The sequence below is a fragment of the Stegodyphus dumicola genome, chromosome 11 (genome assembly GCF_044657685.1).
Source record: "Stegodyphus dumicola isolate Sdum_Otavi_A_Nest chromosome 11, ASM4465768v1".
Taxonomy (NCBI): Eukaryota; Metazoa; Arthropoda; class Arachnida; order Araneae; family Eresidae; genus Stegodyphus; species Stegodyphus dumicola.
Window position 1 is genome coordinate 167,498,997 of NC_140778.1, and position 113,997 is coordinate 167,612,993.

A 113,997-nucleotide genomic window follows, 5' to 3' on the forward strand; every position below is an offset into this window, starting at 1 on the left:
GGCGACCTGCCTTTTTTTTAACTCGGGCCCCTCGTTCTTTTCCTCGGAATGGGAACATTCTGGAGCCTCGGGTTTAACCCTCGTTCTTTTCAGTGTCAAGTTCTGGTTTCTGTAAATACGAAGTTTTATTCGTATTTACAGAAATCCCATAAAATCCACATTTCTTTCCCCGTACTGTTAACAACTTACTCATTCTGTCTGACTGATTGAAGGAAGATCGGCCTCGAAATATCACTCAAATTTCATTTGCAGTAACATTTTTGTCTCATTTCATGTAAGTTTGAGAGAATTCCTATTCACATTTGCCAGATCTTTCCCACTACAGCGCGCGTATACACATTGCTTCTTTCAACACACGAGCCTTTTTATTGTAAATAACTCTCAAAAGGGTGTAAAATGTTTGTAGGCACACTGCAGCAACAAAGATTTTTCTGTCTGTTTCCTAATGTTTTGTTTGTCTCTGTATGATTTCTAAACGCCAGCTAATTGTAATGGTCTACAATTATTGTTAAGGATTGTTGTATTTATGTTTTTATTCATTCATTCATTTATTTTGTTGGCACATTAATATTAACAAACGGGAAAATGCCAATAGATGGCTGCACTATGCAGGAAGCAGTTTATTCTGAGTTTTGAGATGGCTTGCCCGCCACTAGTGTGGAAGTGTAGAATACAAAGTAATCATTAATTGTAAATTAAAAAGTACTGTTTTCTTGTACATATTACAAATGAATTTGTAAAGTGTTTTTTGTAATTTTTCTGTTTGTTTAATTGTTTTAAGTTCTTAATATTTCACTCTGTGTTTTCAAGTGCAACGTTTGAACTGAAGAGAGAGAGAGAGAGAGTATCTCTGAGTTGGAAACCATGTGCTGGACTGTGCATGTCGAGTTTGTGTCAATCAAACTCTGGCATTATGTAATGCAGTTTTGGCTGATAAATTTTACTGTCTCAATATTTGTTTAATCACAAAAAATAATTTCTTCCCAAGCATGGGCATTCGATAACTCCAGGAATATTTATTTATTTATTTTTGGTTTTGCTATTTTTATTGCCTTTGTAATTACATTTGTTTTATATTCACCTGCAGTGAAGAATGAGATTTTTCGGAGGAGGAAGCTACTCCAGAGAAATGAACACTTTCATGAATATTTCATTGTCCTCTTTTCCCATCTGAAAAAAAATTGAGAAAATACGAGAATATTATGTTGCATGGTGCATAAGCTTATAAAAGCTGGAGGAAAACACCGGAATTCAGTTGTTTACTTACTGCTGTTATTGACTGTAGCGATTTCGCGTTGAGATCGGATTAACTTTTTCTACTTTGAATTTTGTTCCGGCCAACGTTTCCGTAAAACGTCCAATATAACTACTGTAAGTTATTGCGATATTGTAGAAATATCTGTGAGGATATTTCAGCATTGTGGTTCATTTGCTGTAGTAAGAATAAAATTTGCAATTGAATCTTGAATGAAATGAACTTTTGACGTCCTTGGCTTTTTAAAACTAGCCCCGCCCAAGGAGGAGGGGACTGACGCCTCCAGAATGGGAACATTAGAAAGGACCGCAAAATGATCCACTTGACTAGACAGAAATTGGTCATCCTTGTACACCTCTTTTTTTGTAACACAGGAGGAGGATGAAATAACGACATATCATAAAAAACCCCCAAGCAGCACTCGCTAACCTGAGTCTTCTGCACCCCCTTCTCCCCCTGCACGAATGCTCAGGACTTTTGAAATATGAAAAATTGAAAGTGAATTCATCACGCCAGAGAATTCTGCATCGCTTCTCGGCCTTTTGGCTAAGATCAAAGTGTAGTATCTGTTCTTATCAGCTTAATATCTGATACGACGTCGACATGACGTCAAGATATTAAACTAATTTTTGCAGATAGGCTTGTGGTTAGGAATTTATTCCGCCCTCGCCACGGGTTGGCCTGCTATGGCACTACTTGCAGGATACGGCCCACAATATATCCAAAAGGCAGAAACTTCACTCACCCACTGCATCCTCAGGAAAACGTCCTTTTAAAATGGCCCCTTCAAATTTCAGAAAACCGAAGGTCTGACAACATCATACCTTTGTACGAGTGTGCGGCGACCTGCCTTTTTTTTAACTCGGGCCCCTCGTTCTTTTCCTCGGAATGGGAACATTCTGGAGCCTCGGGTTTAACCCTCGTTCTTTTCAGTGTCAAGTTCTGGTTTCTGTAAATACGAAGTTTTATTCGTATTTACAGAAATCCCATAAAATCCACATTTCTTTCCCCGTACTGTTAACAACTTACTCATTCTGTCTGACTGATTGAAGGAAGATCGGCCTCGAAATATCACTCAAATTTCATTTGCAGTAACATTTTTGTCTCATTTCATGTAAGTTTGAGAGAATTCCTATTCACATTTGCCAGATCTTTCCCACTACAGCGCGCGTATACACATTGCTTCTTTCAACACACGAGCCTTTTTATTGTAAATAACTCTCAAAAGGGTGTAAAATGTTTGTAGGCACACTGCAGCAACAAAGATTTTTCTGTCTGTTTCCTAATGTTTTGTTTGTCTCTGTATGATTTCTAAACGCCAGCTAATTGTAATGGTCTACAATTATTGTTAAGGATTGTTGTATTTATGTTTTTATTCATTCATTCATTTATTTTGTTGGCACATTAATATTAACAAACGGGAAAATGCCAATAGATGGCTGCACTATGCAGGAAGCAGTTTATTCTGAGTTTTGAGATGGCTTGCCCGCCACTAGTGTGGAAGTGTAGAATACAAAGTAATCATTAATTGTAAATTAAAAAGTACTGTTTTCTTGTACATATTACAAATGAATTTGTAAAGTATTTTTTGTAATTTTTCTGTTTGTTTAATTGTTTTAAGTTCTTAATATTTCACTCTGTGTTTTCAAGTGCAACGTTTGAACTGAAGAGAGAGAGAGAGAGAGTATCTCTGAGTTGGAAACCATGTGCTGGACTGTGCATGTCGAGTTTGTGTCAATCAAACTCTGGCATTATGTAATGCAGTTTTGGCTGATAAATTTTACTGTCTCAATATTTGTTTAATTACAAAAAATAATTTCTTCCCAAGCATGGGCATTCGATAACTCCAGGAATATTTATTTATTTATTTTTGGTTTTGCTATTTTTATTGCCTTTGTAATTACATTTGTTTTATATTCACCTGCAGTGAAGAATGAGATTTTTCGGAGGAGGAAGCTACTCCAGAGAAATGAACACTTTCATGAATATTTCATTGTCCTCTTTTCCCATCTGAAAAAAAATTGAGAAAATACGAGAATATTATGTTGCATGGTGCATAAGCTTATAAAAGCTGGAGGAAAACACCGGAATTCAGTTGTTTACTTACTGCTGTTATTGACTGTAGCGATTTCGCGTTGAGATCGGATTAACTTTTTCTACTTTGAATTTTGTTCCGGCCAACGTTTCCGTAAAACGTCCAATATAACTACTGTAAGTTATTGCGATATTGTAGAAATATCTGTGAGGATATTTCAGCATTGTGGTTCATTTGCTGTAGTAAGAATAAAATTTGCAATTGAATCTTGAATGAAATGAACTTTTGACGTCCTTGGCTTTTTAAAACTAGCCCCGCCCAAGGAGGAGGGGACTGACGCCTCCAGAATGGGAACATTAGAAAGGACCGCAAAATGATCCACTTGACTAGACAGAAATTGGTCATCCTTGTACACCTCTTTTTTTGTAACACAGGAGGAGGATGAAATAACGACATATCATAAAAAACCCCCAAGCAGCACTCGCTAACCTGAGTCTTCTGCACCCCCTTCTCCCCCTGCACGAATGCTCAGGACTTTTGAAATATGAAAAATTGAAAGTGAATTCATCACGCCAGAGAATTCTGCATCGCTTCTCGGCCTTTTGGCTAAGATCAAAGTGTAGTATACATAAGTGCTTGGTTCTGAAAATAGTTGTTGTACATATCTGCTTCGCTCTGTAAATAATTGTAAATAGAAAATTAATGTATAATAGAATTGTAAAATGATATTTCTGCCACGCAAATATCATTCTTCTGTAAAGTGGCCAAAAGTATTGTTCAATAAAAAACATCTGTTCTTATCAGCTTAATTTGCCGGTTTGATTTATTTTTATAGGTTCACCGGTGGATATGCTGATAGAGTAGTTGCCTCGTCCGGAGGGCGGAGCCAAGGTGGATCTTTGGTAAGTTTTGCTTTATTTTGTCTCTTTTTCTCCTACTGATGCTTGATGGGTTGGTGACCTTTACTTGCGTCAGTAGGAACCTTTCCTTTCCCTGTGAGCGTGCAGGTGTCTTTTCCCGCTATCACCGAACTAGCCGTTTTCGGTTAATCCATGTGATGGGTGGGGTCTAACTTTTTCTACCTCTTTCCTGTCTATTCTTGCTCTTCTTTAGTATTTTTTCGCTATTTAGTGTTAAAATGCTTTCGTTGAGCCCTTATTTTTTCCTTTGCACAAACTCACTATTATGGTGGGCGTGGTCTTTCCTTTATTTCATCCCTATCTCTTTGCTCCTTCCGCTATCGTTTGTTTCGTTTTGTTTATTTTTCCCATGTCCAGGTTAGTTTCCATCTAACTGGTTGGTTTTTATGCTTACTCGGATTAGTGTCCCGGAGTAGCCGTGAGCCCTTAGCCTGTGTTCTGCCACAGGTCAGGGATCGAGTAAGCTTCCGATTACCCATCCATGTGAAAAGGACACCCGGCTGGGTACGGCCTTTAGTGGGGCGTAATCTTCCAAGTCCTGGTCATCGTCTTTGCTCTCCTGTCAATGGTTTTTCCTTTCGAGTATTTAGTCTCGATAGGTGCCTCGACCCCCAGTTCGTCGTGGGTCCAGGGACTTACCTCCATTGGTGTCTTAGCAGACAGGCCACTCGGCTGAGTGAATCCTTAGCTCGACACCAATTTCCATCCAAATCGGCTAGTTGCACGCGCTAGTTTCTCCGCCTACCCTGGTTATGTTTTTTTTTTTTTTTTTTTTTTTCCCTACCAGATCCACCCAAAGCTTCGACAGTTGCTCTTGCCCTCTGACTGTTTTATGTTTGATCTTGCCAAAAGTGCTTTGTTCTTGCTTTTTGTGCTGCTGTGTTTCTCTCCATTTTTTTTCAGCTATGCCTGGACCACCGAATGATGCCGGCTCCTCGAGTGACTACATTCCAGTTCCGGTTCGTCCGCCCAGAATCCCGTCGCCAACAACTCCTGGCCTACCTCGGATGTTGCCTACGGCTTCTACGATACCTGCTGTGGATATGCGCTCCTCTCTTGCTGTGTCGTCACCTCAGCCCTGCTCTGTCACCTGTCTGCCTGTTGAAAACCATGCTTCTGCTATGCGTTCCAGCTCAAGACCTCCTGTCCGACATGTTGCTGCGGCTGCCACGCCTTCCGGTCCTCCACTGCTACGAGGTGGTAATCTCAGGCAACTCCTAGCAAAGATCTACGAAAGGTCGCCTGACTCAGTTTACCGTCGCTCTTGTGGCTCACCTCCTGGACCCCGCTCTTCACAGTCTCCCACCTTGGATCTTCATCCCACTGGATCTTCGTCTGACTCGCCTGCCTCTTCTCTCTTTGATGTTTCCTCTGACTCGCCAGTGTGCCACCACACTCGTTCGCGTGCTGCTGTCAAACATACCTGCTCTGGACCGCCTCCTCCTGGATCTCCTTCCACGATGTCTCCTGATTGCACAGTTGTCCCTGCACCTAGCGGCGACATCTTGCCTCCTGTCTGCCCTGTGACGTCTGCCCCAGGTTCCTCATCTTGCGCCAGTGATCCGACTGCCGTGTCCTCCTGTCTGCCGGATGCCAGCACCTCCGTTTCCCCTTCTCCTCCTCCGCCTGCCTTGATCATCTGTGGTGACTGTGGAATGTCCTGTATCAACAAGAAACAGCTGCGCTTCCACTGGTACCGACGTCACAGATCCTCTCCCAGCTCTGACTCTCCTCGTGATTTCCGGCTTCCTGCTTCTGATTCTCCGACTGCCGCCCCCAGAACTTCGCCTCCTCCCAGTTCTCCTGGCCTTGACACCACCTACATCGGCCCTCAGGGTCCTGATTCCACTTGTCGGGTCGACTCTACGCTGCATCTCGTCTTTCCTGTCAACGACGTCTTCTCCTGCACGGAAGTAAACTGCAGCCTTCTATTTAGGTCCAACTCCTGGTCAAGGATGAAGAAGTCTCTCACACGCCACCTTCTCCAGGAGCATCAGCTTCCCATCTCTTCCTGCATGAAATGGTGCAGTCACTGTTGCATGCTCTTGGTGAACAAGGTGTCTTCCCATTCCTGCTTCCGTTCTTCTCCTACTGTCCTCTCGTCTGGTGCTTCGTTCCGGTGGAAATGTTCAGTGTGTCCCTTCTCCTGTCCTTCCAGAAAAGGTCTCTTCAACCACTCTGCCTTCCATCAGCGAGCTGAACGTAATGCTACCTCTGATAATATTGCTCTCCCTCTTCCTGTCCCTCAAAGACCGAGAAGACCACGCCAACAACCTACCCAGGTTTCTCCTGCTGCTGCTTCCACGGTGCCTGCTCCTCCGCCTGCTGTACCCGCCGTTCCTATGAATGATGCTCTTGCCTCGACTGCCGCACCCTCGCCTCCTGTTCCTTCTGCTGCAGTCTCTCCAGAGCGTCCTCACTCATCTCCTACTTCTTCACCTGGTACTCCTGCTTCTCCTGCCAGAAGATCATCTCCTTCTGCTTCTCCAGTCTCTCCTGCACTTTCCTCGCCGGCTCTCTCGCTCTCTGCTCCAGCGGACGACTTTCTCAATTCAAGCTTCCTTGATGATGGATTCTCCGTTCCTTCCGGTAGCCTTCGTGACTCCGCGACTGTTCCCTCCATTGACACCCTGCTTCCCGATGATTCCCCACTGCTGCAGTTCAGCGAGACCCTCCAGCGCCTCTCCTCTGCTCCAGATGACAATAACACCTGGTCCGAATTCGAGACCTGCCTTGATGCCATCATCTCCTCTGCCTCTGATACTGTCAAGCTCCCTCCACCTGTGCCTCCTGAAGAGTCTGGGTTTCGCCGCACACCGGACGCCTCCAATCGCCGTGTCATACAGAGGATCTACCGGATGAATCGTCGGAGAGCCCTCCGACTCATCACCCAACGTGACTCCTCTTTCTGTGCGATTCCTGCGGAAGATCTTGCTGCCCACTTCTCTGAAAAGTACTCTCCACGGGATGCAGACACTTCCATCTTCTGCCAGCATGCTTCTGATCGTCCTCCTGTTGACATGTCGCCGTTCTCCCCTTCTGAAGTGCGTTCCAAGCTGATGGCTTGTGAAAATTCCGCGCCTGGCCCTGATCGGCTTTCTTACAGACACTGGAGAGATGTCGACCCCGAATGCAAGGCACTTTGTGCTATTTTTAACATCTGCTTGAAGCTGCGACGCATTCCGGCCTCTTGGAAGTCCTCTCGCACGTTTCTTATCTTCAAGGATGGGGACCCCTCCGTTATTGACAACTGGCGACCCATCGCCCTTAGCTCGTGCATATCAAGGCTCTTTGCTGGTTGCATGGCACGTCGTTTCTCCAGCTGGCTTTCTACACACGACGTTCTCAGCCCCTGCCAGAAAGGTTTCCTTGCTCATGATGGTGTCTTTGAACACAATTTCATCCTCCACAGTCAACTCCAATTAGCTCGTCGATCCAGGTCTGAATTGTGCTTAGCATCCTTAGACATTTCTAATGCCTTTGGATCCGTGCCACACTCAGCCATCTATGCTGCTCTCTCTGACTCCGGTGTTGGTGACGACTTCTCTTCCCTCATCAGGTCCTTCTACAGTGGCTCTACCACCTCCTTCTTGTCAAGTGATGGCACGTCCTGTCCTGTCGACATCCACGCTGGGGTTCGCCAAGGCTGCCCACTTAGCGGACTCCTATTCAACCTTGTCATCGACCCCGTCCTTCGCTGTGTTGAATCGATGTCTCCGGTTCCAAAGATTCTGGCCTATGCTGATGACCTCCTCCTGTTGGCGCCTTCTCCTGAAGCACTCCAGCATGACCTCCTCCGGGTCCAAGATGCATGTTCCAGGCTCAATCTCTTGCTGAACCCCAAGAAGTGCCGCTCCTTCCACTTCTCTGCTGTTCGCTCCTCCCGTGTTCTTCCGACTGCCTTCTACATCTCTGAAGTTCCAATTCCTGCACTTAAAGAGGGTGAATTCTTCAAGTTTCTTGGTAAGCCCATTGGCTTCAACCTCCCGCCTGCACGTGCCCAACTCCGCGACTTCTTGTCACTGGCCAAGTGTATTTCTGAATCTAAGCTGGCACCCTGGCAACGGATTGATGCTCTTAAGACCTTCTTCTTCCCGTCGCTCCTGTTTCACATGAGGACGTCTCAGTTCTCCAAAACTGACTGGAAAAAGATCGACGATCTCCTCAAGCCTGCCATTAAAAGGACCCTGAACCTCCCCCCAGAAGCCTCCAATAACTATCTCTACGGCCTCTCCGGGAAAGGTTCCTTCGGTGTCCCTCTTGCCGCCGAAGACTCCGACATTGCTGCTGTGGACGGTGCGTTTAAGCTCCTAACATCTAGGGACCCACTCGTTCGCAAGCTTGCTTGGGATGATCTTTGTGGATACATTCGCGCTCGGATCCAGCTGTCTCCATCTCCTTCTATCGTCAGCCAGTTCCTTTCTGCATCGGATGAGGGACCATTCGCCGCCACCAGCAACCCCACCTCTTCACTATGGTCTGCTGCCCGCGCTGCCTCTCGCCGCCTTAACATCTCCTGGAGCTTTGACAACGACGGCTGCCCTTCCATCTCCTGTGGGAATTCTACCATCTTTCCTAGCAACAGGAACTCTATTTTCAAATCCTTTCGTCACCTTAGAAGATCTTGCAGGCTCCAAGATTTGGTGAATCTCCCAAGTCAAGGAAAATCCATGGAATGCGTTTCGGCTGCACGTGCAAGCTCACACTTCTTCCATGAGGGATCGTTCATTCGCTTTGCCGACTGGCGCTTTATCCACCGCGCCCGCCTCAACCTCGTGCCACTGAACGCCTCCAAACCATGGGATCGCACTCGCCGTGCATGTCGTCGCTGCCCCTTTCCAGAGGAGACTCTGCCTCATGTAATCTGTCATTGCATGAAGTATTCGCGGCTCTACCAGAACAGGCACAATTCCATCGTCAAGAGGTTAAAGGATGCTGCTTCTGGTCGCTGGAACGTCCTTTCTGAGAATCTGGCTATTGAAGGATCTTCCCTGAGACCCGATCTTGTCCTTTCCAAAGACGACTCTTGCCTCATTATTGATGTGACCGTCGCCTTTGAGAATCGACTCGCCTCTTTTCAACATGCAAGAACTGAGAAGGAGACCAAATATCGTCCTGTTGCCGACCTTCTAAGAAGAAAATTTAGAAATGTTCGTACCGAGGCCATTGTTGTTGGTGCTCTAGGATCATGGGATCCGGCAAATGACAGAGTTGTGAGACGTCTCTGCACAAATAAGTATGCAAACTTAATGCGCAAACTTATTGTTAGCGAAACCATCCGGGCATCGAGAGACATTTATATCGAACATTTAACAGGCACACGCCAAAACAATCAAAACAACCAGTGATGTACATAATGCTAAATATTTTATTGTAAATAACGTTAAAGAAATTATATTGTTACGTCTTCATTGTTTTATCTTTTTGTCGAAATTCTTTATATTATTTATTAATAACGAAAATCGCACTGCGTGCGTCATTGTCTGACACGCCATGATCAGATCAATGCTGTGTAAAATGGCATGGAATATTTTAAATAAAGAATCTGTTCTTATCAGCTTAATATCTGATACGACGTCGACATGACGTCAAGATATTAAACTAATTTTTGCAGATAGGCTTGTGGTTAGGAATTTATTCCGCCCTCGCCACGGGTTGGCCTGCTATGGCACTACTTGCAGGATACGGCCCACAATATATCCAAAAAGCAGAAACTTCACTCACCCACTGCATCCTCAGGAAAACGTCCTTTTAAAATGGCCCCTTCAAATTTCAGAAAACCGAAGGTCTGACAACATCATACCTTTGTACGAGTGTGCGGCGACCTGCCTTTTTTTTAACTCGGGCCCCTCGTTCTTTTCCTCGGAATGGGAACATTCTGGAGCCTCGGGTTTAACCCTCGTTCTTTTCAGTGTCAAGTTCTGGTTTCTGTAAATACGAAGTTTTATTCGTATTTACAGAAATCCCATAAAATCCACATTTCTTTCCCCGTACTGTTAACAGCTTACTCATTCTGTCTGACTGATTGAAGGAAGATCGGCCTCGAAATATCACTCAAATTTCATTTGCAGTAACATTTTTGTCTCATTTCATGTAAGTTTGAGAGAATTCCTATTCACATTTGCCAGATCTTTCCCACTACAGCGCGCGTATACACATTGCTTCTTTCAACACACGAGCCTTTTTATTGTAAATAACTCTCAAAAGGGTGTAAAATGTTTGTAGGCACACTGCAGCAACAAAGATTTTTCTGTCTGTTTCCTAATGTTTTGTTTGTCTCTGTATGATTTCTAAACGCCAGCTAATTGTAATGGTCTACAATTATTGTTAAGGATTGTTGTATTTATGTTTTTATTCATTCATTCATTTATTTTGTTGGCACATTAATATTAACAAACGGGAAAATGCCAATAGATGGCTGCACTATGCAGGAAGCAGTTTATTCTGAGTTTTGAGATGGCTTGCCCGCCACTAGTGTGGAAGTGTAGAATACAAAGTAATCATTAATTGTAAATTAAAAAGTACTGTTTTCTTGTACATATTACAAATGAATTTGTAAAGTGTTTTTTGTAATTTTTCTGTTTGTTTAATTGTTTTAAGTTCTTAATATTTCACTCTGTGTTTTCAAGTGCAACGTTTGAACTGAAGAGAGAGAGAGAGAGAGTATCTCTGAGTTGGAAACCATGTGCTGGACTGTGCATGTCGAGTTTGTGTCAATCAAACTCTGGCATTATGTAATGCAGTTTTGGCTGATAAATTTTACTGTCTCAATATTTGTTTAATCACAAAAAATAATTTCTTCCCAAGCATGGGCATTCGATAACTCCAGGAATATTTATTTATTTATTTTTGGTTTTGCTATTTTTATTGCCTTTGTAATTACATTTGTTTTATATTCACCTGCAGTGAAGAATGAGATTTTTCGGAGGAGGAAGCTACTCCAGAGAAATGAACACTTTCATGAATATTTCATTGTCCTCTTTTCCCATCTGAAAAAAAATTGAGAAAATACGAGAATATTATGTTGCATGGTGCATAAGCTTATAAAAGCTGGAGGAAAACACCGGAATTCAGTTGTTTACTTACTGCTGTTATTGACTGTAGCGATTTCGCGTTGAGATCGGAATAACTTTTTCTACTTTGAATTTTGTTCCGGCCAACGTTTCCGTAAAACGTCCAATATAACTACTGTAAGTTATTGCGATATTGTAGAAATATCTGTGAGGATATTTCAGCATTGTGGTTCATTTGCTGTAGTAAGAATAAAATTTGCAATTGAATCTTGAATGAAATGAACTTTTGACGTCCTTGGCTTTTTAAAACTAGCCCCGCCCAAGGAGGAGGGGACTGACGCCTCCAGAATGGGAACATTAGAAAGGACCGCAAAATGATCCACTTGACTAGACAGAAATTGGTCATCCTTGTACACCTCTTTTTTTGTAACACAGGAGGAGGATGAAATAACGACATATCATAAAAAACCCCCAAGCAGCACTCGCTAACCTGAGTCTTCTGCACCCCCTTCTCCCCCTGCACGAATGCTCAGGACTTTTGAAATATGAAAAATTGAAAGTGAATTCATCACGCCAGAGAATTCTGCATCGCTTCTCGGCCTTTTGGCTAAGATCAAAGTGTAGTAAATCGGTCAAGTTGCCGATACTTTTTCATCTTTTTTGGTCACTTCTTACTGTTTTTACAGGTAGACTGGTGGCTAAAGATGTTTCCTGTTTCTAGGCCTCGCCCACCGCCGAGGCCCCGCCGACCGCCTGGAGTTCGGAGCCCTGGAAGACGCTCACCGCCTCCTGAAGCCAGTTTTGGAGTCCTGGATGCCGGAGCAGGTTCCCATACGGTGCATGGAGTCCCTGGAGACGTTCCTGTTGTAGCTGTTGACCGTGGAGTGCCTGCCGTTCCCGCTGGAGGTCCTGTTGCTGGATCCATTGGAACCTGTTCCCGTGCTGTTCATGGAGTCCCTGGAGCAGCTGTTGACCATGGAGTGCCCGCCGTTCCCGCTGGAGCTATCCCTGGATCCAATGGAGTCGTCCCTCTTGCTCCGGGATCAGCCGCTGATGCTTCCCAAGCCATCCCTGGATCTATTGGAGCCTCTCCTGGTGCGCCTGATGCAGAAGCTGAGGCCCCCGGATTGTCTGAGGCCATTCCTGCCTACCCTGGAGCTTCTGAAGACATCCCTGTGACGGCCGGAGCCTTCCCGGTTGCATCTGTCCCTGGATTGATCCAATCCGTTCCGGCTACTTCCCAAGTCGCCGCTGCAGACCATGGATCCTCCGATGGAAACTCTTGTGTCGTCGCTGGATCTGCCGGAGCTATTCCTGCCCTTGGAGCGAGTGCCTCTCCCGAAATTGCCACTGGAGGTTCCAGAGCTGTTCCTGCATCTTCTAGTGCCACTGCTCATCCTGGAGTCGCCGCTGTGGTCCCTAGTGCCACGCCTTGCCTGCCCGGAGCCGGCTCGTCTGCCAGGAGTGTGCCCACCTACTACTACGGGAGTATCGCCACTAGTGAAGCCACGCCCACCGGGTCGTCCTCCTTGCCCAGACACGTGCCAGCTTTCGTTACACCCTCTGGACCGCCCCTTTCCAAAGGTGGACACTTACGCCAACTGTTGGATAGAATTCAAGCCAAGACTTCTGGCTGCACACCGCTCCTACCTGTGGTCACTTGTCAACCTAGTGAACGAAGGACACCAGAGGGTTCATCACTCGCCAAGTCTGCTCACACGTCCTCCTCTGCCAAGGACACGCCCACCACACCCCAGTCTACATTCGCATGCTACGTCTGCGGATTGGAATGTACGAGCAGAAGGGGCCTCAGAAGGCATACAAGGACGCACGTGCAGGAGAAAGACAGTCAGCTCCACCCACCTCCTGACAGAAGGGTAGCTGCGAGCATTCCTGGGTCATTGATCTCGCCCGTATGTCATCATACACGGGCTCGGACGGCGGCTGGTCATGCCTGCTCATCGAACACACTCACGATCTCACCCCCACGCACTTACGCTGAAGCTCTTTCTTCGCCATCCATGAGAGAGAGTTCTGCTCATCCTGCTTCAACCGGTCCTCTCTGCGCAGTGATCACCTCCACCGCGGGGACGGAGTCTCTGACGTCCAACGTACCTGCTAAATCCAAGGTGTTTCCTGCGGAGAACACAAGGAACTTGCTGCCACCTTCGGAGACGTCAATCCCGTCGACACCATACTTCACCCTCCCGGCCAGGAATTCTACTCCCACCGTCATACCTGGACCAAAGACTAATGCTTCCACACCTCAACTGGCGTCTGCCGTCACCTGCCCGGATTGTGGTCGCTCCTGCCTGAATAAGAAACAGCTGCGGTCCCATCGTCACCTCCGTCACAGACAGGCTCCGCCTCCCACCTCTCCTGGAGACGATGACTTTACCTCCTCAACTCCTGAGACACTGACTGACACCGCTTCTTCACCGCCCGCTGCTCCTGCACCAGGCCCCGTCCACACGGACTGCACTGCCTCTGGCTCAACAGACGCTGCTCCTCAACCTGCTTTAACTGCCACTGTCCCGGTGACCACTTCGCCTAGTAAAGACCTACCTGGTGAATCCGATGTCGCACCTCAAGTACCCTGCCAGACACGCTTGGATACTACCTCCAGCGCTGGAGACACGACTGATGCGGACGTCCTCATCCTATGCCTCACTCCCTCAGAAAGGACTGATCTGCTCTCTACTGAATTGCCCGCACCAGACAGCAATGTAATACGCTCACATGCTGCTACGACTTCTACTGAGCAAATTGCACCTGGCCCACGTCCTAGCAGGCCATTGCAGAACCTGTCAGTGAGGGAGCCTTTGCCTATGCCCACTCATGTGGAGAATCATGAGTCCTGCCCAGAGACATCCTGCCGACGTGACTCTATTGTCCATCTACTCTTCCCGATGCAAGACACACTCCACTGCACCGAAAGGGACTGCCATAGGACATTCCATTCGAAACGCTGGACCCAACTCCGCCACTCGCTCTGCAGACACCTCTTGTACACACATGGCATAGATGTTGCTAGCACTCGGAACTGGTGTGCACACTGCCTATTGCCCATCGCCGTTAAGGTCTCGACCCATCAATGCTTTAGAGACCGGCCCGTAGTCGTCGAATCGGGCATTCAACATCGTTGGAGATGTACCCAGTGCGACTTCTCATGCCAAACACGGGGTGGATTCCTTAACCACCAAGCACGCCACCGACGTGAACGGCAGCGCTTACTCCAGCCACCTCTAGTGAAGCCTCTCCTTCCCTCCACCTCGGCAAGACGACAGGCACGGACTGCACGATTCCGTACATCTCGCCAAGATGATGCTAGAACTGATGGACCTTCCACTGCCTACCAATCGACAAGTGCAACAGACCCTAATACCTTGCCCTATCAAGAGGATGCCGCACCTCCAGGAACAGACATGAGGACTACCCCACAGGTTGATGCGCCTTTGACTGACAATCTGGGAACCAACCCTTCCTTTGAAGAACACTCCCCGGAGCCGTCCTTCCCGGATTCGCCTTCACCTACCGGTCCTACAGTTACACCCGACTCACCGGTTCCAGAAGCCGTATCGGATGATGCCGAGAGATCTCCACTGGGTGGTGTAGAAATACAAGTCACGTCCCCCCTTGAACACTTCGTAGAACGACTGGAAGAGTTTTCCGACCCGATGACCACTGAGGAGTGGGATGCCTTTTCCACGTTACTTGACGAGATCTTGATGGCCGCCGCGAGTGCAGTTCGTCTTCCTCCCGCTAGCGAGGATGTAACTGGAAACAACAACAATTCCGCCAAGATACGTGATGACCCAAAGTTGCTCCAGAAACTCTACCGTCGTAACCGACGCAGAGCGGTCCGACTGATTTGCGGGGATGATTCACAGAGATGCCCAATTGGAAGACAGGATATACAAGATCACTTTGCTGCTGCCCTATGCAACAACCGAGTTGACACCTCAGTGTACACCTCACCATCCCCTCTCCCCAGAGAACTTGACCTCTCTCCATTTTCTCCTGCAGAGATCGCAAGGAAACTCTATTCAGCTGAAAACTCGGCACCCGGACACGATCGACTCTCATACAACCATTGGAAGGCCGTTGATCCGGACTGTACAGTACTCGCAGCCATCTTCAACATCTGCTTGAAAGCTAGGAAAGTCCCTGCAGCTTGGAAAGACTCTCGTACTATCCTGTTACCCAAAGGGGGTGACCCGCATAACATCAAAAACTGGCGTCCTATCTCGCTGAGTGTTACGATTGCCAAGCTGTTCTGTGGTTGCCTGGCACGACGGTTCACTTCTTGGCTCATCGACAACTGCATCCTCTCCCCGTCACAGAAGGGATTTCTACCCTTCGACGGGGTGTTTGAAAATAACTTCGTTGTTCAGCAGAGAATCCAGCTAGCACGGACCAGCCAATCTGACACCTGCCTGGCGTCATTGGACCTATCCAATGCCTTCGGATCCGTGCCCCACGATGCAATTTTTGCTGCGCTTCGAGCCTCTGGAGTTGGGAATCATTTCACCGAGCTGATACAGGAGCTGTACACGGATGCGTCCACACGCGTCTTCACAGAGGAAGGCCCCACGGATCCAATTCCAATTGACATCGGAGTACGTCAGGGTTGCCCCCTAAGTGGGCTGTTGTTCAACTTGACCATCAACCCGATACTTGTCGCAGTCCAAGGGCAAAGTCCTCTACACCGCATACTGGCGTATGCCGACGACCTACTGCTACTCGCGCCCTCCCCTGCGGAGCTGCAAACTCAACTCAATCTGACGCACAACCTGGTTGGAAAGCTTGGCCTCTACATCAACCCCAGAAAATGCTTCTCCCTACATATCTCCGGAGCTCGCCCAACGGGTGTCCGCCACTCTCAGTTCTCGATCGACGGCACTGCCATCAGGTGTCTTCGTGAGGGTGAAGGTGAGGAATTTTTGGGGAAACCAATTGGATTCAACCAACCACCGGACATCGAGGCACTCAATACTTACCTACAGAAATGCGAGATGATCCTGAATTCGCCACTTGCTCCCTGGCAGCGCATTGACGCGCTCAAATCCTTTGTGTTTCCATCAATGGATTTTGATATGAGGACGGCCCGGTTGAAGAAAACCGACTGGGCAAAGATTGACTCACATGTGCGCCCGCTACTAAAGAGGACTCTCAACCTACCTCCCGAGGCGGCAAATGAATATCTTTACGGCGCGAAGGAATCTGCATGCTTTGGTATCCCGCTGGCTGCCGAAAGCTCAGATATAGCAAGGATTGACAGCGCTTTCAAGTTGCTCACTTCATTGGACCCTGGGATACAACAGCTCGCTTGGGAGGACCTTACGCGACTTGTAAGTGGACGACTGAAAAGGGTTCCTTCCTTCTCTGAGATTGCAGCTTTCCTTTCGGGATGTGACGAAGACTTTCCCAGGAGCACCTCCAACCCAATTTCATCAGTTTGGTCCGCGGCCAGAAGCGCAGCCCGTCGCCTAAAAGTCACGTGGACAATTTCTGACGACCACACTGTGGAGATCTCTCATGACGGTACCACCATAACAGCCGGCAAGCGACGCCTTGTATTCCGCACCCTGCGGAATGCCATCAAGAAATCCCGCGCAGAGAAACTCATCACTTATCCCAACCAGGGCAAGGCGATGGAATGCGCAGCGGCTGCCAAAGCAAGCTCTCACTTTTTCCGGAACGGGGCATTTACACGATTCGCCGACTGGCGATTTATACATCGTGCAAGGCTAAACCTCGTCCCCCTGAACGGTGTTCGTCGCAATGTGAATGGCTCCCGTGGCTGCAGAAGATGCAACTTTGAGCTCGAGACCCTCCCGCATGTCCTCTGCCACTGCATGAGATACAGCCGTCTCTACCAAGCGAGGCACAATGCAGTGGTAGAGAGGATTAAAAAGGCAGCCAGTGGAAGGTGGCAGCTCCTCTCCGAGAACCGGCCAGTCAGAGGACTCCCGCTACGCCCGGACATCATCCTAACAAGAGACAACGCATGCCTCATCCTAGACATAACAGTTGCTTTTGACAACCGTCGGTCTTCATTTGATGCTGCTCGCCGAGAGAAGATGAACAAGTACCGTCCGCTAATCGAAGCACTGAAATCTACATACAACGATGTGCGCGTAGAAGCAATTGTAATCGGAGCACTAGGATCATGGGATCCAAACAACGATAAAGTTCTCAGCAGGATCTGCAGCAGGAAGTACGCATCACTTATGCGAAAGCTCATCGTAAGTGAAACAATAAGTAAATCAAGGGATATCTATGTGGAGCATCTCACGGACGTCAGACAGGAGAACTGGTAAATTTAACATGGACTCACTGAACTATCCGATTAAGTGTTCACAAAGTACAAACCCCCGAAATATGTAAGTAGAAAGAAAAACCTAGTATGTTGTACATAAGTGCTTGGTTCTGAAAATAGTTGTTGTACATATCTGCTTCGCTCTGTAAATAATTGTAAATAGAAAATTAATGTATAATAGAATTGTAAAATGATATTTCTGCCACGCAAATATCATTCTTCTGTAAAGTGGCCAAAAATATTGTTCAATAAAAAACATCTGTTCTTATCAGCTTAATTTGCCGGTTTGATTTATTTTTATAGGTTCACCGGTGGATATGCTGATAGAGTAGTTGCCTCGTCCGGAGGGCGGAGCCAAGGTGGATCTTTGGTAAGTTTTGCTTTATTTTGTCTCTTTTTCTCCTACTGATGCTTGATGGGTTGGTGACCTTTACTTGCGTCAGTAGGAACCTTTCCTTTCCCTGTGAGCGTGCAGGTGTCTTTTCCCGCTATCACCGAACTAGCCGTTTTCGGTTAATCCATGTGATGGGTGGGGTCTAACTTTTTCTACCTCTTTCCTGTCTATTCTTGCTCTTCTTTAGTATTTTTTCGCTATTTAGTGTTAAAATGCTTTCGTTGAGCCCTTATTTTTTCCTTTGCACAAACTCACTATTATGGTGGGCGTGGTCTTTCCTTTATTTCATCCCTATCTCTTTGCTCCTTCCGCTATCGTTTGTTTCGTTTTATTTATTTTTCCCATGTCCAGGTTAGTTTCCATCTAACTGGTTGGTTTTTATGCTTACTCGGATTAGTGTCCCGGAGTAGCCGTGAGCCCTTAGCCTGTGTTCTGCCACAGGTCAGGGATCGAGTAAGCTTCCGATTACCCATCCATGTGAAAAGGACACCCGGCTGGGTACGGCCTTTAGTGGGGCGTAATCTTCCAAGTCCTGGTCATCGTCTTTGCTCTCCTGTCAATGGTTTTTCCTTTCGAGTATTTAGTCTCGATAGGTGCCTCGACCCCCAGTTCGTCGTGGGTCCAGGGACTTACCTCCATTGGTGTCTTAGCAGAGAGGCCACTCGGCTGAGTGAATCCTTAGCTCGACACCAATTTCCATCCAAATCGGCTAGTTGCACGCGCTAGTTTCTCCGCCTACCCTGGTTATGTTTTTTTTTTTTTTTTTTTTTTTTTTTTTTTTTTTTTTCCCTACCAGATCCAGCCAAAGCTTCGACAGTTGCTCTTGCCCTCTGACTGTTTTATGTTTGATCTTGCCAAAAGTGCTTTGTTCTTGCTTTTTGTGCTGCTGTGTTTCTCTCCATTTTTTTTCAGCTATGCCTGGACCACCGAATGATGCCGGCTCCTCGAGTGACTACATTCCAGTTCCGGTTCGTCCGCCCAGAATCCCGTCGCCAACAACTCCTGGCCTACCTCGGATGTTGCCTACGGCTTCTACGATACCTGCTGTGGATATGCGCTCCTCTCTTGCTGTGTCGTCACCTCAGCCCTGCTCTGTCACCTGTCTGCCTGTTGAAAACCATGCTTCTGCTATGCGTTCCAGCTCAAGACCTCCTGTCCGACATGTTGCTGCGGCTGCCACGCCTTCCGGTCCTCCACTGCTACGAGGTGGTAATCTCAGGCAACTCCTAGCAAAGATCTACGAAAGGTCGCCTGACTCAGTTTACCGTCGCTCTTGTGGCTCACCTCCTGGACCCCGCTCTTCACAGTCTCCCACCTTGGATCTTCATCCCACTGGATCTTCGTCTGACTCGCCTGCCTCTTCTCTCTTTGATGTTTCCTCTGACTCGCCAGTGTGCCACCACACTCGTTCGCGTGCTGCTGTCAAACATACCTGCTCTGGACCGCCTCCTCCTGGATCTCCTTCCACGATGTCTCCTGATTGCACAGTTGTCCCTGCACCTAGCGGCGACATCTTGCCTCCTGTCTGCCCTGTGACGTCTGCCCCAGGTTCCTCATCTTGCGCCAGTGATCCGACTGCCGTGTCCTCCTGTCTGCCGGATGCCAGCACCTCCGTTTCCCCTTCTCCTCCTCCGCCTGCCTTGATCATCTGTGGTGACTGTGGAATGTCCTGTATCAACAAGAAACAGCTGCGCTTCCACTGGTACCGACGTCACAGATCCTCTCCCAGCTCTGACTCTCCTCGTGATTTCCGGCTTCCTGCTTCTGATTCTCCGACTGCCGCCCCCAGAACTTCGCCTCCTCCCAGTTCTCCTGGCCTTGACACCACCTACATCGGCCCTCAGGGTCCTGATTCCACTTGTCGGGTCGACTCTACGCTGCATCTCGTCTTTCCTGTCAACGACGTCTTCTCCTGCACGGAAGTAAACTGCAGCCTTCTATTTAGGTCCAACTCCTGGTCAAGGATGAAGAAGTCTCTCACACGCCACCTTCTCCAGGAGCATCAGCTTCCCATCTCTTCCTGCATGAAATGGTGCAGTCACTGTTGCATGCTCTTGGTGAACAAGGTGTCTTCCCATTCCTGCTTCCGTTCTTCTCCTACTGTCCTCTCGTCTGGTGCTTCGTTCCGGTGGAAATGTTCAGTGTGTCCCTTCTCCTGTCCTTCCAGAAAAGGTCTCTTCAACCACTCTGCCTTCCATCAGCGAGCTGAACGTAATGCTACCTCTGATAATATTGCTCTCCCTCTTCCTGTCCCTCAAAGACCGAGAAGACCACGCCAACAACCTACCCAGGTTTCTCCTGCTGCTGCTTCCACGGTGCCTGCTCCTCCGCCTGCTGTACCCGCCGTTCCTATGAATGATGCTCTTGCCTCGACTGCCGCACCCTCGCCTCCTGTTCCTTCTGCTGCAGTCTCTCCAGAGCGTCCTCACTCATCTCCTACTTCTTCACCTGGTACTCCTGCTTCTCCTGCCAGAAGATCATCTCCTTCTGCTTCTCCAGTCTCTCCTGCACTTTCCTCGCCGGCTCTCTCACTCTCTGCTCCAGCGGACGACTTTCTCAATTCAAGCTTCCTTGATGATGGATTCTCCGTTCCTTCCGGTAGCCTTCGTGACTCCGCGACTGTTCCCTCCATTGACACCCTGCTTCCGGATGATTCCCCACTGCTGCAGTTCAGCGAGACCCTCCAGCGCCTCTCCTCTGCTCCAGATGACAATAACACCTGGTCCGAATTCGAGACCTGCCTTGATGCCATCATCTCCTCTGCCTCTGATACTGTCAAGCTCCCTCCACCTGTGCCTCCTGAAGAGTCTGGGTTTCGCCGCACACCGGACGCCTCCAATCGCCGTGTCATACAGAGGATCTACCGGATGAATCGTCGGAGAGCCCTCCGACTCATCACCCAACGTGACTCCTCTTTCTGTGCGATTCCTGCGGAAGATCTTGCTGCCCACTTCTCTGAAAAGTACTCTCCACGGGATGCAGACACTTCCATCTTCTGCCAGCATGCTTCTGATCGTCCTCCTGTTGACATGTCGCCGTTCTCCCCTTCTGAAGTGCGTTCCAAGCTGATGGCTTGTGAAAATTCCGCGCCTGGCCCTGATCGGCTTTCTTACAGACACTGGAGAGATGTCGACCCCGAATGCAAGGCACTTTGTGCTATTTTTAACATCTGCTTGAAGCTGCGACGCATTCCGGCCTCTTGGAAGTCCTCTCGCACGTTTCTTATCTTCAAGGATGGGGACCCCTCCGTTATTGACAACTGGCGACCCATCGCCCTTAGCTCGTGCATATCAAGGCTCTTTGCTGGTTGCATGGCACGTCGTTTCTCCAGCTGGCTTTCTACACACGACGTTCTCAGCCCCTGCCAGAAAGGTTTCCTTGCTCATGATGGTGTCTTTGAACACAATTTCATCCTCCACAGTCAACTCCAATTAGCTCGTCGATCCAGGTCTGAATTGTGCTTAGCATCCTTAGACATTTCTAATGCCTTTGGATCCGTGCCACACTCAGCCATCTATGCTGCTCTCTCTGACTCCGGTGTTGGTGACGACTTCTCTTCCCTCATCAGGTCCTTCTACAGTGGCTCTACCACCTCCTTCTTGTCAAGTGATGGCACGTCCTGTCCTGTCGACATCCACGCTGGGGTTCGCCAAGGCTGCCCACTTAGCGGACTCCTATTCAACCTTGTCATCGACCCCGTCCTTCGCTGTGTTGAATCGATGTCTCCGGTTCCAAAGATTCTGGCCTATGCTGATGACCTCCTCCTGTTGGCGCCTTCTCCTGAAGCACTCCAGCATGACCTCCTCCGGGTCCAAGATGCATGTTCCAGGCTCAATCTCTTGCTGAACTCCAAGAAGTGCCGCTCCTTCCACTTCTCTGCTGTTCGCTCCTCCCGTGTTCTTCCGACTGCCTTCTACATCTCTGAAGTTCCAATTCCTGCACTTAAAGAGGGTGAATTCTTCAAGTTTCTTGGTAAGCCCATTGGCTTCAACCTCCCGCCTGCACGTGCCCAACTCCGCGACTTCTTGTCACTGGCCAAGTGTATTTCTGAATCTAACCTGGCACCCTGGCAACGGATTGATGCTCTTAAGACCTTCTTCTTCCCGTCGCTCCTATTTCACATGAGGACGTCTCAGTTCTCCAAAACTGACTGGAAAAAGATCGACGATCTCCTCAAGCCTGCCATTAAAAGGACCCTGAACCTCCCCCCAGAAGCCTCCAATAACTATCTCTACGGCCTCTCCGGGAAAGGTTCCTTCGGTGTCCCTCTTGCCGCCGAAGACTCCGACATTGCTGCTGTGGACGGTGCGTTTAAGCTCCTAACATCTAGGGACCCACTCGTTCGCAAGCTTGCTTGGGATGATCTTTGTGGATACATTCGCGCTCGGATCCAGCTGTCTCCATCTCCTTCTATCGTCAGCCAGTTCCTTTCTGCATCGGATGAGGGACCATTCGCCGCCACCAGCAACCCCACCTCTTCACTATGGTCTGCTGCCCGCGCTGCCTCTCGCCGCCTTAACATCTCCTGGAGCTTTGACAACGACGGCTGCCCTTCCATCTCCTGTGGGAATTCTACCATCTTTCCTAGCAACAGGAACTCTATTTTCAAATCCTTTCGTCACCTTAGAAGATCTTGCAGGCTCCAAGATTTGGTGAATCTCCCAAGTCAAGGAAAATCCATGGAATGCGTTTCGGCTGCACGTGCAAGCTCACACTTCTTCCATGAGGGATCGTTCATTCGCTTTGCCGACTGGCGCTTTATCCACCGCGCCCGCCTCAACCTCGTGCCACTGAACGCCTCCAAACCATGGGATCGCACTCGCCGTGCATGTCGTCGCTGCCCCTTTCCAGAGGAGACTCTGCCTCATGTAATCTGTCATTGCATGAAGTATTCGCGGCTCTACCAGAACAGGCACAATTCCATCGTCAAGAGGTTAAAGGATGCTGCTTCTGGTCGCTGGAACGTCCTTTCTGAGAATCTGGCTATTGAAGGATCTTCCCTGAGACCCGATCTTGTCCTTTCCAAAGACGACTCTTGCCTCATTATTGATGTGACCGTCGCCTTTGAGAATCGACTCGCCTCTTTTCAACATGCAAGAACTGAGAAGGAGACCAAATATCGTCCTGTTGCCGACCTTCTAAGAAGAAAGTTTAGAAATGTTCGTACCGAGGCCATTGTTGTTGGTGCTCTAGGATCATGGGATCCGGCAAATGACAGAGTTGTGAGACGTCTCTGCACAAATAAGTATGCAAACTTAATGCGCAAACTTATTGTTAGCGAAACCATCCGGGCATCGAGAGACATTTATATCGAACATTTAACAGGCACACGCCAAAACAATCAAAACAACCAGTGATGTACATAATGCTAAATATTTTATTGTAAATAACGTTAAAGAAATTATATTGTTACGTCTTCATTGTTTTATCTTTTTGTCGAAATTCTTTATATTATTTATTAATAACGAAAATCGCACTGCGTGCGTCATTGTCTGACACGCCATGATCAGATCAATGCTGTGTAAAATGGCATGGAATATTTTAAATAAAGAATCTGTTCTTATCAGCTTAATATCTGATACGACGTCGACATGACGTCAAGATATTAAACTAATTTTTGCAGATAGGCTTGTGGTTAGGAATTTATTCCGCCCTCGCCACGGGTTGGCCTGCTATGGCACTACTTGCAGGATACGGCCCACAATATATCCAAAAAGCAGAAACTTCACTCACCCACTGCATCCTCAGGAAAACGTCCTTTTAAAATGGCCCCTTCAAATTTCAGAAAACCGAAGGTCTGACAACATCATACCTTTGTACGAGTGTGCGGCGACCTGCCTTTTTTTTAACTCGGGCCCCTCGTTCTTTTCCTCGGAATGGGAACATTCTGGAGCCTCGGGTTTAACCCTCGTTCTTTTCAGTGTCAAGTTCTGGTTTCTGTAAATACGAAGTTTTATTCGTATTTACAGAAATCCCATAAAATCCACATTTCTTTCCCCGTACTGTTAACAACTTACTCATTCTGTCTGACTGATTGAAGGAAGATCGGCCTCGAAATATCACTCAAATTTCATTTGCAGTAACATTTTTGTCTCATTTCATGTAAGTTTGAGAGAATTCCTATTCACATTTGCCAGATCTTTCCCACTACAGCGCGCGTATACACATTGCTTCTTTCAACACACGAGCCTTTTTATTGTAAATAACTCTCAAAAGGGTGTAAAATGTTTGTAGGCACACTGCAGCAACAAAGATTTTTCTGTCTGTTTCCTAATGTTTTGTTTGTCTCTGTATGATTTCTAATTGTAATGGTCTACAATTATTGTTAAGGATTGTTGTATTTATGTTTTTATTCATTCATTCATTTATTTTGTTGGCACATTAATATTAACAAACGGGAAAATGCCAATAGATGGCTGCACTATGCAGGAAGCAGTTTATTCTGAGTTTTGAGATGGCTTGCCCGCCACTAGTGTGGAAGTGTAGAATACAAAGTAATCATTAATTGTAAATTAAAAAGTACTGTTTTATTGTACATATTACAAATGAATTTGTAAAGTGTTTTTTGTAATTTTTCTGTTTGTTTAATTGATTTAAGTTCCTAATATTTCACTCTGTGTTTTCAAGTGCAACGTTTGAACTGAAGAGAGAGAGAGAGAGAGTATCTCTGAGTTGGAAACCATGTGCTGGACTGTGCATGTCGAGTTTGTGTCAATCAAACTCTGGCATTATGTAATGCAGTTTTGGCTGATAAATTTTACTGTCTCAATATTTGTTTAATCACAAAAAATAATTTCTTCCCAAGCATGGGCATTCGATAACTCCAGGAATATTTATTTATTTATTTTTGGTTTTGCTATTTTTATTGCCTTTGTAATTACATTTGTTTTATATTCACCTGCAGTGAAGAATGAGATTTTTCGGAGGAGGAAGCTACTCCAGAGAAATGAACACTTTCATGAATATTTCATTGTCCTCTTTTCCCATCTGAAAAAAAATTGAGAAAATACGAGAATATTATGTTGCATGGTGCATAAGCTTATAAAAGCTGGAGGAAAACACCGGAATTCAGTTGTTTACTTACTGCTGTTATTGACTGTAGCGATTTCGCGTTGAGATCGGATTAACTTTTTCTACTTTGAATTTTGTTCCGGCCAACGTTTCCGTAAAACGTCCAATATAACTACTGTAAGTTATTGCGATATTGTAGAAATATCTGTGAGGATATTTCAGCATTGTGGTTCATTTGCTGTAGTAAGAATAAAATTTGCAATTGAATCTTGAATGAAATGAACTTTTGACGTCCTTGGCTTTTTAAAACTAGCCCCGCCCAAGGAGGAGGGGACTGACGCCTCCAGAATGGGAACATTAGAAAGGACCGCAAAATGATCCACTTGACTAGACAGAAATTGGTCATCCTTGTACACCTCTTTTTTTGTAACACAGGAGGAGGATGAAATAACGACATATCATAAAAAACCCCCAAGCAGCACTCGCTAACCTGAGTCTTCTGCACACCCTTCTCCCCCTGCACGAATGCTCAGGACTTTTGAAATATGAAAAATTGAAAGTGAATTCATCACGCCAGAGAATTCTGCATCGCTTCTCGGCCTTTTGGCTAAGATCAAAGTGTAGTAAATCGGTCGAGTTGCCGATACTTTTTCATCTTTTTTGGTCACTTCTTACTGTTTTTACAGGTAGACTGGTGGCTAAAGATGTTTCCTGTTTCTAGGCCTCGCCCACCGCCGAGGCCCCGCCCACCGCCTGGAGTTCGGAGCCCTGGAAGACGCTCACCGCCTCCTGAAGCCAGTTTTGGAGTCCTGGATGCCGGAGCAGGTTCCCATACGGTGCATGGAGTCCCTGGAGACGTTCCTGTTGTAGCTGTTGACCGTGGAGTGCCTGCCGTTCCCGCTGGAGGTCCTGTTGCTAGATCCATTGGAACCTGTTCCCGTGCTGTTCATGGAGTCCCTGGAGCAGCTGTTGACCATGGAGTGCCCGCCGTTCCCGCTGGAGCTATCCCTGGATCCAATGGAGTCGTCCCTCTTGCTCCGGGATCAGCCGCTGATGCTTCCCAAGCCATCCCTGGATCTATTGGAGCCTCTCCTGGTGCGCCTGATGCAGAAGCTGAGGCCCCCGGATTGTCTGAGGCCATTCCTGCCTACCCTGGAGCTTCTGAAGACATCCCTGTGACGGCCGGAGCCTTCCCGGTTGCATCTGTCCCTGGATTGTTCCAATCCGTTCCGGCTACTTCCCAAGTCGCCGCTGCAGACCATGGATCCTCCGATGGAAACTCTTGTGTCGTCGCTGGATCTGCCGGAGCTATTCTTGCCCTTGGAGCGAGTGCCTCTCCCGAAATTGCCACTGGAGGTTCCAGAGCTGTTCCTGCATCTTCTAGTGCCACTGCTCATCCTGGAGTCGCCGCTGTGGTCTCTAGTGCCACGCCTTGCCTGCCCGGAGCCGGCTCGTCTGCCAGGAGTGTGCCCACCTACTACTACGGGAGTATCGCCACTAGTGAAGCCACGCCCACCGGGTCGTCCTCCTTGCCCAGACACGTGCCAGCTTTCGTTACACCCTCTGGACCGCCCCTTTCCAAAGGTGGACACTTACGCCAACTGTTGGATAGAATTCAAGCCAAGACTTCTGGCTGCACACCGCTCCTACCTGTGGTCACTTGTCAACCTAGTGAACGAAGGACACCAGAGGGTTCATCACTCGCCAAGTCTGCTCACACGTCCTCCTCTGCCAAGGACACGCCCACCACACCCCAGTCTACATTCGCATGCTACGTCTGCGGATTGGAGTGTACGAGCAGAAGGGGCCTCAGAAGGCATACAAGGACGCACGTGCAGGAGAAAGACAGTCAGCTCCACCCACCTCCTGACAGAAGGGTAGCTGCGAGCATTCCTGGGTCATTGATCTCGCCCGTATGTCATCATACACGGGCTCGGACGGCGGCTGGTCATGCCTGCTCATCGAACACACTCACGAGCTCACCCCCACGCACTTACGCTGAAGCTCTTTCTTCGCCATCCATGAGAGAGAGTTCTGCTCATCCTGCTTCAACCGGTCCTCTCTGCGCAGTGATCACCTCCACCGCGGGGACGGAGTCTCTGACGTCCAACGTACCTGCTAAATCCAAGGTGTTTCCTGCGGAGAACACAAGGAACTTGCTGCCACCTTCGGAGACGTCAATCCCGTCGACACCATACTTCACCCTCCCGGCCAGGAATTCTACTCCCACCGTCATACCTGGACCAAAGACTAATGCTTCCACACCTCAACTGGCGTCTGCCGTCACCTGCCCGGATTGTGGTCGCTCCTGCCTGAATAAGAAACAGCTGCGGTCCCATCGTCACCTCCGTCACAGACAGGCTCCGCCTCCCACCTCTCCTGGAGACGATGACTTTACCTCCTCAACTCCTGAGACACTGACTGACGCCGCTTCTTCACCGCCCGCTGCTCCTGCACCAGGCCCCGTCCACACGGACTGCACTGCCTCTGGCTCAACAGACGCTGCTCCTCAACCTGCTTTAACTGCCACTGTCCCGGTGACCCCTTCGCCTAGTAAAGACCTACCTGGTGAATCCGATGTCGCACCTCAAGTACCCTGCCAGACACGCTTGGATACTACCTCCAGCGCTGGAGACACGACTGATGCGGACGTCCTCATCCTATGCCTCACTCCCTCAGAAAGGACTGATCTGCTCTCTACTGAATTGCCCGCACCAGACAGCAATGTAATACGCTCACATGCTGCTACGACTTCTACTGAGCAAATTGCACCTGGCCCACGTCCTAGCAGGCCATTGCAGAACCTGTCAGTGAGGGAGCCTTTGCCTATGCCCACTCATGTGGAGAATCATGAGTCCTGCCCAGAGACATCCTGCCGACGTGACTCTATTGTCCATCTACTCTTCCCGATGCAAGACACACTCCACTGCACCGAAAGGGACTGCCATAGGACATTCCATTCGAAACGCTGGACCCAACTCCGCCACTCGCTCTGCAGACACCTCTTGTACACACATGGCATAGATGTTGCTAGCACTCGGAACTGGTGTGCACACTGCCTATTGCCCATCGCCGTTAAGGTCTCGACCCATCAATGCTTTAGAGACCGGCCCGTAGTCGTCGAATCGGGCATTCAACATCGTTGGAGATGTACCCAGTGCGACTTCTCATGCCAAACACGGGGTGGATTCCTTAACCACCAAGCACGCCACCGACGTGAACGGCAGCGCTTACTCCAGCCACCTCTAGTGACGCCTCTCCTTCCCTCCACCTCGGCAAGACGACAGGCACGGACTGCACGATTCCGTACATCTCGCCAAGATGATGCTAGAACTGATGGACCTTCCACTGCCTACCAATCGACAAGTGCAACAGACCCTAATACCTTGCCCTATCAAGAGGATGCCGCACCTCCAGGAACAGACACGAGGACTACCCCACAGGTTGATGCGCCTTTGACTGACAATCTGGGAACCAACCCTTCCTTTGAAGAACACTCCCCGGAGCCGTCCTTCCCGGATTCGCCTTCACCTACCGGTCCTACAGTTACACCCGACTCACCGGTTCCAGAAGCCGTATCGGATGATGCCGAGAGATCTCCACTGGGTGGTGTAGAAATACAAGTCACGTCCCCCCTTGAACACTTCGTAGAACGACTGGAAGAGTTTTCCGACCCGATGACCACTGAGCAGTGGGATGCCTTTTCCACGTTACTTGACGAGATCTTGATGGCCGCCGCGAGTGCAGTTCGTCTTCCTCCCGCTAGCGAGGATGTAACTGGAAACAACAACAATTCCGCCAAGATACGTGATGACCCAAAGTTGCTCCAGAAACTCTACCGTCGTAACCGACGCAGAGCGGTCCGACTGATTTGCGGGGATGATTCACAGAGATGCCCAATTGGAAGACAGGATATACAAGATCACTTTGCTGCTGCCCTATGCAACAACCGAGTTGACACCTCAGTGTACACCTCACCATCCCCTCTCCCCAGAGAACTTGACCTCTCTCCATTTTCTCCTGCAGAGATCGCAAGGAAACTCTATTCAGCTGAAAACTCGGCACCCGGACACGATCGACTCTCATACAACCATTGGAAGGCCGTTGATCCGGACTGTACAGTACTCGCAGCCATCTTCAACATCTGCTTGAAAGCTAGGAAAGTCCCTGCAGCTTGGAAAGACTCTCGTACTATCCTGTTACCCAAAGGGGGTGACCCGCATAACATCAAAAACTGGCGTCCTATCTCGCTGAGTGTTACGATTGCCAAGCTGTTCTGTGGTTGCCTGGCACGACGGTTCACTTCTTGGCTCATCGACAACTGCATCCTTTCCCCGTCACAGAAGGGATTTCTACCCTTCGACGGGGTGTTTGAAAATAACTTCGTTGTTCAGCAGAGAATCCAGCTAGCACGGACCAGCCAATCTGACACCTGCCTGGCGTCATTGGACCTATCCAATGCCTTCGGATCCGTGCCCCACGATGCAATTTTTGCTGCGCTTCGAGCCTCTGGAGTTGGGAATCATTTCACCGAGCTGATACAGGAGCTGTACACGGATGCGTCCACACGCGTCTTCACAGAGGAAGGCCCCACGGATCCAATTCCAATTGACATCGGAGTACGTCAGGGTTGCCCCCTAAGTGGGCTGTTGTTCAACTTGACCATCAACCCGATACTTGTCGCAGTCCAAGGGCAAAGTCCTCTACACCGCATACTGGCGTATGCCGACGACCTACTGCTACTCGCGCCCTCCCCTGCGGAGCTGCAAACTCAACTCAATCTGACGCACAACCTGGTTGGAAAGCTTGGCCTCTACATCAACCCCAGAAAATGCTTCTCCCTACATATCTCCGGAGCTCGCCCAACGGGTGTCCGCCACTCTCAGTTCTCGATCGACGGCACTGCCATCAGGTGTCTTCGTGAGGGTGAAGGTGAGGAATTTTTGGGGAAACCAATTGGATTCAACCAACCACCGGACATCGAGGCACTCAATACTTACCTACAGAAATGCGAGATGATCCTGAATTCGCCACTTGCTCCCTGGCAGCGCATTGACGCGCTCAAATCCTTTGTGTTTCCATCAATGGATTTTGATATGAGGACGGCCCGGTTGAAGAAAACCGACTGGGCAAAGATTGACTCACATGTGCGCCCGCTACTAAAGAGGACTCTCAACCTACCTCCCGAGGCGGCAAATGAATATCTTTACGGCGCGAAGGAATCTGCATGCTTTGGTATCCCACTGGCTGCCGAAAGCTCAGATATAGCAAGGATTGACAGCGCTTTCAAGTTGCTCACTTCATTGGACCCTGGGATACAACAGCTCGCTTGGGAGGACCTTACGCGACTTGTAAGTGGACGACTGAAAAGGGTTCCTTCCTTCTCTGAGATTGCAGCTTTCCTTTCGGGATGTGACGAAGACTTTCCCAGGAGCACCTCCAACCCAATTTCATCAGTTTGGTCCGCGGCCAGAAGCGCAGCCCGTCGCCTAAAAGTCACGTGGACAATTTCTGACGACCACACTGTGGAGATCTCTCATGACGGTACCACCATAACAGCCGGCAAGCGACGCCTTGTATTCCGCACCCTGCGGAATGCCATCAAGAAATCCCGCGCAGAGAAACTCATCACTTATCCCAACCAGGGCAAGGCGATGGAATGCGCAGCGGCTGCCAAAGCAAGCTCTCACTTTTTCCGGAACGGGGCATTTACACGATTCGCCGACTGGCGATTTATACATCGTGCAAGGCTAAACCTCGTCCCCCTGAACGGTGTTCGTCGCAATGTGAATGGCTCCCGTGGCTGCAGAAGATGCAACTTTGAGCTCGAGACCCTCCCGCATGTCCTCTGCCACTGCATGAGATACAGCCGTCTCTACCAAGCGAGGCACAATGCAGTGGTAGAGAGGATTAAAAAGGCAGCCAGTGGAAGGTGGCAGCTCCTCTCCGAGAACCGGCCAGTCAGAGGACTCCCGCTACGCCCGGACATCATCCTAACAAGAGACAACGCATGCCTCATCCTAGACATAACAGTTGCTTTTGACAACCGTCGGTCTTCATTTGATGCTGCTCGCCGAGAGAAGATGAACAAGTACCGTCCGCTAATCGAAGCACTGAAATCTACATACAACGATGTGCGCGTAGAAGCAATTGTAATCGGAGCACTAGGATCATGGGATCCAAACAACGATAAAGTTCTCAGCAGGATCTGCAGCAGGAAGTACGCATCACTTATGCGAAAGCTCATCGTAAGTGAAACAATAAGTAAATCAAGGGATATCTATGTGGAGCATCTCACGGACGTCAGACAGGAGAACTGGTAAATTTAACATGGACTCACTGAACTATCCGATTAAGTGTTCACAAAGTACAAACCCCCGAAATATGTAAGTAGAAAGAAAAACCTAGTATGTTGTACATAAGTGCTTGGTTCTGAAAATAGTTGTTGTACATATCTGCTTCGCTCTGTAAATAATTGTAAATAGAAAATTAATGTATAATAGAATTGTAAAATGATATTTCTGCCACGCAAATATCATTCTTCTGTAAAGTGGCCAAAAGTATTGTTCAATAAAAAACATCTGTTCTTATCAGCTTAATATCTGATACGACGTCGACATGACGTCAAGATATTAAACTAATTTTTGCAGATAGGCTTGTGGTTAGGAATTTATTCCGCCCTCGCCACGGGTTGGCCTGCTATGGCACTACTTGCAGGATACGGCCCACAATATATCCAAAAAGCAGAAACTTCACTCACCCACTGCATCCTCAGGAAAACGTCCTTTTAAAATGGCCCCTTCAAATTTCAGAAAACCGAAGGTCTGACAACATCATACCTTTGTACGAGTGTGCGGCGACCTGCCTTTTTTTTAACTCGGGCCCCTCGTTCTTTTCCTCGGAATGGGAACATTCTGGAGCCTCGGGTTTAACCCTCGTTCTTTTCAGTGTCAAGTTCTGGTTTCTGTAAATACGAAGTTTTATTCGTATTTACAGAAATCCCATAAAATCCACATTTCTTTCCCCGTACTGTTAACAACTTACTCATTCTGTCTGACTGATTGAAGGAAGATCGGCCTCGAAATATCACTCAAATTTCATTTGCAGTAACATTTTTGTCTCATTTCATGTAAGTTTGAGAGAATTCCTATTCACATTTGCCAGATCTTTCCCACTACAGCGCGCGTATACACATTGCTTCTTTCAACACACGAGCCTTTTTATTGTAAATAACTCTCAAAAGGGTGTAAAATGTTTGTAGGCACACTGCAGCAACAAAGATTTTTCTGTCTGTTTCCTAATGTTTTGTTTGTCTCTGTATGATTTCTAAACGCCAGCTAATTGTAATGGTCTACAATTATTGTTAAGGATTGTTGTATTTATGTTTTTATTCATTCATTCATTTATTTTGTTGGCACATTAATATTAACAAACGGGAAAATGCCAATAGATGGCTGCACTATGCAGGAAGCAGTTTATTCTGAGTTTTGAGATGGCTTGCCCGCCACTAGTGTGGAAGTGTAGAATACAAAGTAATCATTAATTGTAAATTAAAAAGTACTGTTTTATTGTACATATTACAAATGAATTTGTAAAGTGTTTTTTGTAATTTTTCTGTTTGTTTAATTGTTTTAAGTTCCTAATATTTCACTCTGTGTTTTCAAGTGCAACGTTTGAACTGAAGAGAGAGAGAGAGAGAGTATCTCTGAGTTGGAAACCATGTGCTGGACTGTGCATGTCGAGTTTGTGTCAATCAAACTCTGGCATTATGTAATGCAGTTTTGGCTGATAAATTTTACTGTCTCAATATTTGTTTAATCACAAAAAATAATTTCTTCCCAAGCATGGGCATTCGATAACTCCAGGAATATTTATTTATTTATTTTTGGTTTTGCTATTTTTATTGCCTTTGTAATTACATTTGTTTTATATTCACCTGCAGTGAAGAATGAGATTTTTCGGAGGAGGAAGCTACTCCAGAGAAATGAACACTTTCATGAATATTTCATTGTCCTCTTTTCCCATCTGAAAAAAAATTGAGAAAATACGAGAATATTATGTTGCATGGTGCATAAGCTTATAAAAGCTGGAGGAAAACACCGGAATTCAGTTGTTTACTTACTGCTGTTATTGACTGTAGCGATTTCGCGTTGAGATCGGATTAACTTTTTCTACTTTGAATTTTGTTCCGGCCAACGTTTCCGTAAAACGTCCAATATAACTACTGTAAGTTATTGCGATATTGTAGAAATATCTGTGAGGATATTTCAGCATTGTGGTTCATTTGCTGTAGTAAGAATAAAATTTGCAATTGAATCTTGAATGAAATGAACTTTTGACGTCCTTGGCTTTTTAAAACTAGCCCCGCCCAAGGAGGAGGGGACTGACGCCTCCAGAATGGGAACATTAGAAAGGACCGCAAAATGATCCACTTGACTAGACAGAAATTGGTCTTCCTTGTACACCTCTTTTTTTGTAACACAGGAGGAGGATGAAATAACGACATATCATAAAAAACCCCCAAGCAGCACTCGCTAACCTGAGTCTTCTGCACCCCCTTCTCCCCCTGCACGAATGCTCAGGACTTTTGAAATATGAAAAATTGAAAGTGAATTCATCACGCCAGAGAATTCTGCATCGCTTCTCGGCCTTTTGGCTAAGATCAAAGTGTAGTAAATCGGTCAAGTTGCCGATACTTTTTCATCTTTTTTGGTCACTTCTTACTGTTTTTACAGGTAGACTGGTGGCTAAAGATGTTTCCTGTTTCTAGGCCTCGCCCACCGCCGAGGCCCCGCCCACCGCCTGGAGTTCGGAGCCCTGGAAGACGCTCACCGCCTCCTGAAGCCAGTTTTGGAGTCCTGGATGCCGGAGCAGGTTCCCATACGGTGCATGGAGTCCCTGGAGACGTTCCTGTTGTAGCTGTTGACCGTGGAGTGCCTGCCGTTCCCGCTGGAGGTCCTGTTGCTGGATCCATTGGAACCTGTTCCCGTGCTGTTCATGGAGTCCCTGGAGCAGCTGTTGACCATGGAGTGCCCGCCGTTCCCGCTGAGCTATCCCTGGATCCAATGGAGTCGTCCCTCTTGCTCCGGGATCAGCCGCTGATGCTTCCCAAGCCATCCCTGGATCTATTGGAGCCTCTCCTGGTGCGCCTGATGCAGAAGCTGAGGCCCCCGGATTGTCTGAGGCCATTCCTGCCTACCTTGGAGCTTCTGAAGACATCCCTGTGACGGCCGGAGCCTTCCCGGTTGCATCTGTTCCTGGATTGATCCAATCCGTTCCGGCTACTTCCCAAGTCGCCGCTGCAGACCATGGATCCTCCGATGGAAACTCTTGTGTCGTAGCTGGATCTGCCGGAGCTATTCTTGCCCTTGGAGCGAGTGCCTCTCCCGAAATTGCCACTGGAGGTTCCAGAGCTGTTCCTGCATCTTCTAGTGCCACTGCTCATCCTGGAGTCGCCGCTGTGGTCCCTAGTGCCACGCCTTGCCTGCCCGGAGCCGGCTCGTCTGCCAGGAGTGTGCCCACCTACTACTACGGGAGTATCGCCACTAGTGAAGCCACGCCCACCGGGTCGTCCTCCTTGCCCAGACACGTGCCAGCTTTCGTTACACCCTCTGGACCGCCCCTTTCCAAAGGTGGACACTTACGCCAACTGTTGGATAGAATTCAAGCCAAGACTTCTGGCTGCACACCGCTCCTACCTGTGGTCACTTGTCAACCTAGTGAACGAAGGACACCAGAGGGTTCATCACTCGCCAAGTCTGCTCACACGTCCTCCTCTGCCAAGGACACGCCCACCACACCCCAGTCTACATTCGCATGCTACGTCTGCGGATTGGAGTGTACGAGCAGAAGGGGCCTCAGAAGGCATACAAGGACGCACGTGCAGGAGAAAGACAGTCAGCTCCACCCACCTCCTGACAGAAGGGTAGCTGCGAGCATTCCTGGGTCATTGATCTCGCCCGTATGTCATCATACACGGGCTCGGACGGCGGCTGGTCATGCCTGCTCATCGAACACACTCACGAGCTCACCCCCACGCACTTACGCTGAAGCTCTTTCTTCGCCATCCATGAGAGAGAGTTCTGCTCATCCTGCTTCAACCGGTCCTCTCTGCGCAGTGATCACCTCCATCGCGGGGACGGAGTCTCTGACGTCCAACGTACCTGCTAAATCCAAGGTGTTTCCTGCGGAGAACACAAGGAACTTGCTGCCACCTTCGGAGACGTCAATCCCGTCGACACCATACTTCACCCTCCCGGCCAGGAATTCTACTCCCACCGTCATACCTGGACCAAAGACTAATGCTTCCACACCTCAACTGGCGTCTGCCGTCACCTGCCCGGATTGTGGTCGCTCCTGCCTGAATAAGAAACAGCTGCGGTCCCATCGTCACCTCCGTCACAGACAGGCTCCGCCTCCCACCTCTCCTGGAGACGATGACTTTACCTCCTCAACTCCTGAGACACTGACTGACGCCGCTTCTTCACCGCCCGCTGCTCCTGCACCAGGCCCCGTCCACACGGACTGCACTGCCTCTGGCTCAACAGACGCTGCTCCTCAACCTGCTTTAACTGCCACTGTCCCGGTGACCCCTTCGCCTAGTAAAGACCTACCTGGTGAATCCGATGTCGCACCTCAAGTACCCTGCCAGACACGCTTGGATACTACCTCCAGCGCTGGAGACACGACTGATGCGGACGTCCTCATCCTATGCCTCACTCCCTCAGAAAGGACTGATCTGCTCTCTACTGAATTGCCCGCACCAGACAGCAATGTAATACGCTCACATGCTGCTACGACTTCTACTGAGCAAATTGCACCTGGCCCACGTCCTAGCAGGCCATTGCAGAACCTGTCAGTGAGGGAGCCTTTGCCTATGCCCACTCATGTGGAGAATCATGAGTCCTGCCCAGAGACATCCTGCCGACGTGACTCTATTGTCCATCTACTCTTCCCGATGCAAGACACACTCCACTGCACCGAAAGGGACTGCCATAGGACATTCCATTCGAAACGCTGGACCCAACTCCGCCACTCGCTCTGCAGACACCTCTTGTACACACATGGCATAGATGTTGCTAGCACTCGGAACTGGTGTGCACACTGCCTATTGCCCATCGCCGTTAAGGTCTCGACCCATCAATGCTTTAGAGACCGGCCCGTAGTCGTCGAATCGGGCATTCAACATCGTTGGAGATGTACCCAGTGCGACTTCTCATGCCAAACACGGGGTGGATTCCTTAACCACCAAGCACGCCACCGACGTGAACGGCAGCGCTTACTCCAGCCACCTCTAGTGACGCCTCTCCTTCCCTCCACCTCGGCAAGACGACAGGCACGGACTGCACGATTCCGTACATCTCGCCAAGATGATGCTAGAACTGATGGACCTTCCACTGCCTACCAATCGACAAGTGCAACAGACCCTAATACCTTGCCCTATCAAGAGGATGCCGCACCTCCAGGAACAGACACGAGGACTACCCCACAGGTTGATGAGCCTTTGACTGACAATCTGGGAACCAACCCTTCCTTTGAAGAACACTCCCCGGAGCCGTCCTTCCCGGATTCGCCTTCACCTACCGGTCCTACAGTTACACCCGACTCACCGGTTCCAGAAGCCGTATCGGATGATGCCGAGAGATCTCCACTGGGTGGTGTAGAAATACAAGTCACGTCCCCCCTTGAACACTTCGTAGAACGACTGGAAGAGTTTTCCGACCCGATGACCACTGAGCAGTGGGATGCCTTTTCCACGTTACTTGACGAGATCTTGATGGCCGCCGCGAGTGCAGTTCGTCTTCCTCCCGCTAGCGAGGATGTAAGTGGAAACAACAACAATTCCGCCAAGATACGTGATGACCCAAAGTTGCTCCAGAAACTCTACCGTCGTAACCGACGCAGAGCGGTCCGACTGATTTGCGGGGATGATTCACAGAGATGCCCAATTGGAAGACAGGATATACAAGATCACTTTGCTGCTGCCCTATGCAACAACCGAGTTGACACCTCAGTGTACACCTCACCATCCCCTCTCCCCAGAGAACTTGACCTCTCTCCATTTTCTCCTGCAGAGATCGCAAGGAAACTCTATTCAGCTGAAAACTCGGCACCCGGACACGATCGACTCTCATACAACCATTGGAAGGCCGTTGATCCGGACTGTACAGTACTCGCAGCCATCTTCAACATCTGCTTGAAAGCTAGGAAAGTCCCTGCAGCTTGGAAAGACTCTCGTACTATCCTGTTACCCAAAGGGGGTGACCCGCATAACATCAAAAACTGGCGTCCTATCTCGCTGAGTGTTACGATTGCCAAGCTGTTCTGTGGTTGCCTGGCACGACGGTTCACTTCTTGGCTCATCGACAACTGCATCCTTTCCCCGTCACAGAAGGGATTTCTACCCTTCGACGGGGTGTTTGAAAATAACTTCGTTGTTCAGCAGAGAATCCAGCTAGCACGGACCAGCCAATCTGACACCTGCCTGGCGTCATTGGACCTATCCAATGCCTTCGGATCCGTGCCCCACGATGCAATTTTTGCTGCGCTTCGAGCCTCTGGAGTTGGGAATCATTTCACCGAGCTGATACAGGAGCTGTACACGGATGCGTCCACACGCGTCTTCACAGAGGAAGGCCCCACGGATCCAATTCCAATTGACATCGGAGTACGTCAGGGTTGCCCCCTAAGTGGGCTGTTGTTCAACTTGACCATCAACCCGATACTTGTCGCAGTCCAAGGGCAAAGTCCTCTACACCGCATACTGGCGTATGCCGACGACCTACTGCTACTCGCGCCCTCCCCTGCGGAGCTGCAAACTCAACTCAATCTGACGCACAACCTGGTTGGAAAGCTTGGCCTCTACATCAACCCCAGAAAATGCTTCTCCCTACATATCTCCGGAGCTCGCCCAACGGGTGTCCGCCACTCTCAGTTCTCGATCGACGGCACTGCCATCAGGTGTCTTCGTGAGGGTGAAGGTGAGGAATTTTTGGGGAAACCAATTGGATTCAACCAACCACCGGACATCGAGGCACTCAATACTTACCTACAGAAATGCGAGATGATCCTGAATTCGCCACTTGCTCCCTGGCAGCGCATTGACGCGCTCAAATCCTTTGTGTTTCCATCAATGGATTTTGATATGAGGACGGCCCGGTTGAAGAAAACCGACTGGGCAAAGATTGACTCACATGTGCGCCCGCTACTAAAGAGGACTCTCAACCTACCTCCCGAGGCGGCAAATGAATATCTTTACGGCGCGAAGGAATCTGCATGCTTTGGTATCCCGCTGGCTGCCGAAAGCTCAGATATAGCAAGGATTGACAGCGCTTTCAAGTTGCTCACTTCATTGGACCCTGGGATACAACAGCTCGCTTGGGAGGACCTTACGCGACTTGTAAGTGGACGACTGAAAAGGGTTCCTTCCTTCTCTGAGATTGCAGCTTTCCTTTCGGGATGTGACGAAGACTTTCCCAGGAGCACCTCCAACCCAATTTCATCAGTTTGGTCCGCGGCCAGAAGCGCAGCCCGTCGCCTAAAAGTCACGTGGACAATTTCTGACGACCACACTGTGGAGATCTCTCATGACGGTACCACCATAACAGCCGGCAAGCGACGCCTTGTATTCCGCACCCTGCGGAATGCCATCAAGAAATCCCGCGCAGAGAAACTCATCACTTATCCCAACCAGGGCAAGGCGATGGAATGCGCAGCGGCTGCCAAAGCAAGCTCTCACTTTTTCCGGAACGGGGCATTTACACGATTCGCCGACTGGCGATTTATACATCGTGCAAGGCTAAACCTCGTCCCCCTGAACGGTGTTCGTCGCAATGTGAATGGCTCCCGTGGCTGCAGAAGATGCAACTTTGAGCTCGAGACCCTCCCGCATGTCCTCTGCCACTGCATGAGATACAGCCGTCTCTACCAAGCGAGGCACAATGCAGTGGTAGAGAGGATTAAAAAGGCAGCCAGTGGAAGGTGGCAGCTCCTCTCCGAGAACCGGCCAGTCAGAGGACTCCCGCTACGCCCGGACATCATCCTAACAAGAGACAACGCATGCCTCATCCTAGACATAACAGTTGCTTTTGACAACCGTCGGTCTTCATTTGATGCTGCTCGCCGAGAGAAGATGAACAAGTACCGTCCGCTAATCGAAGCACTGAAATCTACATACAACGATGTGCGCGTAGAAGCAATTGTAATCGGAGCACTAGGATCATGGGATCCAAACAACGATAAAGTTCTCAGCAGGATCTGCAGCAGGAAGTACGCATCACTTATGCGAAAGCTCATCGTAAGTGAAACAATAAGTAAATCAAGGGATATCTATGTGGAGCATCTCACGGACGTCAGACAGGAGAACTGGTAAATTTAACATGGACTCACTGAACTATCCGATTAAGTGTTCACAAAGTACAAACCCCCGAAATATGTAAGTAGAAAGAAAAACCTAGTATGTTGTACATAAGTGCTTGGTTCTGAAAATAGTTGTTGTACATATCTGCTTCGCTTTGTAAATAATTGTAAATAGAAAATTAATGTATAATAGAATTGTAAAATGATATTTCTGCCACGCAAATATCATTCTTCTGTAAAGTGGCCAAAAGTATTGTTCAATAAAAAACATCTGTTCTTATCAGCTTAATATCTGATACGACGTCGACATGACGTCAAGATATTAAACTAATTTTTGCAGATAGGCTTGTGGTTAGGAATTTATTCCGCCCTCGCCACGGGTTGGCCTGCTATGGCACTACTTGCAGGATACGGCCCACAATATATCCAAAAAGCAGAAACTTCACTCACCCACTGCATCCTCAGGAAAACGTCCTTTTAAAATGGCCCCTTCAAATTTCAGAAAACCGAAGGTCTGACAACATCATACCTTTGTACGAGTGTGCGGCGACCTGCCTTTTTTTTAACTCGGGCCCCTCGTTCTTTTCCTCGGAATGGGAACATTCTGGAGCCTCGGGTTTAACCCTCGTTCTTTTCAGTGTCAAGTTCTGGTTTCTGTAAATACGAAGTTTTATTCGTATTTACAGAAATCCCATAAAATCCACATTTCTTTCCCCGTACTGTTAACAACTTACTCATTCTGTCTGACTGATTGAAGGAAGATCGGCCTCGAAATATCACTCAAATTTCATTTGCAGTAACATTTTTGTCTCATTTCATGTAAGTTTGAGAGAATTCCTATTCACATTTGCCAGATCTTTCCCACTACAGCGCGCGTATACACATTGCTTCTTTCAACACACGAGCCTTTTTATTGTAAATAACTCTCAAAAGGGTGTAAAATGTTTGTAGGCACACTGCAGCAACAAAGATTTTTCTGTCTGTTTCCTAATGTTTTGTTTGTCTCTGTATGATTTCTAAACGCCAGCTAATTGTAATGGTCTACAATTATTGTTAAGGATTGTTGTATTTATGTTTTTATTCATTCATTCATTTATTTTGTTGGCACATTAATATTAACAAACGGGAAAATGCCAATAGATGGCTGCACTATGCAGGAAGCAGTTTATTCTGAGTTTTGAGATGGCTTGCCCGCCACTAGTGTGGAAGTGTAGAATACAAAGTAATCATTAATTGTAAATTAAAAAGTACTGTTTTATTGTACATATTACAAATGAATTTGTAAAGTGTTTTTTGTAATTTTTCTGTTTGTTTAATTGTTTTAAGTTCGTAATATTTCACTCTGTGTTTTCAAGTGCAACGTTTGAACTGAAGAGAGAGAGAGAGAGAGTATCTCTGAGTTGGAAACCATGTGCTGGACTGTGCATGTCGAGTTTGTGTCAATCAAACTCTGGCATTATGTAATGCAGTTTTGGCTGATAAATTTTACTGTCTCAATATTTGTTTAATCACAAAAAATAATTTCTTCCCAAGCATGGGCATTCGATAACTCCAGGAATATTTATTTATTTATTTTTGGTTTTGCTATTTTTATTGCCTTTGTAATTACATTTGTTTTATATTCACCTGCAGTGAAGAATGAGATTTTTCGGAGGAGGAAGCTACTCCAGAGAAATGAACACTTTCATGAATATTTCATTGTCCTCTTTTCCCATCTGAAAAAAAATTGAGAAAATACGAGAATATTATGTTGCATGGTGCATAAGCTTATAAAAGCTGGAGGAAAACACCGGAATTCAGTTGTTTACTTACTGCTGTTATTGACTGTAGCGATTTCGCGTTGAGATCGGATTAACTTTTTCTACTTTGAATTTTGTTCCGGCCAACGTTTCCGTAAAACGTCCAATATAACTACTGTAAGTTATTGCGATATTGTAGAAATATCTGTGAGGATATTTCAGCATTGTGGTTCATTTGCTGTAGTAAGAATAAAATTTGCAATTGAATCTTGAATGAAATGAACTTTTGACGTCCTTGGCTTTTTAAAACTAGCCCCGCCCAAGGAGGAGGGGACTGACGCCTCCAGAATGGGAACATTAGAAAGGACCGCAAAATGATCCACTTGACTAGACAGAAATTGGTCTTCCTTGTACACCTCTTTTTTTGTAACACAGGAGGAGGATGAAATAACGACATATCATAAAAAACCCCCAAGCAGCACTCGCTAACCTGAGTCTTCTGCACCCCCTTCTCCCCCTGCACGAATGCTCAGGACTTTTGAAATATGAAAAATTGAAAGTGAATTCATCACGCCAGAGAATTCTGCATCGCTTCTCGGCCTTTTGGCTAAGATCAAAGTGTAGTAAATCGGTCAAGTTGCCGATACTTTTTCATCTTTTTTGGTCACTTCTTACTGTTTTTACAGGTAGACTGGTGGCTAAAGATGTTTCCTGTTTCTAGGCCTCGCCCACCGCCGAGGCCCCGCCCACCGCCTGGAGTTCGGAGCCCTGGAAGACGCTCACCGCCTCCTGAAGCCAGTTTTGGAGTCCTGGATGCCGGAGCAGGTTCCCATACGGTGCATGGAGTCCCTGGAGACGTTCCTGTTGTAGCTGTTGACCGTGGAGTGCCTGCCGTTCCCGCTGGAGGTCCTGTTGCTGGATCCATTGGAACCTGTTCCCGTGCTGTTCATGGAGTCCCTGGAGCAGCTGTTGACCATGGAGTGCCCGCCGTTCCCGCTGAGCTATCCCTGGATCCAATGGAGTCGTCCCTCTTGCTCCGGGATCAGCCGCTGATGCTTCCCAAGCCATCCCTGGATCTATTGGAGCCTCTCCTGGTGCGCCTGATGCAGAAGCTGAGGCCCCCGGATTGTCTGAGGCCATTCCTGCCTACCTTGGAGCTTCTGAAGACATCCCTGTGACGGCCGGAGCCTTCCCGGTTGCATCTGTTCCTGGATTGATCCAATCCGTTCCGGCTACTTCCCAAGTCGCCGCTGCAGACCATGGATCCTCCGATGGAAACTCTTGTGTCGTAGCTGGATCTGCCGGAGCTATTCTTGCCCTTGGAGCGAGTGCCTCTCCCGAAATTGCCACTGGAGGTTCCAGAGCTGTTCCTGCATCTTCTAGTGCCACTGCTCATCCTGGAGTCGCCGCTGTGGTCCCTAGTGCCACGCCTTGCCTGCCCGGAGCCGGCTCGTCTGCCAGGAGTGTGCCCACCTACTACTACGGGAGTATCGCCACTAGTGAAGCCACGCCCACCGGGTCGTCCTCCTTGCCCAGACACGTGCCAGCTTTCGTTACACCCTCTGGACCGCCCCTTTCCAAAGGTGGACACTTACGCCAACTGTTGGATAGAATTCAAGCCAAGACTTCTGGCTGCACACCGCTCCTACCTGTGGTCACTTGTCAACCTAGTGAACGAAGGACACCAGAGGGTTCATCACTCGCCAAGTCTGCTCACACGTCCTCCTCTGCCAAGGACACGCCCACCACACCCCAGTCTACATTCGCATGCTACGTCTGCGGATTGGAGTGTACGAGCAGAAGGGGCCTCAGAAGGCATACAAGGACGCACGTGCAGGAGAAAGACAGTCAGCTCCACCCACCTCCTGACAGAAGGGTAGCTGCGAGCATTCCTGGGTCATTGATCTCGCCCGTATGTCATCATACACGGGCTCGGACGGCGGCTGGTCATGCCTGCTCATCGAACACACTCACGAGCTCACCCCCACGCACTTACGCTGAAGCTCTTTCTTCGCCATCCATGAGAGAGAGTTCTGCTCATCCTGCTTCAACCGGTCCTCTCTGCGCAGTGATCACCTCCATCGCGGGGACGGAGTCTCTGACGTCCAACGTACCTGCTAAATCCAAGGTGTTTCCTGCGGAGAACACAAGGAACTTGCTGCCACCTTCGGAGACGTCAATCCCGTCGACACCATACTTCACCCTCCCGGCCAGGAATTCTACTCCCACCGTCATACCTGGACCAAAGACTAATGCTTCCACACCTCAACTGGCGTCTGCCGTCACCTGCCCGGATTGTGGTCGCTCCTGCCTGAATAAGAAACAGCTGCGGTCCCATCGTCACCTCCGTCACAGACAGGCTCCGCCTCCCACCTCTCCTGGAGACGATGACTTTACCTCCTCAACTCCTGAGACACTGACTGACGCCGCTTCTTCACCGCCCGCTGCTCCTGCACCAGGCCCCGTCCACACGGACTGCACTGCCTCTGGCTCAACAGACGCTGCTCCTCAACCTGCTTTAACTGCCACTGTCCCGGTGACCACTTCGCCTAGTAAAGACCTACCTGGTGAATCCGATGTCGCACCTCAAGTACCCTGCCAGACACGCTTGGATACTACCTCCAGCGCTGGAGACACGACTGATGCGGACGTCCTCATCCTATGCCTCACTCCCTCAGAAAGGACTGATCTGCTCTCTACTGAATTGCCCGCACCAGACAGCAATGTAATACGCTCACATGCTGCTACGACTTCTACTGAGCAAATTGCACCTGGCCCACGTCCTAGCAGGCCATTGCAGAACCTGTCAGTGAGGGAGCCTTTGCCTATGCCCACTCATGTGGAGAATCATGAGTCCTGCCCAGAGACATCCTGCCGACGTGACTCTATTGTCCATCTACTCTTCCCGATGCAAGACACACTCCACTGCACCGAAAGGGACTGCCATAGGACATTCCATTCGAAACGCTGGACCCAACTCCGCCACTCGCTCTGCAGACACCTCTTGTACACACATGGCATAGATGTTGCTAGCACTCGGAACTGGTGTGCACACTGCCTATTGCCCATCGCCGTTAAGGTCTCGACCCATCAATGCTTTAGAGACCGGCCCGTAGTCGTCGAATCGGGCATTCAACATCGTTGGAGATGTACCCAGTGCGACTTCTCATGCCAAACACGGGGTGGATTCCTTAACCACCAAGCACGCCACCGACGTGAACGGCAGCGCTTACTCCAGCCACCTCTAGTGACGCCTCTCCTTCCCTCCACCTCGGCAAGACGACAGGCACGGACTGCACGATTCCGTACATCTCGCCAAGATGATGCTAGAACTGATGGACCTTCCACTGCCTACCAATCGACAAGTGCAACAGACCCTAATACCTTGCCCTATCAAGAGGATGCCGCACCTCCAGGAACAGACATGAGGACTACCCCACAGGTTGATGCGCCTTTGACTGACAATCTGGGAACCAACCCTTCCTTTGAAGAACACTCCCCGGAGCCGTCCTTCCCGGATTCGCCTTCACCTACCGGTCCTACAGTTACACCCGACTCACCGGTTCCAGAAGCCGTATCGGATGATGCCGAGAGATCTCCACTGGGTGGTGTAGAAATACAAGTCACGTCCCCCCTTGAACACTTCGTAGAACGACTGGAAGAGTTTTCCGACCCGATGACCACTGAGCAGTGGGATGCCTTTTCCACGTTACTTGACGAGATCTTGATGGCCGCCGCGAGTGCAGTTCGTCTTCCTCCCGCTAGCGAGGATGTAAGTGGAAACAACAACAATTCCGCCAAGATACGTGATGACCCAAAGTTGCTCCAGAAACTCTACCGTCGTAACCGACGCAGAGCGGTCCGACTGATTTGCGGGGATGATTCACAGAGATGCCCAATTGGAAGACAGGATATACAAGATCACTTTGCTGCTGCCCTATGCAACAACCGAGTTGACACCTCAGTGTACACCTCACCATCCCCTCTCCCCAGAGAACTTGACCTCTCTCCATTTTCTCCTGCAGAGATCGCAAGGAAACTCTATTCAGCTGAAAACTCGGCACCCGGACACGATCGACTCTCATACAACCATTGGAAGGCCGTTGATCCGGACTGTACAGTACTCGCAGCCATCTTCAACATCTGCTTGAAAGCTAGGAAAGTCCCTGCAGCTTGGAAAGACTCTCGTACTATCCTGTTACCCAAAGGGGGTGACCCGCATAACATCAAAAACTGGCGTCCTATCTCGCTGAGTGTTACGATTGCCAAGCTGTTCTGTGGTTGCCTGGCACGACGGTTCACTTCTTGGCTCATCGACAACTGCATCCTTTCCCCGTCACAGAAGGGATTTCTACCCTTCGACGGGGTGTTTGAAAATAACTTCGTTGTTCAGCAGAGAATCCAGCTAGCACGGACCAGCCAATCTGACACCTGCCTGGCGTCATTGGACCTATCCAATGCCTTCGGATCCGTGCCCCACGATGCAATTTTTGCTGCGCTTCGAGCCTCTGGAGTTGGGAATCATTTCACCGAGCTGATACAGGAGCTGTACACGGATGCGTCCACACGCGTCTTCACAGAGGAAGGCCCCACGGATCCAATTCCAATTGACATCGGAGTACGTCAGGGTTGCCCCCTAAGTGGGCTGTTGTTCAACTTGACCATCAACCCGATACTTGTCGCAGTCCAAGGGCAAAGTCCTCTACACCGCATACTGGCGTATGCCGACGACCTACTGCTACTCGCGCCCTCCCCTGCGGAGCTGCAAACTCAACTCAATCTGACGCACAACCTGGTTGGAAAGCTTGGCCTCTACATCAACCCCAGAAAATGCTTCTCCCTACATATCTCCGGAGCTCGCCCAACGGGTGTCCGCCACTCTCAGTTCTCGATCGACGGCACTGCCATCAGGTGTCTTCGTGAGGGTGAAGGTGAGGAATTTTTGGGGAAACCAATTGGATTCAACCAACCACCGGACATCGAGGCACTCAATACTTACCTACAGAAATGCGAGATGATCCTGAATTCGCCACTTGCTCCCTGGCAGCGCATTGACGCGCTCAAATCCTTTGTGTTTCCATCAATGGATTTTGATATGAGGACGGCCCGGTTGAAGAAAACCGACTGGGCAAAGATTGACTCACATGTGCGCCCGCTACTAAAGAGGACTCTCAACCTACCTCCCGAGGCGGCAAATGAATATCTTTACGGCGCGAAGGAATCTGCATGCTTTGGTATCCCGCTGGCTGCCGAAAGCTCAGATATAGCAAGGATTGACAGCGCTTTCAAGTTGCTCACTTCATTGGACCCTGGGATACAACAGCTCGCTTGGGAGGACCTTACGCGACTTGTAAGTGGACGACTGAAAAGGGTTCCTTCCTTCTCTGAGATTGCAGCTTTCCTTTCGGGATGTGACGAAGACTTTCCCAGGAGCACCTCCAACCCAATTTCATCAGTTTGGTCCGCGGCCAGAAGCGCAGCCCGTCGCCTAAAAGTCACGTGGACAATTTCTGACGACCACACTGTGGAGATCTCTCATGACGGTACCACCATAACAGCCGGCAAGCGACGCCTTGTATTCCGCACCCTGCGGAATGCCATCAAGAAATCCCGCGCAGAGAAACTCATCACTTATCCCAACCAGGGCAAGGCGATGGAATGCGCAGCGGCTGCCAAAGCAAGCTCTCACTTTTTCCGGAACGGGGCATTTACACGATTCGCCGACTGGCGATTTATACATCGTGCAAGGCTAAACCTCGTCCCCCTGAACGGTGTTCGTCGCAATGTGAATGGCTCCCGTGGCTGCAGAAGATGCAACTTTGAGCTCGAGACCCTCCCGCATGTCCTCTGCCACTGCATGAGATACAGCCGTCTCTACCAAGCGAGGCACAATGCAGTGGTAGAGAGGATTAAAAAGGCAGCCAGTGGAAGGTGGCAGCTCCTCTCCGAGAACCGGCCAGTCAGAGGACTCCCGCTACGCCCGGACATCATCCTAACAAGAGACAACGCATGCCTCATCCTAGACATAACAGTTGCTTTTGACAACCGTCGGTCTTCATTTGATGCTGCTCGCCGAGAGAAGATGAACAAGTACCGTCCGCTAATCGAAGCACTGAAATCTACATACAACGATGTGCGCGTAGAAGCAATTGTAATCGGAGCACTAGGATCATGGGATCCAAACAACGATAAAGTTCTCAGCAGGATCTGCAGCAGGAAGTACGCATCACTTATGCGAAAGCTCATCGTAAGTGAAACAATAAGTAAATCAAGGGATATCTATGTGGAGCATCTCACGGACGTCAGACAGGAGAACTGGTAAATTTAACATGGACTCACTGAACTATCCGATTAAGTGTTCACAAAGTACAAACCCCCGAAATATGTAAGTAGAAAGAAAAACCTAGTATGTTGTACATAAGTGCTTGGTTCTGAAAATAGTTGTTGTACATATCTGCTTCGCTCTGTAAATAATTGTAAATAGAAAATTAATGTATAATAGAATTGTAAAATGATATTTCTGCCACGCAAATATCATTCTTCTGTAAAGTGGCCAAAAGTATTGTTCAATAAAAAACATCTGTTCTTATCAGCTTAATATCTGATACGACGTCGACATGACGTCAAGATATTAAACTAATTTTTGCAGATAGGCTTGTGGTTAGGAATTTATTCCGCCCTCGCCACGGGTTGGCCTGCTATGGCACTACTTGCAGGATACGGCCCACAATATATCCAAAAAGCAGAAACTTCACTCACCCACTGCATCCTCAGGAAAACGTCCTTTTAAAATGGCCCCTTCAAATTTCAGAAAACCGAAGGTCTGACAACATCATACCTTTGTACGAGTGTGCGGCGACCTGCCTTTTTTTTAACTCGGGCCCCTCGTTCTTTTCCTCGGAATGGGAACATTCTGGAGCCTCGGGTTTAACCCTCGTTCTTTTCAGTGTCAAGTTCTGGTTTCTGTAAATACGAAGTTTTATTCGTATTTACAGAAATCCCATAAAATCCACATTTCTTTCCCCGTACTGTTAACAACTTACTCATTCTGTCTGACTGATTGAAGGAAGATCGGCCTCGAAATATCACTCAAATTTCATTTGCAGTAACATTTTTGTCTCATTTCATGTAAGTTTGAGAGAATTCCTATTCACATTTGCCAGATCTTTCCCACTACAGCGCGCGTATACACATTGCTTCTTTCAACACACGAGCCTTTTTATTGTAAATAACTCTCAAAAGGGTGTAAAATGTTTGTAGGCACACTGCAGCAACAAAGATTTTTCTGTCTGTTTCCTAATGTTTTGTTTGTCTCTGTATGATTTCTAAACGCCAGCTAATTGTAATGGTCTACAATTATTGTTAAGGATTGTTGTATTTATGTTTTTATTCATTCATTCATTTATTTTGTTGGCACATTAATATTAACAAACGGGAAAATGCCAATAGATGGCTGCACTATGCAGGAAGCAGTTTATTCTGAGTTTTGAGATGGCTTGCCCGCCACTAGTGTGGAAGTGTAGAATACAAAGTAATCATTAATTGTAAATTAAAAAGTACTGTTTTATTGTACATATTACAAATGAATTTGTAAAGTGTTTTTTGTAATTTTTCTGTTTGTTTAATTGTTTTAAGTTCCTAATATTTCACTCTGTGTTTTCAAGTGCAACGTTTGAACTGAAGAGAGAGAGAGTATCTCTGAGTTGGAAACCATGTGCTGGACTGTGCATGTCGAGTTTGTGTCAATCAAACTCTGGCATTATGTAATGCAGTTTTGGCTGATAAATTTTACTGTCTCAATATTTGTTTAATCACAAAAAATAATTTCTTCCCAAGCATGGGCATTCGATAACTCCAGGAATATTTATTTATTTTTTTTTGGTTTTGCTATTTTTATTGCCTTTGTAATTACATTTGTTTTATATTCACCTGCAGTGAAGAATGAGATTTTTCGGAGGAGGAAGCTACTCCAGAGAAATGAACACTTTCATGAATATTTCATTGTCCTCTTTTCCCATCTGAAAAAAAATTGAGAAAATACGAGAATATTATGTTGCATGGTGCATAAGCTTATAAAAGCTGGAGGAAAACACCGGAATTCAGTTGTTTACTTACTGCTGTTATTGACTGTAGCGATTTCGCGTTGAGATCGGATTAACTTTTTCTACTTTGAATTTTGTTCCGGCCAACGTTTCCGTAAAACGTCCAATATAACTACTGTAAGTTATTGCGATATTGTAGAAATATCTGTGAGGATATTTCAGCATTGTGGTTCATTTGCTGTAGTAAGAATAAAATTTGCAATTGAATCTTGAATGAAATGAACTTTTGACGTCCTTGGCTTTTTAAAACTAGCCCCGCCCAAGGAGGAGGGGACTGACGCCTCCAGAATGGGAACATTAGAAAGGACCGCAAAATGATCCACTTGACTAGACAGAAATTGGTCATCCTTGTACACCTCTTTTTTTGTAACACAGGAGGAGGATGAAATAACGACATATCATAAAAAACCCCCAAGCAGCACTCGCTAACCTGAGTCTTCTGCACCCCCTTCTCCCCCTGCACGAATGCTCAGGACTTTTGAAATATGAAAAATTGAAAGTGAATTCATCACGCCAGAGAATTCTGCATCGCTTCTCGGCCTTTTGGCTAAGATCAAAGTGTAGTAAATCGGTCAAGTTGCCGATACTTTTTCATCTTTTTTGGTCACTTCTTACTGTTTTTACAGGTAGACTGGTGGCTAAAGATGTTTCCTGTTTCTAGGCCTCGCCCACCGCCGAGGCCCCGCCCACCGCCTGGAGTTCGGAGCCCTGGAAGACGCTCACCGCCTCCTGAAGCCAGTTTTGGAGTCCTGGATGCCGGAGCAGGTTCCCATACGGTGCATGGAGTCCCTGGAGACGTTCCTGTTGTAGCTGTTGACCGTGGAGTGCCTGCCGTTCCCGCTGGAGGTCCTGTTGCTGGATCCATTGGAACCTGTTCCCGTGCTGTTCATGGAGTCCCTGGAGCAGCTGTTGACAATGGAGTGCCTGCCGTTCCCGCTGGAGCTATCCCTGGATCCAATGGAGTCGTCCCTCTTGCTCCGGGATCAGCCGCTGATGCTTCCCAAGCCATCCCTGGATCTATTGGAGCCTCTCCTGGTGCGCCTGATGCAGAAGCTGAGGCCCCCGGATTGTCTGAGGCCATTCCTGCCTACCCTGGAGCTTCTGAAGACATCCCTGTGACGGCCGGAGCCTTCCCGGTTGCATCTGTCCCTGGATTGATCCAATCCGTTCCGGCTACTTCCCAAGTCGCCGCTGCAGACCATGGATCCTCCGATGGAAACTCTTGTGTCGTCGCTGGATCTGCTGGAGCTATTCCTGCCCTTGGAGCGAGTGCCTCTCCCGAAATTGCCACTGGAGGTTCCAGAGCTGTTCCTGCATCTTCTAGTGCCACTGCTCATCCTGGAGTCGCCGCTGTGGTCCCTAGTGCCACGCCTTGCCTGCCCGGAGCCGGCTCGTCTGCCAGGAGTGTGCCCACCTACTACTACGGGAGTATCGCCACTAGTGAAGCCACGCCCACCGGGTCGTCCTCCTTGCCCAGACACGTGCCAGCTTTCGTTACACCCTCTGGACCGCCCCTTTCCAAAGGTGGACACTTACGCCAACTGTTGGATAGAATTCAAGCCAAGACTTCTGGCTGCACACCGCTCCTACCTGTGGTCACTTGTCAACCTAGTGAACGAAGGACACCAGAGGGTTCATCACTCGCCAAGTCTGCTCACACGTCCTCCTCTGCCAAGGACACGCCCACCACACCCCAGTCTACATTCGCATGCTACGTCTGCGGATTGGAGTGTACGAGCAGAAGGGGCCTCAGAAGGCATACAAGGACTCACGTGCAGGAGTCCGGAGGGCGGAGCCAAGGTGGATCTTTGGTAAGTTTTGCTTTATTTTGTCTCTTTTTCTCCTACTGATGCTTGATGGGTTGGTGACCTTTACTTGCGTCAGTAGGAACCTTTCCTTTCCCTGTGAGCGTGCAGGTGTCTTTTCCCGCTATCACCGAACTAGCCGTTTTCGGTTAATCCATGTGATGGGTGGGGTCTAACTTTTTCTACCTCTTTCCTGTCTATTCTTGCTCTTCTTTAGTATTTTTTCGCTATTTAGTGTTAAAATGCTTTCGTTGAGCCCTTATTTTTTCCTTTGCACAAACTCACTATTATGGTGGGCGTGGTCTTTCCTTTATTTCATCCCTATCTCTTTGCTCCTTCCGCTATCGTTTGTTTCGTTTTATTTATTTTTCCCATGTCCAGGTTAGTTTCCATCTAACTGGTTGGTTTTTATGCTTACTCGGATTAGTGTCCCGGAGTAGCCGTGAGCCCTTAGCCTGTGTTCTGCCACAGGTCAGGGATCGAGTAAGCTTCCGATTACCCATCCATGTGAAAAGGACACCCGGCTGGGTACGGCCTTTAGTGGGGCGTAATCTTCCAAGTCCTGGTCATCGTCTTTGCTCTCCTGTCAATGGTTTTTCCTTTCGAGTATTTAGTCTCGATAGGTGCCTCGACCCCCAGTTCGTCGTGGGTCCAGGGACTTACCTCCATTGGTGTCTTAGCAGACAGGCCACTCGGCTGAGTGAATCCTTAGCTCGACACCAATTTCCATCCAAATCGGCTAGTTGCACGCGCTAGTTTCTCCGCCTACCCTGGTTATGTTTTTTTTTTTTTTTTTTTTTCCCTACCAGATCCACCCAAAGCTTCGACAGTTGCTCTTGCCCTCTGACTGTTTTATGTTTGATCTTGCCAAAAGTGCTTTGTTCTTGCTTTTTGTGCTGCTGTGTTTCTCTCCATTTTTTTTCAGCTATGCCTGGACCACCGAATGATGCCGGCTCCTCGAGTGACTACATTCCAGTTCCGGTTCGTCCGCCCAGAATCCCGTCGCCAACAACTCCTGGCCTACCTCGGATGTTGCCTACGGCTTCTACGATACCTGCTGTGGATATGCGCTCCTCTCTTGCTGTGTCGTCACCTCAGCCCTGCTCTGTCACCTGTCTGCCTGTTGAAAACCATGCTTCTGCTATGCGTTCCAGCTCAAGACCTCCTGTCCGACATGTTGCTGCGGCTGCCACGCCTTCCGGTCCTCCACTGCTACGAGGTGGTAATCTCAGGCAACTCCTAGCAAAGATCTACGAAAGGTCGCCTGACTCAGTTTACCGTCGCTCTTGTGGCTCACCTCCTGGACCCCGCTCTTCACAGTCTCCCACCTTGGATCTTCATCCCACTGGATCTTCGTCTGACTCGCCTGCCTCTTCTCTCTTTGATGTTTCCTCTGACTCGCCAGTGTGCCACCACACTCGTTCGCGTGCTGCTGTCAAACATACCTGCTCTGGACCGCCTCCTCCTGGATCTCCTTCCACGATGTCTCCTGATTGCACAGTTGTCCCTGCACCTAGCGGCGACATCTTGCCTCCTGTCTGCCCTGTGACGTCTGCCCCAGGTTCCTCATCTTGCGCCAGTGATCCGACTGCCGTGTCCTCCTGTCTGCCGGATGCCAGCACCTCCGTTTCCCCTTCTCCTCCTCCGCCTGCCTTGATCATCTGTGGTGACTGTGGAATGTCCTGTATCAACAAGAAACAGCTGCGCTTCCACTGGTACCGACGTCACAGATCCTCTCCCAGCTCTGACTCTCCTCGTGATTTCCGGCTTCCTGCTTCTGATTCTCCGACTGCCGCCCCCAGAACTTCGCCTCCTCCCAGTTCTCCTGGCCTTGACACCACCTACATCGGCCCTCAGGGTCCTGATTCCACTTGTCGGGTCGACTCTACGCTGCATCTCGTCTTTCCTGTCAACGACGTCTTCTCCTGCACGGAAGTAAACTGCAGCCTTCTATTTAGGTCCAACTCCTGGTCAAGGATGAAGAAGTCTCTCACACGCCACCTTCTCCAGGAGCATCAGCTTCCCATCTCTTCCTGCATGAAATGGTGCAGTCACTGTTGCATGCTCTTGGTGAACAAGGTGTCTTCCCATTCCTGCTTCCGTTCTTCTCCTACTGTCCTCTCGTCTGGTGCTTCGTTCCGGTGGAAATGTTCAGTGTGTCCCTTCTCCTGTCCTTCGAGAAAAGGTCTCTTCAACCACTCTGCCTTCCATCAGCGAGCTGAACGTAATGCTACCTCTGATAATATTGCTCTCCCTCTTCCTGTCCCTCAAAGACCGAGAAGACCACGCCAACAACCTACCCAGGTTTCTCCTGCTGCTGCTTCCACGGTGCCTGCTCCTCCGCCTGCTGTACCCGCCGTTCCTATGAACGATGCTCTTGCCTCGACTGCCGCACCCTCGCCTCCTGTTCCTTCTGCTGCAGTCTCTCCAGAGCGTCCTCACTCATCTCCTACTTCTTCACCTGGTACTCCTGCTTCTCCTGCCAGAAGATCATCTCCTTCTGCTTCTCCAGTCTCTCCTGCACTTTCCTCGCCGGCTCTCTCGCTCTCTGCTCCAGCGGACGACTTTCTCAATTCAAGCTTCCTTGATGATGGATTCTCCGTTCCTTCCGGTAGCCTTCGTGACTCCGCGACTGTTCCCTCCATTGACACCCTGCTTCCGGATGATTCCCCACTGCTGCAGTTCAGCGAGACCCTCCAGCGCCTCTCCTCTGCTCCAGATGACAATAACACCTGGTCCGAATTCGAGACCTGCCTTGATGCCATCATCTCCTCTGCCTCTGATACTGTCAAGCTCCCTCCACCTGTGCCTCCTGAAGAGTCTGTGTTTCGCCGCACACCGGACGCCTCCAATCCCCGTGTCATACAGAGGATCTACCGGATGAATCGTCGGAGAGCCCTCCGACTCATCACCCAACGTGACTCCTCTTTCTGTGCGATTCCTGCGGAAGATCTTGCTGCCCACTTCTCTGAAAAGTACTCTCCACGGGATGCAGACACTTCCATCTTCTGCCAGCATGCTTCTGATCGTCCTCCTGTTGACATGTCGCCGTTCTCCCCTTCTGAAGTGCGTTCCAAGCTGATGGCTTGTGAAAATTCCGCGCCTGGCCCTGATCGGCTTTCTTACAGACACTGGAGAGATGTCGACCCCGAATGCAAGGCACTTTGTGCTATTTTTAACATCTGCTTGAAGCTGCGACGCATTCCGGCCTCTTGGAAGTCCTCTCGCACGTTTCTTATCTTCAAGGATGGGGACCCCTCCGTTATTGACAACTGGCGACCCATCGCCCTTAGCTCGTGCATATCAAGGCTCTTTGCTGGTTGCATGGCACGTCGTTTCTCCAGCTGGCTTTCTACACACGACGTTCTCAGCCCCTGCCAGAAAGGTTTCCTTGCTCATGATGGTGTCTTTGAACACAATTTCATCCTCCACAGTCAACTCCAATTAGCTCGTCGATCCAGGTCTGAATTGTGCTTAGCATCCTTAGACATTTCTAATGCCTTTGGATCCGTGCCACACTCAGCCATCTATGCTGCTCTCTCTGACTCCGGTGTTGGTGACGACTTCTCTTCCCTCATCAGGTCCTTCTACAGTGGCTCTACCACCTCCTTCTTGTCAAGTGATGGCACGTCCTGTCCTGTCGACATCCACGCTAAGGTTCGCCAAGGCTGCCCACTTAGCGGACTCCTATTCAACCTTGTCATCGACCCCGTCCTTCGCTGTGTTGAATCGATGTCTCCGGTTCCAAAGATTCTGGCCTATGCTGATGACCTCCTCCTGTTGGCGCCTTCTCCTGAAGCACTCCAGCATGACCTCCTCCGGGTCCAAGATGCATGTTCCAGGCTCAATCTCTTGCTGAACCCCAAGAAGTGCCGCTCCTTCCACTTCTCTGCTGTTCGCTCCTCCCGTGTTCTTCCGACTGCCTTCTACATCTCTGAAGTTCCAATTCCTGCACTTAAAGAGGGTGAATTCTTCAAGTTTCTTGGTAAGCCCATTGGCTTCAACCTCCCGCCTGCACGTGCCCAACTCCGCGACTTCTTGTCACTGGCCAAGTGTATTTCTGAATCTAAGCTGGCACCCTGGCAACGGATTGATGCTCTTAAGACCTTCTTCTTCCCGTCGCTCCTGTTTCACATGAGGACGTCTCAGTTCTCCAAAACTGACTGGAAAAAGATCGACGATCTCCTCAAGCCTGCCATTAAAAGGACCCTGAACCTCCCCCCAGAAGCCTCCAATAACTATCTCTACGGCCTCTCCGGGAAAGGTTCCTTCGGTGTCCCTCTTGCCGCCGAAGACTCCGACATTGCTGCTGTGGACGGTGCGTTTAAGCTCCTAACATCTAGGGACCCACTCGTTCGCAAGCTTGCTTGGGATGATCTTTGTGGATACATTCGCGCTCGGATCCAGCTGTCTCCATCTCCTTCTATCGTCAGCCAGTTCCTTTCTGCATCGGATGAGGGACCATTCGCCGCCACCAGCAACCCCACCTCTTCACTATGGTCTGCTGCCCGCGCTGCCTCTCGCCGCCTTAACATCTCCTGGAGCTTTGACAACGACGGCTGCCCTTCCATCTCCTGTGGGAATTCTACCATCTTTCCTAGCAACAGGAACTCTATTTTCAAATCCTTTCGTCACCTTAGAAGATCTTGCAGGCTCCAAGATTTGGTGAATCTCCCAAGTCAAGGAAAATCCATGGAATGCGTTTCGGCTGCACGTGCAAGCTCACACTTCTTCCATGAGGGATCGTTCATTCGCTTTGCCGACTGGCGCTTTATCCACCGCGCCCGCCTCAACCTCGTGCCACTGAACGCCTCCAAACCATGGGATCGCACTCGCCGTGCATGTCGTCGCTGCCCCTTTCCAGAGGAGACTCTGCCTCATGTAATCTGTCATTGCATGAAGTATTCGCGGCTCTACCAGAACAGGCACAATTCCATCGTCAAGAGGTTAAAGGATGCTGCTTCTGGTCGCTGGAACGTCCTTTCTGAGAATCTGGCTATTGAAGGATCTTCCCTGAGACCCGATCTTGTCCTTTCCAAAGACGACTCTTGCCTCATTATTGATGTGACCGTCGCCTTTGAGAATCGACTCGCCTCTTTTCAACATGCAAGAACTGAGAAGGAGACCAAATATCGTCCTGTTGCCGACCTTCTAAGAAGAAAGTTTAGAAATGTTCGTACCGAGGCCATTGTTGTTGGTGCTCTAGGATCATGGGATCCGGCAAATGACAGAGTTGTGAGACGTCTCTGCACAAATAAGTATGCAAACTTAATGCGCAAACTTATTGTTAGCGAAACCATCCGGGCATCGAGAGACATTTATATCGAACATTTAACAGGCACACGCCAAAACAATCAAAACAACCAGTGATGTACATAATGCTAAATATTTTATTGTAAATAACGTTAAAGAAATTATATTGTTACGTCTTCATTGTTTTATCTTTTTGTCGAAATTCTTTATATTATTTATTAATAACGAAAATCGCACTGCGTGCGTCATTGTCTGACACGCCATGATCAGATCAATGCTGTGTAAAATGGCATGGAATATTTTAAATAAAGAATCTGTTCTTATCAGCTTAATATCTGATACGACGTCGACATGACGTCAAGATATTAAACTAATTTTTGCAGATAGGCTTGTGGTTAGGAATTTATTCCGCCCTCGCCACGGGTTGGCCTGCTATGGCACTACTTGCAGGATACGGCCCACAATATATCCAAAAAGCAGAAACTTCACACACCCACTGCATCCTCAGGAAAACGTCCTTTTAAAATGGCCCCTTCAAATTTCAGAAAACCGAAGGTCTGACAACATCATACCTTTGTACGAGTGTGCGGCGACCTGCCTTTTTTTTAACTCGGGCCCCTCGTTCTTTTCCTCGGAATGGGAACATTCTGGAGCCTCGGGTTTAACCCTCGTTCTTTTCAGTGTCAAGTTCTGGTTTCTGTAAATACGAAGTTTTATTCGTATTTACAGAAATCCCATAAAATCCACATTTCTTTCCCCGTACTGTTAACAACTTACTCATTCTGTCTGACTGATTGAAGGAAGATCGGCCTCGAAATATCACTCAAATTTCATTTGCAGTAACATTTTTGTCTCATTTCATGTAAGTTTGAGAGAATTCCTATTCACATTTGCCAGATCTTTCCCACTACAGCGCGCGTATACACATTGCTTCTTTCAACACACGAGCCTTTTTATTGTAAATAACTCTCAAAAGGGTGTAAAATGTTTGTAGGCACACTGCAGCAACAAAGATTTTTCTGTCTGTTTCCTAATGTTTTGTTTGTCTCTGTATGATTTCTAAACGCCAGCTAATTGTAATGGTCTACAATTATTGTTAAGGATTGTTGTATTTATGTTTTTATACATTCATTCATTTATTTTGTTGGCACATTAATATTAACAAACGGGAAAATGCCAATAGATGGCTGCACTATGCAGGAAGCAGTTTATTCTGAGTTTTGAGATGGCTTGCCCGCCACTAGTGTGGAAGTGTAGAATACAAAGTAATCATTAATTGTAAATTAAAAAGTACTGTTTTATTGTACATATTACAAATGAATTTGTAAAGTGTTTTTTGTAATTTTTCTGTTTGTTTAATTGTTTTAAGTTCCTAATATTTCACTCTGTGTTTTCAAGTGCAACGTTTGAACTGAAGAGAGAGAGAGAGAGAGTATCTCTGAGTTGGAAACCATGTGCTGGACTGTGCATGTCGAGTTTGTGTCAATCAAACTCTGGCATTATGTAATGCAGTTTTGGCTGATAAATTTTACTGTCTCAATATTTGTTTAATCACAAAAAATAATTTCTTCCCAAGCATGGGCATTCGATAACTCCAGGAATATTTATTTATTTATTTTTGGTTTTGCTATTTTTATTGCCTTTGTAATTACATTTGTTTTATATTCACCTGCAGTGAAGAATGAGATTTTTCGGAGGAGGAAGCTACTCCAGAGAAATGAACACTTTCATGAATATTTCATTGTCCTCTTTTCCCATCTGAAAAAAAATTGAGAAAATACGAGAATATTATGTTGCATGGTGCATAAGCTTATAAAAGCTGGAGGAAAACACCGGAATTCAGTTGTTTACTTACTGCTGTTATTGACTGTAGCGATTTCGCGTTGAGATCGGATTAACTTTTTCTACTTTGAATTTTGTTCCGGCCAACGTTTCCGTAAAACGTCCAATATAACTACTGTAAGTTATTGCGATATTGTAGAAATATCTGTGAGGATATTTCAGCATTGTGGTTCATTTGCTGTAGTAAGAATAAAATTTGCAATTGAATCTTGAATGAAATGAACTTTTGACGTCCTTGGCTTTTTAAAACTAGCCCCGCCAGAGGAGGAGGGGACTGACGCCTCCAGAATGGGAACATTAGAAAGGACCGCAAAATGATCCACTTGACTAGACAGAAATTGGTCATCCTTGTACACCTCTTTTTTTGTAACACAGGAGGAGGATGAAATAACGACATATCATAAAAAACCCCCAAGCAGCACTCGCTAACCTGAGTCTTCTGCACCCCCTTCTCCCCCTGCACGAATGCTCAGGACTTTTGAAATATGAAAAATTGAAAGTGAATTCATCACGCCAGAGAATTCTGCATCGCTTCTCGGCCTTTTGGCTAAGATCAAAGTGTAGTAAATCGGTCGAGTTGCCGATACTTTTTCATCTTTTTTGGTCACTTCTTACTGTTTTTACAGGTAGACTGGTGGCTAAAGATGTTTCCTGTTTCTAGGCCTCGCCCACCGCCGAGGCCCCGCCCACCGCCTGGAGTTCGGAGCCCTGGAAGACGCTCACCGCCTCCTGAAGCCAGTTTTGGAGTCCTGGATGCCGGAGCAGGTTCCCATACGGTGCATGGAGTCCCTGGAGACGTTCCTGTTGTAGCTGTTGACCGTGGAGTGCCTGCCGTTCCCGCTGGAGGTCCTGTTGCTGGATCCATTGGAACCTGTTCCCGTGCTGTTCATGGAGTCCCTGGAGCAGCTGTTGACCATGGAGTGCCCGCCGTTCCCGCTGGAGCTATCCCTGGATCCAATGGAGTCGTCCCTCTTGCTCCGGGATCAGCCGCTGATGCTTCCCAAGCCATCCCTGGATCTATTGGAGCCTCTCCTGGTGCGCCTGATGCAGAAGCTGAGGCCCCCGGATTGTCTGAGGCCATTCCTGCCTACCCTGGAGCTTCTGAAGACAACCCTGTGACGGCCGGAGCCTTCCCGGTTGCATCTGTCCCTGGATTGATCCAATCCGTTCCGGCTACTTCCCAAGTCGCCGCTGCAGACCATGGATCCTCCGATGGAAACTCTTGTGTCGTCGCTGGATCTGCCGGAGCTATTCTTGCCCTTGGAGCGAGTGCCTCTCCCGAAATTGCCACTGGAGGTTCCAGAGCTGTTCCTGCATCTTCTAGTGCCACTGCTCATCCTGGAGTCGCCGCTGTGGTCCCTAGTGCCACGCCTTGCCTGCCCGGAGCCGGCTCGTCTGCCAGGAGTGTGCCCACCTACTACTACGGGAGTATCGCCACTAGTGAAGCCACGCCCACCGGGTCGTCCTCCTTGCCCAGACACGTGCCAGCTTTCGTTACACCCTCTGGACCGCCCCTTTCCAAAGGTGGACACTTACGCCAACTGTTGGATAGAATTCAAGCCAAGACTTCTGGCTGCACACCGCTCCTACCTGTGGTCACTTGTCAACCTAGTGAACGAAGGACACCAGAGGGTTCATCACTCGCCAAGTCTGCTCACACGTCCTCCTCTGCCAAGGACACGCCCACCACACCCCAGTCTACATTCGCATGCTACGTCTGCGGATTGGAGTGTACGAGCAGAAGGGGCCTCAGAAGGCATACAAGGACGCACGTGCAGGAGAAAGACAGTCAGCTCCACCCACCTCCTGACAGAAGGGTAGCTGCGAGCATTCCTGGGTCATTGATCTCGCCCGTATGTCATCATACACGGGCTCGGACGGCGGCTGGTCATGCCTGCTCATCGAACACACTCACGAGCTCACCCCCACGCACTTACGCTGAAGCTCTTTCTTCGCCATCCATGAGAGAGAGTTCTGCTCATCCTGCTTCAACCGGTCCTGTCTGCGCAGTGATTACCTCCACCGCGGGGACGGAGTCTCTGACGTCCAACGTACCTGCTAAATCCAAGGTGTTTCCTGCGGAGAACACAAGGAACTTGCTGCCACCTTCGGAGACGTCAATCCCGTCGACACCATACTTCACCCTCCCGGCCAGGAATTCTACTCCCACCGTCATACCTGGACCAAAGACTAATGCTTCCACACCTCAACTGGCGTCTGCCGTCACCTGCCCGGATTGTGGTCGCTCCTGCCTGAATAAGAAACAGCTGCGGTCCCATCGTCACCTCCGTCACAGACAGGCTCCGCCTCCCACCTCTCCTGGAGACGATGACTTTACCTCCTCAACTCCTGAGACACTGACTGACGCCGCTTCTTCACCGCCCGCTGCTCCTGCACCAGGCCCCGTCCACACGGACTGCACTGCCTCTGGCTCAACAGACGCTGCTCCTCAACCTGCTTTAACTGCCACTGTCCCGGTGACCACTTCGCCTAGTAAAGACCTACCTGGTGAATCCGATGTCGCACCTCAAGTACCCTGCCAGACACGCTTGGATACTACCTCCAGCGCTGGAGACACGACTGATGCGGACGTCCTCATCCTATGCCTCACTCCCTCAGAAAGGACTGATCTGCTCTCTACTGAATTGCCCGCACCAGACAGCAATGTAATACGCTCACATGCTGCTACGACTTCTACTGAGCAAATTGCACCTGGCCCACGTCCTAGCAGGCCATTGCAGAACCTGTCAGTGAGGGAGCCTTTGCCTATGCCCACTCATGTGGAGAATCATGAGTCCTGCCCAGAGACATCCTGCCGACGTGACTCTATTGTCCATCTACTCTTCCCGATGCAAGACACACTCCACTGCACCGAAAGGGACTGCCATAGGACATTCCATTCGAAACGCTGGACCCAACTCCGCCACTCGCTCTGCAGACACCTCTTGTACACACATGGCATAGATGTTGCTAGCACTCGGAACTGGTGTGCACACTGCCTATTGCCCATCGCCGTTAAGGTCTCGACCCATCAATGCTTTAGAGACCGGCCCGTAGTCGTCGAATCGGGCATTCAACATCGTTGGAGATGTACCCAGTGCGACTTCTCATGCCAAACACGGGGTGGATTCCTTAACCACCAAGCACGCCACCGACGTGAACGGCAGCGCTTACTCCAGCCACCTCTAGTGACGCCTCTCCTTCCCTCCACCTCGGCAAGACGACAGGCACGGACTGCACGATTCCGTACATCTCGCCAAGATGATGCTAGAACTGATGGACCTTCCACTGCCTACCAATCGACAAGTGCAACAGACCCTAATACCTTGCCCTATCAAGAGGATGCCGCACCTCCAGGAACAGACACGAGGACTACCCCACAGGTTGATGCGCCTTTGACTGACAATCTGGGAACCAACCCTTCCTTTGAAGAACACTCCCCGGAGCCGTCCTTCCCGGATTCGCCTTCACCTACCGGTCCTACAGTTACACCCGACTCACCGGTTCCAGAAGCCGTATCGGATGATGCCGAGAGATCTCCACTGGGTGGTGTAGAAATACAAGTCACGTCCCCCCTTGAACACTTCGTAGAACGACTGGAAGAGTTTTCCGACCCGATGACCACTGAGCAGTGGGATGCCTTTTCCACGTTACTTGACGAGATCTTGATGGCCGCCGCGAGTGCAGTTCGTCTTCCTCCCGCTAGCGAGGATGTAAGTGGAAACAACAACAATTCCGCCAAGATACGTGATGACCCAAAGTTGCTCCAGAAACTCTACCGTCGTAACCGACGCAGAGCGGTCCGACTGATTTGCGGGGATGATTCACAGAGATGCCCAATTGGAAGACAGGATATACAAGATCACTTTGCTGCTGCCCTATGCAACAACCGAGTTGACACCTCAGTGTACACCTCACCATCCCCTCTCCCCAGAGAACTTGACCTCTCTCCATTTTCTCCTGCAGAGATCGCAAGGAAACTCTATTCAGCTGAAAACTCGGCACCCGGACACGATCGACTCTCATACAACCATTGGAAGGCCGTTGATCCGGACTGTACAGTACTCGCAGCCATCTTCAACATCTGCTTGAAAGCTAGGAAAGTCCCTGCAGCTTGGAAAGACTCTCGTACTATCCTGTTACCCAAAGGGGGTGACCCGCATAACATCAAAAACTGGCGTCCTATCTCGCTGAGTGTTACGATTGCCAAGCTGTTCTGTGGTTGCCTGGCACGACGGTTCACTTCTTGGCTCATCGACAACTGCATCCTTTCCCCGTCACAGAAGGGATTTCTACCCTTCGACGGGGTGTTTGAAAATAACTTCGTTGTTCAGCAGAGAATCCAGCTAGCACGGACCAGCCAATCTGACACCTGCCTGGCGTCATTGGACCTATCCAATGCCTTCGGATCCGTGCCCCACGATGCAATTTTTGCTGCGCTTCGAGCCTCTGGAGTTGGGAATCATTTCACCGAGCTGATACAGGAGCTGTACACGGATGCGTCCACACGCGTCTTCACAGAGGAAGGCCCCACGGATCCAATTCCAATTGACATCGGAGTACGTCAGGGTTGCCCCCTAAGTGGGCTGTTGTTCAACTTGACCATCAACCCGATACTTGTCGCAGTCCAAGGGCAAAGTCCTCTACACCGCATACTGGCGTATGCCGACGACCTACTGCTACTCGCGCCCTCCCCTGCGGAGCTGCAAACTCAACTCAATCTGACGCACAACCTGGTTGGAAAGCTTGGCCTCTACATCAACCCCAGAAAATGCTTCTCCCTACATATCTCCGGAGCTCGCCCAACGGGTGTCCGCCACTCTCAGTTCTCGATCGACGGCACTGCCATCAGGTGTCTTCGTGAGGGTGAAGGTGAGGAATTTTTGGGGAAACCAATTGGATTCAACCAACCACCGGACATCGAGGCACTCAATACTTACCTACAGAAATGCGAGATGATCCTGAATTCGCCACTTGCTCCCTGGCAGCGCATTGACGCGCTCAAATCCTTTGTGTTTCCATCAATGGATTTTGATATGAGGACGGCCCGGTTGAAGAAAACCGACTGGGCAAAGATTGACTCACATGTGCGCCCGCTACTAAAGAGGACTCTCAACCTACCTCCCGAGGCGGCAAATGAATATCTTTACGGCGCGAAGGAATCTGCATGCTTTGGTATCCCGCTGGCTGCCGAAAGCTCAGATATAGCAAGGATTGACAGCGCTTTCAAGTTGCTCACTTCATTGGACCCTGGGATACAACAGCTCGCTTGGGAGGACCTTACGCGACTTGTAAGTGGACGACTGAAAAGGGTTCCTTCCTTCTCTGAGATTGCAGCTTTCCTTTCGGGATGTGACGAAGACTTTCCCAGGAGCACCTCCAACCCAATTTCATCAGTTTGGTCCGCGGCCAGAAGCGCAGCCCGTCGCCTAAAAGTCACGTGGACAATTTCTGACGACCACACTGTGGAGATCTCTCATGACGGTACCACCATAACAGCCGGCAAGCGACGCCTTGTATTCCGCACCCTGCGGAATGCCATCAAGAAATCCCGCGCAGAGAAACTCATCACTTATCCCAACCAGGGCAAGGCGATGGAATGCGCAGCGGCTGCCAAAGCAAGCTCTCACTTTTTCCGGAACGGGGCATTTACACGATTCGCCGACTGGCGATTTATACATCGTGCAAGGCTAAACCTCGTCCCCCTGAACGGTGTTCGTCGCAATGTGAATGGCTCCCGTGGCTGCAGAAGATGCAACTTTGAGCTCGAGACCCTCCCGCATGTCCTCTGCCACTGCATGAGATACAGCCGTCTCTACCAAGCGAGGCACAATGCAGTGGTAGAGAGGATTAAAAAGGCAGCCAGTGGAAGGTGGCAGCTCCTCTCCGAGAACCGGCCAGTCAGAGGACTCCCGCTACGCCCGGACATCATCCTAACAAGAGACAACGCATGCCTCATCCTAGACATAACAGTTGCTTTTGACAACCGTCGGTCTTCATTTGATGCTGCTCGCCGAGAGAAGATGAACAAGTACCGTCCGCTAATCGAAGCACTGAAATCTACATACAACGATGTGCGCGTAGAAGCAATTGTAATCGGAGCACTAGGATCATGGGATCCAAACAACGATAAAGTTCTCAGCAGGATCTGCAGCAGGAAGTACGCATCACTTATGCGAAAGCTCATCGTAAGTGAAACAATAAGTAAATCAAGGGATATCTATGTGGAGCATCTCACGGACGTCAGACAGGAGAACTGGTAAATTTAACATGGACTCACTGAACTATCCGATTAAGTGTTCACAAAGTACAAACCCCCGAAATATGTAAGTAGAAAGAAAAACCTAGTATGTACATAAGTGCTTGGTTCTGAAAATAGTTGTTGTACATATCTGCTTCGCTCTGTAAATAATTGTAAATAGAAAATTAATGTATAATAGAATTGTAAAATGATATTTCTGCCACGCAAATATCATTCTTCTGTAAAGTGGCCAAAAGTATTGTTCAATAAAAAACATCTGTTCTTATCAGCTTAATATCTGATACGACGTCGACATGACGTCAAGATATTAAACTAATTTTTGCAGATAGGCTTGTGGTTAGGAATTTATTCCGCCCTCGCCACGGGTTGGCCTGCTATGGCACTACTTGCAGGATACGGCCCACAATATATCCAAAAAGCAGAAACTTCACTCACCCACTGCATCCTCAGGAAAACGTCCTTTTAAAATGGCCCCTTCAAATTTCAGAAAACCGAAGGTCTGACAACATCATACCTTTGTACGAGTGTGCGGCGACCTGCCTTTTTTTTAACTCGGGCCCCTCGTTCTTTTCCTCGGAATGGGAACATTCTGGAGCCTCGGGTTTAACCCTCGTTCTTTTCAGTGTCAAGTTCTGGTTTCTGTAAATACGAAGTTTTATTCGTATTTACAGAAATCCCATAAAATCCACATTTCTTTCCCCGTACTGTTAACAACTTACTCATTCTGTCTGACTGATTGAAGGAAGATCGGCCTCGAAATATCACTCAAATTTCATTTGCAGTAACATTTTTGTCTCATTTCATGTAAGTTTGAGAGAATTCCTATTCACATTTGCCAGATCTTTCCCACTACAGCGCGCGTATACACATTGCTTCTTTCAACACACGAGCCTTTTTATTGTAAATAACTCTCAAAAGGGTGTAAAATGTTTGTAGGCACACTGCAGCAACAAAGATTTTTCTGTCTGTTTCCTAATGTTTTGTTTGTCTCTGTATGATTTCTAAACGCCAGCTAATTGTAATGGTCTACAATTATTGTTAAGGATTGTTGTATTTATGTTTTTATTCATTCATTCATTTATTTTGTTGGCACATTAATATTAACAAACGGGAAAATGCCAATAGATGGCTGCACTATGCAGGAAGCAGTTTATTCTGAGTTTTGAGATGGCTTGCCCGCCACTAGTGTGGAAGTGTAGAATACAAAGTAATCATTAATTGTAAATTAAAAAGTACTGTTTTATTGTACATATTACAAATGAATTTGTAAAGTGTTTTTTGTAATTTTTCTGTTTGTTTAATTGTTTTAAGTTCCTAATATTTCACTCTGTGTTTTCAAGTGCAACGTTTGAACTGAAGAGAGAGAGAGTATCTCTGAGTTGGAAACCATGTGCTGGACTGTGCATGTCGAGTTTGTGTCAATCAAACTCTGGCATTATGTAATGCAGTTTTGGCTGATAAATTTTACTGTCTCAATATTTGTTTAATCACAAAAAATAATTTCTTCCCAAGCATGGGCATTCGATAACTCCAGGAATATTTATTTATTTATTTTTGGTTTTGCTATTTTTATTGCCTTTGTAATTACATTTGTTTTATATTCACCTGCAGTGAAGAATGAGATTTTTCGGAGGAGGAAGCTACTCCAGAGAAATGAACACTTTCATGAATATTTCATTGTCCTCTTTTCCCATCTGAAAAAAAATTGAGAAAATACGAGAATATTATGTTGCATGGTGCATAAGCTTATAAAAGCTGGAGGAAAACACCGGAATTCAGTTGTTTACTTACTGCTGTTATTGACTGTAGCGATTTCGCGTTGAGATCGGATTAACTTTTTCTACTTTGAATTTTGTTCCGGCCAACGTTTCCGTAAAACGTCCAATATAACTACTGTAAGTTATTGCGATATTGTAGAAATATCTGTGAGGATATTTCAGCATTGTGGTTCATTTGCTGTAGTAAGAATAAAATTTGCAATTGAATCTTGAATGAAATGAACTTTTGACGTCCTTGGCTTTTTAAAACTAGCCCCGCCCAAGGAGGAGGGTACTGACGCCTCCAGAATGGGAACATTAGAAAGGACCGCAAAATGATCCACTTGACTAGACAGAAATTGGTCATCCTTGTACACCTCTTTTTTTGTAACACAGGAGGAGGATGAAATAACGACATATCATAAAAAACCCCCAAGCAGCACTCGCTAACCTGAGTCTTCTGCACCCCCTTCTCCCCCTGCACGAATGCTCAGGACTTTTGAAATATGAAAAATTGAAAGTGAATTCATCACGCCAGAGAATTCTGCATCGCTTCTCGGCCTTTTGGCTAAGATCAAAGTGTAGTATCTGTTCTTATCAGCTTAATATCTGATACGACGTCGACATGACGTCAAGATATTAAACTAATTTTTGCAGATAGGCTTGTGGTTAGGAATTTATTCCGCCCTCGCCACGGGTTGGCCTGCTATGGCACTACTTGCAGGATACGGCCCACAATATATCCAAAAAGCAGAAACTTCACTCACCCACTGCATCCTCAGGAAAACGTCCTTTTAAAATGGCCCCTTCAAATTTCAGAAAACCGAAGGTCTGACAACATCATACCTTTGTACGAGTGTGCGGCGACCTGCCTTTTTTTTAACTCGGGCCCCTCGTTCTTTTCCTCGGAATGGGAACATTCTGGAGCCTCGGGTTTAACCCTCGTTCTTTTCAGTGTCAAGTTCTGGTTTCTGTAAATACGAAGTTTTATTCGTATTTACAGAAATCCCATAAAATCCACATTTCTTTCCCCGTACTGTTAACAACTTACTCATTCTGTCTGACTGATTGAAGGAAGATCGGCCTCGAAATATCACTCAAATTTCATTTGCAGTAACATTTTTGTCTCATTTCATGTAAGTTTGAGAGAATTCCTATTCACATTTGCCAGATCTTTCCCACTACAGCGCGCGTATACACATTGCTTCTTTCAACACACGAGCCTTTTTATTGTAAATAACTCTCAAAAGGGTGTAAAATGTTTGTAGGCACACTGCAGCAACAAAGATTTTTCTGTCTGTTTCCTAATGTTTTGTTTGTCTCTGTATGATTTCTAAACGCCAGCTAATTGTAATGGTCTACAATTATTGTTAAGGATTGTTGTATTTATGTTTTTATTCATTCATTCATTTATTTTGTTGGCACATTAATATTAACAAACGGGAAAATGCCAATAGATGGCTGCACTATGCAGGAAGCAGTTTATTCTGAGTTTTGAGATGGCTTGCCCGCCACTAGTGTGGAAGTGTAGAATACAAAGTAATCATTAATTGTAAATTAAAAAGTACTGTTTTATTGTACATATTACAAATGAATTTGTAAAGTGTTTTTTGTAATTTTTCTGTTTGTTTAATTGTTTTAAGTTCCTAATATTTCACTCTGTGTTTTCAAGTGCAACGTTTGAACTGAAGAGAGAGAGAGTATCTCTGAGTTGGAAACCATGTGCTGGACTGTGCATGTCGAGTTTGTGTCAATCAAACTCTGGCATTATGTAATGCAGTTTTGGCTGATAAATTTTACTGTCTCAATATTTGTTTAATCACAAAAAATAATTTCTTCCCAAGCATGGGCATTCGATAACTCCAGGAATATTTATTTATTTATTTTTGGTTTTGCTATTTTTATTGCCTTTGTAATTACATTTGTTTTATATTCACCTGCAGTGAAGAATGAGATTTTTCGGAGGAGGAAGCTACTCCAGAGAAATGAACACTTTCATGAATATTTCATTGTCCTCTTTTCCCATCTGAAAAAAAATTGAGAAAATACGAGAATATTATGTTGCATGGTGCATAAGCTTATAAAAGCTGGAGGAAAACACCGGAATTCAGTTGTTTACTTACTGCTGTTATTGACTGTAGCGATTTCGCGTTGAGATCGGATTAACTTTTTCTACTTTGAATTTTGTTCCGGCCAACGTTTCCGTAAAACGTCCAATATAACTACTGTAAGTTATTGCGATATTGTAGAAATATCTGTGAGGATATTTCAGCATTGTGGTTCATTTGCTGTAGTAAGAATAAAATTTGCAATTGAATCTTGAATGAAATGAACTTTTGACGTCCTTGGCTTTTTAAAACTAGCCCCGCCCAAGGAGGAGGGGACTGACGCCTCCAGAATGGGAACATTAGAAAGGACCGCAAAATGATCCACTTGACTAGACAGAAATTGGTCATCCTTGTACACCTCTTTTTTTGTAACACAGGAGGAGGATGAAATAACGACATATCATAAAAAACCCCCAAGCAGCACTCGCTAACCTGAGTCTTCTGCACCCCCTTCTCCCCCTGCACGAATGCTCAGGACTTTTGAAATATGAAAAATTGAAAGTGAATTCATCACGCCAGAGAATTCTGCATCGCTTCTCGGCCTTTTGGCTAAGATCAAAGTGTAGTATCTGTTCTTATCAGCTTAATATCTGATACGACGTCGACATGACGTCAAGATATTAAACTAATTTTTGCAGATAGGCTTGTGGTTAGGAATTTATTCCGCCCTCGCCACGGGTTGGCCTGCTATGGCACTACTTGCAGGATACGGCCCACAATATATCCAAAAAGCAGAAACTTCACTCACCCACTGCATCCTCAGGAAAACGTCCTTTTAAAATGGCCCCTTCAAATTTCAGAAAACCGAAGGTCTGACAACATCATACCTTTGTACGAGTGTGCGGCGACCTGCCTTTTTTTTAACTCGGGCCCCTCGTTCTTTTCCTCGGAATGGGAACATTCTGGAGCCTCGGGTTTAACCCTCGTTCTTTTCAGTGTCAAGTTCTGGTTTCTGTAAATACGAAGTTTTATTCGTATTTACAGAAATCCCATAAAATCCACATTTCTTTCCCCGTACTGTTAACAACTTACTCATTCTGTCTGACTGATTGAAGGAAGATCGGCCTCGAAATATCACTCAAATTTCATTTGCAGTAACATTTTTGTCTCATTTCATGTAAGTTTGAGAGAATTCCTATTCACATTTGCCAGATCTTTCCCACTACAGCGCGCGTATACACATTGCTTCTTTCAACACACGAGCCTTTTTATTGTAAATAACTCTCAAAAGGGTGTAAAATGTTTGTAGGCACACTGCAGCAACAAAGATTTTTCTGTCTGTTTCCTAATGTTTTGTTTGTCTCTGTATGATTTCTAAACGCCAGCTAATTGTAATGGTCTACAATTATTGTTAAGGATTGTTGTATTTATGTTTTTATTCATTCATTCATTTATTTTGTTGGCACATTAATATTAACAAACGGGAAAATGCCAATAGATGGCTGCACTATGCAGGAAGCAGTTTATTCTGAGTTTTGAGATGGCTTGCCCGCCACTAGTGTGGAAGTGTAGAATACAAAGTAATCATTAATTGTAAATTAAAAAGTACTGTTTTATTGTACATATTACAAATGAATTTGTAAAGTGTTTTTTGTAATTTTTCTGTTTGTTTAATTGTTTTAAGTTCCTAATATTTCACTCTGTGTTTTCAAGTGCAACGTTTGAACTGAAGAGAGAGAGAGTATCTCTGAGTTGGAAACCATGTGCTGGACTGTGCATGTCGAGTTTGTGTCAATCAAACTCTGGCATTATGTAATGCAGTTTTGGCTGATAAATTTTACTGTCTCAATATTTGTTTAATCACAAAAAATAATTTCTTCCCAAGCATGGGCATTCGATAACTCCAGGAATATTTATTTATTTATTTTTGGTTTTGCTATTTTTATTGCCTTTGTAATTACATTTGTTTTATATTCACCTGCAGTGAAGAATGAGATTTTTCGGAGGAGGAAGCTACTCCAGAGAAATGAACACTTTCATGAATATTTCATTGTCCTCTTTTCCCATCTGAAAAAAAATTGAGAAAATACGAGAATATTATGTTGCATGGTGCATAAGCTTATAAAAGCTGGAGGAAAACACCGGAATTCAGTTGTTTACTTACTGCTGTTATTGACTGTAGCGATTTCGCGTTGAGATCGGATTAACTTTTTCTACTTTGAATTTTGTTCCGGCCAACGTTTCCGTAAAACGTCCAATATAACTACTGTAAGTTATTGCGATATTGTAGAAATATCTGTGAGGATATTTCAGCATTGTGGTTCATTTGCTGTAGTAAGAATAAAATTTGCAATTGAATCTTGAATGAAATGAACTTTTGACGTCCTTGGCTTTTTAAAACTAGCCCCGCCCAAGGAGGAGGGGACTGACGCCTCCAGAATGGGAACATTAGAAAGGACCGCAAAATGATCCACTTGACTAGACAGAAATTGGTCATCCTTGTACACCTCTTTTTTTGTAACACAGGAGGAGGATGAAATAACGACATATCATAAAAAACCCCCAAGCAGCACTCGCTAACCTGAGTCTTCTGCACCCCCTTCTCCCCCTGCACGAATGCTCAGGACTTTTGAAATATGAAAAATTGAAAGTGAATTCAACACGCCAGAGAATTCTGCATCGCTTCTCGGCCTTTTGGCTAAGATCAAAGTGTAGTAAATCGGTCGAGTTGCCGATACTTTTTCATCTTTTTTAGTCACTTCTTACTGTTTTTACAGGTAGACTGGTGGCTAAAGATGTTTCCTGTTTCTAGGCCTCGCCCACCGCCGAGGCCCCGCCCACCGCCTGGAGTTCGGAGCCCTGGAAGACGCTCACCGCCTCCTGAAGCCAGTTTTGGAGTCCTGGATGCCGGAGCAGGTTCCCATACGGTGCATGGAGTCCCTGGAGACGTTCCTGTTGTAGCTGTTGACCGTGGAGTGCCTGCCGTTCCCGCTGGAGGTCCTGTTGCTGGATCCATTGGAACCTGTTCCCGTGCTGTTCATGGAGTCCCTGGAGCAGCTGTTGACCATGGAGTGCCCGCCGTTCCCGCTGGAGCTATCCCTGGATCCAATGGAGTCGTCCCTCTTGCTCCGGGATCAGCCGCTGATGCTTCCCAAGCCATCCCTGGATCTATTGGAGCCTCTCCTGGTGCGCCTGATGCAGAAGCTGAGGCCCCCGGATTGTCTGAGGCCATTCCTGCCTACCCTGGAGCTTCTGAAGACATCCCTGTGACGGCCGGAGCCTTCCCGGTTGCATCTGTCCCTGGATTGATCCAATCCGTTCCGGCTACTTCCCAAGTCGCCGCTGCAGACCATGGATCCTCCGATGGAAACTCTTGTGTCGTCGCTGGATCTGCCGGAGCTATTCTTGCCCTTGGAGCGAGTGCCTCTCCCGAAATTGCCACTGGAGGTTCCAGAGCTGTTCCTGCATCTTCTAGTGCCACTGCTCATCCTGGAGTCGCCGCTGTGGTCCCTAGTGCCACGCCTTGCCTGCCCGGAGCCGGCTCGTCTGCCAGGAGTGTGCCCACCTACTACTACGGGAGTATCGCCACTAGTGAAGCCACGCCCACCGGGTCGTCCTCCTTGCCCAGACACGTGCCAGCTTTCGTTACACCCTCTGGACCGCCCCTTTCCAAAGGTGGACACTTACGCCAACTGTTGGATAGAATTCAAGCCAAGACTTCTGGCTGCACACCGCTCCTACCTGTGGTCACTTGTCAACCTAGTGAACGAAGGACACCAGAGGGTTCATCACTCGCCAAGTCTGCTCACACGTCCTCCTCTGCCAAGGACACGCCCACCACACCCCAGTCTACATTCGCATGCTACGTCTGCGGATTGGAGTGTACGAGCAGAAGGGGCCTCAGAAGGCATACAAGGACGCACGTGCAGGAGAAAGACAGTCAGCTCCACCCACCTCCTGACAGAAGGGTAGCTGCGAGCATTCCTGGGTCATTGATCTCGCCCGTATGTCATCATACACGGGCTCGGACGGCGGCTGGTCATGCCTGCTCATCGAACACACTCACGAGCTCACCCCCACGCACTTACGCTGAAGCTCTTTCTTCGCCATCCATGAGAGAGAGTTCTGCTCATCCTGCTTCAACCGGTCCTGTCTGCGCAGTGATCACCTCCACCGCGGGGACGGAGTCTCTGACGTCCAACGTACCTGCTAAATCCAAGGTGTTTCCTGCGGAGAACACAAGGAACTTGCTGCCACCTTCGGAGACGTCAATCCCGTCGACACCATACTTCACCCTCCCGGCCAGGAATTCTACTCCCACCGTCATACCTGGACCAAAGACTAATGCTTCCACACCTCAACTGGCGTCTGCCGTCACCTGCCCGGATTGTGGTCGCTCCTGCCTGAATAAGAAACAGCTGCGGTCCCATCGTCACCTCCGTCACAGACAGGCTCCGCCTCCCACCTCTCCTGGAGACGATGACTTTACCTCCTCAACTCCTGAGACACTGACTGACGCCGCTTCTTCACCGCCCGCTGCTCCTGCACCAGGCCCCGTCCACACGGACTGCACTGCCTCTGGCTCAACAGACGCTGCTCCTCAACCTGCTTTAACTGCCACTGTCCCGGTGACCACTTCGCCTAGTAAAGACCTACCTGGTGAATCCGATGTCGCACCTCAAGTACCCTGCCAGACACGCTTGGATACTACCTCCAGCGCTGGAGACACGACTGATGCGGACGTCCTCATCCTATGCCTCACTCCCTCAGAAAGGACTGATCTGCTCTCTACTGAATTGCCCGCACCAGACAGCAATGTAATACGCTCACATGCTGCTACGACTTCTACTGAGCAAATTGCACCTGGCCCACGTCCTAGCAGGCCATTGCAGAACCTGTCAGTGAGGGAGCCTTTGCCTATGCCCACTCATGTGGAGAATCATGAGTCCTGCCCAGAGACATCCTGCCGACGTGACTCTATTGTCCATCTACTCTTCCCGATGCAAGACACACTCCACTGCACCGAAAGGGACTGCCATAGGACATTCCATTCGAAACGCTGGACCCAACTCCGCCACTCGCTCTGCAGACACCTCTTGTACACACATGGCATAGATGTTGCTAGCACTCGGAACTGGTGTGCACACTGCCTATTGCCCATCGCCGTTAAGGTCTCGACCCATCAATGCTTTAGAGACCGGCCCGTAGTCGTCGAATCGGGCATTCAACATCGTTGGAGATGTACCCAGTGCGACTTCTCATGCCAAACACGGGGTGGATTCCTTAACCACCAAGCACGCCACCGACGTGAACGGCAGCGCTTACTCCAGCCACCTCTAGTGACGCCTCTCCTTCCCTCCACCTCGGCAAGACGACAGGCACGGACTGCACGATTCCGTACATCTCGCCAAGATGATGCTAGAACTGATGGACCTTCCACTGCCTACCAATCGACAAGTGCAACAGACCCTAATACCTTGCCCTATCAAGAGGATGCCGCACCTCCAGGAACAGACACGAGGACTACCCCACAGGTTGATGCGCCTTTGACTGACAATCTGGGAACCAACCCTTCCTTTGAAGAACACTCCCCGGAGCCGTCCTTCCCGGATTCGCCTTCACCTACCGGTCCTACAGTTACACCCGACTCACCGGTTCCAGAAGCCGTATCGGATGATGCCGAGAGATCTCCACTGGGTGGTGTAGAAATACAAGTCACGTCCCCCCTTGAACACTTCGTAGAACGACTGGAAGAGTTTTCCGACCCGATGACCACTGAGCAGTGGGATGCCTTTTCCACGTTACTTGACGAGATCTTGATGGCCGCCGCGAGTGCAGTTCGTCTTCCTCCCGCTAGCGAGGATGTAAGTGGAAACAACAACAATTCCGCCAAGATACGTGATGACCCAAAGTTGCTCCAGAAACTCTACCGTCGTAACCGACGCAGAGCGGTCCGACTGATTTGCGGGGATGATTCACAGAGATGCCCAATTGGAAGACAGGATATACAAGATCACTTTGCTGCTGCCCTATGCAACAACCGAGTTGACACCTCAGTGTACACCTCACCATCCCCTCTCCCCAGAGAACTTGACCTCTCTCCATTTTCTCCTGCAGAGATCGCAAGGAAACTCTATTCAGCTGAAAACTCGGCACCCGGACACGATCGACTCTCATACAACCATTGGAAGGCCGTTGATCCGGACTGTACAGTACTCGCAGCCATCTTCAACATCTGCTTGAAAGCTAGGAAAGTCCCTGCAGCTTGGAAAGACTCTCGTACTATCCTGTTACCCAAAGGGGGTGACCCGCATAACATCAAAAACTGGCGTCCTATCTCGCTGAGTGTTACGATTGCCAAGCTGTTCTGTGGTTGCCTGGCACGACGGTTCACTTCTTGGCTCATCGACAACTGCATCCTTTCCCCGTCACAGAAGGGATTTCTACCCTTCGACGGGGTGTTTGAAAATAACTTCGTTGTTCAGCAGAGAATCCAGCTAGCACGGACCAGCCAATCTGACACCTGCCTGGCGTCATTGGACCTATCCAATGCCTTCGGATCCGTGCCCCACGATGCAATTTTTGCTGCGCTTCGAGCCTCTGGAGTTGGGAATCATTTCACCGAGCTGATACAGGAGCTGTACACGGATGCGTCCACACGCGTCTTCACAGAGGAAGGCCCCACGGATCCAATTCCAATTGACATCGGAGTACGTCAGGGTTGCCCCCTAAGTGGGCTGTTGTTCAACTTGACCATCAACCCGATACTTGTCGCAGTCCAAGGGCAAAGTCCTCTACACCGCATACTGGCGTATGCCGACGACCTACTGCTACTCGCGCCCTCCCCTGCGGAGCTGCAAACTCAACTCAATCTGACGCACAACCTGGTTGGAAAGCTTGGCCTCTACATCAACCCCAGAAAATGCTTCTCCCTACATATCTCCGGAGCTCGCCCAACGGGTGTCCGCCACTCTCAGTTCTCGATCGACGGCACTGCCATCAGGTGTCTTCGTGAGGGTGAAGGTGAGGAATTTTTGGGGAAACCAATTGGATTCAACCAACCACCGGACATCGAGGCACTCAATACTTACCTACAGAAATGCGAGATGATCCTGAATTCACCACTTGCTCCCTGGCAGCGCATTGACGCGCTCAAATCCTTTGTGTTTCCATCAATGGATTTTGATATGAGGACGGCCCGGTTGAAGAAAACCGACTGGGCAAAGATTGACTCACATGTGCGCCCGCTACTAAAGAGGACTCTCAACCTACCTCCCGAGGCGGCAAATGAATATCTTTACGGCGCGAAGGAATCTGCATGCTTTGGTATCCCGCTGGCTGCCGAAAGCTCAGATATAGCAAGGATTGACAGCGCTTTCAAGTTGCTCACTTCATTGGACCCTGGGATACAACAGCTCGCTTGGGAGGACCTTACGCGACTTGTAAGTGGACGACTGAAAAGGGTTCCTTCCTTCTCTGAGATTGCAGCTTTCCTTTCGGGATGTGACGAAGACTTTCCCAGGAGCACCTCCAACCCAATTTCATCAGTTTGGTCCGCGGCCAGAAGCGCAGCCCGTCGCCTAAAAGTCACGTGGACAATTTCTGACGACCACACTGTGGAGATCTCTCATGACGGTACCACCATAACAGCCGGCAAGCGACGCCTTGTATTCCGCACCCTGCGGAATGCCATCAAGAAATCCCGCGCAGAGAAACTCATCACTTATCCCAACCAGGGCAAGGCGATGGAATGCGCAGCGGCTGCCAAAGCAAGCTCTCACTTTTTCCGGAACGGGGCATTTACACGATTTGCCGACTGGCGATTTATACATCGTGCAAGGCTAAACCTCGTCCCCCTGAACGGTGTTCGTCGCAATGTGAATGGCTCCCGTGGCTGCAGAAGATGCAACTTTGAGCTCGAGACCCTCCCGCATGTCCTCTGCCACTGCATGAGATACAGCCGACTCTACCAAGCGAGGCACAATGCAGTGGTAGAGAGGATTAAAAAGGCAGCCAGTGGAAGGTGGCAGCTCCTCTCCGAGAACCGGCCAGTCAGAGGACTCCCGCTACGCCCGGACATCATCCTAACAAGAGACAACGCATGCCTCATCCTAGACATAACAGTTGCTTTTGACAACCGTCGGTCTTCATTTGATGCTGCTCGCCGAGAGAAGATGAACAAGTACCGTCCGCTAATCGAAGCACTGAAATCTACATACAACGATGTGCGCGTAGAAGCAATTGTAATCGGAGCACTAGGATCATGGGATCCAAACAACGATAAAGTTCTCAGCAGGATCTGCAGCAGGAAGTACGCATCACTTATGCGAAAGCTCATCGTAAGTGAAACAATAAGTAAATCAAGGGATATCTATGTGGAGCATCTCACGGACGTCAGACAGGAGAACTGGTAAATTTAACATGGACTCACTGAACTATCCGATTAAGTGTTCACAAAGTACAAACCCCCGAAATATGTAAGTAGAAAGAAAAACCTAGTATGTTGTACATAAGTGCTTGGTTCTGAAAATAGTTGTTGTACATATCTGCTTCGCTCTGTAAATAATTGTAAATAGAAAATTAATGTATAATAGAATTGTAAAATGATATTTCTGCCACGCAAATATCATTCTTCTGTAAAGTGGCCAAAAATATTGTTCAATAAAAAACATCTGTTCTTATCAGCTTAATATCTGATACGACGTCGACATGACGTCAAGATATTAAACTAATTTTTGCAGATAGGCTTGTGGTTAGGAATTTATTCCGCCCTCGCCACGGGTTGGCCTGCTATGGCACTACTTGCAGGATACGGCCCACAATATATCCAAAAAGCAGAAACTTCACTCACCCACTGCATCCTCAGGAAAACGTCCTTTTAAAATGGCCCCTTCAAATTTCAGAAAACCGAAGGTCTGACAACATCATACCTTTGTACGAGTGTGCGGCGACCTGCCTTTTTTTTAACTCGGGCCCCTCGTTCTTTTCCTCGGAATGGGAACATTCTGGAGCCTCGGGTTTAACCCTCGTTCTTTTCAGTGTCAAGTTCTGGTTTCTGTAAATACGAAGTTTTATTCGTATTTACAGAAATCCCATAAAATCCACATTTCTTTCCCCGTACTGTTAACAACTTACTCATTCTGTCTGACTGATTGAAGGAAGATCGGCCTCGAAATATCACTCAAATTTCATTTGCAGTAACATTTTTGTCTCATTTCATGTAAGTTTGAGAGAATTCCTATTCACATTTGCCAGATCTTTCCCACTACAGCGCGCGTATACACATTGCTTCTTTCAACACACGAGCCTTTTTATTGTAAATAACTCTCAAAAGGGTGTAAAATGTTTGTAGGCACACTGCAGCAACAAAGATTTTTCTGTCTGTTTCCTAATGTTTTGTTTGTCTCTGTATGATTTCTAAACGCCAGCTAATTGTAATGGTCTACAATTATTGTTAAGGATTGTTGTATTTATGTTTTTATTCATTCATTCATTTATTTTGTTGGCACATTAATATTAACAAACGGGAAAATGCCAATAGATGGCTGCACTATGCAGGAAGCAGTTTATTCTGAGTTTTGAGATGGCTTGCCCGCCACTAGTGTGGAAGTGTAGAATACAAAGTAATCATTAATTGTAAATTAAAAAGTACTGTTTTATTGTACATATTACAAATGAATTTGTAAAGTGTTTTTTGTAATTTTTCTGTTTGTTTAATTGTTTTAAGTTCCTAATATTTCACTCTGTGTTTTCAAGTGCAACGTTTGAACTGAAGAGAGAGAGAGTATCTCTGAGTTGGAAACCATGTGCTGGACTGTGCATGTCGAGTTTGTGTCAATCAAACTCTGGCATTATGTAATGCAGTTTTGGCTGATAAATTTTACTGTCTCAATATTTGTTTAATCACAAAAAATAATTTCTTCCCAAGCATGGGCATTCGATAACTCCAGGAATATTTATTTATTTATTTTTGGTTTTGCTATTTTTATTGCCTTTGTAATTACATTTGTTTTATATTCACCTGCAGTGAAGAATGAGATTTTTCGGAGGAGGAAGCTACTCCAGAGAAATGAACACTTTCATGAATATTTCATTGTCCTCTTTTCCCATCTGAAAAAAAATTGAGAAAATACGAGAATATTATGTTGCATGGTGCATAAGCTTATAAAAGCTGGAGGAAAACACCGGAATTCAGTTGTTTACTTACTGCTGTTATTGACTGTAGCGATTTCGCGTTGAGATCGGATTAACTTTTTCTACTTTGAATTTTGTTCCGGCCAACGTTTCCGTAAAACGTCCAATATAACTACTGTAAGTTATTGCGATATTGTAAAAATATCTGTGAGGATATTTCAGCATTGTGGTTCATTTGCTGTAGTAAGAATAAAATTTGCAATTGAATCTTGAATGAAATGAACTTTTGACGTCCTTGGCTTTTTAAAACTAGCCCCGCCCAAGGAGGAGGGGACTGACGCCTCCAGAATGGGAACATTAGAAAGGACCGCAAAATGATCCACTTGACTAGACAGAAATTGGTCATCCTTGTACACCTCTTTTTTTGTAACACAGGAGGAGGATGAAATAACGACATATCATAAAAAACCCCCAAGCAGCACTCGCTAACCTGAGTCTTCTGCACCCCCTTCTCCCCCTGCACGAATGCTCAGGACTTTTGAAATATGAAAAATTGAAAGTGAATTCAACACGCCAGAGAATTCTGCATCGCTTCTCGGCCTTTTGGCTAAGATCAAAGTGTAGTAAATCGGTCGAGTTGCCGATACTTTTTCATCTTTTTTAGTCACTTCTTACTGTTTTTACAGGTAGACTGGTGGCTAAAGATGTTTCCTGTTTCTAGGCCTCGCCCACCGCCGAGGCCCCGCCCACCGCCTGGAGTTCGGAGCCCTGGAAGACGCTCACCGCCTCCTGAAGCCAGTTTTGGAGTCCTGGATGCCGGAGCAGGTTCCCATACGGTGCATGGAGTCCCTGGAGACGTTCCTGTTGTAGCTGTTGACCGTGGAGTGCCTGCCGTTCCCGCTGGAGGTCCTGTTGCTGGATCCATTGGAACCTGTTCCCGTGCTGTTCATGGAGTCCCTGGAGCAGCTGTTGACCATGGAGTGCCCGCCGTTCCCGCTGGAGCTATCCCTGGATCCAATGGAGTCGTCCCTCTTGCTCCGGGATCAGCCGCTGATGCTTCCCAAGCCATCCCTGGATCTATTGGAGCCTCTCCTGGTGCGCCTGATGCAGAAGCTGAGGCCCCCGGATTGTCTGAGGCCATTCCTGCCTACCCTGGAGCTTCTGAAGACATCCCTGTGACGGCCGGAGCCTTCCCGGTTGCATCTGTCCCTGGATTGATCCAATCCGTTCCGGCTACTTCCCAAGTCGCCGCTGCAGACCATGGATCCTCCGATGGAAACTCTTGTGTCGTCGCTGGATCTGCCGGAGCTATTCTTGCCCTTGGAGCGAGTGCCTCTCCCGAAATTGCCACTGGAGGTTCCAGAGCTGTTCCTGCATCTTCTAGTGCCACTGCTCATCCTGGAGTCGCCGCTGTGGTCCCTAGTGCCACGCCTTGCCTGCCCGGAGCCGGCTCGTCTGCCAGGAGTGTGCCCACCTACTACTACGGGAGTATCGCCACTAGTGAAGCCACGCCCACCGGGTCGTCCTCCTTGCCCAGACACGTGCCAGCTTTCGTTACACCCTCTGGACCGCCCCTTTCCAAAGGTGGACACTTACGCCAACTGTTGGATAGAATTCAAGCCAAGACTTCTGGCTGCACACCGCTCCTACCTGTGGTCACTTGTCAACCTAGTGAACGAAGGACACCAGAGGGTTCATCACTCGCCAAGTCTGCTCACACGTCCTCCTCTGCCAAGGACACGCCCACCACACCCCAGTCTACATTCGCATGCTACGTCTGCGGATTGGAGTGTACGAGCAGAAGGGGCCTCAGAAGGCATACAAGGACGCACGTGCAGGAGAAAGACAGTCAGCTCCACCCACCTCCTGACAGAAGGGTAGCTGCGAGCATTCCTGGGTCATTGATCTCGCCCGTATGTCATCATACACGGGCTCGGACGGCGGCTGGTCATGCCTGCTCATCGAACACACTCACGAGCTCACCCCCACGCACTTACGCTGAAGCTCTTTCTTCGCCATCCATGAGAGAGAGTTCTGCTCATCCTGCTTCAACCGGTCCTGTCTGCGCAGTGATCACCTCCACCGCGGGGACGGAGTCTCTGACGTCCAACGTACCTGCTAAATCCAAGGTGTTTCCTGCGGAGAACACAAGGAACTTGCTGCCACCTTCGGAGACGTCAATCCCGTCGACACCATACTTCACCCTCCCGGCCAGGAATTCTACTCCCACCGTCATACCTGGACCAAAGACTAATGCTTCCACACCTCAACTGGCGTCTGCCGTCACCTGCCCGGATTGTGGTCGCTCCTGCCTGAATAAGAAACAGCTGCGGTCCCATCGTCACCTCCGTCACAGACAGGCTCCGCCTCCCACCTCTCCTGGAGACGATGACTTTACCTCCTCAACTCCTGAGACACTGACTGACGCCGCTTCTTCACCGCCCGCTGCTCCTGCACCAGGCCCCGTCCACACGGACTGCACTGCCTCTGGCTCAACAGACGCTGCTCCTCAACCTGCTTTAACTGCCACTGTCCCGGTGACCACTTCGCCTAGTAAAGACCTACCTGGTGAATCCGATGTCGCACCTCAAGTACCCTGCCAGACACGCTTGGATACTACCTCCAGCGCTGGAGACACGACTGATGCGGACGTCCTCATCCTATGCCTCACTCCCTCAGAAAGGACTGATCTGCTCTCTACTGAATTGCCCGCACCAGACAGCAATGTAATACGCTCACATGCTGCTACGACTTCTACTGAGCAAATTGCACCTGGCCCACGTCCTAGCAGGCCATTGCAGAACCTGTCAGTGAGGGAGCCTTTGCCTATGCCCACTCATGTGGAGAATCATGAGTCCTGCCCAGAGACATCCTGCCGACGTGACTCTATTGTCCATCTACTCTTCCCGATGCAAGACACACTCCACTGCACCGAAAGGGACTGCCATAGGACATTCCATTCGAAACGCTGGACCCAACTCCGCCACTCGCTCTGCAGACACCTCTTGTACACACATGGCATAGATGTTGCTAGCACTCGGAACTGGTGTGCACACTGCCTATTGCCCATCGCCGTTAAGGTCTCGACCCATCAATGCTTTAGAGACCGGCCCGTAGTCGTCGAATCGGGCATTCAACATCGTTGGAGATGTACCCAGTGCGACTTCTCATGCCAAACACGGGGTGGATTCCTTAACCACCAAGCACGCCACCGACGTGAACGGCAGCGCTTACTCCAGCCACCTCTAGTGACGCCTCTCCTTCCCTCCACCTCGGCAAGACGACAGGCACGGACTGCACGATTCCGTACATCTCGCCAAGATGATGCTAGAACTGATGGACCTTCCACTGCCTACCAATCGACAAGTGCAACAGACCCTAATACCTTGCCCTATCAAGAGGATGCCGCACCTCCAGGAACAGACACGAGGACTACCCCACAGGTTGATGCGCCTTTGACTGACAATCTGGGAACCAACCCTTCCTTTGAAGAACACTCCCCGGAGCCGTCCTTCCCGGATTCGCCTTCACCTACCGGTCCTACAGTTACACCCGACTCACCGGTTCCAGAAGCCGTATCGGATGATGCCGAGAGATCTCCACTGGGTGGTGTAGAAATACAAGTCACGTCCCCCCTTGAACACTTCGTAGAACGACTGGAAGAGTTTTCCGACCCGATGACCACTGAGCAGTGGGATGCCTTTTCCACGTTACTTGACGAGATCTTGATGGCCGCCGCGAGTGCAGTTCGTCTTCCTCCCGCTAGCGAGGATGTAAGTGGAAACAACAACAATTCCGCCAAGATACGTGATGACCCAAAGTTGCTCCAGAAACTCTACCGTCGTAACCGACGCAGAGCGGTCCGACTGATTTGCGGGGATGATTCACAGAGATGCCCAATTGGAAGACAGGATATACAAGATCACTTTGCTGCTGCCCTATGCAACAACCGAGTTGACACCTCAGTGTACACCTCACCATCCCCTCTCCCCAGAGAACTTGACCTCTCTCCATTTTCTTCTGCAGAGATCGCAAGGAAACTCTATTCAGCTGAAAACTCGGCACCCGGACACGATCGACTCTCATACAACCATTGGAAGGCCGTTGATCCGGACTGTACAGTACTCGCAGCCATCTTCAACATCTGCTTGAAAGCTAGGAAAGTCCCTGCAGCTTGGAAAGACTCTCGTACTATCCTGTTACCCAAAGGGGGTGACCCGCATAACATCAAAAACTGGCGTCCTATCTCGCTGAGTGTTACGATTGCCAAGCTGTTCTGTGGTTGCCTGGCACGACGGTTCACTTCTTGGCTCATCGACAACTGCATCCTTTCCCCGTCACAGAAGGGATTTCTACCCTTCGACGGGGTGTTTGAAAATAACTTCGTTGTTCAGCAGAGAATCCAGCTAGCACGGACCAGCCAATCTGACACCTGCCTGGCGTCATTGGACCTATCCAATGCCTTCGGATCCGTGCCCCACGATGCAATTTTTGCTGCGCTTCGAGCCTCTGGAGTTGGGAATCATTTCACCGAGCTGATACAGGAGCTGTACACGGATGCGTCCACACGCGTCTTCACAGAGGAAGGCCCCACGGATCCAATTCCAATTGACATCGGAGTACGTCAGGGTTGCCCCCTAAGTGGGCTGTTGTTCAACTTGACCATCAACCCGATACTTGTCGCAGTCCAAGGGCAAAGTCCTCTACACCGCATACTGGCGTATGCCGACGACCTACTGCTACTCGCGCCCTCCCCTGCGGAGCTGCAAACTCAACTCAATCTGACGCACAACCTGGTTGGAAAGCTTGGCCTCTACATCAACCCCAGAAAATGCTTCTCCCTACATATCTCCGGAGCTCGCCCAACGGGTGTCCGCCACTCTCAGTTCTCGATCGACGGCACTGCCATCAGGTGTCTTCGTGAGGGTGAAGGTGAGGAATTTTTGGGGAAACCAATTGGATTCAACCAACCACCGGACATCGAGGCACTCAATACTTACCTACAGAAATGCGAGATGATCCTGAATTCGCCACTTGCTCCCTGGCAGCGCATTGACGCGCTCAAATCCTTTGTGTTTCCATCAATGGATTTTGATATGAGGACGGCCCGGTTGAAGAAAACCGACTGGGCAAAGATTGACTCACATGTGCGCCCGCTACTAAAGAGGACTCTCAACCTACCTCCCGAGGCGGCAAATGAATATCTTTACGGCGCGAAGGAATCTGCATGCTTTGGTATCCCGCTGGCTGCCGAAAGCTCAGATATAGCAAGGATTGACAGCGCTTTCAAGTTGCTCACTTCATTGGACCCTGGGATACAACAGCTCGCTTGGGAGGACCTTACGCGACTTGTAAGTGGACGACTGAAAAGGGTTCCTTCCTTCTCTGAGATTGCAGCTTTCCTTTCGGGATGTGACGAAGACTTTCCCAGGAGCACCTCCAACCCAATTTCATCAGTTTGGTCCGCGGCCAGAAGCGCAGCCCGTCGCCTAAAAGTCACGTGGACAATTTCTGACGACCACACTGTGGAGATCTCTCATGACGGTACCACCATAACAGCCGGCAAGCGACGCCTTGTATTCCGCACCCTGCGGAATGCCATCAAGAAATCCCGCGCAGAGAAACTCATCACTTATCCCAACCAGGGCAAGGCGATGGAATGCGCAGCGGCTGCCAAAGCAAGCTCTCACTTTTTCCGGAACGGGGCATTTACACGATTCGCCGACTGGCGATTTATACATCGTGCAAGGCTAAACCTCGTCCCCCTGAACGGTGTTCGTCGCAATGTGAATGGCTCCCGTGGCTGCAGAAGATGCAACTTTGAGCTCGAGACCCTCCCGCATGTCCTCTGCCACTGCATGAGATACAGCCGTCTCTACCAAGCGAGGCACAATGCAGTGGTAGAGAGGATTAAAAAGGCAGCCAGTGGAAGGTGGCAGCTCCTCTCCGAGAACCGGCCAGTCAGAGGACTCCCGCTACGCCCGGACATCATCCTAACAAGAGACAACGCATGCCTCATCCTAGACATAACAGTTGCTTTTGACAACCGTCGGTCTTCATTTGATGCTGCTCGCCGAGAGAAGATGAACAAGTACCGTCCGCTAATCGAAGCACTGAAATCTACATACAACGATGTGCGCGTAGAAGCAATTGTAATCGGAGCACTAGGATCATGGGATCCAAACAACGATAAAGTTCTCAGCAGGATCTGCAGCAGGAAGTACGCATCACTTATGCGAAAGCTCATCGTAAGTGAAACAATAAGTAAATCAAGGGATATCTATGTGGAGCATCTCACGGACGTCAGACAGGAGAACTGGTAAATTTAACATGGACTCACTGAACTATCCGATTAAGTGTTCACAAAGTACAAACCCCCGAAATATGTAAGTAGAAAGAAAAACCTAGTATGTTGTACATAAGTGCTTGGTTCTGAAAATAGTTGTACATATCTGCTTCGCTCTGTAAATAATTGTAAATAGAAAATTAATGTATAATAGAATTGTAAAATGATATTTCTGCCACGCAAATATCATTCTTCTGTAAAGTGGCCAAAAATATTGTTCAATAAAAAACATCTGTTCTTATCAGCTTAATATCTGATACGACGTCGACATGACGTCAAGATATTAAACTAATTTTTGCAGATAGGCTTGTGGTTAGGAATTTATTCCGCCCTCGCCACGGGTTGGCCTGCTATGGCACTACTTGCAGGATACGGCCCACAATATATCCAAAAAGCAGAAACTTCACTCACCCACTGCATCCTCAGGAAAACGTCCTTTTAAAATGGCCCCTTCAAATTTCAGAAAACCGAAGGTCTGACAACATCATACCTTTGTACGAGTGTGCGGCGACCTGCCTTTTTTTTAACTCGGGCCCCTCGTTCTTTTCCTCGGAATGGGAACATTCTGGAGCCTCGGGTTTAACCCTCGTTCTTTTCAGTGTCAAGTTCTGGTTTCTGTAAATACGAAGTTTTATTCGTATTTACAGAAATCCCATAAAATCCACATTTCTTTCCCCGTACTGTTAACAACTTACTCATTCTGTCTGACTGATTGAAGGAAGATCGGCCTCGAAATATCACTCAAATTTCATTTGCAGTAACATTTTTGTCTCATTTCATGTAAGTTTGAGAGAATTCCTATTCACATTTGCCAGATCTTTCCCACTACAGCGCGCGTATACACATTGCTTCTTTCAACACACGAGCCTTTTTATTGTAAATAACTCTCAAAAGGGTGTAAAATGTTTGTAGGCACACTGCAGCAACAAAGATTTTTCTGTCTGTTTCCTAATGTTTTGTTTGTCTCTGTATGATTTCTAAACGCCAGCTAATTGTAATGGTCTACAATTATTGTTAAGGATTGTTGTATTTATGTTTTTATTCATTCATTCATTTATTTTGTTGGCACATTAATATTAACAAACGGGAAAATGCCAATAGATGGCTGCACTATGCAGGAAGCAGTTTATTCTGAGTTTTGAGATGGCTTGCCCGCCACTAGTGTGGAAGTGTAGAATACAAAGTAATCATTAATTGTAAATTAAAAAGTACTGTTTTATTGTACATATTACAAATGAATTTGTAAAGTGTTTTTTGTAATTTTTCTGTTTGTTTAATTGTTTTAAGTTCCTAATATTTCACTCTGTGTTTTCAAGTGCAACGTTTGAACTGAAGAGAGAGAGAGTATCTCTGAGTTGGAAACCATGTGCTGGACTGTGCATGTCGAGTTTGTGTCAATCAAACTCTGGCATTATGTAATGCAGTTTTGGCTGATAAATTTTACTGTCTCAATATTTGTTTAATCACAAAAAATAATTTCTTCCCAAGCATGGGCATTCGATAACTCCAGGAATATTTATTTATTTATTTTTGGTTTTGCTATTTTTATTGCCTTTGTAATTACATTTGTTTTATATTCACCTGCAGTGAAGAATGAGATTTTTCGGAGGAGGAAGCTACTCCAGAGAAATGAACACTTTCATGAATATTTCATTGTCCTCTTTTCCCATCTGAAAAAAAATTGAGAAAATACGAGAATATTATGTTGCATGGTGCATAAGCTTATAAAAGCTGGAGGAAAACACCGGAATTCAGTTGTTTACTTACTGCTGTTATTGACTGTAGCGATTTCGCGTTGAGATCGGATTAACTTTTTCTACTTTGAATTTTGTTCCGGCCAACGTTTCCGTAAAACGTCCAATATAACTACTGTAAGTTATTGCGATATTGTAAAAATATCTGTGAGGATATTTCAGCATTGTGGTTCATTTGCTGTAGTAAGAATAAAATTTGCAATTGAATCTTGAATGAAATGAACTTTTGACGTCCTTGGCTTTTTAAAACTAGCCCCGCCCAAGGAGGAGGGGACTGACGCCTCCAGAATGGGAACATTAGAAAGGACCGCAAAATGATCCACTTGACTAGACAGAAATTGGTCATCCTTGTACACCTCTTTTTTTGTAACACAGGAGGAGGATGAAATAACGACATATCATAAAAAACCCCCAAGCAGCACTCGCTAACCTGAGTCTTCTGCACCCCCTTCTCCCCCTGCACGAATGCTCAGGACTTTTGAAATATGAAAAATTGAAAGTGAATTCAACACGCCAGAGAATTCTGCATCGCTTCTCGGCCTTTTGGCTAAGATCAAAGTGTAGTAAATCGGTCGAGTTGCCGATACTTTTTCATCTTTTTTAGTCACTTCTTACTGTTTTTACAGGTAGACTGGTGGCTAAAGATGTTTCCTGTTTCTAGGCCTCGCCCACCGCCGAGGCCCCGCCCACCGCCTGGAGTTCGGAGCCCTGGAAGACGCTCACCGCCTCCTGAAGCCAGTTTTGGAGTCCTGGATGCCGGAGCAGGTTCCCATACGGTGCATGGAGTCCCTGGAGACGTTCCTGTTGTAGCTGTTGACCGTGGAGTGCCTGCCGTTCCCGCTGGAGGTCCTGTTGCTGGATCCATTGGAACCTGTTCCCGTGCTGTTCATGGAGTCCCTGGAGCAGCTGTTGACCATGGAGTGCCCGCCGTTCCCGCTGGAGCTATCCCTGGATCCAATGGAGTCGTCCCTCTTGCTCCGGGATCAGCCGCTGATGCTTCCCAAGCCATCCCTGGATCTATTGGAGCCTCTCCTGGTGCGCCTGATGCAGAAGCTGAGGCCCCCGGATTGTCTGAGGCCATTCCTGCCTACCCTGGAGCTTCTGAAGACATCCCTGTGACGGCCGGAGCCTTCCCGGTTGCATCTGTCCCTGGATTGATCCAATCCGTTCCGGCTACTTCCCAAGTCGCCGCTGCAGACCATGGATCCTCCGATGGAAACTCTTGTGTCGTCGCTGGATCTGCCGGAGCTATTCTTGCCCTTGGAGCGAGTGCCTCTCCCGAAATTGCCACTGGAGGTTCCAGAGCTGTTCCTGCATCTTCTAGTGCCACTGCTCATCCTGGAGTCGCCGCTGTGGTCCCTAGTGCCACGCCTTGCCTGCCCGGAGCCGGCTCGTCTGCCAGGAGTGTGCCCACCTACTACTACGGGAGTATCGCCACTAGTGAAGCCACGCCCACCGGGTCGTCCTCCTTGCCCAGACACGTGCCAGCTTTCGTTACACCCTCTGGACCGCCCCTTTCCAAAGGTGGACACTTACGCCAACTGTTGGATAGAATTCAAGCCAAGACTTCTGGCTGCACACCGCTCCTACCTGTGGTCACTTGTCAACCTAGTGAACGAAGGACACCAGAGGGTTCATCACTCGCCAAGTCTGCTCACACGTCCTCCTCTGCCAAGGACACGCCCACCACACCCCAGTCTACATTCGCATGCTACGTCTGCGGATTGGAGTGTACGAGCAGAAGGGGCCTCAGAAGGCATACAAGGACGCACGTGCAGGAGAAAGACAGTCAGCTCCACCCACCTCCTGACAGAAGGGTAGCTGCGAGCATTCCTGGGTCATTGATCTCGCCCGTATGTCATCATACACGGGCTCGGACGGCGGCTGGTCATGCCTGCTCATCGAACACACTCACGAGCTCACCCCCACGCACTTACGCTGAAGCTCTTTCTTCGCCATCCATGAGAGAGAGTTCTGCTCATCCTGCTTCAACCGGTCCTGTCTGCGCAGTGATCACCTCCACCGCGGGGACGGAGTCTCTGACGTCCAACGTACCTGCTAAATCCAAGGTGTTTCCTGCGGAGAACACAAGGAACTTGCTGCCACCTTCGGAGACGTCAATCCCGTCGACACCATACTTCACCCTCCCGGCCAGGAATTCTACTCCCACCGTCATACCTGGACCAAAGACTAATGCTTCCACACCTCAACTGGCGTCTGCCGTCACCTGCCCGGATTGTGGTCGCTCCTGCCTGAATAAGAAACAGCTGCGGTCCCATCGTCACCTCCGTCACAGACAGGCTCCGCCTCCCACCTCTCCTGGAGACGATGACTTTACCTCCTCAACTCCTGAGACACTGACTGACGCCGCTTCTTCACCGCCCGCTGCTCCTGCACCAGGCCCCGTCCACACGGACTGCACTGCCTCTGGCTCAACAGACGCTGCTCCTCAACCTGCTTTAACTGCCACTGTCCCGGTGACCACTTCGCCTAGTAAAGACCTACCTGGTGAATCCGATGTCGCACCTCAAGTACCCTGCCAGACACGCTTGGATACTACCTCCAGCGCTGGAGACACGACTGATGCGGACGTCCTCATCCTATGCCTCACTCCCTCAGAAAGGACTGATCTGCTCTCTACTGAATTGCCCGCACCAGACAGCAATGTAATACGCTCACATGCTGCTACGACTTCTACTGAGCAAATTGCACCTGGCCCACGTCCTAGCAGGCCATTGCAGAACCTGTCAGTGAGGGAGCCTTTGCCTATGCCCACTCATGTGGAGAATCATGAGTCCTGCCCAGAGACATCCTGCCGACGTGACTCTATTGTCCATCTACTCTTCCCGATGCAAGACACACTCCACTGCACCGAAAGGGACTGCCATAGGACATTCCATTCGAAACGCTGGACCCAACTCCGCCACTCGCTCTGCAGACACCTCTTGTACACACATGGCATAGATGTTGCTAGCACTCGGAACTGGTGTGCACACTGCCTATTGCCCATCGCCGTTAAGGTCTCGACCCATCAATGCTTTAGAGACCGGCCCGTAGTCGTCGAATCGGGCATTCAACATCGTTGGAGATGTACCCAGTGCGACTTCTCATGCCAAACACGGGGTGGATTCCTTAACCACCAAGCACGCCACCGACGTGAACGGCAGCGCTTACTCCAGCCACCTCTAGTGACGCCTCTCCTTCCCTCCACCTCGGCAAGACGACAGGCACGGACTGCACGATTCCGTACATCTCGCCAAGATGATGCTAGAACTGATGGACCTTCCACTGCCTACCAATCGACAAGTGCAACAGACCCTAATACCTTGCCCTATCAAGAGGATGCCGCACCTCCAGGAACAGACACGAGGACTACCCCACAGGTTGATGCGCCTTTGACTGACAATCTGGGAACCAACCCTTCCTTTGAAGAACACTCCCCGGAGCCGTCCTTCCCGGATTCGCCTTCACCTACCGGTCCTACAGTTACACCCGACTCACCGGTTCCAGAAGCCGTATCGGATGATGCCGAGAGATCTCCACTGGGTGGTGTAGAAATACAAGTCACGTCCCCCCTTGAACACTTCGTAGAACGACTGGAAGAGTTTTCCGACCCGATGACCACTGAGCAGTGGGATGCCTTTTCCACGTTACTTGACGAGATCTTGATGGCCGCCGCGAGTGCAGTTCGTCTTCCTCCCGCTAGCGAGGATGTAAGTGGAAACAACAACAATTCCGCCAAGATACGTGATGACCCAAAGTTGCTCCAGAAACTCTACCGTCGTAACCGACGCAGAGCGGTCCGACTGATTTGCGGGGATGATTCACAGAGATGCCCAATTGGAAGACAGGATATACAAGATCACTTTGCTGCTGCCCTATGCAACAACCGAGTTGACACCTCAGTGTACACCTCACCATCCCCTCTCCCCAGAGAACTTGACCTCTCTCCATTTTCTCCTGCAGAGATCGCAAGGAAACTCTATTCAGCTGAAAACTCGGCACCCGGACACGATCGACTCTCATACAACCATTGGAAGGCCGTTGATCCGGACTGTACAGTACTCGCAGCCATCTTCAACATCTGCTTGAAAGCTAGGAAAGTCCCTGCAGCTTGGAAAGACTCTCGTACTATCCTGTTACCCAAAGGGGGTGACCCGCATAACATCAAAAACTGGCGTCCTATCTCGCTGAGTGTTACGATTGCCAAGCTGTTCTGTGGTTGCCTGGCACGACGGTTCACTTCTTGGCTCATCGACAACTGCATCCTTTCCCCGTCACAGAAGGGATTTCTACCCTTCGACGGGGTGTTTGAAAATAACTTCGTTGTTCAGCAGAGAATCCAGCTAGCACGGACCAGCCAATCTGACACCTGCCTGGCGTCATTGGACCTATCCAATGCCTTCGGATCCGTGCCCCACGATGCAATTTTTGCTGCGCTTCGAGCCTCTGGAGTTGGGAATCATTTCACCGAGCTGATACAGGAGCTGTACACGGATGCGTCCACACGCGTCTTCACAGAGGAAGGCCCCACGGATCCAATTCCAATTGACATCGGAGTACGTCAGGGTTGCCCCCTAAGTGGGCTGTTGTTCAACCTGACCATCAACCCGATACTTGTCGCAGTCCAAGGGCAAAGTCCTCTACACCGCATACTGGCGTATGCCGACGACCTACTGCTACTCGCGCCCTCCCCTGCGGAGCTGCAAACTCAACTCAATCTGACGCACAACCTGGTTGGAAAGCTTGGCCTCTACATCAACCCCAGAAAATGCTTCTCCCTACATATCTCCGGAGCTCGCCCAACGGGTGTCCGCCACTCTCAGTTCTCGATCGACGGCACTGCCATCAGGTGTCTTCGTGAGGGTGAAGGTGAGGAATTTTTGGGGAAACCAATTGGATTCAACCAACCACCGGACATCGAGGCACTCAATACTTACCTACAGAAATGCGAGATGATCCTGAATTCACCACTTGCTCCCTGGCAGCGCATTGACGCGCTCAAATCCTTTGTGTTTCCATCAATGGATTTTGATATGAGGACGGCCCGGTTGAAGAAAACCGACTGGGCAAAGATTGACTCACATGTGCGCCCGCTACTAAAGAGGACTCTCAACCTACCTCCCGAGGCGGCAAATGAATATCTTTACGGCGCGAAGGAATCTGCATGCTTTGGTATCCCGCTGGCTGCCGAAAGCTCAGATATAGCAAGGATTGACAGCGCTTTCAAGTTGCTCACTTCATTGGACCCTGGGATACAACAGCTCGCTTGGGAGGACCTTACGCGACTTGTAAGTGGACGACTGAAAAGGGTTCCTTCCTTCTCTGAGATTGCAGCTTTCCTTTCGGGATGTGACGAAGACTTTCCCAGGAGCACCTCCAACCCAATTTCATCAGTTTGGTCCGCGGCCAGAAGCGCAGCCCGTCGCCTAAAAGTCACGTGGACAATTTCTGACGACCACACTGTGGAGATCTCTCATGACGGTACCACCATAACAGCCGGCAAGCGACGCCTTGTATTCCGCACCCTGCGGAATGCCATCAAGAAATCCCGCGCAGAGAAACTCATCACTTATCCCAACCAGGGCAAGGCGATGGAATGCGCAGCGGCTGCCAAAGCAAGCTCTCACTTTTTCCGGAACGGGGCATTTACACGATTCGCCGACTGGCGATTTATACATCGTGCAAGGCTAAACCTCGTCCCCCTGAACGGTGTTCGTCGCAATGTGAATGGCTCCCGTGGCTGCAGAAGATGCAACTTTGAGCTCGAGACCCTCCCGCATGTCCTCTGCCACTGCATGAGATACAGCCGTCTCTACCAAGCGAGGCACAATGCAGTGGTAGAGAGGATTAAAAAGGCAGCCAGTGGAAGGTGGCAGCTCCTCTCCGAGAACCGGCCAGTCAGAGGACTCCCGCTACGCCCGGACATCATCCTAACAAGAGACAACGCATGCCTCATCCTAGACATAACAGTTGCTTTTGACAACCGTCGGTCTTCATTTGATGCTGCTCGCCGAGAGAAGATGAACAAGTACCGTCCGCTAATCGAAGCACTGAAATCTACATACAACGATGTGCGCGTAGAAGCAATTGTAATCGGAGCACTAGGATCATGGGATCCAAACAACGATAAAGTTCTCAGCAGGATCTGCAGCAGGAAGTACGCATCACTTATGCGAAAGCTCATCGTAAGTGAAACAATAAGTAAATCAAGGGATATCTATGTGGAGCATCTCACGGACGTCAGACAGGAGAACTGGTAAATTTAACATGGACTCACTGAACTATCCGATTAAGTGTTCACAAAGTACAAACCCCCGAAATATGTAAGTAGAAAGAAAAACCTAGTATGTTGTACATAAGTGCTTGGTTCTGAAAATAGTTGTTGTACATATCTGCTTCGCTCTGTAAATAATTGTAAATAGAAAATTAATGTATAATAGAATTGTAAAATGATATTTCTGCCACGCAAATATCATTCTTCTGTAAAGTGGCCAAAAGTATTGTTCAATAAAAAACATCTGTTCTTATCAGCTTAATTTGCCGGTTTGATTTATTTTTATAGGTTCACCGGTGGATATGCTGATAGAGTAGTTGCCTCGTCCGGAGGGCGGAGCCAAGGTGGATCTTTGGTAAGTTTTGCTTTATTTTGTCTCTTTTTCTCCTACTGATGCTTGATGGGTTGGTGACCTTTACTTGCGTCAGTAGGAACCTTTCCTTTCCCTGTGAGCGTGCAGGTGTCTTTTCCCGCTATCACCGAACTAGCCGTTTTCGGTTAATCCATGTGATGGGTGGGGTCTAACTTTTTCTACCTCTTTCCTGTCTATTCTTGCTCTTCTTTAGTATTTTTTCGCTATTTAGTGTTAAAATGCTTTCGTTGAGCCCTTATTTTTTCCTTTGCACAAACTCACTATTATGGTGGGCGTGGTCTTTCCTTTATTTCATCCCTATCTCTTTGCTCCTTCCGCTATCGTTTGTTTCGTTTTATTTATTTTTCCCATGTCCAGGTTAGTTTCGATCTAACTGGTTGGTTTTTATGCTTACTCGGATTAGTGTCCCGGAGTAGCCGTGAGCCCTTAGCCTGTGTTCTGCCACAGGTCAGGGATCGAGTAAGCTTCCGATTACCCATCCATGTGAAAAGGACACCCGGCTGGGTACGGCCTTTAGTGGGGCGTAATCTTCCAAGTCCTGGTCATCGTCTTTGCTCTCCTGTCAATGGTTTTTCCTTTCGAGTATTTAGTCTCGATAGGTGCCTCGACCCCCAGTTCGTCGTGGGTCCAGGGACTTACCTCCATTGGTGTCTTAGCAGACAGGCCACTCGGCTGAGTGAATCCTTAGCTCGACACCAATTTCCATCCAAATCGGCTAGTTGCACGCGCTAGTTTCTCCGCCTACCCTGGTTATGTTTTTTTTTTTTTTTTTTTTTCCCTACCAGATCCACCCAAAGCTTCGACAGTTGCTCTTGCCCTCTGACTGTTTTATGTTTGATCTTGCCAAAAGTGCTTTGTTCTTGCTTTTTGTGCTGCTGTGTTTCTCTCCATTTTTTTTCAGCTATGCCTGGACCACCGAATGATGCCGGCTCCTCGAGTGACTACATTCCAGTTCCGGTTCGTCCGCCCAGAATCCCGTCGCCAACAACTCCTGGCCTACCTCGGATGTTGCCTACGGCTTCTACGATACCTGCTGTGGATATGCGCTCCTCTCTTGCTGTGTCGTCACCTCAGCCCTGCTCTGTCACCTGTCTGCCTGTTGAAAACCATGCTTCTGCTATGCGTTCCAGCTCAAGACCTCCTGTCCGACATGTTGCTGCGGCTGCCACGCCTTCCGGTCCTCCACTGCTACGAGGTGGTAATCTCAGGCAACTCCTAGCAAAGATCTACGAAAGGTCGCCTGACTCAGTTTACCGTCGCTCTTGTGGCTCACCTCCTGGACCCCGCTCTTCACAGTCTCCCACCTTGGATCTTCATCCCACTGGATCTTCGTCTGACTCGCCTGCCTCTTCTCTCTTTGATGTTTCCTCTGACTCGCCAGTGTGCCACCACACTCGTTCGCGTGCTGCTGTCAAACATACCTGCTCTGGACCGCCTCCTCCTGGATCTCCTTCCACGATGTCTCCTGATTGCACAGTTGTCCCTGCACCTAGCGGCGACATCTTGCCTCCTGTCTGCCCTGTGACGTCTGCCCCAGGTTCCTCATCTTGCGCCAGTGATCCGACTGCCGTGTCCTCCTGTCTGCCGGATGCCAGCACCTCCGTTTCCCCTTCTCCTCCTCCGCCTGCCTTGATCATCTGTGGTGACTGTGGAATGTCCTGTATCAACAAGAAACAGCTGCGCTTCCACTGGTACCGACGTCACAGATCCTCTCCCAGCTCTGACTCTCCTCGTGATTTCCGGCTTCCTGCTTCTGATTCTCCGACTGCCGCCCCCAGAACTTCGCCTCCTCCCAGTTCTCCTGGCCTTGACACCACCTACATCGGCCCTCAGGGTCCTGATTCCACTTGTCGGGTCGACTCTACGCTGCATCTCGTCTTTCCTGTCAACGACGTCTTCTCCTGCACGGAAGTAAACTGCAGCCTTCTATTTAGGTCCAACTCCTGGTCAAGGATGAAGAAGTCTCTCACACGCCACCTTCTCCAGGAGCATCAGCTTCCCATCTCTTCCTGCATGAAATGGTGCAGTCACTGTTGCATGCTCTTGGTGAACAAGGTGTCTTCCCATTCCTGCTTCCGTTCTTCTCCTACTGTCCTCTCGTCTGGTGCTTCGTTCCGGTGGAAATGTTCAGTGTGTCCCTTCTCCTGTCCTTCCAGAAAAGGTCTCTTCAACCACTCTGCCTTCCATCAGCGAGCTGAACGTAATGCTACCTCTGATAATATTGCTCTCCCTCTTCCTGTCCCTCAAAGACCGAGAAGACCACGCCAACAACCTACCCAGGTTTCTCCTGCTGCTGCTTCCACGGTGCCTGCTCCTCCGCCTGCTGTACCCGCCGTTCCTATGAATGATGCTCTTGCCTCGACTGCCGCACCCTCGCCTCCTGTTCCTTCTGCTGCAGTCTCTCCAGAGCGTCCTCACTCATCTCCTACTTCTTCACCTGGTACTCCTGCTTCTCCTGCCAGAAGATCATCTCCTTCTGCTTCTCCAGTCTCTCCTGCACTTTCCTCGCCGGCTCTCTCGCTCTCTGCTCCAGCGGACGACTTTCTCAATTCAAGCTTCCTTGATGATGGATTCTCCGTTCCTTCCGGTAGCCTTCGTGACTCCGCGACTGTTCCCTCCATTGACACCCTGCTTCCGGATGATTCCCCACTGCTGCAGTTCAGCGAGACCCTCCAGCGCCTCTCCTCTGCTCCAGATGACAATAACACCTGGTCCGAATTCGAGACCTGCCTTGATGCCATCATCTCCTCTGCCTCTGATACTGTCAAGCTCCCTCCACCTGTGCCTCCTGAAGAGTCTGGGTTTCGCCGCACACCGGACGCCTCCAATCCCCGTGTCATACAGAGGATCTACCGGATGAATCGTCGGAGAGCCCTCCGACTCATCACCCAACGTGACTCCTCTTTCTGTGCGATTCCTGCGGAAGATCTTGCTGCCCACTTCTCTGAAAAGTACTCTCCACGGGATGCAGACACTTCCATCTTCTGCCAGCATGCTTCTGATCGTCCTCCTGTTGACATGTCGCCGTTCTCCCCTTCTGAAGTGCGTTCCAAGCTGATGGCTTGTGAAAATTCCGCGCCTGGCCCTGATCGGCTTTCTTACAGACACTGGAGAGATGTCGACCCCGAATGCAAGGCACTTTGTGCTATTTTTAACATCTGCTTGAAGCTGCGACGCATTCCGGCCTCTTGGAAGTCCTCTCGCACGTTTCTTATCTTCAAGGATGGGGACCCCTCCGTTATTGACAACTGGCGACCCATCGCCCTTAGCTCGTGCATATCAAGGCTCTTTGCTGGTTGCATGGCACGTCGTTTCTCCAGCTGGCTTTCTACACACGACGTTCTCAGCCCCTGCCAGAAAGGTTTCCTTGCTCATGATGGTGTCTTTGAACACAATTTCATCCTCCACAGTCAACTCCAATTAGCTCGTCGATCCAGGTCTGAATTGTGCTTAGCATCCTTAGACATTTCTAATGCCTTTGGATCCGTGCCACACTCAGCCATCTATGCTGCTCTCTCTGACTCCGGTGTTGGTGACGACTTCTCTTCCCTCATCAGGTCCTTCTACAGTGGCTCTACCACCTCCTTCTTGTCAAGTGATGGCACGTCCTGTCCTGTCGACATCCACGCTGGGGTTCGCCAAGGCTGCCCACTTAGCGGACTCCTATTCAACCTTGTCATCGACCCCGTCCTTCGCTGTGTTGAATCGATGTCTCCGGTTCCAAAGATTCTGGCCTATGCTGATGACCTCCTCCTGTTGGCGCCTTCTCCTGAAGCACTCCAGCATGACCTCCTCCGGGTCCAAGATGCATGTTCCAGGCTCAATCTCTTGCTGAACCCCAAGAAGTGCCGCTCCTTCCACTTCTCTGCTGTTCGCTCCTCCCGTGTTCTTCCGACTGCCTTCTACATCTCTGAAGTTCCAATTCCTGCACTTAAAGAGGGTGAATTCTTCAAGTTTCTTGGTAAGCCCATTGGCTTCAACCTCCCGCCTGCACGTGCCCAACTCCGCGACTTCTTGTCACTGGCCAAGTGTATTTCTGAATCTAAGCTGGCACCCTGGCAACGGATTGATGCTCTTAAGACCTTCTTCTTCCCGTCGCTCCTGTTTCACATGAGGACGTCTCAGTTCTCCAAAACTGACTGGAAAAAGATCGACGATCTCCTCAAGCCTGCCATTAAAAGGACCCTGAACCTCCCCCCAGAAGCCTCCAATAACTATCTCTACGGCCTCTCCGGGAAAGGTTCCTTCGGTGTCCCTCTTGCCGCCGAAGACTCCGACATTGCTGCTGTGGACGGTGCGTTTAAGCTCCTAACATCTAGGGACCCACTCGTTCGCAAGCTTGCTTGGGATGATCTTTGTGGATACATTCGCGCTCGGATCCAGCTGTCTCCATCTCCTTCTATCGTCAGCCAGTTCCTTTCTGCATCGGATGAGGGACCATTCGCCGCCACCAGCAACCCCACCTCTTCACTATGGTCTGCTGCCCGCGCTGCCTCTCGCCGCCTTAACATCTCCTGGAGCTTTGACAACGACGGCTGCCCTTCCATCTCCTGTGGGAATTCTACCATCTTTCCTAGCAACAGGAACTCTATTTTCAAATCCTTTCGTCACCTTAGAAGATCTTGCAGGCTCCAAGATTTGGTGAATCTCCCAAGTCAAGGAAAATCCATGGAATGCGTTTCGGCTGCACGTGCAAGCTCACACTTCTTCCATGAGGGATCGTTCATTCGCTTTGCCGACTGGCGCTTTATCCACCGCGCCCGCCTCAACCTCGTGCCACTGAACGCCTCCAAACCATGGGATCGCACTCGCCGTGCATGTCGTCGCTGCCCCTTTCCAGAGGAGACTCTGCCTCATGTAATCTGTCATTGCATGAAGTATTCGCGGCTCTACCAGAACAGGCACAATTCCATCGTCAAGAGGTTAAAGGATGCTGCTTCTGGTCGCTGGAACGTCCTTTCTGAGAATCTGGCTATTGAAGGATCTTCCCTGAGACCCGATCTTGTCCTTTCCAAAGACGACTCTTGCCTCATTATTGATGTGACCGTCGCCTTTGAGAATCGACTCGCCTCTTTTCAACATGCAAGAACTGAGAAGGAGACCAAATATCGTCCTGTTGCCGACCTTCTAAGAAGAAAGTTTAGAAATGTTCGTACCGAGGCCATTGTTGTTGGTGCTCTAGGATCATGGGATCCGGCAAATGACAGAGTTGTGAGACGTCTCTGCACAAATAAGTATGCAAACTTAATGCGCAAACTTATTGTTAGCGAAACCATCCGGGCATCGAGAGACATTTATATCGAACATTTAACAGGCACACGCCAAAACAATCAAAACAACCAGTGATGTACATAATGCTAAATATTTTATTGTAAATAACGTTAAAGAAATTATATTGTTACGTCTTCATTGTTTTATCTTTTTGTCGAAATTCTTTATATTATTTATTAATAACGAAAATCGCACTGCGTGCGTCATTGTCTGACACGCCATGATCAGATCAATGCTGTGTAAAATGGCATGGAATATTTTAAATAAAGAATCTGTTCTTATCAGCTTAATATCTGATACGACGTCGACATGACGTCAAGATATTAAACTAATTTTTGCAGATAGGCTTGTGGTTAGGAATTTATTCCGCCCTCGCCACGGGTTGGCCTGCTATGGCACTACTTGCAGGATACGGCCCACAATATATCCAAAAAGCAGAAACTTCACTCACCCACTGCATCCTCAGGAAAACGTCCTTTTAAAATGGCCCCTTCAAATTTCAGAAAACCGAAGGTCTGACAACATCATACCTTTGTACGAGTGTGCGGCGACCTGCCTTTTTTTTAACTCGGGCCCCTCGTTCTTTTCCTCGGAATGGGAACATTCTGGAGCCTCGGGTTTAACCCTCGTTCTTTTCAGTGTCAAGTTCTGGTTTCTGTAAATACGAAGTTTTATTCGTATTTACAGAAATCCCATAAAATCCACATTTCTTTCCCCGTACTGTTAACAACTTACTCATTCTGTCTGACTGATTGAAGGAAGATCGGCCTCGAAATATCACTCAAATTTCATTTGCAGTAACATTTTTGTCTCATTTCATGTAAGTTTGAGAGAATTCCTATTCACATTTGCCAGATCTTTCCCACTACAGCGCGCGTATACACATTGCTTCTTTCAACACACGAGCCTTTTTATTGTAAATAACTCTCAAAAGGGTGTAAAATGTTTGTAGGCACACTGCAGCAACAAAGATTTTTCTGTCTGTTTCCTAATGTTTTGTTTGTCTCTGTATGATTTCTAAACGCCAGCTAATTGTAATGGTCTACAATTATTGTTAAGGATTGTTGTATTTATGTTTTTATTCATTCATTCATTTATTTTGTTGGCACATTAATATTAACAAACGGGAAAATGCCAATAGATGGCTGCACTATGCAGGAAGCAGTTTATTCTGAGTTTTGAGATGGCTTGCCCGCCACTAGTGTGGAAGTGTAGAATACAAAGTAATCATTAATTGTAAATTAAAAAGTACTGTTTTATTGTACATATTACAAATGAATTTGTAAAGTGTTTTTTGTAATTTTTCTGTTTGTTTAATTGTTTTAAGTTCCTAATATTTCACTCTGTGTTTTCAAGTGCAACGTTTGAACTGAAGAGAGAGAGAGAGAGAGTATCTCTGAGTTGGAAACCATGTGCTGGACTGTGCATGTCGAGTTTGTGTCAATCAAACTCTGGCATTATGTAATGCAGTTTTGGCTGATAAATTTTACTGTCTCAATATTTGTTTTATCACAAAAAATAATTTCTTCCCAAGCATGGGCATTCGATAACTCCAGGAATATTTATTTATTTATTTTTGGTTTTGCTATTTTTATTGCCTTTGTAATTACATTTGTTTTATATTCACCTGCAGTGAAGAATGAGATTTTTCGGAGGAGGAAGCTACTCCAGAGAAATGAACACTTTCATGAATATTTCATTGTCCTCTTTTCCCATCTGAAAAAAAATTGAGAAAATACGAGAATATTATGTTGCATGGTGCATAAGCTTATAAAAGCTGGAGGAAAACACCGGAATTCAGTTGTTTACTTACTGCTGTTATTGACTGTAGCGATTTCGCGTTGAGATCGGATTAACTTTTTCTACTTTGAATTTTGTTCCGGCCAACGTTTCCGTAAAACGTCCAATATAACTACTGTAAGTTATTGCGATATTGTAGAAATATCTGTGAGGATATTTCAGCATTGTGGTTCATTTGCTGTAGTAAGAATAAAATTTGCAATTGAATCTTGAATGAAATGAACTTTTGACGTCCTTGGCTTTTTAAAACTAGCCCCGCTCAAGGAGGAGGGGACTGACGCCTCCAGAATGGGAACATTAGAAAGGACCGCAAAATGATCCACTTGACTAGACAGAAATTGGTCTTCCTTGTACACCTCTTTTTTTGTAACACAGGAGGAGGATGAAATAACGACATATCATAAAAAACCCCCAAGCAGCACTCGCTAACCTGAGTCTTCTGCACCCCCTTCTCCCCCTGCACGAATGCTCAGGACTTTTGAAATATGAAAAATTGAAAGTGAATTCATCACGCCAGAGAATTCTGCATCGCTTCTCGGCCTTTTGGCTAAGATCAAAGTGTAGTAAATCGGTCGAGTTGCCGATACTTTTTCATCTTTTTTAGTCACTTCTTACTGTTTTTACAGGTAGACTGGTGGCTAAAGATGTTTCCTGTTTCCCCATACGGTGCATGGAGTCCCTGGAGACGTTCCTGTTGTAGCTGTTGACCGTGGAGTGCCTGCCGTTCCCGCTGGAGGTCCTGTTGCTGGATCCATTGGAACCTGTTCCCGTGCTGTTCATGGAGTCCCTGGAGCAGCTGTTGACCATGGAGTGCCCGCCGTTCCCGCTGGAGCTATCCCTGGATCCAATGGAGTCGTCCCTCTTGCTCCGGGATCAGCCGCTGATGCTTCCCAAGCCATCCCTGGATCTATTGGAGCCTCTCCTGGTGCGCCTGATGCAGAAGCTGAGGCCCCCGGATTGTCTGAGGCCATTCCTGCCTACCCTGGAGCTTCTGAAGACATCCCTGTGACGGCCGGAGCCTTCCCGGTTGCATCTGTCCCTGGATTGATCCAATCCGTTCCGGCTACTTCCCAAGTCGCCGCTGCAGACCATGGATCCTCCGATGGAAACTCTTGTGTCGTAGCTGGATCTGCCGGAGCTATTCTTGCCCTTGGAGCGAGTGCCTCTCCCGAAATTGCCACTGGAGGTTCCAGAGCTGTTCCTGCATCTTCTAGTGCCACTGCTCATCCTGGAGTCGCCGCTGTGGTCCCTAGTGCCACGCCTTGCCTGCCCGGAGCCGGCTCGTCTGCCAGGAGTGTGCCCACCTACTACTACGGGAGTATCGCCACTAGTGAAGCCACGCCCACCGGGTCGTCCTCCTTGCCCAGACACGTGCCAGCTTTCGTTACACCCTCTGGACCGCCCCTTTCCAAAGGTGGACACTTACGCCAACTGTTGGATAGAATTCAAGCCAAGACTTCTGGCTGCACACCGCTCCTACCTGTGGTCACTTGTCAACCTAGTGAACGAAGGACACCAGAGGGTTCATCACTCGCCAAGTCTGCTCACACGTCCTCCTCTGCCAAGGACACGCCCACCACACCCCAGTCTACATTCGCATGCTACGTCTGCGGATTGGAGTGTACGAGCAGAAGGGGCCTCAGAAGGCATACAAGGACGCACGTGCAGGAGAAAGACAGTCAGCTCCACCCACCTCCTGACAGAAGGGTAGCTGCGAGCATTCCTGGGTCATTGATCTCGCCCGTATGTCATCATACACGGGCTCGGACGGCGGCTGGTCATGCCTGCTCATCGAACACACTCACGAGCTCACCCCCACGCACTTACGCTGAAGCTCTTTCTTCGCCATCCATGAGAGAGAGTTTTGCTCATCCTGCTTCAACCGGTCCTGTCTGCGCAGTGATCACCTCCACCGCGGGGACGGAGTCTCTGACGTCCAACGTACCTGCTAAATCCAAGGTGTTTCCTGCGGAGAACACAGGGAACTTGCTGCCACCTTCGGAGACGTCAATCCCGTCGACACCATACTTCACCCTCCTGGCCAGGAATTCTACTCCCACCGTCATACCTGGACCAAAGACTAATGCTTCCACACCTCAACTGGCGTCTGCCGTCACCTGCCCGGATTGTGGTCGCTCCTGCCTGAATAAGAAACAGCTGCGGTCCCATCGTCACCTCCGTCACAGACAGGCTCCGCCTCCCACCTCTCCTGGAGACGATGACTTTACCTCCTCAACTCCTGAGACACTGACTGACGCCGCTTCTTCACCGCCCGCTGCTCCTGCACCAGGCCCCGTCCACACGGACTGCACTGCCTCTGGCTCAACAGACGCTGCTCCTCAACCTGCTTTAACTGCCACTGTCCCGGTGACCACTTCGCCTAGTAAAGACCTACCTGGTGAATCCGATGTCGCACCTCAAGTACCCTGCCAGACACGCTTGGATACTACCTCCAGCGCTGGAGACACGACTGATGCGGACGTCCTCATCCTATGCCTCACTCCCTCAGAAAGGACTGATCTGCTCTCTACTGAATTGCCCGCACCAGACAGCAATGTAATACGCTCACATGCTGCTACGACTTCTACTGAGCAAATTGCACCTGGCCCACGTCCTAGCAGGCCATTGCAGAACCTGTCAGTGAGGGAGCCTTTGCCTATGCCCACTCATGTGGAGAATCATGAGTCCTGCCCAGAGACATCCTGCCGACGTGACTCTATTGTCCATCTACTCTTCCCGATGCAAGACACACTCCACTGCACCGAAAGGGACTGCCATAGGACATTCCATTCGAAACGCTGGACCCAACTCCGCCACTCGCTCTGCAGACACCTCTTGTACACACATGGCATAGATGTTGCTAGCACTCGGAACTGGTGTGCACACTGCCTATTGCCCATCGCCGTTAAGGTCTCGACCCATCAATGCTTTAGAGACCGGCCCGTAGTCGTCGAATCGGGCATTCAACATCGTTGGAGATGTACCCAGTGCGACTTCTCATGCCAAACACGGGGTGGATTCCTTAACCACCAAGCACGCCACCGACGTGAACGGCAGCGCTTACTCCAGCCACCTCTAGTGACGCCTCTCCTTCCCTCCACCTCGGCAAGACGACAGGCACGGACTGCACGATTCCGTACATCTCGCCAAGATGATGCTAGAACTGATGGACCTTCCACTGCCTACCAATCGACAAGTGCAACAGACCCTAATACCTTGCCCTATCAAGAGGATGCCGCACCTCCAGGAACAGACACGAGGACTACCCCACAGGTTGATGCGCCTTTGACTGACAATCTGGGAACCAACCCTTCCTTTGAAGAACACTCCCCGGAGCCGTCCTTCCCGGATTCGCCTTCACCTACCGGTCCTACAGTTACACCCGACTCACCGGTTCCAGAAGCCGTATCGGATGATGCCGAGAGATCTCCACTGGGTGGTGTAGAAATACAAGTCACGTCCCCCCTTGAACACTTCGTAGAACGACTGGAAGAGTTTTCCGACCCGATGACCACTGAGCAGTGGGATGCCTTTTCCACGTTACTTGACGAGATCTTGATGGCCGCCGCGAGTGCAGTTCGTCTTCCTCCCGCTAGCGAGGATGTAAGTGGAAACAACAACAATTCCGCCAAGATACGTGATGACCCAAAGTTGCTCCAGAAACTCTACCGTCGTAACCGACGCAGAGCGGTCCGACTGATTTGCGGGGATGATTCACAGAGATGCCCAATTGGAAGACAGGATATACAAGATCACTTTGCTGCTGCCCTATGCAACAACCGAGTTGACACCTCAGTGTACACCTCACCATCCCCTCTCCCCAGAGAACTTGACCTCTCTCCATTTTCTCCTGCAGAGATCGCAAGGAAACTCTATTCAGCTGAAAACTCGGCACCCGGACACGATCGACTCTCATACAACCATTGGAAGGCCGTTGATCCGGACTGTACAGTACTCGCAGCCATCTTCAACATCTGCTTGAAAGCTAGGAAAGTCCCTGCAGCTTGGAAAGACTCTCGTACTATCCTGTTACCCAAAGGGGGTGACCCGCATAACATCAAAAACTGGCGTCCTATCTCGCTGAGTGTTACGAGTGCCAAGCTGTTCTGTGGTTGCCTGGCACGACGGTTCACTTCTTGGCTCATCGACAACTGCATCCTTTCCCCGTCACAGAAGGGATTTCTACCCTTCGACGGGGTGTTTGAAAATAACTTCGTTGTTCAGCAGAGAATCCAGCTAGCACGGACCAGCCAATCTGACACCTGCCTGGCGTCATTGGACCTATCCAATGCCTTCGGATCCGTGCCCCACGATGCAATTTTTGCTGCGCTTCGAGCCTCTGGAGTTGGGAATCATTTCACCGAGCTGATACAGGAGCTGTACACGGATGCGTCCACACGCGTCTTCACAGAGGAAGGCCCCACGGATCCAATTCCAATTGACATCGGAGTACGTCAGGGTTGCCCCCTAAGTGGGCTGTTGTTCAACTTGACCATCAACCCGATACTTGTCGCAGTCCAAGGGCAAAGTCCTCTACACCGCATACTGGCGTATGCCGACGACCTACTGCTACTCGCGCCCTCCCCTGCGGAGCTGCAAACTCAACTCAATCTGACGCACAACCTGGTTGGAAAGCTTGGCCTCTACATCAACCCCAGAAAATGCTTCTCCCTACATATCTCCGGAGCTCGCCCAACGGGTGTCCGCCACTCTCAGTTCTCGATCGACGGCACTGCCATCAGGTGTCTTCGTGAGGGTGAAGGTGAGGAATTTTTGGGGAAACCAATTGGATTCAACCAACCACCGGACATCGAGGCACTCAATACTTACCTACAGAAATGCGAGATGATCCTGAATTCGCCACTTGCTCCCTGGCAGCGCATTGACGCGCTCAAATCCTTTGTGTTTCCATCAATGGATTTTGATATGAGGACGGCCCGGTTGAAGAAAACCGACTGGGCAAAGATTGACTCACATGTGCGCCCGCTACTAAAGAGGACTCTCAACCTACCTCCCGAGGCGGCAAATGAATATCTTTACGGCGCGAAGGAATCTGCATGCTTTGGTATCCCGCTGGCTGCCGAAAGCTCAGATATAGCAAGGATTGACAGCGCTTTCAAGTTGCTCACTTCATTGGACCCTGGGATACAACAGCTCGCTTGGGAGGACCTTACGCGACTTGTAAGTGGACGACTGAAAAGGGTTCCTTCCTTCTCTGAGATTGCAGCTTTCCTTTCGGGATGTGACGAAGACTTTCCCAGGAGCACCTCCAACCCAATTTCATCAGTTTGGTCCGCGGCCAGAAGCGCAGCCCGTCGCCTAAAAGTCACGTGGACAATTTCTGACGACCACACTGTGGAGATCTCTCATGACGGTACCACCATAACAGCCGGCAAGCGACGCCTTGTATTCCGCACCCTGCGGAATGCCATCAAGAAATCCCGCGCAGAGAAACTCATCACTTATCCCAACCAGGGCAAGGCGATGGAATGCGCAGCGGCTGCCAAAGCAAGCTCTCACTTTTTCCGGAACGGGGCATTTACACGATTCGCCGACTGGCGATTTATACATCGTGCAAGGCTAAACCTCGTCCCCTTGAACGGTGTTCGTCGCAATGTGAATGGCTCCCGTGGCTGCAGAAGATGCAACTTTGAGCTCGAGACCCTCCCGCATGTCCTCTGCCACTGCATGAGATACAGCCGTCTCTACCAAGCGAGGCACAATGCAGTGGTAGAGAGGATTAAAAAGGCAGCCAGTGGAAGGTGGCAGCTCCTCTCCGAGAACCGGCCAGTCAGAGGACTCCCGCTACGCCCGGACATCATCCTAACAAGAGACAACGCATGCCTCATCCTAGACATAACAGTTGCTTTTGACAACCGTCGGTCTTCATTTGATGCTGCTCGCCGAGAGAAGATGAACAAGTACCGTCCGCTAATCGAAGCACTGAAATCTACATACAACGATGTGCGCGTAGAAGCAATTGTAATCGGAGCACTAGGATCATGGGATCCAAACAACGATAAAGTTCTCAGCAGGATCTGCAGCAGGAAGTACGCATCACTTATGCGAAAGCTCATCGTAAGTGAAACAATAAGTAAATCAAGGGATATCTATGTGGAGCATCTCACGGACGTCAGACAGGAGAACTGGTAAATTTAACATGGACTCACTGAACTATCCGATTAAGTGTTCACAAAGTACAAACCCCCGAAATATGTAAGTAGAAAGAAAAACCTAGTATGTTGTACATAAGTGCTTGGTTCTGAAAATAGTTGTTGTACATATCTGCTTCGCTCTGTAAATAATTGTAAATAGAAAATTAATGTATAATAGAATTGTAAAATGATATTTCTGCCACGCAAATATCATTCTTCTGTAAAGTGGCCAAAAGTATTGTTCAATAAAAAACATCTGTTCTTATCAGCTTAATTTGCCGGTTTGATTTATTTTTATAGGTTCACCGGTGGATATGCTGATAGAGTAGTTGCCTCGTCCGGAGGGCGGAGCCAAGGTGGATCTTTGGTAAGTTTTGCTTTATTTTGTCTCTTTTTCTCCTACTGATGCTTGATGGGTTGGTGACCTTTACTTGCGTCAGTAGGAACCTTTCCTTTCCCTGTGAGCGTGCAGGTGTCTTTTCCCGCTATCACCGAACTAGCCGTTTTCGGTTAATCCATGTGATGGGTGGGGTCTAACTTTTTCTACCTCTTTCCTGTCTATTCTTGCTCTTCTTTAGTATTTTTTCGCTATTTAGTGTTAAAATGCTTTCGTTGAGCCCTTATTTTTTCCTTTGCACAAACTCACTATTATGGTGGGCGTGGTCTTTCCTTTATTTCATCCCTATCTCTTTGCTCCTTCCGCTATCGTTTGTTTCGTTTTATTTATTTTTCCCATGTCCAGGTTAGTTTCGATCTAACTGGTTGGTTTTTATGCTTACTCGGATTAGTGTCCCGGAGTAGCCGTGAGCCCTTAGCCTGTGTTCTGCCACAGGTCAGGGATCGAGTAAGCTTCCGATTACCCATCCATGTGAAAAGGACACCCGGCTGGGTACGGCCTTTAGTGGGGCGTAATCTTCCAAGTCCTGGTCATCGTCTTTGCTCTCCTGTCAATGGTTTTTCCTTTCGAGTATTTAGTCTCGATAGGTGCCTCGACCCCCAGTTCGTCGTGGGTCCAGGGACTTACCTCCATTGGTGTCTTAGCAGACAGGCCACTCGGCTGAGTGAATCCTTAGCTCGACACCAATTTCCATCCAAATCGGCTAGTTGCACGCGCTAGTTTCTCCGCCTACCCTGGTTATGTTTTTTTTTTTTTTTTTTTTTTTTTTTTTTTTTTTCCCTACCAGATCCACCCAAAGCTTCGACAGTTGCTCTTGCCCTCTGACTGTTTTATGTTTGATCTTGCCAAAACTGCTTTGTTCTTGCTTTTTGTGCTGCTGTGTTTCTCTCCATTTTTTTTCAGCTATGCCTGGACCACCGAATGATGCCGGCTCCTCGAGTGACTACATTCCAGTTCCGGTTCGTCCGCCCAGAATCCCGTCGCCAACAACTCCTGGCCTACCTCGGATGTTGCCTACGGCTTCTACGATACCTGCTGTGGATATGCGCTCCTCTCTTGCTGTGTCGTCACCTCAGCCCTGCTCTGTCACCTGTCTGCCTGTTGAAAACCATGCTTCTGCTATGCGTTCCAGCTCAAGACCTCCTGTCCGACATGTTGCTGCGGCTGCCACGCCTTCCGGTCCTCCACTGCTACGAGGTGGTAATCTCAGGCAACTCCTAGCAAAGATCTACGAAAGGTCGCCTGACTCAGTTTACCGTCGCTCTTGTGGCTCACCTCCTGGACCCCGCTCTTCACAGTCTCCCACCTTGGATCTTCATCCCACTGGATCTTCGTCTGACTCGCCTGCCTCTTCTCTCTTTGATGTTTCCTCTGACTCGCCAGTGTGCCACCACACTCGTTCGCGTGCTGCTGTCAAACATACCTGCTCTGGACCGCCTCCTCCTGGATCTCCTTCCACGATGTCTCCTGATTGCACAGTTGTCCCTGCACCTAGCGGCGACATCTTGCCTCCTGTCTGCCCTGTGACGTCTGCCCCAGGTTCCTCATCTTGCGCCAGTGATCCGACTGCCGTGTCCTCCTGTCTGCCGGATGCCAGCACCTCCGTTTCCCCTTCTCCTCCTCCGCCTGCCTTGATCATCTGTGGTGACTGTGGAATGTCCTGTATCAACAAGAAACAGCTGCGCTTCCACTGGTACCGACGTCACAGATCCTCTCCCAGCTCTGACTCTCCTCGTGATTTCCGGCTTCCTGCTTCTGATTCTCCGACTGCCGCCCCCAGAACTTCGCCTCCTCCCAGTTCTCCTGGCCTTGACACCACCTACATCGGCCCTCAGGGTCCTGATTCCACTTGTCGGGTCGACTCTACGCTGCATCTCGTCTTTCCTGTCAACGACGTCTTCTCCTGCACGGAAGTAAACTGCAGCCTTCTATTTAGGTCCAACTCCTGGTCAAGGATGAAGAAGTCTCTCACACGCCACCTTCTCCAGGAGCATCAGCTTCCCATCTCTTCCTGCATGAAATGGTGCAGTCACTGTTGCATGCTCTTGGTGAACAAGGTGTCTTCCCATTCCTGCTTCCGTTCTTCTCCTACTGTCCTCTCGTCTGGTGCTTCGTTCCGGTGGAAATGTTCAGTGTGTCCCTTCTCCTGTCCTTCCAGAAAAGGTCTCTTCAACCACTCTGCCTTCCATCAGCGAGCTGAACGTAATGCTACCTCTGATAATATTGCTCTCCCTCTTCCTGTCCCTCAAAGACCGAGAAGACCACGCCAACAACCTACCCAGGTTTCTCCTGCTGCTGCTTCCACGGTGCCTGCTCCTCCGCCTGCTGTACCCGCCGTTCCTATGAATGATGCTCTTGCCTCGACTGCCGCACCCTCGCCTCCTGTTCCTTCTGCTGCAGTCTCTCCAGAGCGTCCTCACTCATCTCCTACTTCTTCACCTGGTACTCCTGCTTCTCCTGCCAGAAGATCATCTCCTTCTGCTTCTCCAGTCTCTCCTGCACTTTCCTCGCCGGCTCTCTCGCTCTCTGCTCCAGCGGACGACTTTCTCAATTCAAGCTTCCTTGATGATGGATTCTCCGTTCCTTCCGGTAGCCTTCGTGACTCCGCGACTGTTCCCTCCATTGACACCCTGCTTCCGGATGATTCCCCACTGCTGCAGTTCAGCGAGACCCTCCAGCGCCTCTCCTCTGCTCCAGATGACAATAACACCTGGTCCGAATTCGAGACCTGCCTTGATGCCATCATCTCCTCTGCCTCTGATACTGTCAAGCTCCCTCCACCTGTGCCTCCTGAAGAGTCTGGGTTTCGCCGCACACCGGACGCCTCCAATCCCCGTGTCATACAGAGGATCTACCGGATGAATCGTCGGAGAGCCCTCCGACTCATCACCCAACGTGACTCCTCTTTCTGTGCGATTCCTGCGGAAGATCTTGCTGCCCACTTCTCTGAAAAGTACTCTCCACGGGATGCAGACACTTCCATCTTCTGCCAGCATGCTTCTGATCGTCCTCCTGTTGACATGTCGCCGTTCTCCCCTTCTGAAGTGCGTTCCAAGCTGATGGCTTGTGAAAATTCCGCGCCTGGCCCTGATCGGCTTTCTTACAGACACTGGAGAGATGTCGACCCCGAATGCAAGGCACTTTGTGCTATTTTTAACATCTGCTTGAAGCTGCGACGCATTCCGGCCTCTTGGAAGTCCTCTCGCACGTTTCTTATCTTCAAGGATGGGGACCCCTCCGTTATTGACAACTGGCGACCCATCGCCCTTAGCTCGTGCATATCAAGGCTCTTTGCTGGTTGCATGGCACGTCGTTTCTCCAGCTGGCTTTCTACACACGACGTTCTCAGCCCCTGCCAGAAAGGTTTCCTTGCTCATGATGGTGTCTTTGAACACAATTTCATCCTCCACAGTCAACTCCAATTAGCTCGTCGATCCAGGTCTGAATTGTGCTTAGCATCCTTAGACATTTCTAATGCCTTTGGATCCGTGCCACACTCAGCCATCTATGCTGCTCTCTCTGACTCCGGTGTTGGTGACGACTTCTCTTCCCTCATCAGGTCCTTCTACAGTGGCTCTACCACCTCCTTCTTGTCAAGTGATGGCACGTCCTGTCCTGTCGACATCCACGCTGGGGTTCGCCAAGGCTGCCCACTTAGCGGACTCCTATTCAACCTTGTCATCGACCCCGTCCTTCGCTGTGTTGAATCGATGTCTCCGGTTCCAAAGATTCTGGCCTATGCTGATGACCTCCTCCTGTTGGCGCCTTCTCCTGAAGCACTCCAGCATGACCTCCTCCGGGTCCAAGATGCATGTTCCAGGCTCAATCTCTTGCTGAACCCCAAGAAGTGCCGCTCCTTCCACTTCTCTGCTGTTCGCTCCTCCCGTGTTCTTCCGACTGCCTTCTACATCTCTGAAGTTCCAATTCCTGCACTTAAAGAGGGTGAATTCTTCAAGTTTCTTGGTAAGCCCATTGGCTTCAACCTCCCGCCTGCACGTGCCCAACTCCGCGACTTCTTGTCACTGGCCAAGTGTATTTCTGAATCTAAGCTGGCACCCTGGCAACGGATTGATGCTCTTAAGACCTTCTTCTTCCCGTCGCTCCTGTTTCACATGAGGACGTCTCAGTTCTCCAAAACTGACTGGAAAAAGATCGACGATCTCCTCAAGCCTGCCATTAAAAGGACCCTGAACCTCCCCCCAGAAGCCTCCAATAACTATCTCTACGGCCTCTCCGGGAAAGGTTCCTTCGGTGTCCCTCTTGCCGCCGAAGACTCCGACATTGCTGCTGTGGACGGTGCGTTTAAGCTCCTAACATCTAGGGACCCACTCGTTCGCAAGCTTGCTTGGGATGATCTTTGTGGATACATTCGCGCTCGGATCCAGCTGTCTCCATCTCCTTCTATCGTCAGCCAGTTCCTTTCTGCATCGGATGAGGGACCATTCGCCGCCACCAGCAACCCCACCTCTTCACTATGGTCTGCTGCCCGCGCTGCCTCTCGCCGCCTTAACATCTCCTGGAGCTTTGACAACGACGGCTGCCCTTCCATCTCCTGTGGGAATTCTACCATCTTTCCTAGCAACAGGAACTCTATTTTCAAATCCTTTCGTCACCTTAGAAGATCTTGCAGGCTCCAAGATTTGGTGAATCTCCCAAGTCAAGGAAAATCCATGGAATGCGTTTCGGCTGCACGTGCAAGCTCACACTTCTTCCATGAGGGATCGTTCATTCGCTTTGCCGACTGGCGCTTTATCCACCGCGCCCGCCTCAACCTCGTGCCACTGAACGCCTCCAAACCATGGGATCGCACTCGCCGTGCATGTCGTCGCTGCCCCTTTCCAGAGGAGACTCTGCCTCATGTAATCTGTCATTGCATGAAGTATTCGCGGCTCTACCAGAACAGGCACAATTCCATCGTCAAGAGGTTAAAGGATGCTGCTTCTGGTCGCTGGAACGTCCTTTCTGAGAATCTGGCTATTGAAGGATCTTCCCTGAGACCCGATCTTGTCCTTTCCAAAGACGACTCTTGCCTCATTATTGATGTGACCGTCGCCTTTGAGAATCGACTCGCCTCTTTTCAACATGCAAGAACTGAGAAGGAGACCAAATATCGTCCTGTTGCCGACCTTCTAAGAAGAAAGTTTAGAAATGTTCGTACCGAGGCCATTGTTGTTGGTGCTCTAGGATCATGGGATCCGGCAAATGACAGAGTTGTGAGACGTCTCTGCACAAATAAGTATGCAAACTTAATGCGCAAACTTATTGTTAGCGAAACCATCCGGGCATCGAGAGACATTTATATCGAACATTTAACAGGCACACGCCAAAACAATCAAAACAACCAGTGATGTACATAATGCTAAATATTTTATTGTAAATAACGTTAAAGAAATTATATTGTTACGTCTTCATTGTTTTATCTTTTTGTCGAAATTCTTTATATTATTTATTAATAACGAAAATCGCACTGCGTGCGTCATTGTCTGACACGCCATGATCAGATCAATGCTGTGTAAAATGGCATGGAATATTTTAAATAAAGAATCTGTTCTTATCAGCTTAATATCTGATACGACGTCGACATGACGTCAAGATATTAAACTAATTTTTGCAGATAGGCTTGTGGTTAGGAATTTATTCCGCCCTCGCCACGGGTTGGCCTGCTATGGCACTACTTGCAGGATACGGCCCACAATATATCCAAAAAGCAGAAACTTCACTCACCCACTGCATCCTCAGGAAAACGTCCTTTTAAAATGGCCCCTTCAAATTTCAGAAAACCGAAGGTCTGACAACATCATACCTTTGTACGAGTGTGCGGCGACCTGCCTTTTTTTTAACTCGGGCCCCTCGTTCTTTTCCTCGGAATGGGAACATTCTGGAGCCTCGGGTTTAACCCTCGTTCTTTTCAGTGTCAAGTTCTGGTTTCTGTAAATACGAAGTTTTATTCGTATTTACAGAAATCCCATAAAATCCACATTTCTTTCCCCGTACTGTTAACAACTTACTCATTCTGTCTGACTGATTGAAGGAAGATCGGCCTCGAAATATCACTCAAATTTCATTTGCAGTAACATTTTTGTCTCATTTCATGTAAGTTTGAGAGAATTCCTATTCACATTTGCCAGATCTTTCCCACTACAGCGCGCGTATACACATTGCTTCTTTCAACACACGAGCCTTTTTATTGTAAATAACTCTCAAAAGGGTGTAAAATGTTTGTAGGCACACTGCAGCAACAAAGATTTTTCTGTCTGTTTCCTAATGTTTTGTTTGTCTCTGTATGATTTCTAAACGCCAGCTAATTGTAATGGTCTACAATTATTGTTAAGGATTGTTGTATTTATGTTTTTATTCATTCATTCATTTATTTTGTTGGCACATTAATATTAACAAACGGGAAAATGCCAATAGATGGCTGCACTATGCAGGAAGCAGTTTATTCTGAGTTTTGAGATGGCTTGCCCGCCACTAGTGTGGAAGTGTAGAATACAAAGTAATCATTAATTGTAAATTAAAAAGTACTGTTTTATTGTACATATTACAAATGAATTTGTAAAGTGTTTTTTGTAATTTTTCTGTTTGTTTAATTGTTTTAAGTTCCTAATATTTCACTCTGTGTTTTCAAGTGCAACGTTTGAACTGAAGAGAGAGAGAGTATCTCTGAGTTGGAAACCATGTGCTGGACTGTGCATGTCGAGTTTGTGTCAATCAAACTCTGGCATTATGTAATGCAGTTTTGGCTGATAAATTTTACTGTCTCAATATTTGTTTAATCACAAAAAATAATTTCTTCCCAAGCATGGGCATTCGATAACTCCAGGAATATTTATTTATTTATTTTTGGTTTTGCTATTTTTATTGCCTTTGTAATTACATTTGTTTTATATTCACCTGCAGTGAAGAATGAGATTTTTCGGAGGAGGAAGCTACTCCAGAGAAATGAACACTTTCATGAATATTTCATTGTCCTCTTTTCCCATCTGAAAAAAAATTGAGAAAATACGAGAATATTATGTTGCATGGTGCATAAGCTTATAAAAGCTGGAGGAAAACACCGGAATTCAGTTGTTTACTTACTGCTGTTATTGACTGTAGCGATTTCGCGTTGAGATCGGATTAACTTTTTCTACTTTGAATTTTGTTCCGGCCAACGTTTCCGTAAAACGTCCAATATAACTACTGTAAGTTATTGCGATATTGTAGAAATATCTGTGAGGATATTTCAGCATTGTGGTTCATTTGCTGTAGTAAGAATAAAATTTGCAATTGAATCTTGAATGAAATGAACTTTTGACGTCCTTGGCTTTTTAAAACTAGCCCCGCCCAAGGAGGAGGGGACTGACGCCTCCAGAATGGGAACATTAGAAAGGA

General features: G+C 48.6%; 3 non-coding genes and 21 pseudogenes across 3 annotated transcripts; all 24 read left to right on the plus strand.

Annotated features, from left to right (window-relative positions):
• The first annotated feature begins 1,781 nt into the window (after nucleotides 1-1,781).
• On the plus strand, nucleotides 1,782-1,974 carry LOC146994695 (U2 spliceosomal RNA). Its single transcript, XR_015044217.1, has one exon. It is a non-coding gene; the product is annotated as a U2 spliceosomal RNA (small nuclear RNA).
• A 7,753-nt stretch (nucleotides 1,975-9,727) lies between these two features.
• Nucleotides 9,728-9,908, plus strand: LOC146994696 (U2 spliceosomal RNA; annotated as a pseudogene).
• A 1,902-nt stretch (nucleotides 9,909-11,810) lies between these two features.
• On the plus strand, nucleotides 11,811-11,960 carry LOC146994697 (U2 spliceosomal RNA; annotated as a pseudogene).
• An 11,505-nt stretch (nucleotides 11,961-23,465) lies between these two features.
• On the plus strand, nucleotides 23,466-23,646 carry LOC146994698 (U2 spliceosomal RNA; annotated as a pseudogene).
• A 1,891-nt stretch (nucleotides 23,647-25,537) lies between these two features.
• LOC146994699 (U2 spliceosomal RNA) lies at nucleotides 25,538-25,687 on the plus strand (annotated as a pseudogene).
• A 5,795-nt stretch (nucleotides 25,688-31,482) lies between these two features.
• LOC146994700 (U2 spliceosomal RNA) lies at nucleotides 31,483-31,684 on the plus strand (annotated as a pseudogene).
• Nucleotides 31,685-33,586: 1,902 nt separating this feature from the next.
• Nucleotides 33,587-33,736, plus strand: LOC146994701 (U2 spliceosomal RNA; annotated as a pseudogene).
• Nucleotides 33,737-39,530: 5,794 nt separating this feature from the next.
• Nucleotides 39,531-39,732, plus strand: LOC146994702 (U2 spliceosomal RNA; annotated as a pseudogene).
• Nucleotides 39,733-41,634: 1,902 nt separating this feature from the next.
• On the plus strand, nucleotides 41,635-41,784 carry LOC146994703 (U2 spliceosomal RNA; annotated as a pseudogene).
• A 5,794-nt stretch (nucleotides 41,785-47,578) lies between these two features.
• Nucleotides 47,579-47,780, plus strand: LOC118203635 (U2 spliceosomal RNA; annotated as a pseudogene).
• Nucleotides 47,781-49,676: 1,896 nt separating this feature from the next.
• LOC118203630 (U2 spliceosomal RNA) lies at nucleotides 49,677-49,826 on the plus strand (annotated as a pseudogene).
• A 6,667-nt stretch (nucleotides 49,827-56,493) lies between these two features.
• LOC146994704 (U2 spliceosomal RNA) lies at nucleotides 56,494-56,674 on the plus strand (annotated as a pseudogene).
• Nucleotides 56,675-58,576: 1,902 nt separating this feature from the next.
• Nucleotides 58,577-58,726, plus strand: LOC146994705 (U2 spliceosomal RNA; annotated as a pseudogene).
• A 5,792-nt stretch (nucleotides 58,727-64,518) lies between these two features.
• LOC146994706 (U2 spliceosomal RNA) lies at nucleotides 64,519-64,720 on the plus strand (annotated as a pseudogene).
• A 1,896-nt stretch (nucleotides 64,721-66,616) lies between these two features.
• On the plus strand, nucleotides 66,617-66,809 carry LOC146994707 (U2 spliceosomal RNA). The gene has a single exon (XR_015044218.1). It is a non-coding gene; the product is annotated as a U2 spliceosomal RNA (small nuclear RNA).
• Nucleotides 66,810-68,705: 1,896 nt separating this feature from the next.
• LOC146994708 (U2 spliceosomal RNA) lies at nucleotides 68,706-68,898 on the plus strand. Its single transcript, XR_015044219.1, has one exon. It is a non-coding gene; the product is annotated as a U2 spliceosomal RNA (small nuclear RNA).
• Nucleotides 68,899-70,794: 1,896 nt separating this feature from the next.
• On the plus strand, nucleotides 70,795-70,944 carry LOC146994709 (U2 spliceosomal RNA; annotated as a pseudogene).
• Nucleotides 70,945-76,767: 5,823 nt separating this feature from the next.
• Nucleotides 76,768-76,941, plus strand: LOC146994710 (U2 spliceosomal RNA; annotated as a pseudogene).
• A 1,896-nt stretch (nucleotides 76,942-78,837) lies between these two features.
• LOC146994711 (U2 spliceosomal RNA) lies at nucleotides 78,838-78,987 on the plus strand (annotated as a pseudogene).
• A 5,820-nt stretch (nucleotides 78,988-84,807) lies between these two features.
• LOC146994712 (U2 spliceosomal RNA) lies at nucleotides 84,808-84,981 on the plus strand (annotated as a pseudogene).
• A 1,896-nt stretch (nucleotides 84,982-86,877) lies between these two features.
• On the plus strand, nucleotides 86,878-87,027 carry LOC146994713 (U2 spliceosomal RNA; annotated as a pseudogene).
• An 11,488-nt stretch (nucleotides 87,028-98,515) lies between these two features.
• Nucleotides 98,516-98,696, plus strand: LOC146994714 (U2 spliceosomal RNA; annotated as a pseudogene).
• Nucleotides 98,697-100,598: 1,902 nt separating this feature from the next.
• Nucleotides 100,599-100,765, plus strand: LOC146994715 (U2 spliceosomal RNA; annotated as a pseudogene).
• An 11,375-nt stretch (nucleotides 100,766-112,140) lies between these two features.
• LOC146994716 (U2 spliceosomal RNA) lies at nucleotides 112,141-112,321 on the plus strand (annotated as a pseudogene).
• The last annotated feature ends 1,676 nt before the right edge of the window (nucleotides 112,322-113,997 follow it).